This window comes from Gossypium raimondii, chromosome 13, assembly GCF_025698545.1.
Source record: "Gossypium raimondii isolate GPD5lz chromosome 13, ASM2569854v1, whole genome shotgun sequence".
Classification (NCBI taxonomy): domain Eukaryota; kingdom Viridiplantae; phylum Streptophyta; class Magnoliopsida; order Malvales; family Malvaceae; genus Gossypium; species Gossypium raimondii.
The window spans coordinates 49,448,123-49,564,010 of NC_068577.1; the positions used below are offsets into that span (position 1 = coordinate 49,448,123).

The window sequence follows — 115,888 nt, forward strand, 5'->3', positions numbered from 1 at the left end:
ACACCAATGTCTCTTCATCAACAAAGCATAAAATATCTCATTGACATAGGATTAACATCATAATCAAATAACTAAATGAGGTTTACGTCTAATCTCCCCTAGACAAAGTTAAAATTTGCTAAGCATACAATAATCAACCTCGTAACAAGTTAAAAGTATGCTTAAAAACCATTTAACATAAATTTCTAAAAGGTCACATAGGTATCGATACTCATTCAACGGTATCGATATTTTTAATAAGGGGTATTGATACCATTTAGAAAATCGACACCATTTTAGCATTTTGTTTCTCTGCAAAAGAATTAAAACCCAACAAATTTTCGATACAAATAAAAAAGTATCAGTATTTTTACCTCGAGTATCGATACTCGAGAAATGGTATTGATACTAAAATGAGTTATTGACTTCCTACACATTCGAAATATAATGGAGGCATCGATACTAAATACCCAATTATCGATACCTTTGCACAAAACAACAAAAATAACACCAAAACAACACATTAACACAACTATACCTATACCAATTCAACATACATATTAGCTTCAAAGTTTGGCATAAAAAAATAAATGAAATTACAACTCAAAGCATCATTAATAGTTTAAGCTAAGCAATACCAATAAACTAATGTCAAACATCTATAAATTCTTTGAGTAAAAAAATTAAGTAATCATCCAAAACATCATAGCAGTATTCAACCAACAAATCTACCACATTGCCTTATTCCTACAATTCAAAATAATAGCTATAAATCACCTATTGAAATGCTAAATCTAACTTGGATCACTCCTTTGGAATTTTTGCACCGCTCACACCGCACCGGTAACTGTCTGCAATGTTTGAAAAGAGTGGGTGAGCTTAAACAAGCTCAGTGAATGTCAGAATAACCACAAAGTATACATAACATCAAAGGTTAAATAAGAGCATACTACAACACCTTTACAATCATTTTCTAACCAAGTCAAAATAACATATTCACTCTTCATTAAATCATAAAACTAGTATATACTCTCACATGTAATTACACATTACTATGATGACATGCTAACATATTCATACAATATTAATCAACTCATTTAGCTTATTTATTCACATGTTCATGCATACATCACATATCGTAATATCACTTTTTATAAAATCACATTTAACAATAATTCATCAAGACAAAACAACGTGTTCATGCTTTAATAACAAACTAGATTAGCTTATATATATTCACTTGCATTTATGCACAACATTTCCATGTATTAATCAATTAATGATAATTTGGCAACTTGGAAACATGAAACATAAAAGTGGGCTCTATCACCACACGTTGGATACACAGATCTCCATCACACCGTCTAACATATCCCATAAGTATAGCATAAAGCTTAACACTCTCCAACACACCAACATATCCCGGTGAATGGAGCTTGGCTCAACATTCTCTTATCCCTCTAATTTGTCCCGAGGCCTTAATACCCAAATCACAAAACACAAGGGTGAGTACTCACAATCCTATGGCATGTTAACTATATCCAACGGTTTCAAAAGATCACAAGGCCAAAATACCCGCAAATACACACACTTAATTATTGTTTTAGTGCACACAATTTCTGTCCATATTCATCAATTCACATCACAATCTCATACACAATGCACACTTATCGGATTCACATTTAATTGCACTTTAAGTGCCACAATTATGCTCATTGAGCCATCACATATTCGTTCACATATGAATGCATTAAAAATCAGATTACCACATACCACATGCCAATATTTACTTACTTTACCTGTCACATCAACATCACATTTCACAATTTAACACATAGTACTTAGGGTTTGTTTGGTTGGGTGTAATGGCTAATCCATTACACCCGAATCGGATATTAATCGAATACTGACGTTTGGTTCATTGTTTTCTAATATCGTTCTAATCCGTTATGACGGATTTCGCATTTTGGCTGCTTCACCACCGATTTGTAATCCCTTGCAACAGCAAAGATTAGCTAATCAGTGTCTTATTTACCCTCCCCTTGCCGAAATCGCCTCCAGCCGACCCTCTCCCTCCCAATATAAACAGAACGTGCCAGCGAACCAAACCTCTACCCGCTCCCGATTTCAGCTTTGCATCCTTCTCCGACTCGACGGTGTCAGATCTCCGGACGGCTTGAATCAGTAATCTCCGCCAAACTTATAACCTATTTCTTTCCTCTCTGCATGCGATTGTTTCAGTCCTTGGTAAATCGACGTTTCGTTTCTTGCCGGTTATGGTTTTTTTTTCATTATTTGTTTGTTTGTCCTGAATTACAGGTTCTTTGCTCCAACATTTTTCATATTCTGTCTGCTTTATGTTTCTTTATTTTACTTACTGTCTTGGATGATTTTTCTTGTGATCTTGTTAATATCATTTTATTTTCTTCATTGATCGCTCGCTTTATGTTTCTTTCCATAGGTTTAGTTGTTTGATGAAAGTACTGGGGTTAACTGATGCATAATCAAATTTAGACGTTGCTTAAATCACAAATTTTATTTATTTGTTTGGTTTTCTTTCTTGAAATTCAATTCTTTTACTTGGTAACAAATAGTGCAGCTTAAAAAGGAATATGATTTGTTGATGTTCTGTTTCTGTAGTGGTTTTTTGTTTCTCTATTTTCTGTTTCTGTACCATGTTTTGTTCCTCTTGCCATTTTTGCTTTTGTAGCTTAATTTATTATCAATGATCAGCATGTTCTCTTGTGTAGCCATTTTATTTAGCATGTTTTGTTTCTCTATCATTTACACATCGTCATTATCGAAAATTAAATCTAAATTCAACCGAATGACATGGAATTATACAACAACTAACTTCAAATAAAAACATGATTTTAATCCATTGTTAGAAGTTAATAATCCTTTTCCTCACTTATAAACCATGAACGATATAGAGTGGGACATTTGTAGAGAAATTAATGATCTGTTCCAACCGATATTCCTAGAGGTCTCATATTCTGTTTGTGTTCCAACTTGTCAAGGAAAGGCTAGATTTTGTATTTCCATTTAAATAATCTTCTTGACCTTAATTTGTTTGTCATTTGGCATTGTGCATTGTTAAAGGCTTGTTGTCGATTTCATAATTTTCCTTATAATTTTCCCATCCATTAATTTTGGTTTTCTATAATTCTTTAATATTGTCTCAAGTTCCCATCTGCAGTTTAATATATTGATTATGTAATCCACACATCATTATCTATCAAACTAAAGCAGAGAGACAAGATTGTGAAATATTAAAACCAAAGGCAACCAAACTCATGATATTGTTATGATGAAAGTACTTGCTTGTGCATTTTTCTTAGTCATTTAAATGAATAAACTCATTTAACAATCTTGTGCTTTTCCATGATGTAAATAAGAATATTATTTATCTTTTGCAATTAAATTATCTTTGAAAGGTCTGTATGAGAATATGTATGTAAGCAAACTCTAATTGCTTTGGTATTCCATTTTCATTTTGTGAAAACATGTTTATTTTTCTAGTCAAATGCCTAGATGATGGTTCTTGTCTTTAGATTTCAAGGTTGTTAAATCAGAAAACAACATGCATCTGTTATTTATTCGCATCAACATAAATCGGTTATGGTTTTTTTCATTGTTTGTTTGTTTGTCCCGAATTATGTGTTCTTTGTTGTGCAGTTCATCATCGGTCTCCTCTCGATTTCCTCATTACAGGTTAGTTTCCCCATTGCTTGTGGCTATACAATTGTTTGCAGTGGCTATATAATTTATTTGCAGTGGCTCCATCTGCTTGATCAGTCAGAAATGAAAACAAAGGACTATGAATGCTCATGTCCTGTTTGGATTTGTATGCTTTTTGAGATTTTTGTTGAATAGAAACACTCTGATATTCTTTCATGGCTACTGCAATGTTGAAGTGCATATAGTGAGCTCTAGAATGTCATGCATAGTCCTGGTGCTGTTAATTTGGTACAGTTAATTTTGAATGCTTTGAAATGTTTGAAACGGCTTTGTTAATTTGGTACTGTTAATGCTTTGATACAAATGAAATGGTGCAACTGTCGAATATTTATGGTTATATGTCTACCTTAAAAGATGTTTTATAAATTGTTTTCATTCATTAAAAAAACCAGGTTATAATTTAAAAAGGTGGTCATATGTTATATTCCTTTGTCCCCAAAACCATTAATGAGTACTATATAATTTAAAAAGGGCATCAAACTTTAGTACCAATTCTTGTATTAAAAGGAAATTCATGGATGTAATGTTGTTATAAAAGGAGCAATATATAATTTGGTACTTGTGTTTTTCTTTTTTAATCTATTATTTGTATTTGATAAATATTTTGATACTTAAAGATAATGGTGTATCAATTCTTCGTTATAATTTAAAAAGGACATCAAACTTTAGTACCAATTCTTGTATTAATATCAATTATGATAAAATATAACGATTTTGATACTTTCAAAGATCTCGCTCAAATTTAATCATTATTAAAATAAATTGTGCTAACTTTAAGTGAAATAAAAATTTTATTTATGTTATTTAAGGTATATTAAAATATAATTAAAATCATTTTGATTATATAATATTTTTAATTGAAATATAATTAAAATCATTTTGATTATATAATATTAATATAAAACTATACATTTAAATTGAAAATATAAATAAAACATGGCATAACAATTAAAATTTAATATTAATAGAAAAATATTTATTATTGATATTAATAATTCAAATTTTTTCCATAATATTTTTACTTGTGTGTTATAAATTATTTATTACTTATGGAGTGTTTACCTCTTTATTATTATTTGATTACAAAATATTATCATTTTCTATATGTTAAACACAATATATTATTAATTTCATTTTATTTATCTTTAAAATATTAAATTTGTTAATAGCTATCAATCATTTATGCAAATTTTTACTAATAATTTTACTAATTAAAAATAAACACGTGCCATCTTGATTCTTTTAGATTCAAGTTATCCCCATATAATCCTATCAACTCCCCAAAATTAATAACCTAGTTGCTCGCATTTTTAATTTGTTTGTCTTTCAATTATTTTTATAAAATTTAATTTGCATCTTCAATTCTTTGATAGTGTGTTCTAAATTAATATTGTTTAATTTTTTTATAAAGTGTAATAGCAACTTCAACTCTTTGATAGTGTGTTCTAATTTTAATATGTTGCGAGAATGGCTCAAATCGCCTTTAATTGCACAAAGTGTGAGGAGAAAAGAATTGGTATTGCATTGACATTATGGTTGGAACTCAGAGAATTGCGATTTGGTTCTTATTTAGAATGGGTGCCACCTTAGCCTACATACTTATAGACCAAGGATTAGGTCCTATACCTTAGATTTTTATGCAAAACGGGATTATGTGAAAAGGCTTGTATATGCTAGTGACGAGACCGTGTTTCACAAGTTAGGATGAATAGAACCGCCTTTTTAAATTATGTGAGATGTTAGAATCGATAGGGGATTGAAGTCGTCAAGAAACATGCTGGTTGATGAGCAAGTAGCAATGTTTTTACATATCATTTCCCATCACTGAAAAATCGAGTTATCAAGCATCACTTTAGAAGGTCCGGAAGCTGTTAGCGAGCATTTCATAGTGTTTTAAATGTCTGTCACACGCTTACAAGATGTCTTATTTAAAAGCGGAGCCAATTACGTACCGATTCTTCCGACACAAGGTGGAAATGGTTTAAGGTATTAGACCGAGTTTTATATATAGCTTGTACAACATTTAGTTGACTTAGATTTAAGTTAGTATTCTAACTCAAGGTTTTATATCATGTGATATAGAATTGCTTAGGTGCTCTTGATGGAACCCACATCAAGATTAGGGTGCCAACAATTGATAAAGCTAGATATCGAACCCGAAAGGGGACATAGCAACAAACATGCTAGGTGTTTGTACACCGAGATGCAATTTGTTTATGTTCTTCCGGTTGGGAAGGTTCGATTGCCGATGGACGGGTGCTTGAGATGCCATTAGTAGAAGACATGGACTAAAAGTTCCTCATGGTACAAAGTGTATAGTTAGAGGAATTTGAATTATTCATTTAGCCTACATACTTTGTTTTTTGAATTAATCATGTTGGGTAAAATTTATTTTATAGGTTGTTATTATCTAGTTGATCTTGGATACACAAATTCGAGGATTTCTTGCACCATTTAGAGGACAATGATATCATCCGAACGATGGCGTCGGGGTTATCACCAAGTTCCCGCAAGAGTTTTTAATATGAAACATGCCTCAAGACGTAATGTCATTGAAAGATGCTTTGGCTTATTAAAACTTAGATGGGGAATACTTAGAGTCCATCGTTTTATCCTCAGACGGTGCACAATAGAATTATTATAGCATGTTGTTTGCTACATAATTTTATTCGAACTCATATGAGTATTGATCCCATTGAAGCGGAGGTGGGAGAAGGATTACCTACTAATGTGGTGGATGGCGATGAACCGAATATCACAAATATTCATCCATCGGATGCTTGGGCTACTTGGAGGATGGAACTAGCCACCCAGATGTTCGATGAATGGCAAGCATCTAGAAATTAGTTAGGTTTAGGGACAAATTGAGTTTGAATTGATTTGTTGATGTTATTTTATGTATCTAGTTTATGAAACTTTGGTGGTCTTTGATACAAATTTTGTATTGTACTAAACTTGGTTGAATTATAATTTAATTATCTTTTCATTCAAAGATGTGTTATAAATTTAATTTAGTATTGAACTACCGATATAATATTATAAACTGTTAACCTTTTGATTCATGATATTCAAAATAGTAAAATAATGTTAATTTGTTTTTTTTTCTTAAGAACAATATGTCAGGTGTTCCACCAACGGGTGCTTCTTCTCAAGCTTCTCGAGGGAGCAAAAGAAAATGGGTTCCAGAAGAGGATGCAGCCTTGGTTTCTTGCATGGTGGATTTGCACAATGTAGGAACATTTAATGCTGATACCGGGTTCAAAGCCGGTTATTTGAACGAGCTAGAGAAAATGCTAGAAAAGGCTTTACCAACAAAGAATGTTGAAGGCGAAACCAAATATTGAATCTCGGATTAGGTGCCTAAAAAGGAATGGTCATCGTCACGACATGCTTAATGGCCAAAATAATGATGGTTTTGGTTGGGACGAGCATAGGCGACTCGTTGTTGTCAAGATGCGCTTTGGGAATCCTATGTAAAGGTAAAATGTATTTCAAGTATTCATTTGTTTTTTACAAAACTTATAACTAATATGATTTCCTCATTTTTTAGAGTCACAAAGAAGCCTCTCGATTCGGACATCGTACTTTCCTTACTACAACTACCATCGCGATATACGCAAGAGATCTAAGGATCGGGAAAGACGCTCAAACAATTCTTGATGTTCTTGAAGAAATACATGCGAGGATGAAGCATTACTACAGATATGAATGAAGAGAGAAACACATTCTATGATCAAGTGAGGTCTCTTTAGACGACATGGATGTTTCTGGTACAGATCCGCGAGGAGATAGAGACCATGGGGGTTCCTCATCTTCAAACAAGAGAAAGAAGAAATCTGATGCTCGTGATAATGTGTATTCTTCATTTGAGGAGGCTGCCACCTTGTTGGGGGAAAAAATCCAGGCCGTTGGAGATAAAATCAGTATGAGTATTGCCTCCGAGGTGGTAGTTCAGCAGAAGTCAGAAGAAAAGATGGAAGAGAAAGCTTCAAATTTATATTCAGCCTTATGGTTAATTGAAGGTTTAACCGACGATCGGTGTATGATGCTTTGAGTAAAATTCCGATCATCCAACTCAAATGATCGTTTTCTTGATTTACCTTCATTTGCGATTGGATTGGAATGGGTCAAGATTTCTTTCTCACCATTAAATATCAATGTTCAAACTTTTGATGTTGTAAAACTATATAACATATGGATTATGATGTACAATTTCATTTTCATCTAACTTTTCTTAGTATAAGTTAATTATGTTTATGCGAATATAATTCTCAAATTATCTTGATCTTAGTAAATTCATAAGAACATTTTATGAAATTATATTTAATAATAATTATTTTAAATTGTATTTAATCATATATTTTAATTAAAATATATTTAATATTAATTATAGTATCATATATTATGATTTGAATAAATTATATAAGAATATGAATTATTAAGAATTTTATTAAATTATATATTTTAATTAAAATATATTTAATAATATTTATGTTAATTTATATTTTACAAGATCATATATTATGATTTGAGTAAATTAATATAAGAATATTAATTATTAAGAATTTTATTAAATTATATATTTTAATTAAAATATATTTAATAAAAATTATGTTTAAATATGATTAAATTATTTATTACCGATAATAATAATCTTATTAAAATTTAAATAACAATAACAATAATCATTTACCAAAACAAATTTATGCTAATTATAAGAATTTTATTAAATTATATATTTTAATTAAAATATATTTAATAATAATTATGTTTAAATATGATTAAAATATTTATTATGATAATAATAATCTTATTAAAATTTAAATAACAATAACAATAATCATTTACCAAAACAATTTTATGCTAAGGGTATTTTAGTCATTTTAGTTTTTTCCATTATGCTATTACACCTCTATTCCATTCAACCAAACACAAGATTACTATTACGCCTCTATTCCATTACATTCAACCAAACAGTGGATTAGCTATTACACCTCTAATCCAATACACCTCTAATCCAATACAGCGAACCAAACGCACCCTTACTGTTTTCTGCACACTTTCACTGCACATTTATATCGCTAACACAACATCATCACTATCATTCAGCATGTTTAATATGCTCCCAACTAACATATTCACAATAGCTATCACAATATATATCGCATGTCACATTATCACAACTTAATACTTAATCCATATCACACAATCTCATACTTTGCAAATTAAACAAAGGGTATAAGAAAGCTAGCACTTGGAACTTAGGATAGGGTTTTAGGCTATTCTTAAGCTCCCAATTAACGCTATGAATCGTGTCTATAAGCAACGATTGCAAACACTCACCGTTCGCACTTTCGTGTTGTCGCATAAAGTTTAAACTAGCTTTTCATTGCCTTTCACTTTACTCGTAGAATGTCCTAACGAATCCAAAGCTTCACACATAATAACTACGCAATATACATAATCAATTAGCAGCCATAACACACCTCAAACAAACAAAAAACGCAGGTATAAAGTTACTTCATCTTGGAACTGAAATTTTCGACTAACAAAATTGAAACTCAAATATATTAATCTTTACTCATTCTCATTGCCTATAATCGATTCCAATCATCTAATTATGCATCTAAAAATAATTCTCAAACTTCAAACCACACAAAACTACACAGATTCATGGTTCCGAAATTTTGATGTAAAATAACAAATTTTCATGAAAACTCATTAAAACATTAAAATCTCTTAACGAAAATTTAGGAAAAGTTTAGAAACCTTCTAATCATATCAAAACAAGTTAAAAAAAACACTCTGAAACGTCGTTTTCCTTCAAAATCCTGATTTCACTATTAATGGCCCAATTTTCAGCATTTATTCAAAACTTTTGATTCAATAGATAAAAACTCAATTTAAAAGGCTAGATGCCTTTAAAAAATAATAAGAAAATGAAACATTACCTTAGTTGAAGGAGAAACAAACGTTTAATTGAAAATCTGAAAAACTCACAAGTTGAGCAATGGTGAAATCAATGGTGTTTTTGAAGCTTTTTATGGAATTCTTGAGAAGCTTAATGCTTGAAAGATAATAGAAATCAAAGAAATTTATGTTTGAAAAATAAAATAAGTGGAGGGTGACAAATAAAAATCAAAGGAGTTTTGAAAGATAAAATAAGTGAAGAATGCTTGGGAAAATCAATGGACGACAACAAAAAAGATAGGGAAGAAACTATTATGAGTTTAATGTAGATGGAGGGGAAAATAGGGTATCTTTAAAACTTTGGTATAATTACTTTAAAAATCACTCCTAGTTTAAATCATTTTACAAAACAGCCCTCTTTTCAAAATTGATGATCTTTCCTACCTTAGTTTCAAAAATCGATTTAATTTTGAAAAAGTTATAGTCGAAAATAATTTTGGGTTTCCATAACTCAAAATTTTCAAATCCATTCCAAGTCAAAATTCTTAATTTACTCTCAAAACTTCTAGACGCAATTTTGAGATGTGACAATGATTAAACTATTTAACATTAATAACCTAATTTCAAGAAGTCAATTGAAATCAATGTGACCATAAATATCATAATCACTGCCATCATCAACCCACATAATGTAACCAAGATTATATCAATCGTTGAATTATAGAATAGTAATATTAAAAGAATATGAATAGATAAAGGATTAATAGCATTAAATATCCCTAAATTATGATCATCATTTTAAATTGGCCTCAAATTTTAAGATGTTCTCATTAAATCACCAAATTATTAATGTTATATCACTTTGGTCTTTCAATTATTAAAACAGTTAATTTAACCGTTAAATAACATATAAAATACTATGTGGCATAATTTAAAATGAAAATTTTAAAGAAAAGTAACATTACCGTATAACTTTAAAAGTAAAAACTAAAAATAAAGTAAAACGAAAAAAAGAATGAGTGACTGATAAAGATTTTGTAAAAGCTTCAAAACCAAGATTTTTACAACATCTAATTTTAAAATATTATTTTTAAAATTTTCATTTTAAAATATACTACATAATATTTAGCATCTTATTTAACGGTTAAATCATTTATTTTAGTAATGAAGGACCTTATTAATTTAACTTCAATAGTTTTGGGATATAATTAGAATGTTTTATAGTTTAGGGACCAAATTAGAATAATGGCTATAATTTAAGGATGTATGGCATAAATAACTCATAAATAAAATAACAGTACTAAAAAAGAATGGAATCTCATTATAGCTTCCATCGTATCTGCGTCTAGAACTATCCATAACCCCTCCCCAGCCCTTAAATAGGAGGATAATATGCTTCAGTGTACTCGAACCTACGTCCTCCTACATTGATAATAATATCAATACTAATCAAGCTGAAACTCAATTGACAAAAGAAAAATGAAAACTTAAAACAGAGAGATTATATAAAAAAAATGACTATTTATTTATAATAATGTTGATGATCATAACCTTAAAAACATTTGATACATAAAATTTCAGTTACCATACAATTGATTTTTCAATAAAAAAATTACTGAAATTATTTTTTTCAGTGTGTTTCCATAGGATTATCATTAAAAAAATGACAGCCGTATTGTGACAAAGATAAAAGGAGATAAAATATCCAAGGTACAATATAAATACAAACAAAGTAATAATATATAGGTAAAAGTATTATGGAGGTTTTTATATTAAAAGTTAAATTGCATTCATCCTCTCTATTAGAAAGATGGATAAATTAGTTTATATATGTTAAATCAAATAGCAAACTTGTCCTTTTGTTAAAAATTTTATCCATTTTACTGTTAAAAACTAGTTCCTATACATTAGTATGAGGTATATATGGTAACAATTTAATTATTTCACTAGCTACACAAATTTTAACAATAAAAATATTTCAATCCGACTCTGAGATTAATTTTACATGATACTTTTGTACTTGTTAGGAAACACTCTCAAAATATTAAAATATTTGCTTTTATGGTAATAATTGCAGACACGAGATTTCTTGCCAATTAAAGCAAATTAAAAAAAAATTGAAGAAAATTTCCAACTAGTTCCACTATAAATTGAGGAGAATTGCATCTTCCCTTCCATTAAACAAAAAAGAAAGAGAAAGAGAAGAAGAAAAAGAAAGTCATGAAAAATTCCCAAGTTTCTGCTCTAGTTTTCATGTTGGTTCTTCTTTTCTCTGCAGGTAAAATTCGTTATTCTTCAATATTGTAAACTTAATTAAACCCCAAAAAATAACTCTTAACATTTGGTTTATTAATTAAAGGTGTTTATCGTACTTTCAAAATGGTTGAATTAATCTAAAGGAATGCGTGTGAGTTCAAGATTGTGTTGTAAAAAAAAAGGAATTTTACAAATTGATTCTTGCTTTTATGTTTTATAATGTATTCTCAATTTTTATTTAGATATGATTTTGAAATTTCTTTCTAATAGTTGATGGTGAAAATAATTGGATAAAAGAAAGAATATGTAGTGTTTTAAATATTGAATCAAATAAGGTGGAAATAATGGGAAACAGGAAAAGAGGTGGTAGCGACGGAAACTGGACACACCTGCACTGAAGAAATAAAATTGCCAAGTTGGAAAATACCAGATTGCTCGAGTTTATGTAAGACACGCCATGGAGATGAAGCCACCGGAGTTTATTTTAGGGGCGGTTGCTTATGCTCCTACCCTTGCCTTTCTTCTTTTATTTATTAATGTTTGATGTGCCAAAATCCCACCAATAAAACTCACATCTCTTCTATTGCTCTTAATATCTTGTTGTCCATATCATAATTATCAAAGGGAAGTTGAGATTAAATTATATATTTTTACGAGAATTAAAATATATAAATACATTAATTTAAGATTCTTATAGATTAATTTGAAAAGAATAATGCAATAATTTTCCCTTTGAAAAGGGGGCAGAGCAAAGCCTCTACTTCCGTTCGTAGTTTGGACCTTGATCAAGAGTTAACCACTTTTTTATTGCATTGTTGGGTCTCCCATCACTCTTGAGGATATCGAAACATGCAGTAACTGACCCATTAACCTTTTTATTCTCCGTAATTTCCTCCGTTGGGTTTCAAGCTCTCCGTTTCAGGATTGCCCACCCTTAAATTAACATCTTCTCAATATTCTACTATAATATTACTTATTAGTTTTAATATTTTTAATTAAAATTATTATGTTTAAAATTATTTTTCATAGAATTTATACAAATTTATTTTAACCTAACCATACGACATCGTACCGGTAAGCAACTAGTTTAAGAATATTAAAATGAAAATGACTGAAACTGCTTATTTTTAAAAAATTATCGAATGAATTTTAAATTATGAATTTGAAACACACCTGATTTGGAATGAATCGATATACATCCTAAGTAAAAGATGTTACATTTAGACACTAAGACTATTTAACACGAACATAAATTTCAAAACTTTATTTTAACATAAATAGACACATTTGAAGCTAATTAAGTCATTTCTAGGCTCCTTTTAAAGTTTGGTTACAAATAGGGATCATTTGGGACTTATTCTAGTCAAAAAATGGTCAACATTGCGACACTAGAAAATGGGTATCGCGACACTAAGGACAGAAGGCTTCAATGTCACAACATTGAGGCAGAATGAATCTAATGTTGCGATATTGATTTTTGATATCACGACACTGACTCGTGGTGTCACGACATTGAGGGCAGAATGACTCCAATGTCATCTGATGCCATGATATTGATTTCTAATATCGTGACACTGAGGGAAGATTATCCAAAACATGTTTGAAACTTTTAAAACCAAGTCTAAACTATCATCAATCATTCCATAACTTTTCTAAACATTTTTAGGACTCAAATTAGGTTAGATTATCATTTGAAAACTTCATATCATGCATGTATATATTCATCTAAAAAATCATCCCAAGATGCAATATGATATTAAACATGCATAATATAATTTTAAAACCTCTTAACAATTTTACAAAATTCATATAGTTGAAATGCCACTTTATTATCTAAATATAAGTTCCTACCCTTGCCTTTCTTTTAAATCCAATCCCCTTTCTTTTCCATTATTTTCATTTTGATGTGCTACATCAAATCTTTAATAATGTCAAAATCCCACCAATAAACTCACATCTATTACTCTTAATTAGTTAATCAAATATCTTGTTGCCCATATAATAATTATGAATGCTTTTTTTTTTTATGTTACAAAAGGGAAGAAATGATTGTATGAATTAAGGGCAAAATGAAAAAAGTTAAGATTAAATTATATATTTTTATGAGAGTTAAAGTGTAATTTTATTTTTGTATTGATTTATATTTTATGGTTTTCAAACGACTAAATCAAAATTCTAACATTTTAGGAAAGCCAAACTATAATTGTCACATCCCAAAAATCGGGTTAGTAGAATCAAGATAGTAAATCGAGGGTTAGTGAATCGAAAATATAATTGAGTTAAATCATTAAAATAATTAGGAATTAATTAAATAAAATATTAAAATAATTAGAATTAATAATTTTAGGTTAAGAAATTAAAATTGAGCGTTTGAGAATTAATTTAGTTAAAACGGAATTTAAAAATGAGATTGGATTTGAAAATAATTTTGAAATTGACTTTAATTGAAAAATCAAGACCAATGGACGATGACCCAATTTTAAAAAATTTGGTGCCTATTGTCTTCATCTTCCCTTCCATTATTCATCTTCTTAAAATTTGCCAAACACCAAATCAAAGTTTTTCTTCTGAAATAAGTTAACCCTTTTTTATTCCTAAGCTCACAAAATCTCTTTTCAATTTTGAAGAACACGCTCATGTTTTCATCCTTAAAATCCTCAAGAGATATTCACACATTTTGGCTCGAATTAGCTCCATAGCTTATCGATTTTGTAAAATTGAGTTGAGATTCTAACTTTTTATGATTAAACTAAGTGATCTATTATTTCAATTCGAGATTTAAATGATTTAATCAAGATATCAATATATCACTTGATTTTAAGTTGATTTTTTACTTCAAAATGGTAGATCTCACATTTCTTGGCTAAGCTTTGGTTTTAAAGTGATTTATAACTCATTTTGATCTAATTAAAAGGTATTTGATCTTGATTTAACAAATCCGTAAGAAATTTAAGCAAATTGAATGTTTTCCCCTTTTTAAAGCTCACATAAGCTTGATTTTTCCAGAAAAATTAGATCATTGTACTTGGATAAAATTTATGGTTTAAATATGTAATTGGATGATATTTAGGATGTTTGGAATTAAAATTAAGGTTTAGAAACTAGATTTGAGTGGTGAAATCATATTTTCGGCAAAACTAGCTAGTTTTTGGTAAGTATGATAGATGAGTTGTGGCCTGCATTTTTTTATATGATTTAAAAGTGATTTAGTTTGTTTATAATGTGTTTGTAATTTATTTAATGTGAATACACAGTGTCGGTTGGGAGGTTTTACAAGTGAGGACAAAGACAAACAAAGGCTTACTTGAGCTTTTGCCATTAAAGTCTTAAAGTCAAGGTTGCAAGGTGAGTGGTTTGGTGTGCTACAATTATGTACAAATCAAAGTGTTAAAGGGGATCTTAGGTAGCCTAATCACCTATACTAGGGGATCTTAGGTAGCCTAATCACCTATACTAAGTTCCATGAGTAAGTGTTTCTACTTAATCTAATGATAATTTGCAAATGATGCTTAAATGTGATATATTATGTGATGTATATTGAGATGACAATGAAAATGTTATGTGTTTATGATTGAATATGATATGAGACTTGAATATGTGATATGAACATGAGTTGTATGACATGTAAAAGTGTGTATAAAATAGTAAGTATACATGTTTAAGTGGATATGTTGGAGGCTATTATTAGTTGTGTTTGGTGGGTGATAGCTTTATACTACACATTATGTTGGTCATATTTGGAAATCCGATTATCCAATGTAATATATTTTGTATATATGTTTCATGATCACATTATGCCAACATATCAATGTGAATGATATGAGTTATGCTTGATTGCTTACCACGATTACTTGTAATAGTATGCTTTATTTTAACTTTAGATGTTGTGATTACTTGTGGAAATCTTTGACCACTCACTGAGCTTGAAAAAGCTCACACTCTTTTATGTTTAACAATGCAAGGATATAGCTAAAACGAGGAGGAAAATTGAGCTACCAAGTGATCCAAAACAAGGCAATTTACCTTAAGTATGTTTGATGTGTTTCCAACTTAATAAGGAAGGCAACGTGGGACTAATCTAGAGGGTTTTAGACTTTGAATTGTTAATCATTTGTAATTGGACATTGTGGATTCTTTAATTGGTTTGATTTAGACCTTTTATTATTACTTCAAATAGATGATTGCATGGTAGATTATGAATGCTTAATAAATGTTATGAGTAATTGTTCGACTAACATTTAAGTGCAGGTTGAAGAGCCAAAGGTTATTAAGGTAAGTCTTATGTGTTTTATGTGTGACTTGGACATTAATCATGAGTTTAGTATGCATGAAAAATAAAATTGGACAAATTATGGAAATAGTAGGTGGCCTGTGAACTAATTAAATGATGATGGTTTTATGAAGAGATGCATGATGTTTTAATGAATCCTCCTAAACAATATTTATACATATTACTCTACTATACTATTTTCAACCTTATGAAATAGTGTTTTCCAACATTTTAATACATTACAATTTAGATCTAATCATTTGTTTTTAAATAAAATGATTTCTAAAATCCTTTCAAATTAGCCTTTTAAATACCCTATATAACACACTAACCCATATCCGTCGCCAAAATAGGGTTTTAAGGCATTACCGGAGTTTACAAAACATTTTCAAATAAATCAAGTTAATAACTATTCATTTTTCGAGATTAGTCATAACATCCCTTAAATGGACCCGCAAGGCCCAAAACATGCATTAAAATCGATTCGGGACTAAATCAAAATCTGAGGAAAATTTTTCACAAAATTTTAAAATTTTCCTCACCTATATGAGTCACACGCCTGTATGGTAAAGGACACGCCCATGTGGTCAGGTCGTGTGGGTTCACACACCCGTGTCCCTAACCCGTGTAACTCTCTGACTTGCAACCTATGAAGAAATTAGGATCACACGTCCGTGTTGCTAAGCCTTGTTTAATTTTAAAAAATAGGTGTAGGTTTCACACGGCCGTGTTTCTAGGCCATGTGCCTCACCGCCCGTGACTCTGCCCACGTGCTCAATTCTGAGCATTCTGTTTCTCAATTGTAAGGTGCAGAGGACACACGACCAAACCACATGCCCATGTGCCAAGCCATGTGTCGCACACGGCAAGACCACACACCCGTGTGGACGAAAATAGGCCATTTAAGGCCACTTTTCCCACTCATACACTATCAACCTGCACATAAACACATTTATATACCAATATAGTTCAACCAATCAACCAAATCAAGCCAAAATATGCATTATACATTATATAACATTATTATATATAATACATACATACTGTTAGAGTATGCCCAAAGATCAATCATGAAATGGTTGTAATAACATATTTGATTTATCATGTTTATTAATATAAGGCGTTACCATTATTATTTCAGTTTCTTTTACGTGTGTATAAATAAACTGTTTTATAATAATGTCACGAGAATAATATGATTATTCTTAAAAGATCCTTAGTCAAGTATTATTGTTGGATAGGAAAATGATAATGCATTAAGACTAACATGAAGTTGATTGATGATAAAGAGTTGTCATTGATATGGAATGTCAGAATCGATGCATGAATATGTGTGTTAGAGAACAACATATTGGACTGACCCATTATGAGTATGTTTCTTGGATTATTATGTAATTGTCACGACATTACTCATAGTGATTAATATGTATATGATCATCAGAATTGAGATAATCATAATCTCAACATCGTGAGTAGTATATTTTGATACAGTCAAACGTACACCGTAACTGGTTGTTCTATAAAGGCTGATGTTGGATATACCACAATCGATGTAGAGGGATATGGTTGGTCGATATAGAATAAGTGAGACTAGAAATGCATGGCCATGCTCAAATAAGTTGATATGAGATGTCATACTTATTTGTATATCGTAGTCTGCTTAAGATATCAAGGAACATGGAATGAACTATGCAAGTGTGACTATTCCATGACTTGTGTCCAATCCAGAGATAAAGAACTTAAGGATTATTGCATAAAAGGTTAATCATAAAAAGGTTATGTTGAATCATGATCTCTTGTGACTTAGGTAGCAATGATGCATTGCTAAATGCCACTCATTGTTTTTAACATTGGAATCGTTCTAGTATTACTACTAATGTTACAGGAACCTACAGAGTCACACCCTATAGTTGAAATGAACGGAATAAACCATAGTTGGTATTGTTTTTGGGTGTCGCTTGAATTAAATTAATTATAGAATTAATTTAATTCGGTAATCAAATTTCCAACACATAATGTACAAGGTTGTTGTACGCATAATGAGGACATGAATTTGGTTAGCATATGAATTCAAATAAATATATGGTTTACCAAAATTATATTATAATTAATGTAATTATAATTTTCGATTTAAAAATATTATTATATTTATTTAATTCTTAAAACCCTAAAAAAAGATATATAAGAATCCAGTTTTTCTTTGTTTGGGTCTAGCAGCCGTCAAAGAAAAATCACTTTCAAACTGTTTTGGGGATTTCTTCCATTCGTAGTCAACTGGGTGGATTAGGTAGAGGTCGGGATCACGATAGATTGCGGCTTGATTCAATAGGAGATCAGACTACTTGTTGTTGAGGCGTTGCTGTCTACTCTGAATAAACATTAGGTAATTTCGCAACCTTTTCACCCCGATTCGTTCCTCACACATGGATCCGTGGTTGGGATCGCCGAATTATTATTTTTCCGCTGCGCCATAGGGGTGCCGACGATCCAACACATACACACTAAGTTTCATAAGCTCAATTCAAACTATTGCTTTATCAAACCATCCTATACATACCATATAAACCGAAAGATGTTTAGCAAAAACTACTGAAGAAAATCTGGATAGTGTGACCTAACATGGTGATCCGATCCTCTGAATTTACATCAATCTACAAAGAACATAAAGAATACAAAAGTAAGCTTATAGAGGCTTAGTAAGTTCATAGGCTCTTAACATAAATCTTACCAAATTTGCATAACAAATTCATAAACAAATAATTCAATAACACTTCCTGCCATTCACAATATCAAAATGGTGAAATCCCTTGTTTGAGCTCAATTTCAATGATCATTAAAATCTATCATATAAATTCAAATGATTATTACAAAAACTTTGTCAAATTAGAGAACTTCTTATGGAATTGAGTACTTCGTTTTCTCGATGCCATAGTCCTATTATGGTCTTGCACATAATCACAAATCGATGCCATAGCCCAACTATGGTCTTACATGGAATCACATAATCACAGACCGATGTCGTAGCCTAGCTATGGTCTTACATTGAATCACGTAACCATATACCGATGCCATAGCCCAACTATGGTCTTACGCAGAATCACATAATCACATACCGATGCCATAACCCAGCTATGATATTACATGGAATTACACCATATAACGATTTCATAGCCCATCTATAGTCTTACATGGAATCACATAATCACATACCGATGTCATAGCCTAGCTATGGTCTTACACGAATCGCACTATCACATATCGGTGCCATATCCCAGCTATGGTCTTACACGGAATCACATTGTCACATATCCACATATTTCCATGGTCCAACCATGGCCTTTTCTATCAATTCTTTTTTTTTTATCACTGAACGAAAGTACTCAACCCTGCGTTCTACTCCATTTGAACATTTATTCCAATTTTCATACTTTCACAACATTCATAATTTAATAACGAATATATGAAATAATATATCATATCATTCATAAAAATAACAAATAATCATTAAAATTTAGCCATATGAACTTACCTGGGCTAATTTGTAAAGATCGCAATAGTTCAAGGACTAATCGATTATTTTCTCTTTTCCCCGTTTGTCTTCAGATTCTTGATCTATAATTATAAAATCATTCATTCATTAGCATTTATTTCAGTTCTACTCTACTTCACAATTTATACCATTTAATGTTTGAAATAACACTTTTACCCCAAACTTTACAATTTTTACAATTTAGTCCTTGACCAATTATCCCATCAATTGAGATATTTTTTCTCAATTAAAACTTTATCTAAACATTATAAACTATTTCACAGCCTTTTATATTTAGTATTTCATACCAAACCCTAACATGTAAACTCTTTTACAATCTAAAAATCAATTTCTATTCAAATCATTCAATAAAATCATCACATAACAAAATTAAGGCTTCAATTTCATGCTAATTCATCATAAGCTTCCAGAGATCATCCATGGAAACTTTCAAAATTTCTCATAAAATCAAAAACTAATGGATTCAATAGTTGGACCTAGTTGTAAAAGTATTAGAATCACAAAAATTACAAGAAATAATCAATAATTGAACTTGCTTGATGCAAAAATTATGAAAAACCAGCTTATAGAACCCTCCTATGGAGTTTTTGGCTGAAAATTTGGAAGAGATCTCTAGAATTTTCAATTTGGTCTTTATTTTATTTGTTTAATTTGCAAAATTTCTAATTTTGCCCCTATTTCACCAAGTTTTCTGATTTTTCTCAGCCTATGCCGCCTCATGCTTTCCTCTTTGGCTATTTTTCTCTTTTAGCCCTTCTTTATCCAATACTTAAGCTATTTAATCACATTTTACAAGTTTGTACCTTATTCAATTTAGTCCTTTTCATTTAATTAATTATCAAAATGTTAAAATTTTCTAACGAAATTTTAATAATAACTTATCAGCACTCCGTAAGTATTTATAAAAATATTTATGGCTCGGTTTATGATTTTGAGGTCTCAATACCTCGTTTTAGCTCAATTTACCTAATAATTTCTTTTAAATAACAAAATGTACTAATTCAAAAACATTTCTAAAATCACACTTAACTTATAATTATTAATTTGTTAAATTTCTAGTCTCACCCGTTGGGTTTAGTGATCTTGAATCACTATTCCGACACCACTGAAACTTAGGCTGTTACACCTTATCACCTATATGAATGTTCAATTGAAGCTTTTAGAATCTTTGCTTGTTAAAAATTGAATTTAAGAATTATGCTAATGACTTGATGATTAGAGTAGCACAACGGAAATATGACTTTAGGTTATCAAATATTCCATGAATAATTGTGTGAGTTGGTAATTGGTGTGTTTTGCGGTGGTTCTAATGGAGAATTATTTCGGTGGCTAATACGACGTTCAAAATTCGGGTCGGACTGTCCCGACTGGGTTTGGGGCGCCAGTTTTATAAATTTTAGGAGAATAAAGCAACAACTTCCTGTTTTAGAAGGTGCTAAGAGCCAAGCTTCTACTTTCCTCCCTAATTTGGATCCTCAAAAGTGAGATTAATTTTTTATGAGAATAGGATCGACCCCAATTGCTATGATTTGATAGTTTAGATCGCCTACCCTTAAATTAACATATTCCTCAATCTGATTATCAACATTCTTACTATAATATTACCTATTAATTTTAATATTTTTAATTAAAAATATGTTTAAAATTATTTTCATATTATTCATAGAATTTATAAAATTTATAAAATAATTTAACCTTTTTTAATTTAGATATACAACATCGCATTGGTAAGCAACTAGTTTAAGAATATTAAAAGAAAATGATTGAAACCCTATTTTAAAAAAAACATCACATGAATTTTAAATTATGAATTTGTAACACCCTTCATCTGGAACGAATTGATATATATCCTAAGCAAGAGATGTTACATTTGGACACTAAGACTACTTAACACGAACATCTATTTCAAAACTTTATTTTAACATAAGACTACTTAACACGAACATCTATTTCAAAACTTTATTTTAACATGAATAGACACATTTGAAGCTAATTAAGTCATTTCTAGGCTCCTTTTAAAGTTTGGTTACAAATAGGGATCATTTAGGGCTTATTCTGGTCAAAATAGGGTAAACATGGTCAACGTCGTGACATTGGAAAATGGGTGCCGCAACACTAAAGAAAAAACCCTTCAATGTCACAACATTGACTCGTGGTGTCATGACACTGAGGGCAAAATGACTCCAATGTCGCGACATTGATTTCTGATTTCGCGACACTAAGGGCAGATTATCCAAAACATGTTTGAAAATTTAAAACCAAGTCTAAACTATCATCAATCATTCCATAACTCTTCTAAACATTTTTAGGACTCAAATTATGTTAGATATCATTCAAAAACTTCATATAATGCATGTATATATTCATATAAGAAAAATCATCCCAAGGTGCAAAATGATATTAAACATGCATAATATAGTTTTAGAACCACTTAACTATTTTACAAAAATTCATGTGGTTTTGATCTTATGTACATGCCACTCTATTAGTAAAATATAAGTTCCATACTCTTTAAATTCTTCCTTGGTGATGAGATGTGGATGAGAATGGCTACTTCAATAGGTGATTTCTACACTACTTTACCTACAAGCTTGTGAAAACTTAGAAAGTACTTAGAGTATGGAACTTATATTTTATTATTTAAGTATTTAGAAAGTACTTTACCTTTAAGCTTTGTCTACTTGCTTTCCCATGTCTAAACTCCTCGTAGATTCTTCCTTGTCATTCTCTTCATTTCATATCAATATCATAAAATATAAGATATCAATATTTTTAATCCACAACCTTTTATGCTCAAATGATCAAAGTAAACATGAAACTATTACCAAATCATGATATCTTAATTTCTCACATAATCTATATTTTCTCTCTTCAAACATGAACCCACCACTTCTATTAAAAATATAAGCTTGTTAGGTTGTAAAACACTTAATATAACTAAGTTTTTTAGAGAAATTTGATGGTTTTGAGTTTGAAAAGGCTTGGAGGACCAAATTGTAAAAGAAAAAAAAACCCTTCTTTTTACCCAAGAGTGTAACGTGAATAAGGAAGCCATCCTTCTTCTAAAATTTAATAAAATAAAATAAATAAAACAATTCAATTTAATATAATATAATAATAGTCGATGAAAACTAAATATTATTATAACTAAAAAAAAATCTATCCATCATAGTTATTCACTTGATCTTGATAAAATTACTTTTCATGTCCTCACGCATTTTACCACTTATTCAATTTAATTCTTTTATACTTTTAATTTCTCTCCTTGACCCCAGCACTTTGGTAAATCTACAGTTTAGTCTATACCTCAGATTAATATTTTTCAATACATCAGTATTTTAAATTTTCTCTAGTCTCCTACTATCTTCTCCACTAACACTTATAAATAACATTTTATTTATTCTGACAAATTCGACTCATAATTGCTCAAAATAATATTGTTACAATCACAAGCTTTTCGAGGATGTTACAAAGTTTAACTTTTTTATACAATGTTTAAGGTTGGAGATGGGATCACATGAACTCGTGCCAAATAGGTGTTTGAGAAAAATTTTAACCACCGCTTTATATAAGTCAAAACAAACTTCAAGCTACTTTTAGTGGGTGTTTGGTAGGCCAAATCTAACATTATGGCATGTAATGTTAGAGTTCAAAATGAGATTATTGTGTTAAGATTCTCAACATTTTGACCATCTCATAATCTTACATTCTTAAATAATGATAAGATGCCATAAGAGAGGGTGTAATCTCACATTCTTAGATTATCTAAGATTTTGGATGGAATCTAAAATTGAAGTTAAAATAACCCTTTTATTCTTATTAAATTAATCAATATAACTCTTCTTTACACACAAAAATAATTATAATTAAAAACAAAAATCTCTTATTTTTCTTATCCTTTTCACTCGGTAACTTTGACAACCAAAATATAATTCAAATTTTAATACAACAATTTGATAATTCAAATGTATTTCAATTTAAAAATAGTAAATATATCCTAAATAAAAATAAATTAAAACTAATGCTTATTTTTAATATAAGACTTAAAGGTTTAAATTTTCTATCAAATATATTGCAATCAACATTTAATAACTTCCTATTCTGTACTGCAAATTTTCAAATTCAATAATTATAAATTGAGTGTTGAAAAAATTATAAATGATTTATTATATTTTAGTTCAAATGTTATAATTTTTTTAGTTTAAATCTCCAATCATGTTTAATTAGACTTGTTCATGGGTCAAGTTATTCGTCCAGACCCAAAAAAAGATGGACTTGGGTAAAAAAAAGTTGGCACATTTAAAATTTTTAACAAAATGTTAAAGAAAATAAATTTAAACAAGATAAAATTTTATAATAAGAACAATAAAATTGTTTTAGATAATACTATATTTCATTAACCAAATATTTAAGTTTTACATTCCAGCCACATGAACCACCCATAATTTTATTACGAAACGTAATTCAATTGGTATTTTAGCTTCTTCTTTTTTAATTATCTCATTATAAGTTTTTTTATCATATTTATTCTTTTTATACAATATTTAGAATTATTCATAGTCCTCCTCAATCTATAAATAAGTGGATAATACATTTCAATATGCTCAAACTCACGTTCTCTTATATTTGTATTGATAATAATTTTTATATTAATCAAGCTAACACTCAATCCACAATTACTATATTAGCGTTAATTTTACACTCTTTGTTCTAGGAACGGTATGGCACGGGCTGTGAAAGTAACACTATTCGGCGTTACATTTTTCGTTCCAATAGCTAAAGTCCTGGGTGTAATTAACGCTAATCGTGTAGCCAAACATTTGGGATTTCTTCCATTTCTAAAACCCTTCCGCCTAAACCTTTTTCTTATAAACTTGAGCTCAGCCCTGTAGCTCTTTCGTTTCATTTCTCAAATTAAAGGTTGAAATCGATGTAAATTACTCTTTGTTTTCCTTTCTCAAATCCCAGTCTCTATGCAGCATTCTTCTCACAAGCTCTCATGGTTAGTCTCTCTTTTCTCTCTGAGGATTTTTTCTTTTTCTTATTCTTCTTTGGTAAGTGTTTAAAGTGTTTGATTTTTTGTCTCAATGAACTTAGATGCTGTTGTTACGATTTTTTTCATTCCTCAGCATAAATACCCTTCTTTTTTTTTTGTGATTTGATTGTTTTCCCATGTTTTCCTTTGTGGTTTTAGGTGTCTCTTCTAAGTCAAATAATAACTTTTATTTTCTAAGAATTACTATGAAACTTAATCATTTGAGTCTTTTGATGGATTCTTTCTGACTTTCTTTATGTTTGAAGTATCAGAGTCTTTTTGAAGTTTGCCATGGCGAATGAACTTTTTTCTTAAATTGATTAGTAGCATTGATGATATGGAGCAGTTGAGTCCAGTTTTTATGCTTACAGAGCTTTTGATTTTCATAGGTTCTGTTTGTTTAGTTGTTAAAGAAAAGGATGGTACAAAAACAAAACCACATTTTTATTAAATGAATAATGACTTGAATGAAACCCAAATTTAAACTTAATTGATAATTGTTTTTCCTGCAACTGCAAACTTTACACATTTCTTTGCAAATAGAGGCACATCTTCAACAAAATTTTTGCTTGCGCCCTCATATTTTGATCATGATTGCTTACCCTAACTCTATCCTCTCTTTTTTTTTTTTTTCTATTTTTTCTTTTGGGCAGTGAAATGCTTGCATATTGCTTTCCTTTAATCATTCAGCTATCAAATTACAAAAGCAGGATTATCCATAACATTGGTTTGCTTGTGGGTAATTTGAAGTATAGGAGAACATATTCCAGCCAGAATCTACTTGAGCCAGTTAGTGGAAGGATCATCACTAGTAGTCAATTTGTTAATCATCCTTCTCAAAGAAGTTTTAGTCAATCTAGTTGTTATCAGAAATTCGCGCCTGTTGAAACTCATCCTATCCTTCGGTGCAGTAGTCTTCAGCATCGGTTCAAAAATTGGCAAGAACTGAGAAAGCATAAATTGACAGCTAGCACATTTGCTGGGGCTATCGGCTTTTGGCCTTTGCGAAGGACCCAGCTCTGGCTAGAGAAACTTGGGGCGATTGAGCCTTTTTCTGGTAACTTAGCTACATGTTGGAGCAATATCAAAGAAGAGGAAGCACTTGAAAGATATAAACTGATTACTGGGAATACAATTGAGTTTCCTGAATTTCAGGTTTATGGTAAGATGAATCCTGAAGACAGTTGGTTAGCAGCTTCACCTGATGGCTTGGTGAACAGTGTTTATGGGTTGCCTCCTGGGGGAGTATTGGAGATAAAATGTCCATATATTGATGGGAAAATGGAAGAGACTTTCCCTTGGAAGCGCATCCCCCTCTATTGCATTCCACAAGCTCAGGGTTTAATGGAAATCATGGACCGGGAATGGATGGATTTCTATGTTTGGACTCCTAACGGAAGCAGTCTGTTTAGGATTTACCGAGATGTAAAATACTGGAATGTTCTGAAATCGGCACTCTCTGACTTTTGGTGGAAGCATGTTCAACCAGCTAAAGAAATATGCAGTAAAAATGTGATAACAGATCCCCTCAGAGAATTAAAATCAATAAGGCCAGACTCCAGGCATGAATCATGTGGCGATATAGTTCGTCAAAGCAAACTTGTAGCTGATAACTCCAATTTATTGATTCGTGAAATAAATGGACAACTGATAACCTGATTTGATGACTGAGATATTGAATTTTAAACCAAGTCTAATTCATTAATACCAATGCTTACTTGAGGTTTTAACAATTATTGAAAATTTTGGTTACCATGAGTTTCCTCAGAGGAAGAAGATCAAGTTTGGAAGTGCTTGTTCATAATGGTTGTTTTTCTAGATGAATGAAATTACTATTAGGGGCACTTCTCCCTTTAGTTGGACAAAGCTGAATGCCTATGGTTGTTGCAAGAGTTCACAGGAACCTCAGCTGGTAAGTGAATATTGAGAAATGACGAAGACTATATTGCTAAATAGGGTCTTCTGAAGTTTGCTATCCATCATGCTTTTAATTGTATGATAATGTGTTTTTTTTTTCTTGCGATGCTTAAAATGCTCTGGAATGGAAAAGCTAACTCTTGGTTGAATCTGGTTCACGTTGGCACGAAGTTGGACAGCAAAATCTTGTAGGCATGTTTCTAATAAAGCATTGTTACATGGTTGTAGCAACTTGTTGACTAGAGGTTGGCATGGATAATATTGCACTAACCTTAGAGAGGCTACGAGTATCCTAATCAATGAGCTTATACAAGGAATTGCCCGGCTATATATTTGATGATCCTCCAGCCTGGCTGATTCCTGTTGTAAGAAGTCATCCTTTCTGGTTGTTTGGCTCTAAGTTTGTCTCAGTTGTAATTTTAACTTCAAAGGGAGATAGGAAACCTTGTTGGGGACCTAATACATTTTATTTAGGTCCTTTTTCTTATTTCCTGGAGTGGACAATTGTGGGACATTTGAAGGAAGAGGCTACAAATTGACCTTTAGGCAATGGTAGAAAGCTGATCAAGGCAAAATTCTGCAGCCAACTGATCTTTAAGGGGACTATAGGCCTTCTTCTATGTAGATTCAATGATGACTTATCTTAAGGTTAGCATTTCTAGTTACATATCTTATATTGGGGATGGGAAGAAGAAGTGCTTAGAAGCATGCTTGCTACAGATTCAAATGAGACTGATTTATCATGATAGGTGTTTCCAAAGTGTAATCACTCAACTTTTAATAAAGTGAACTACCTATGTGTTTTCTTGTGCTATATGTTCTGTATCCCTTGCATATTTAAACGTGTAAATTAGAGATGCCTGCCATTAGATAACTGTTACTTTGGGGATACCATCGTTTACGAATGCAAATTTTTGTCTGCTGCCACATTAGCAGTGGCATCACTATTACTTGTTCCTTCGATGTTTTGTCAGTGTCCCATGAGCTTTTGAATTCCATACACCATACTCCTGCTGAAATGAATGGATTTTCACACAAAATGAAGAAAGCTTAATACATAGGGTCAGTTGAATGCAAGACTAGTGACGCTTGATTGTATATGAAAAAGTATAGAAATAAGTTTGTTGAAGCCCATCTTCATGGACTCTTTTATGAAACGAAGTGTGATGTTTACTTTGGTTGCAGCGTAGTGCATCACCTGGGAGATGCATTGCCATGGGGTTTAGTTCTTGGGTATCTGCCTGATTGGATTCATCTGGCTTCAAGCTGTTATGACAATCTTTATAAAATCATTTGGCTGAGGAGCTTTATGTGGATTCATGATATGAGGTATGATTAAGACAGTAGAATTCAATATATTATTCTACACGATTGGTGTCAATCTAACCATTTTAATCATTTTTATTCTAAAAATATTATGATGTACAAAGGGATGTATGTATGATATGTAGATGATCCACTGCTTGAAAATATCATAAAAACACTTGGTAGTAAAGGCCTTCCCAATTTCAGACAGAATCCCATCCCACAAACACCCATTGTTCAATTAGTAGGATTTATGATATGTTTGATGATGGTCGGTTTTTGAAATAGATGTTGTCTATGACGATTCATTTTTTTAATGTATATCAAGTTATGTTCCTTGGATTCATGTGTGTGTTAGATGTATAGGTTGCAAGTTGTTATTGTTGCTGATATGTGTGCATGATTGTTCTTTGCCGACCTGATGAACTCATATTAGATGATAACCAAACATATTTGCAGAACTTGAGCAGATGATTGAATAAATCAGATGTGCATTTGGTTTCAACTTCTTTATTATGTTGATTAGCTGAATTAATATTATTTTACATCAAGAAGTTAAAATTACATTTTAAATCTTAATTTTGCTTTTTATAATTCAAATTATGTATAATCTAACAAATAGTGTATTAAAAATATGGTATTTTTCATATATTATTTTATTTATATATGTAAATATATGTTGTTTTGTGCGAAAAGCTCATCCTTTTTGAGTAGCATAGTTGTTCTTGATCATAACAACCGGTTCAAATTAACTTCTATTTCGAGTTTGAGTCGTCTAAAATTTTCAAATTTCGAATTTAATTTTTTGGCATTTTTTATTTCAGATTATTTGTTTCTATCATTCAAGTGTTTTAAGCTCAATTTAATAATTTTCAAGAATAAAATAATTAATCAAAATTTAACAAATTATTTAATATTACTAAAAATAAATATAGAAACGTAAAAAGAAAAAAAGAGTTAAAATCGAGTCTGCTTAATCTGATCCGATGATGTTAGTTACACGCAGAACGACAGCCCAAGAAGAAGAAAATTCTTGAATTTCAAGAGAAGGAATGGCGACACCATCGAAGAACATGAAGGCTTTCTACAAGCAAAAGAAGAAGAACACGACGGGAGGCATCACCAAATCAAAATCCTCAAAGTCAACCAAACCTGCCGCTACTGATATCGCCCAACTGCCCCATGGCGTTTCTCTGGATTTCGAAGGTCACTCTCTTTTTCTTTTTTTCTTGTTTTGCCCCTCAAAAAATGGGTATTTTATAAAACCGAAACAATGTTTGTGAAAAGCAGATGCTGATATTGAAGAGGAAGAGAGAGCGTTAAGGGAATTCGACATGAACATGGCGTACGGACCATGCATAGGGATAACGCGGCTGGGTCGATGGGAAAGAGCACAAAGATTGGGGCTAAATCCTCCTAAAGAAATCGAGAAGCTTGTGAAAAGTGGTAAGGTGAAACTACAATCATTATTTGATGGGCGTATGTAGTAGCATGATATGGGCAATCCTTTTGAATCAACGTTAGATCATATTTTTCATCTATTACTCTTCCCTTTCTCAAGAGGTTAGTGCATCTAAAATAGCACTCACGCATGCTGGAATTTAAGTTGGAATAAATTTACCCAATGTACGCATGTTTTTACGCAAAGCGAGGCTTTGTCATTAGGGACCTCAGCTTTTGTCAACGATATTATATTTATTTTATTAAAATATGCTTGAATTTTCTTAATTTTAGATCATTTAAAGTTCTTTTTAAGGTTTTGACATTGTTGAGAAGGGTTCAACCTCATAGGAAGTCTTAAATAAATAATTGTCATGTCTCCTTTATTGTTATTAGGATATTTACTCTCAAAATTTCTTTAACTTAAAAGAAACAAAATTTCAACTCAAAAGTGAAAGAAGGTGTGAGTTGTTTAAAATTTTAAATTTTAAATTCACATTATACAAACATCTTATATATTAAAAAATTATGGATAATTCTTAAAACTACACGTGAACTTTGATTTTGTGTAATTATACACATGAAATTTTGTTTGTGATTGAAAATATGCATTGACAATTTAATTTTGATTCAATTGTACATATTAAAAGGAATAAATACATTGATTTATTTTTATGTTAGATATATATCATGAATTAATTGCACCATGCATCCCTAAACAATAACCATCATTTTAAATTGATCCCCAAACTTTAAAACTTTCTAATCATACCCCAAACTATCAAAGTTATATCAATAAGGTCCTTGATTACTAAAATCATTAAATTAATTGTTAAATGAGATTTCAAATCTTATGCGGTATAGTTTAAAATGAATAGTTTTATAAAAGCTTTACCGTTCACTCTATTTACTCGGTTTTACTTTATATTTAATTTTACTTTTAAAAGTTACGGAATAATGTTTTACTTTTCTTTAAAACTTTCATTTTAAATTATGTCACATTAGATTTGATTTATCAATAAACTATTAAATTAATAGTTTTAATAATCGAAAGACCGATTGATATAATATCGATGTTTTGAATTATGGAAGCCAAAATAGAATGAGGATAATAGTTTGGGGATGTCTAGTGCAATTAACTCGTATATAATTATTTGTATTCAATATGTATACTTAAAATGCTGTTATATCAATAATTATGTTAGTAATTTGTGAAAATTGAATTAAATTGTACAAAATCAAAATTTATTAATGACATTGCACATTTAACCAAAGTTCATATTTATTTTGAAGTTTATCCCAAGAATTATAGTAAAATATTTCATTTTTAATTTCAATTAACATTTCAACAAGCTTAACTATTAAAAATTAGGCTAAATCTTCAACTGAAAAATTTAACTCAATTGATCTCTTATCGGCATAAAAATAAAATAAAAATAACATCACTGATGAAAAACTAACAAATAATGTAATCTCAGAATAAACTTGAATAAATCAATGTCAAATCGATTAATATCAACTTCTCAACTTTGTATTGCTTAGTGTCGATTAATTATCAAATCGATTAATACCAATTTTTATTTGCTAATAAAGACTCGATTGGGTGGAAACTTTTTATGTTTTTCCTTGTAAATCATTTCTCAAAATAAGAGAAATGCGGGCAATTTACAGAGAAAAACCATTTTTTTAAAAAAATTACCGAAATTGGCCCATTATTTAATTATTTACCGGAATTGTCCATTTTTCGAGAAATCGCGTCCACGTAAGCGCGATGTCAGGGTACGCATCAGTAAATCGCGGCTACGTCAGTGTCAGTTACTGACATGGCAACAAATCGCGCCCTCTAGGACGCACAAGTATTATTGCAAATAGATATACGAGGATTATAGTCTCTCTTGAAGATATACGGCTTCTATTGGACCAACAGTCGAAAGCACAAGTAAATATTATTGCAAAGAGATATTTCCATACATTCGCTAGTCGATTGATATTTAGTATTTAGTATTTAGTATTATGTATATAACTAATATTTCTACCATGTTCATATAGTTTCAATGGACACCATACGAGGATCTGGCAATTCGGGCAGTAATCCCGGAAGAGTTTTTACAAAATCCGAATGCTTGGCATGTGAAAGTCGTGTTGATCAACTATGCAACCGTGGAGCCGCACCAGACAGACAGAGTGCTAAGACAGTTTGGATGTAGACAACCGATTCCCGTGGACCCTGAGGTGTTTGACGATCACCACAAAATTGACCTTCGGCTATTGAATACGGATTGGACTAGATACTGGTCCGAGTACATGGAAATGTGGGAAAATCGGCATGAATATATACCTACCCGGGAACCAATCATCGTTCCAGAGTTAGCGTGCGTTCCAGAATACATGCCATGGTTTAGGATCCATGGCAAGTCATATTTACTAACGCTAGAGGAGAGGCAGCAGCAAAAACGTGTCGAAAGGGAAATGAGCGGGCCTCTAAATCCAAGACGACAAGACGACGAAGGCAGCCCCTCAACGAGGCCTAGACATTCACCCGGCTCATCATCAGCGGCCATGCAATCACCAGGCCCAACGAGAGCACCGACACAGTCACCCGATTCAGCAGTTCAACCGATGATACCCACTCAACCGCCTTTTCAGATGATGTCAGGTGCGTTTCCTAGCCCTTATATGTATCCTAACCCTTATATGTATCCTAACCCTTATATGTATCCTTTTCAGAGTCCTATGGCAGGTTGGAGCCAAATGCCCGGTTCAGCTCCATTTCTTGTTATGCCAAGTTGACCGCCGATGTATAGGCGGTGGCGCGAGGATCGCAAGAGGGCCGTCGGGAGCTCTCCGTTTACCAATCCTCAAAGAACGTATGGGTTTCAAACACCGTCGCCCTTCGTGATGCAAACACCTCTACATATACTATTCTTTGAAGGTGGATCATCGTCCCAAGTCCGACAACCAGATGCCGTACCGGAAGAACCAAAATCCTCACGGAGAACAACAACCGCCACGGAAGCTAGAGAAAGGAGGAATCAAATACAGAATCGTTACGGTACCGCCATGTGGCAATCGAATCCCCGAGCATAAACATTGATTGTCGTATTTAAAATTATTTGTACAAATATTTTGAGTATTTTAAAGTTTATTTCACGTAATAAAATAGAAGTTTATTTGATGTAATAAAAATAGAAAATTTTTGAGTTATTTTGATATTATTTGATGTAATAAAATAGAAGTTTATTTGATGTAATAAAATAGAAATTTTTGAATATTTTGAATATTTTGAATATTTTGAGAATTCTACTAACCTAATTAAATGGAAAAGAAAACCTAACCTAATTAAATTAAAAACCCTAACCTAATTAAAAAGAAAACCCTAACCTAATTAAACCTTAAACCCTAACCTAATTAAATTGAAAACCCTAACCTAATTAAATTGAAAACTCTAACTTAGTTAAATTGAAAACCCTAACCTAATTAAATTGAAAAAAACCTAACCTAATTAAATTGAAAACCCTAACCTAATTAAATTGAAAACCCTAACCTAGTTAAATTGAAAACCCTAACCTAATTAAATTGAAAACTCTAACCTAATTAAATTTAAAACCCTAACCTAATTAAATTAAAACCTAACCTACTTAAATTGAAAACCCTAACCTAGTTAAATTGAAAACCCTAACCTAATTAAATTGAAAAGAAAACCCTAACCTAATTAAATTAAAAACCCTAACCTAATTAAATTGAAAAAACCTAACCTAATTAAATTGAAAAGAAAACATTAACGTAATTAAATTGAAAACCCTAACCTAGTTAAATTGAAAACTCTAACCTAATTAAATTGAAAAGAAAACCTAACCTAATTAAATTGAAAACCCTAACCTAATTAAATTGAAAACCCTAACCTAATTAAATTAAAAACACTAACCTAATTAAAAAGAAAACCCTAACCTAATTAAACCCTAAACCCTAACCTAATTAAATTAAAAACCCTAACTTAATTAAATTGAAAACTCTAACCCTTAACATTCACATAATGTTAGATTTGGAAAAATGTTTTTTCCGGTACTAACAATTAATAATTTTATATAATTTGATAATTTTACTAACAATTAATACAATTTATCGGATAATAATTTTACATTCACATAATGTTAGATTTGGAAAAATATTTTCACTGGTACTAACAAATAATAATTTTATACAAATTGAAATTTTTACTAACCATTAATACAATTTATCAATTAATAATTTCGCAAACTTAATTTTTTTACAATTACATTCAACTATTGCGATTAGGGCATGATCGACTTGTATGGCCTGGATTCCTACACCATCTGCACAACTTCGTTTGATTAGCTATTTCTCGGATATCCATATTGTTACGTATTCTAGTCGAGCAAGGTCGACCCTTTGATTTGCGACGTAATTCTCTATCCGGTAACAGCTTAAAAGGAGTAAGAGATACGGGCGGCCACTTACGTTCATCTGGGACCGGTGGGAAAACATGTCTCCAAACGTTGTAAATGTTTTCTAATTTGTACACTTCGTCCACATAACTCATTGGATCCAGATGGAGATCCTGACAAGCTGCAATAACATGAGCGCATGGATAACGAAGTGCATCAAACATCCCACAGTCACAAGTCTTATTTGCAAGTGTACACGATATTGCCCGCCAACAACACCTTGGTGCGGTCTGTCAAACTCTGTCACGCGAAACCATAAATTGTCTCGATCGTGACACACTGTGTACATGGTGTTTGCCTTCGCCTTGGCCTTGTTAATTTCTTGAACTACCTTACTGCACCATACATGGCCTCCCTGCATCTGGCCTGCATAACTTGCTGCTCGCTTTGGAAATAGCACCGGAAAATGAAAATATGTCTCTCGCACAACCTATGTTATCGGTAGATGGCGCATTCCTTTAAGAACAGAATTTATGCATTCAGCCAGGTTCGATGTCATATGGCCATATCGTAGGCCGCCGTCGTATGCTTGTGCCCACTGTTCGAAACGTATGTTACAAAGGTAGTCCGCCCTTTCTGCGTTAATTGAACGTAAAATTGCCAACATCTTTTGAAAACGATCTTTATTTATTTCATACGCTGCCAATATAAGATCATAGCGAATAATTTATACCACTTCTACCAATAAAACTAATTCAAATTGACAAACGAAATAACACAGATATAGACTAAATACCCATGTTGGTCACTTGTCGTTGTTCGCTCTTAGATGGATATTGCCTGTAGTAATTCGAAGCAACGTGTCTTAGGCAATATCTATGGTGTGCGTGCTGTCATAAGCTTCCCTGTCGATCAAATGCAGCTAGTATACCGGTGCCCCGATCTGAAATAACACAGATATCAGGTTGGGGGCACACATGCCTCCTTAACCTAGAGAGAAAGAAATCTCGGTCATCGACGACTCCCGTTGTTCTGCAAATGCAATTGGAAGAATTCTCCCACCGCCATCTGTGTACATCGCAAGCAATAGCCGATGAGTATACCTCCCGAACATAAAGGTACCGTCAATTTGTACCAACGGCTTGCAGTATGGAAATGCGTTTCGGCATTGCTTAAAGGTCCAAAACAGGCGTTTGAACACTTGACATCCACGTAGCAATCGGCTGTTGTAGTACGCATGTTCCGTTTCAAGGTCTGTGATGGCACCTGGGACGCATCTTTCTAGCACCTGACACTACTGCCATATTTCATTATATGAGGCGTCCCACCCACTATGCATCTTCTCCAACGCCTTTTGCTTAGCTATCCAAGCCTTGCGGTAAGAGGGCGTGTACCCCATTTGGCTACGGATATTGGCAATTAACACCGGCACTGAAGTCTTGGGATCTGCTTTTACCGTAGGCAGTATCAAGCTAGTTAACATAGTTGAATCCATCTTGGGATGATCTTGTGAAACACCTATAAACCGAGTACATTAAATAATGCAACATTGCATAATAAAAGTATTGTTCAGAAACCGTCAATACTATACCTGTAGCACATATATGTGGACCTTTGTACTTTTTAATCTTCTACAACCCTGTTCTTTTCCTTAACGAGGCGTAGATTTTCCATGAACATGTGCCGTCTTGGACCGCACACTTCACCTCAAACTTATCAGATTTGGATTTAACAACGTGGTAGTTAACGCCGTTTTTGATGCTATGTTGTTTCAAAGCACCAATAAAACTATCCTTGTTGGTAAACTGATTACCAGCTTCAAATTCACCGGAATCTACCCCTGAACTTGTACAATCACGCAACCGGTGTGGTAGATCTAGAAACTCTAACGCATCATCTACAGACAGATCGACATTATGCATGTGGGCTGGAGGTGAGTATGCTTTGAATCGTGGATGTTCTTATTCATCTGAACTCCTTCCAGCATCTTTAGGTTCTGTTGGAATAGGCTCCGGTTCAAAAAATAAGCCAACTTATGCACCATCTGGCCCGGGCTCTCGAGGTGGATCCACATCGGAGTCATCTTCTAACCCACAATCATCTGCAGCGTACGAGGTCCCCTCACCGGTTGACGTCGTAAGGAGTACGTCATCCCTTCTTCTGGGCATTTGATAACGTCCCCAATTAGATGTAGATTGCCACCCACTAGAACTTGATGTCATTCCCCAGTATGTATTTCCAGCATCAAACGTCGAGCCACCAACGTACATGTCCCATCCACCGACAGAGTGTCTTGCGGGGGATGTGCATTCGACACCGCTACCGAACATGGGCTGTTCCGTATTTTGTAATCCGCTAACCGAGTGTCGGCCAGGGGTCATGTATACATCTCGAACACCGATTGCAAGTACATCAATTGGCGATGTAAATTGTACATATAACTCAATATAAGGTGCTCCACTAGCAAGATGAGTCTGCATCATTGCCTCCAAGCTACGAGCACCTTTTATGTCGAACGAGTCATATGTCACCGGATCAATAGAAGAACAAAATCGATACGTGATAGATGAACTTTCATTGGCGTCGTTCGAAAATTTTACGCCTAATTCTTTTACGAAGTTCATCAAATCTATGTTCGGTTAAAACCGATCGCGCAAGATTTTCCGACAAAAAACAACACCATTCTCGGTGTGGCAAACCTCACCATCGTAGTAAATAACAAAGACTAATCGTTCACTCATATTTGAAACTCTAACCTTCTTAGCCTCTCTAAATTGTTTCTGCTGTGACTTATGCATTCGAGAACATTTTACGCCTAATTTATAGCCTCACCCAAACATGCTATCAGAGTAAAAGCGCGTCCACGAGGGCGCGATTTTCACAAATTCTTCTCAAATAGCATCCTGCAAAAAGCGATTTTATACTATTTGCTCAGAAACGTCAAAAAAAATTATTTCATCCATGACCTATTGTAGCAAAAGCGTGTCCACGAGGGCGCGATTTTACAAATTATTCTCAAATAGCATCCTGTTAGAAGCGATTTTATACTATTTGCTCAGAAACGTTAAAAAAATTTATTTCATCCATGACCTACTGTAGCAAAAGCGCGTCCACGAGGGCGCGATTTCACAAATTTTTCTCAAATAGCATCTTGCTAGAAGCGATTTTATACTATTTGATCAGAAACGTCAACTCAAAATTATTTCTTGCTGGACCTAAAAACCCTAAAAAGCCTGAACCCTAAGCCCTAAAAGCCAAAAAAACCTAACGTGGGAAAAACGGCAAAATCGCTTCCCCCAAAACGCGCTACGTGGCGTCAGGATATAGGACGCAATTTGTTGCCATGTCAACAACTCGCGCTAACGTGGCCGCGATTTCCTGACGCGTACTCTGACATCACGCTGATGTGAACGTGATTTCCCCAAAAATGGACCATTCCAGTAAATAATTAAATAATGAGCCCATTTCGATAATTTTTGAAAAAAAAGGAATTTTTTGGTAAAATGCCCGAGAAATGCAATATATAAAACCCAATCACAAAATCCAATGTTTTCAACATTAGATCAGTAATTGATGAATCCATAAATTGACACGATTAAAATGATGGCTCAACCGATTATACTAGATTTTTTAATTTTTATTTTTAATCATTTAATAATTTATTTGCTTTGAATCGAACAAGTGATCAAATTAGTCAAACCAAAAATTTGTAGTTTGACCAATTCAACTCCAAATTTGGTTTCAAAAAATTGCAAAATCCAAACGAACAAATAATAGCTTTAATTTGTAAAATGTAATTAACATTAGACTAGCATACCTACCTACCACACGCGTATTTGTGTAGAAATTATATTTTAAAACCCACATATTCATATAAAAAGTAACACATATAAAAGACACCTGTAAATTAAATGAATTAACATCTTATCCATGGTGACACTAAACCAAACTATAATGAAAAATCAAAGTTAGATTCTAATATAAAATTGTAAATTTAGTCCTATATATTTAATATGATCAATTTTAATCTATATTTTTAAAGACGTAAATTTTAATCTCTATACTTTTTAAACAATAATAGTTCAATTCACTTATCTTGTATCATGCTTATAGTTATAAATTTAATCTATATTTAACAACTAAATAATTCCAAATTCCTATACTATTCAATTTCAAATTTTCAACTTGACCCGTTAACTAAATTTTTAATGAATAATACATAAAAATAACAAGTTAATATATCTTTAAACATATAACTATGTTTAGTGCATCCAATTTTAGATATAATAAGACTTAATGTATTAACAATAAGGAAATTTGAAAATTTGAAAAAAATACAAAGAAAAAATCATCAAAATAAATATAAAAACTAAATCCACAAAATACCAAAATTCAGGATGGTGTTCCACTCCAACCCAATTATGTATTCATATTCGCATATTTTACGACATTTGATACATTCAGATCGTGTAATTAAGGCTAAAAGACCTTTTCCAAAGCACTAATTGGACTTAAAAGAAAAGAAAAAAAGAGAGGAGAAAACCAAGTTCAGAAAAAGAACAAAAAAATTATCTAAAATATTTAGGCACAAAACCAGATCCCCGAATTATTTCAAAAGAAAAAAAATGGTTGGGTTTTTCTTTTCAATTTATCTGATCCAAAATACAGGGTGTGAATTGGGGGAGAGGGGGGGGGGTTATTGCAGCAAGTGTTTCTCAACAACCGTTCTCCCAAACTTCTCCTGAATGTCTTTTGGTGTTTCAACCTGCAAGCACGCATTTTTATTCTTATGTTATTCAGGCTGCCCAACATAAATTCAATTTAAGGTGTAATCGAGCTTGAATTTGAGGTTTGGCTCAGCTTGAGCTCAATCCCAATTAGGCTCTCATTTAACCAGTAAACATGGGATCCCGTGCAAGACATCTCAATTATTTACGCGCACCAGTCAAATTCAGACTCGACTCAACAATTACCGAGTAAAATTCGAGTTCTTTTAAGTCAAATCCAAATGAGTGGTTTAAACCCTATTCCAATATCTAGGGTAAGTGAGTTACTTACTGCATTGAGGGCTTTAAAAACAGCCTTGACGGTGTTGTGAGGGTTCCTTGAGCCAATAACCTGAGAAGATATATAGTTCAGATTAGCCATTGTAAGGAACCCACCCTATTCACTTCTACATGCAAGTATGAGAAATGAATCTCTAACAATCTTCCAAATGCATGAAAATTCTTGGCAAACATATATGCCCGACTCCGAGTAAAACAAACTCTATTACCTTAGATTTGACATTCTTGAACCCAGCTAACTCCAAAATGTTTTCAACAGTTCTTCCAGCTTTCATACCCGTTGTAGTTTTTGCAGGCCAGAGATAGACCTACCAATGCATATCAAGTTTTAAAAAGAGTGAACAATTAGGACAAACATAGATTGAGATTAAAAATGGCGATGAAAGAAGATAGTTATGCATTGCACACCTTAGTCTTCTTATATGTTGTTTGAATTGCATGGGCTATCGTATGCTCCTCATGTCGTTCAATATAGTGAAGATTCTCAAAGCATTTCTCATGCGCCTGTTGGTAAGTTACACAAGTCATGTAAATTTATCGAGCTTCTAACGTTAAAAATTGATTAATGATTTATTCAACATGTTCATGATGGACAATATTGATGATATTATACACCTTTCGAATTAAATTGATTTCACTACTCCCACCCAGACATCATAGCATCATGGTACGAGAGTAACCATATAAAAACCAATCATAAGAAAAAACAGATAACCTTAATATTAGCAAGACTAGGCCCCAAAAGTAGAAACTAGGTCAAGAGCTAGAACAAGGTTTATTTGAAACATACAGCTTTGAACACACAAAACGAAACATCTACATTATAAGAGTTTCTAGTGTAGCGCTGTACGAGTTTGTTGTATATAATATCTAAAACATGGATATCGTACTAAACATACACAGAAAAGCTATCAATAAAATGAGAAAATACACGAGGATTTTAAAAATTTTGAATATTCTCAAAATATTAGCAACTGTAATTGTAATTAATAGTCACCTTAGAAAATTTTAGTTTACTGAAAATTCATTAGTTAAAAGTATTAATAAAAGAAAAATAATGACGTTAAAAGTAAATAATATAAACACATTTGCAAATTTTTTAATAGCAAAAATTTAAAAATATATGTTAGAAGCAAATAAAATTTATATTTTGAAGTTTAAGCTTTTTTATTTTATAGTGGGACTACGAGTATTAAATGAAATAAGATTATAAGAAATTTTGAAAAAATCACATTTTAGGTGGAATTTGAAGGAAGTAACTCAAATCCCTTCTTGAAATTATTTACAAATTTTGAAATTCTCCATTATTTTTACCCAAACAAGTAAAACCATTTTGAAAATTTGAAAACCTAGATGGGAATGAAACCCCCCCAAAATTTTCATACAAAGACATCCACATCCATCATATTTTTTGACATGAATATATGGTTGTGATCCTCCCAATAAATAAGAAAACCTTTAGAAAAAATGAAGACACCCGTCACACCTCCATATCCAACACTCACACCTCAGTCTAACTATCCTAGTAACATAGGTTAAATTTGTAATTTGTACATCAGGACGAACCAGTGTCAAATTTTCATATGCTTTACCCTTATTCCCACTTACATCTCTAATTCGTAGGTCACATCTAACACTCACACTTGAGTTGAATATATTGTAATTTGTACATCAGCACCGACCAGTGTCAAATTTTCGTATCGTTTACCCTTATTCCCACTTAAATTGCTAATTTGTAAAAGGTCATATCCTCAAGCTCATGGCATGTTATATATTATATTTGAGGAAGTCAAATGTAACTGCATACTACGCCTTTTTCAATATTAAAAAGGAACTATACTGGTATAGGGTTAAAAATGTAAAACATGTGTGTCTGATTCACCTATCGATGAAGAGTGCAAAACTAATGAACAGTAAAAATAAAAGCAGTGAACAGTTACCTTTTGAAGTGCAATAGGGACTGCTGGGGCTTTGGCTTTTGCATATCCAACAACACCATGAAAGTTTCCACATGCCATCAAAGCGGTGTACTTGACCACTTGCCCTCCCTGGACAATATCAACTTCAAATGAGTTACATAGAAATCAATCTAATAACAAAACACAGATAACATGAGGTTACCTTTGTTACTTTACAAGTTCGGTTTACATCAATCAACCTCACATCAAAACCCTGCCATCATTCAAAAACAACCCAGTTTGTTACATGCAACACAGAAATGTAATATCAGGAAAGTTTTATCTTTTGGCATTTCCAAAAATGAAATGGGCTTTTCTAAGCAAAACTCCTCATGCACTATCCCATACTCAAGTTCAATTATAGCTATTGAAAAGGCAGCTTTAGACATTGCTCAAATTTCAAAGGAACAGATAACTGCACTGCATAGTCATTACGGCATACCCAAACAAGTAAGCTGGTGTCTATACAGCACATCACAAGGTCTTTTATACATACATCACATATTTCTCCCATGATGCCAATGGCACTTTTTTAACTTAAATCCTAAATAAACAATGAATATATGCATTCATATAATTTAGAGAATATGAAGAATAAAATCCAGATAAGGTAGTTCAATAGAATTTTCTCAATGCTATAACCCATTTCTTTCTAGCAAGGTAATGACAAATGGGAGTGAAGGAGAAGAAGAACTTCAGCTAGCAGAGCCTGCCCATGAAAGGCATGAAATAAATAAAATACATTAGGTTAGATTCTGTCCCTCAACCATTCAAAAATAACTAAACTGTTTGAACTTGGAAGCAATATAAATAGAGGATATTGTATGCACTTACCTTTCTGTAAAGAGGTGTTCTTTTCTTCTCTGTCAAAGCATTTCTTTCCTCTGCAAGATCTCTGATCTCCTCCTCAAGAAGCTTTCCCTTCCTGCCGAATGTATAATCCAACTCTGCCAGCTTTTCTTCCAGTTTCTTGTCAATAGCATTCAGCTTCTCCAAGAGAATATTATCCCTCTCTTTCATATCATCAAATTCTTCTTCATCCTCCTCATCATCATTGCCTACTATTTTCTTCTCATTCTCATTCTCAAGTTCAGCACCTTCCTCATGATCACCAGAAGGATCAACTTGTTGTTGCTGAATAACTCCATAATTGGCAGGATTATTGGGATCGTAAGCTTCCTTCCATTGAAGAAGCCTCATTGCCCTATTCAATTTTTGCTGAAGGATAAATTTCTCCTTTCCTTCAGCCACCTTAAGTAGATTCATCAAGTCACCAATGACCCTATATTCAAGACGAAGTTTAAAATGCTTTTCCTCAAACTTGTTAACTTTCTCCATCCATTTAAAAGCATCATCGAGTGTCCCTGTCAAGTACAAAAGCGTAAATTTTGTCACCAATATATCAACTAATGAAATTTCATAAATATCACTTATAAATCAACACAACTAAAACAAGACTTGTTCATTTACCTGCCTCACAGAAGTTCTTTAACAGCTGCTCATGCATCTTCTTTTTCTTCTCAAATTGCAATTCCCACTTGTTGTCATCCCTATCATTCTCATCCTCACTATCTTCTTCAGTATCCGAATCCGTGGGGACCTCAAGCATTAGATCAATATCTTGTTCCGTTAACTCCTTCTTTTCAAGCTTGGCTATCAATGGCGTTACGCCCATATAATCTTCATTATCCTCTTCATCATCCAAACCTTTTCTCTTCCTATCCTCTCGTTCTTTCTGCTTCTCCAGTTCTACTTCAGCAACAAGTTCTTCAAGCAGATCATCGATTGCCTCGTCCGATGTAAAGCTTGTAGAGAAATGACATCTCGTAAAAGAAAGTGGAGACTTTGGTGTTCGGTGATTGGGAAAATAGGAAAAAGTTGAGATTTTTCGGCAAAATGGGGAATGGGGTTTTAAGAGGGTTTTAGGGATACGATTGCGAAGGCAAGGAGCACTTGAGTAATGGGTGTTTGGCGATGAGATTTTCCGAGAAAATGAAGGCGGAGTTCTAGGAGGGTTCTGAAAGGTCTGGTTAAGGAGCCTAAACCATGAAGATGGCTGTGACTTGGTCGACATTTTCTTCAATATCAAGTTAACAAATGAGAAACATAGAACAAACCTGGCAAAATAGGAGATAGATAATAGTGAGAAAAATATAAGCTAAAATTTCCTGAACAGATAGATAGATGTCTTGGATTTTACACTAAACCTTTGCTTAAAACATTAAAAGAAATATAACAGAGTGAGGGGAGAAACAGAGCAGATAAACATTGTTGAAGTTAAAAGTTTAGGGTTCCAAAAAGTTTACCTGGGGGTTAAAGAGGGTGGTGCTTGGTTAGGTCTGTGGTTGAAGGGCAGAGAAGCTGGGACACAGTGGTGGTGCGAGGCTTCTTTGGCGGCCAGGGATCTATGAACACTGATGAGAGTGGGTCGGGAAATTTTAGAATTCTTTTATATATTTTATTTCTTATAAATATTTTTTAGGTGCAATTGCCTTTTAAGTCCCTATATTATAGAAACTGGATAAATGAATCCCTCTATTTTTTTAATCTCTCTTAAATTTATTAATTTAATCCGTATACTATTAAAATAGTCAAGGAAAACCAACATGGTTAACATTCATTAATTAAAATTGACCTAACAATTATTATTTTATTTGTATTTCAATTTCAAATAAAATATTTTATTTTCAAACCATAAAAGCTTTCAAAATATTAGCTCATTAAATAGTAAATGTTAACCTTATCAAAATTTAACAATATTTGGTTTCTTTTAATAATATAATGATCAAATTAATTCATGTAATCGAAAAGTAACTAATTTGATATGGTCACGTATTCACCAATTTTATATACAATTTAATATGTATATATAATATTTATAAATATGGATTAAATAAATTTCAAATATAAAATATTCATAAATTGTATAAAAGGTTAAAGTATGCATTAAGTCCTTGTACTTTTTTATGTTTGGAATTTAATATACTTACTTTTATTTTAAGAAATTTAATCCTTCTATGTTTTGAATTTAAATTTTTCTACTAATTTTAGGTTCAGTATAAAAGTAATATTTTAATTGCATGGCTATCAAGTGAGTATTTATTTTATTTCAAATTGTACACCAACTAATTTGACAAAATAAATTTAATAGTATTAACAATTGAACATGATTTTCCAAATACGAAAAGTAGGAGGAATAAATTCGTGAAAATAAAAGTAAATAGACTAAATTCTAAGTGTCAAAGAATACAAAGACTTAAAGCTTATTTTAACATTATATAAAATGCTCCTTAATAGTGTTTAAAAATTGAAACCAATCATTCAACAAATCCAAAATAACCAAAAAAAAATCATGTAATATATTATCTGACGGGCAAATGAAATTGGTAGATCCTATTATCGAAACTAAATTGAATTAGTCCCTTTACTATTAAATAGATCAATTTAATCTTTATATCATTAAAAAAACAAATAAGACTAAATTTAAACAAAATTAACATTTACTCTTAACAAAAATATCATTTATTGTTTAATAAATTTAATATTTCGAAAGCTTTTATGATTCTACAGAAGGAATACATTGTCTGGGAACTATTTGTTACTCAGTAGAAAAATAGAAGAGAGAGAGGCATCCCTTTTCTGATCCTTTCTGCAAAGCTTTGGCTCATGCTACATCGAGTGATGCTCCAATTACAATTGATCTTCGATTGGTCCATGAAAATCCAGCTTTACTAGCTTGCTTGGATGATGCTGCCTGTTCAGCTTTTATTGTCTGAGGAACTTTTACCATTTGCTGGTTTTTCAAGCACCTGTGTGTGTGTGTGTTTAATGTTGTAATCTTATTTCCTCAATTAATCTGACGTCACTTGAAAAAAAAAAAAGAAAAAGAAAAAGCAATGGCTCACCTCAATTACTCATTTACTTCCCAACTCATATTCCTCAATTTAACTGTGTCATCTAGCAATTGAAAATGATAAAATATGTGTTCACCATATTCTTCAACGCTATGAAAATGATAAATTAATCAAATTCATGCTTAAATATTTTAAAATTATAAATATTAAATGTGGTTCTTTCCTAACAGATCATTCACTTTATTAGCCTTTACACTTCATTTTGGTTTCCTAAGGTAAAACTCTATTCACTTTCTTACCTTGCTCTTCCTTCACATTTCATATTCTCTTCACATAAAGTTATAAATCATATACATAAATAAATATCTAAGTATTTATTCAATATAAGAAAATAATATTCACAATTCTTATGATAAAAGTATTAGATTTATTTGAAACTTCAGTTACATAATATATATTTATGTATATAATCATATTCCAGAACGAAAGATCAAATCCAACAGCCTGATTCATGATCATCCCTAAAAGCAAAGAAACTGAGGAATTTTTATTACGGATTTATACTATGAAATGCCTGCAACTGCTTGTTCTTCTTCTAGTAATGAAAAACTTCAGACATGAATGATACCCTATTAGTTTCTGTGAAGAGATTACCTCAACCAACGTTTACAGCGCATTCTGCCATGTGAAGGTGATGGCAGGCATGCTTACAGTCATAAAGTTGCACAAAATCTCGATAGAGGCAGCATTCTCAGCGTTGCCTACCAGAGGAACAAAAACCAAAGCCAGAGCATCACGGTACTTAAAAGTCTTAAACTCCCATCACTCACCACTTCAAGTATTCTGTTCTCGCATCATTTTCCGAAAGCATGTATCTGGAGATGACATAGTCCTGTACAGTGCTAGTCGACAAAAATCTTAGCAAGACTTAACACAATATACTTGCCGACTAGGCCCAAATGTGTTATCTGATGTCTTAATCCAGTCCCAGAATTTCCTAACAATGACTCTACAGAACTTATTATCTATCTCAAGTAACAGCATTATGTTGTTCTGACTCTTCATTTTTCTTGAATAATTTAAGCCTCACACAAATCTGGACATGGATAGAGGAATATGATACTCCAAAGACTCCAGGTACAAAGACTCACACCCCTAGTCTGAATAACATAGTAAGAGCATACACATCAAAAGGAAAGAATTTCAGCTTCAACATCTCTGAGACATGCAATAATAGTTTACCACTAGTTAGATGCTCCAAAGTATAGTCATTGGTTCGTACATGAACTTCTTGTTGAGTACTTGTAGGCAGCTGCATTGAATAACTAAGTAACACAGTTAGATTCCTTGAACGGGTTCGGTTGCAATTTTAGAATTGAAAGTAAATCAGAAATCTACCAGGAACAGTAAAGAATCATGACCGAAAGAATGGGAATCGCGTGCAAATTCATTGAAAGACAAGCAAAACCACCACTATAAATTATATTTATGCAAAGCACGATAAATGAGCATGGTCTAGATGAGCATTTGCTTATAATGAGCTCACTAATTAAGTGAGAACTGTTTGAGTACATATTTCTTGTCAAACACCCAATACATAATCCCACGCCGAGTTGATTCAGACATTAGGCAATCCTTCCATAGTCCTTTCTTCCACGAGAACCTGATGCAATATTTGAGACGGGATAGTTGGCCCTACGCCCTACATTAACAATGCCAGGATTGAGTAAAACAGAATCAGTTCATTCTATTCCCTAAATTATCCAACAATAGTTACATCATTTTGATAGACATTGTTCTATGAAATTACTTTGCAAAGTACGAGGTAACTAAGAGTAGTTTGATGGTGTTAAAGTTAGGACATACCCCACGGCATGCCATTACTGAATGTACTATTTCCAGGAGAACGTGGGCCCCCAGAATTAAAGCTAGGAGGGAGCTGCACTTTCATGTGATTCCATTCGCCTCCCCGAGCACCAGTGGATCTACCAGGATTGAACCGCTGAGCAGTTTGCTGCCCCAAACGGCTAGGATAATTTTGTGTTGTATGTGGCATGAAGTGAGAGTGCTTAGACAGAAAACGAGGATATCCAGCATGCATATCATTAGCTGAAGGAGGGCTGCCCACTTCTACATGTGAAAATCCTACAGGTCCATTTTGTCTGTACTCAAACATAGAAATAAATCAAGAATAGTGTTGAACACTTCAAAGAAAGACAAAAGCAGATGTTTGACATTATATACTGCATATCCATCTCTATAATGCACAACTCATCTTGGGCTGCATCAATCATGTGGAACATAAATACCAACTATAACTTTCAATAGAGAAAATATAAAGCATGCATATAAGCAAAAAGCAAAAGCCAACTATAGCTTTCAGTAGGGAAAATAAAAAAGCATGCGTATAAGCAAAAACCCTAAACCAAAATTATATTGAAAGGAAAATAAAAAATACTATAAGAATTATTTGAACATGTATATCTTGCAATCAAATTGACCAGGGGGAAGGGACCTGTAAAGCCATTCACTAAGAAGGTTATGCAATTACCTTTGAATTGATAAATTTGAGCTTGTGGTTGAGGGACGGTTGAATCTTCCAACTCCAACAGATGAATCAGCCGAACCAATATGCATTCCTCTGTTAAAGTCAGCTGATAGACAGCCCTCTTCTGATCCATCCTCTTGTAGAAGAAGTTCATCACTAAGGTGACAACAATGGCAGACAACATAAGAAGTTAAAAGATTGTATAACAAATATCACACCAAAAAGTCTACGAAACAAATAACTTACCATCCCTATTAGAAGCAAACAAAATATTCCTTAATTTTCGATAATTAGTTTGACATTGGGGAAAAAAAGGTTTCTTAAATATATTACAAGAATTTAGAGTACTTAAAAGCTCTAGAAAAGAGAGAAAATTCCATCTACTTGCAAATGGCATGCCCACCTACAGAGAAGAGAGGCATTTGTAAGTGAAAGATCATTTATTTATTTTTGGAGGTGGGGGTGATAAATGATCTAAATGAAGAATGAGATAAGATAGTACAGTTGAGCATATAAACACCTTAGTTTTCTTGAAGTTATAAGAACTTAAGTATATGCACTTTCTAATGAGGCAACTCTGTTACAGAAGCAGCAAGACGCAAAATATTGCAACTGTGACTGGTTTTAGGAGTACCGTGAGTTCCTGATGCAGCATGGAATATTTTTTTGGACAACAACCAACCTAGCATATTAATCAGATAAAACACCTACGGATATGTTCTAGGCTAACCAACCAGTATTGAGCCAATAACCCATTATTTTGTGAAATTCAAGTCCTTGATCAGTTTAGTTTGAGCATGAACAAAGAAGCTTCCAAAATTATGACTTGTTATTATAAGTTGGTGAGACTATTTGCAAGAACTGTTTACATAGGCATGATGGAATCTCACTGAAAGCAGACTGTTTAGAGAGTAATTTATTACCATCTAAAGCTCATACTTGAGCAAATTATAAACATAGAGGATAATATTTTGTGTATCAAGATGCTGCCATTTTCTCTATCCCAGATATTATTATTTCTAACAGCAAGCAATCTATGCAAAATATATGCATAAAATCAGTAATAAAGAAATATTGGTGTGCAATAGTGAACAAAAAAAGGTAAAAACAAGGCTACTAAAATACATGACAAACATCAGTATGCTAAAGAATGTTTAGGCACCGTGCAGGAGAGCTATGTTACTCGAACTTGGATATGAGTGTTGGACGTGTGTGTGACCAACCCAAATATGTTCAATCTTATTTTCAAGATTTCCATGCATGTTCAATCTTAATTTCAAGACTTTATGTATCTGGAGGGTCCCTGGAGCAATACCCCCAAACACATTTAGAAATGCATTGAACAGAGGTGTCAGACATAGGTACTCCAAGAAAAATGAAGATTAGAGCAACATAGAAGCAGGGGCCTGAAAAGGCCACTGCAGGCTGCAGGGCAGCACGTTGGCACCCAACTAACCCTTGAGAGGGTAAAGAAGGGTAAAGACCATTATTTTTATGGTTGTTTGCATGTCCAACAGACAATTTTTATAGATTAACAGAACAGAAATGAATAGAACATATAACATGGCTAGGACAAAGTATATCTCAATATTTGACTAAGATGAGACTGCAGTTCCAAGTTCTCTACTCACCTATAATTTGGATCCCAATCTCCAGGATCAAGCAATGGCATGCTGGTCTCTGACTTATCTTGAGTTGCTCTTGGGCTATGCTGCGGTTGCACATTAGAACCAACTCCTAGCTGTTGGTTCCAGTTGGCTGCGTTACAATTTGACAGCAAGTGAGAGGGGAGACCACCATCCGCCTGAGAGTTTCCCTCAGCTTGGCTAGAAATGGCGCCATCAGTTACTTGTCCTTGCCAGTTTGGAGATGATGAACTCTCTTGAGATTGGGAACTTCCAGAATATCCCCAACTTTTTCTTCTATTAAACTGGCCAGCTGCAGCCATCTTACTTAAAGGTGATCCCTGACAACTGTTTCTTGCAGGAGAAGTAGGACCATAGTGTCCAGGAGAGCCACCTGAATAGGAGCTTGGAGGAGTAAACTGCGAGGGACTAGTGCCAAGGGGAAGTGGTGCAAAGTTTCCAGCTGATGGGCTCACACCAAGTCCTTGCCCCTGAGAATAATGCATAAATCTCCATCTAGCATCAGGACTACTTCCAAGCATTGATGCACCGCTCTGTGGATGCATGTTCATTGCAGATGGACCAACAGGTGAATAATATGCAAACATATTACTACTCTCTCCGTAACTCCCGTAACTACTTCCGAGCCCAGTATTATCATTATAGCTGCCATGACTTCCTATACTGCCATAGCTATTTGCAAGAACATATGGCACCATTGGGAAATGTGGGCTGTTATGAAAGGCAACCATGTTCCTGTTTGGAATCTACACAATGGAAAATACATCAGTATAAGACTGCTACTAAAATAATGTAGTAAGTCTGCTACTCTGGAAATAAAAATGCAGGACCATTATGAAGCTTACATTGGGGGAAAGACCAGCAGCAAACCAATGCCCTCCACCAGGGTGATGATCCACCTTAATGTTTTGAGCAACAGGCTACCAAGAAAAAGGCAGCAATTAGGCCAGTATAGTTTCCTCTATTTTTTTCCCCCCGAAAATAACAGATTAGCATATCTTTTTGTGAAGCTTGTGATTCAACAAGAACAGATTGCTACTATAAAAGCAGCTCAACCATGAGAAGACCAATAATGCCAAATCTTTCACACCAGCCAAAAGAAGCTTTATGCTCAGCATACACACAAAGGAAATTGAAATTTCTTCAAACATGTACAGAACTCTATGTTGAATTATTTCAACAACCTTAAACTTTTATAAATAAGAGAGGAGTTCCTAGAATATAAAATAAGATTATACCAGTGCTAAGAAAAAAAACAAAATGACCACTCCACTATGAATAAACACAAATCAATATGGGAATCGGGAGAGGACTAGGCAATTCCTCTGTATGCATTGAAAAAAAAGTCACATAGATAATATTAATTTATGAAATATGGTTCAAGCTTCTTCAATTGCAGAGCTACACACATAGGTCCCTTACCAAGCGAGGGGTCTCAGGGGGAGGTCTGTATGGACATGTGAAAGGTTCTCCAGTAACAAAAGGGTGTTTTGAAGCCTGCAAGATGAAGTTGAAGCTCCTATTGCTTCATATTTAGTTGGAATAGCATAATAAAGAAGTACTCAAGTGAAATTTCAACTACCTGAAAAGGCGACCACCGTTTGGCTGGATCAAACTCAACTAGTCCCCTCAAGAAATCAATCAAAGCTAATCGTATTTGACCCTCTGTCACAGATTCATTATGCCACAGCCTTTGGTAAGTCATTAAAGGATCGTAATCACAAACTGAAAATGTTTTTCCCACCATGGCTTGCTGGACATTCAATGCAGAAGTTAGATGCTAACCTTTAATGATATCCTCTTCAGGCAAGTTTTTCCGGTAAGGATAATTTGTGACAATTGCTTCAAGGTTCTTATGACTGAAATACTCTTTCCCCATCAAAGGTTTTTTTAACTCCCTCTGAATAGAAACAAGCATCAATGACTATTCGATGAAGAACATAAAATATAAACAAGACCCAGTCATACAGAAATTTCTATTCTTTTAATACTATAAATGGTTGTCTTCAAAGCTGATAATAAGAACACTTACAGCTTCATATTCTTCTTCTGTTAATGCTTGGTAAGCACTTCTGCTACCAATGGGGACTTCACCATTCTCTATATCGTGGGTACTCCCAATGCACTTAAAGAACTTACTTGCGTTTTTTGCCTCCTTTAGAACATAATCAGGGGGTTGCGATCTACAACATTAAAACCACATATATAAAAGGCTTCACAACAATTGCAAAAATAGAACTGACTGAACGGATGATAAGTGCTAAAATAACTTCTTTTAGGGTGCTTGGTCAAGTGGAAAAGTGGAAGGATGGAAGGAGGGAGTAGAAAAGTAGAAGGAAAATAAATTTTGAGTGTGCTAGGTAGGGAAGAAAAGTGAGTAAAAAAAAAAATAGGACCATTTTCCATCCTAATGCAACCAATCCTTCCAAAATTGGAATGATAAGAGGAGAGAAAATGAGAAAGGGGGTATCTGTTAGTTCAAAATTATGAATTTTTAAAAGCTTCATTTTCTTTCCTCTCATTTTTCAACTCTACCAAGCAATGAATGAAAAGAAAATTACTTTTTTTTTTTCAATTTTTCCATCTTTCCTACCAAGCACACCTATGGAAGAAAAATTATCTTTTCTATCTTTCCATTTTTCTACCCTTTCAATTTTCATTCTTTCCAATTTTCTTTCCACTCTACCAAGCAAAGCCTTAGTTTATAGATTATCTAATGGAAACCCCGTTTATTTTGGTCGAAGGGAAATAAATCTGAAATGAAAATTTGTATGAAAACACTAAGAAAATCATACGCAGCATATACTTATTTTAAAGCAAGAAAATAGCAGACTGACTAAGAAACAGCAACTGATTAAACATGGTACAAGAAAAATAAAGTAGGATGGATTCTAGAATTCTAAAGATGGGACACACATCATCATGTTCTAAACTTCCATGAACTATTTCAGCTAGATGACTTAGTTCTAGATCAAACTCCTAATGTAACTTTAGCACACAGCATATTCTAGGGATACTTCTACTTACTTGTTGTGGTGAACTAAACTATTTTTTATGGAATATTATCCTAGTCCAGTCAAAACTAAACTATGCAACAACACATGCATGTGTGTCTTAACAGATTTCAATTTTCACACATACATACATAAATAAGGCATTATAATTCATTAAAGAAGCTGAAATTCCAATATGAACCAGAAGATTTAATGTCATGGTCGAAGGGAAATAAATCTGAAATGAAAATTTGTATGAAAACACTAAGAAAATCATACGCAGCATATACTTATTTTAAAGCAAGAAAATAGCAGACTGACTAAGAAACAGCAACTGATTAAACATGGTACAAGAAAAATAAAGTAGGATGGATTCTAGAATTCTAAAGATGGGACACACATCATCATGTTCTAAACTTCCATGAACTATTTCAGCTAGATGACTTAGTTCTAGATCAAACTCCTAATGTAACTTTAGCACACAGCATATTCTAGGGATACTTCTACTTACTTGTTGTGGTGAACTAAACTATTTTTTATGGAATATTGTCCTAGTCCAGTCAAAACTAAACTATGCAACAACACATGCATGTGTGTCTTAACAGATTTCAATTTTCACACATACATAAATAAGGCATTATAATTCATTAAAGAAGCTGAAATTCCAATATGAACCAGAAGATTTAATGTCATGTTCAGAGGAGGTCAATCTTGGGCCATGAAAAGGGACTCAGCAAAAAAGGCAACACAAGATCTCAACAGATAAAGAATTCTAGAACGTCCTTCACAGGTACTCATAACAAAGAAGCCAAACTAAACCATTCACATCAATCAGAAAGTTAAATATCATATACTACAACATTAAATCATCTCATATAAGGCATATATATCTCTCTCATAACTATTCGTGCCTATCATGCTAATTTAGGAGAGGAATGATCTTAGAGGATCGGACTTGTCATTATGATGCTAATTTAGGAGATTAACCATCAATTTGCTGCGTTCAAAAAACATATGCTACTTTGAGAAACCAACTAAATTTTTTGTTTCTCTTTTCTTGCACATTCTCGTTTATCATAAGGGCAATTTAACTTTGAAAATCTATAAACTCGTGAAAGTGTTGCATAGAATGCTGGAACTTCTTAGATAATGATGCGATAGATGTATGACCACCAAAACAAGAGGCATACCCAAGTATTCTAATCATTCGCCTCAGAAGATCAAATTCTGAAGCACCTGGGAATAAAGGCAGCCCTAAAAACAGTTCGGCAACTATGCATCCAAAGGACCACATGTCAATGGCTGTTGTATATCTGAACAAGGATCAAGGTTCAAACTAAAAAGACCAATCATGGCCATAGCCACAAAAATCAGAATTATCTAATCATTAAAGATAATAACGAATCACAATCAATGAACATAATTTCAAATAAATGTTTTTATATTATTACTATAGATGACAAGAAGACATGTAAAATATACAAGGCTATACTGATTGCAGCATAATACAGAGAACAGCAGTATGACAGAAAACTGAATCTTCCATGTCAATATCTCAAAGAGATCCTCTTCATATAGAAACACAAAGATCATATCTGTATTGCAGATAAACAAAAAAGTTATTACACCAATTTAGATAGAGTTTCAAATGTTATATTGTTATCATGCAGGTAGTAGAGTTAAATACCTATGCTCTAAGATACAACAATGAATGCAGACCTATCTTTATCTCTTTGTTTTCCCCTGTACATCTAAGGCTACACAGTAATAAATGATATAACTGAATGAGTAAAGCGAGGATGAAAGCAGTCAAGCCAAAAGCAATGCTTTGAACAATCTAGTCAACGTGAAACAGACTCTGGGTTTTGGGTATGCAATGCTTAAGCATCAAAACGGTCAAATTTGAGGGAATAGGAAGAGCTCAATAGGGTTGCTTAAACCAATCAAATTTGATTGTATGCACTTCCAGTCTAACGTGGTACTTATATAACATATCAAACAGCAGATGCATACCTTGAATCTCATGTTAGAAGACAAATAAAAAGGGATCAAAAGGTCAGCAGTAATATAATTTATTCAACATGGAGAACAGAACACAATATATTGAAGAGATAAGTTATGAGATCAACCTCAAACTATTATCTATTGCAACAAACTCAAGCCATATAAAGGTGAGGTTCAATTTGCAGTGATAATTGGATAATGATGGTTCACAGGTTGAGCTCAGTTTTTATACAAGATAACTCTTTCAGTTCATTTTAAACCTGAGGATTGGTTAGGCCTGCTGAAGTTTATTTCATCAAAATCCATCCAGAATGACACCGAACATGAGAAGAGATGCTACAAGGAAGGAAAAAAACAATGACCCAACGAAAAGACAGAGCAGTAAGCAAAATCAATAGATGGAAAAGAGTAAGGCCATAATTCATGCCAGAAGGATACTGATATCCAAGAAGAACTTCAGGAGATCTATAATACCGGCTCTGCAGAAAAAAGAGAAGGGATGAAAATATAGCTATAAGTCCCTCCTGAACGTGATAACAATGAGTAGAATGAAAGTGGTAGCTAATTGCTATGGATGGAAACCTGAATGTAGGAGTAAACAGACCGATCTTCCATGCAAGCTGATCCAAAGTCAATTATTTTAATTTCTGCTGGCTTGACACTGTTATTTCCAGGGCAGAAATATCAAACTTCATGGAAAAAATAAAATATATTATATGTCCCCAATCTAGAATGACCCTGAAAAAGCAACTCACCTCGTGCATAAAAGAATATTTTCAGGCTTAAGATCACAATGAATTATTCCAGCATCTTTTAATAAAGCCAATCCACGTAGAATCTATATAAATAAAAAGGTTATGATGAAATCAAAAGACAAATGAAGCAGATGTCTACAGCTAGTCCAATCATTATTCAGCTCAAACAAAATTCAGCTATAAGCAAACTTCAACTACCTGTTTTGAAAACAGCTGAACAATGCTCAATGACAAACCCCTGAAATGATTTATCTTGATAAGTTCGTACCTAGATCAGGGAAAGAATATCAATAACATGCTGCAAAAGAACCTATAATAAATGCATCTATGTAACAGGTAAAAGAAATTCACAAATGATGAATCTTGTGTCATTGTAATAATACAATAGAAGTACTCACAGATTTGTGTCAAGAAGTTCAAAACAAATGCACAAATGACGTTGATATACAAAGTAATCATAAATGCGGACAATGTGGTGCTTGTCTTCTGGATCATACTTTTTGTTTATCTGTCAAAAGCAAACAAGGTGATGTTTCACAACTGGTATTTCTAAAAGAAGGATATATAGAGCTGTAAGAAAATTACCGTGGTCAAAATAGAAACTTCAACCAGTGCCTGCTGATAGTAAGCAGGTTGGTTTTTAATTATCTTCACAGCAACAAAACTGCTTGTTTCAGGGACCCAGCATTTAGCAACCTGACCGAAAGTCCCGTGACCAAGAACATCTTTGACAATATATCTACAGAAAACCATTGGAACATGAGTAAAAGCTTCCTTCAACAAGCTTAATTTAAATGATAATAGACAACTGCAAAATAGTTTTTTAAGTGACATTGACATATCCATGAATGAAGCAGTGAAGCTACATCCTTCATGAATAATACCTGCTCATTCTTTTTTAGGTTTTTCCCTTCTTTTTTTTTTTTTTTTTTGAATGGTTGGGATATCCTTTTACTCTCACAATTGATGATTTTTTTGGATTGCATTAACTAACAAGTTCGGTGCATCATTAAGGAGAAAAACAAAATCAATACACAGGTAACATAAGTAATATCGTACTGAACTATGCAGGTTAAGAGCAACTATGCTCGCTCTGGATATGTATATAACATGAAATATTTTCATACTCAGGAAAGCCAAAATATAGAATTCAGTACACAGAAAAACAACTTGAAAACAGGTTCTGTTCTAAAACCATGCTAGTCACAACTAAAGCAGACCAGTTGACAGCACAAACTACCGAAATGAGCTTAAAAAAAACAAGTTCACATGTATACGTCTAGCCCAAAATAGGTCATCCAGTTTTGTTAAAATTTTCCCCTGGCATCTTGAAAAACTATAACAATACCCAGGACATCAAACAACCAAGAGACACTAACCTGAAGTTGAAATTTGTTTCTTACATGTTTAATATGGTAACTAAATAATATTATGATTTTTCCCACAAGGGAATAACTAGCCTGGCTAACCGATGCTTGAGCTGAGAAAAATCAGGCTTCAGCTAATACCTGTTAATTGTAGAGCCAATGTAGTCTCATTCTTAACCAGCCCCAGCCCCTATCCCAGTCCCTTTCTAAAAATTTCTACTTCAGTACCTAAAACGTGAATATAAGCACAAGTATTTTGCAGAGGTTGCAAGGAAACAGAAACAAAAAGTATTCTCTGGTGCTAGACTTAAGTAGAAAGATACAAGCTCAACAGATAGATTGAAATTTTAAAACAGAACATCTCAAGGAGGAGATAAGTTAAGGGAGGAATGGCAGTTTGAATTTGTAAAATAATCAAAAATAATTACTACCCGAGCTTCACAAACCCAAAATTCCATATGCACACTCGTGTACAACTAATTCTAGCATGCCGAATTCAAGGTTCACAAGCCAGAAACTAACAGAAACTAACTACGCAGGCGTTTTCCAATGGCTTAGAAGAGCTAACCACATGAATAGAAACAAAAATACATATAAAACTGATCTATATATCCGACATATCACATTTAAAAATAGTCTAGGATCAAGTAGCTACCTTCAGCAATACAATGGAAGTTTTAGCAAAAGAAAAAGAATAACCATCCTTTTCCCACCGTTAAGAAAATCCAAAATGCACTTGTGAGGTCAATCCGCAAAGAAATTACAAGAAATACTTCAAAAATTATAGTTCAACATCATGGAAAAATCATAAAAGTAGTAACAAACCTTCGCTGTGTTTCTAAACTGATCAAGACAAAATTCACTGTTAGAATAAGATCTGAGTTCACATTGTCATAGCCATCGTTGAGGACACCAACAGATGGGCTAGTCAAAAACCGCTTTGGATTCAATTCTTCTGAATATTTAAATTGTGAGTTGCATATTTGGTACGTTTCAATTATGTCCTTTGTCAGTCTTGCCACCAACTGCACAGTTAAAGCTGCATGTCAGCACAAAGATTTGTCTTATATGAGTCCATGCATCCTGCAAGGGTTCTCCTTTTCCTTTTCTTTTGTACTTCTTGGGTGTAAAAGATATACAAAATCATATGGAAAACCCAAGCAAGATCCATTTCGTATTTCATATTCAGCAATATGCCAATAAATTTTTACAGTACAAAATTCAGTGCCAACTCTTTAGTGCGTAATCTCATACTTCCTCAAAGAGCGATCACATTCAGACATTGAAACATGAATGTCGAAAATAAGACAAGAATAGACACCATTATGCACAAGGCAAAAAAGAGGTATTTGATAATAGATCATTAAGTGGCTAGGAGGAGAATATCCATATTGGTAAGGACAGTGTCAGGACAGGATTTAACAACCCAACAGGTGAATGACAAACAAATAACCATCCATGCCCTCATCAAGACTCGTATTGTTCAAGGAGTCTCTGCTCCCTAGTTTATCTTTTTAATGGACATCATAAATCAGTCCGAATTGTATTAGCTCGAGGCTTGTCAGAGTAGATAGAGCTTGGGGTCTAAAACCAATTCAGTAATCTTACTATGCTAATATAATATCAATACATTGCATTCTTCTACTGGGATGCAATTTGACCACCTATTCAGCTTAAGCACTCAGACATGGCACATTATAGTTACCAAAATAAGTATAACATTTCCCATTCATGTTCACAGCTTTCTATGATGTATTTGCAAGAAGTGAAGCATTTACCCTGCACATGGAGAGTGGAGACAATAAGGAACAGTCTCTTCTGACCTCTACATTGCTTATATGTTTACAGTTTACATATGCTTTCCTTATGCTAAACAGAATCACTAATCAAACCACAACTAAAACCAGCTGAACATCAGTAAATCAATAACAATTTAAACTCAAACCCAAATGAAAAGCTCCTGAGCTTTCAACACGTTTCAACATGCCAAAGAAATACCTTACAAACTTTTGAACTAAAAATGAGCAGACAATTAGAAAAAAGAGAACTTACAGGCCTCCTGACAACAACACGCAGCTTTCTATCAGCTTCGTTTCTAGTTGAGTAAGGCCAAAAAACCAGCTGCCTCGGCCTCCACCGCATAGCAGAGCCTTCATCGGAGCCCGATTCTGAGGTCCTCGGAGGCTCTCCTTGATTACTAGGACCAACTTCATCCATAGCTATCCTCCACAAAGAATCAACGTTTTCTAACCCCAAAATTTACCATCATCCCCAATAGCTCCATTAAAGAAGAAACCACTCAAAATACCATAAAAGCAAGAAAAACCCCAAATTTCATCAGCAATCGGATTGTAGTCAAGATTGAAACTAGTTATTTTTCAAAGACCAATCAGCTAACTCAAATCCCATTCCTTTTTTTTTTTTACATTAATTCTATTATTCAAAACCTAAACACAGAAGAATCAGAAAACTGGAGACCCAGGGTGATCCAGATATGATAAAAGAACAACCCAAAATTTGATTAAAAGAAACAAAGGATTGAAATTTTTCATATATTATAAATAAATAAAAATGCAACAAAACCCCCCACAAAAAGTAGATTTTAACAAAATAACCCGAAACTTAGATTATAAAGAAGAAATGCGAGAAAGAAAGATGGAAAGATGAAGAATAGATAGAAACAGAGAGTTTCTTTTTTTGGTTCTAAGGACAAAGGAACCGTGCTTCTTCCTTTCTACCTCCCAATAGGAGTTTTTTTTTTTTTTTTTTGCCTTTTTAGATTTTTCTTTGATGACTGGCGTTGAAACACTGTACAGTGGCATTTCCCTTATTTATTTATTCCATTCTACATCGATGTTTCCTTTTAGATTTTATCATTTTATGTCCTTTTTTTATTGGCAGTAAATGTGTTTGGAATTTATTTATTTATTGGATTTCTTTTTCTTTCTAAAATTGAAAATTACTATTCATCAAATAAAAAGGTTTTTATTTATATTTAATATAAATCTAAAATTTTATACAAACACCGAAACTAACAACACATTTTCAATTAATCCAAAATAATTTTTAATATTTTATAAATCTCGGTTTGATTTTATTCACACTAGTTTAATTTTGCACATTTAATCCCTATAATCTAAAGTTAAAATTTTAACCTTTTTTTATTTTTCAATTTAAAATCTTACTTAAATCATCATTTCTATTAGTAATTTTGTCAAAATTTTTAATTAACATGTATATATTATGTTAATTATGTCACGTCATAATTAAAATTAAAAATTTTAATAAAAATTAAATTGATATTTTAAATATAATAATTAAATCTCAAATTTTATCTAAACATTTCAACTTTTTATTTATTACTTTGGTTTTTTATTTAAATGAAATCATTAAGTAATAAATGTTAAATTAGAGTAAAATAGTGAGAGGAAATTTAAGAACAGAAGGTGGTTCATTGTCTGAATCCAATCCAAAAATGTTTCAAAACATTAATTAAGACATGTTGATGATGTCCTTTTAAGGTTTTTATTTTAGTGGCTCAAAAAGAAAATACAATTTCTCTCTATACATATGGTAAGTGTTTAGGTTGGATCAAGAAATAGGTAGATTTATACCTTTAGTCATTAAACTAATTTTACTTCAATTAGAAATTTAAGGACTTTAATAGGTAAAAGTAATAGTTTAAGGGCTTATTTACGGTTAAGTTATTTTATTAGTCCTCGTACTTTAAATTGGTTGATTTTGAAACTTTAGTGTCGACTCAAACGATAGCAGTAATTTTTATTTGGTTAAATTCAATTACTAGTCGGGTCCATGTTCTCCAATTGGATCTTCTAAATCCATATACTTTTTCAAATTTTGAAATTTCAGTATTGACGCAAATGACAATTATTAATCTACTAATTGGATTTTTAGTGAGTAATTTGTGGAAACAACAAGTGGACATGACATTACATATATGATGACATCTTTGTCACATCCAATTTTGGAAATAACAAAACTTAATGAATTTAACAACTATTGCTTGGTGAGGAGTAAAGTTTTAAAATTTTAAAAAGTACAAGAACTAAAAAATACCAAATTAAAGTTCAATGACTGAATCCACAATATTAGTAGAGTACAAGGACTAAAAATAATCAAATTAAATTACATTGACTAAATTCGCAACTTTCGTAAAGTGCAGGGACTAATAGCAGAGTTTAATCCTTATTTAACTACAAAAATAGTAGCTTAAGGACTTTTTTTGACATATTAGCCCCCAAAACGCATGATTTGTTTTAAATTTAACATAATATAACATTTATCCTTCAATATTTACATTTTTGTCAACGTAGCCCTTATTATTTTTTAGCTAAAATTGACCATCAACCTTTTTAAAAAAAATCAAATCACTTTTTTAACTAAAAATTAAAATTTTTAATGATGTTGGAGTGACAATCCACATGTCTTCATACTGACATGACACTATGTATCTCATATGCCACGCCAATAAATAATTTTAAAATTATAAAAATTCAAAAAGTAATAATTTAGAAATTTAATATATATTTCATAAAAATAAAAAAATACAATGAGTACATGTTTAAAAATTTAATGTTTTAGTCAATATTTCAGTTAAAAAACAAGGTTAATAGTCAAATATGACCCCGAGGGTTAAATTAAGCTTTAAAAAAAAATAAGGGCCAAATTGATAAATGATGTAAATATTGAGGACTAAATTTGGCATTATACCTTCTAAATTTTATGTTTTGGGTTTTGTTAATGATGGCCTGCCAAAGCCCAATCCAAAGAACCCATTAAACAGATTATTTTGGGCTTATATATGAGTGGGACCTGGGTTTAGCAATCTTTATGCCACGAGAGAGGTTGAGATTAATGGTTCATTTCTTAAGTGGGGCTAATATCGTTACTGTTCCATTACGAGGAACTCCAAGGATTAAAGGAGGTACACTCCTGTTGTTGGATGGTGAGGGAAAATCTATGTATCCAAGTCCAACCATGCTTTAATGTTTTTCCTGGTTCACTCCTGGGGTGGAGCAAGATTTTATAGTTATTTTATATCCTTATTTAATAGTGTCCCTTTATTCCAATTATCAGAGAAACAAGAATCCAAAATTCTAGCTTCGTTGGCACGAGGAAGTTGAGATTGTGAAGAATATATGATTTAATCCCTTACTCATTTTATAAAGACGGGTGAAAAAACAGGAGAGAATCGGGTGTTATTGTTTTTATTTTAACGAGATAAATTAAATGCAAAATCTAAAGTTTAGAATGGTTAAAATTATTTTAGTTTTAAATTTATAATCAGGTAAGTTATATAAATAAATTTTATAATGATGTAATATATATTTTCATGACTTGTTGTTTACTTAGTGTGGGTGCAATGTGGTGCGTTTAACTTACTTTTTGTCCTACGCTACAGTATCGCCGCCACCGCTGTTTTTACACTAACTGCAGGTAAACGCACCGTCCATCTAAACTTACCCTTAATGTGTAAAAGCTTTTAATCCCAAAGTTTACACTAGAAACCCACTTCGTGTAGACATTTATTTTGGTTGAAAATATGGAAATGATGTTTTGTAGGTCCTACACTACACCAAAACAGGCTTTTAGCGGCGTTTTCCAAAAAGCGCCGCAAAAAACTAAGCCCAACGGCGCCGTTCTCAGAGCTTTCAAGGATTTAGCGGCGTTTTTAAGAAAGCGCGGCTAATGCTCAGGGCTTTAGCGGCGTTTTTGGGAAAGCGCCGCAAAAAAAACTAAGCCCAACTGCGCCGTTTTGTAAGCTTTCGGGGATTTAGCGGCGTTTTTAAGAAAGCGCCGCTAATGCTCAGGGCTTTAGTGGCGTTTTTGGAAAAGCGCCGCAAAAAAACTATGCCCAACGGCGCCGTTTCTGAGCTTTCGGGGATTTAGAGGCGCTTTTAAGAAAGCGCCGCTAATGCTCAGGGCTTTAGCGGCGTTCTTGGGAAAGCGCCGCAAAAAAACTAAGCCCAACGACGCCATTTTCTGAGCTTTTGGGGATTTAGCGGCGTTTTTAAGAAAGTGCCGCTAATGCTCAGGGCTTTAGCGGCATTTTTGGGGAAGCTCCGCAAAAAAAACTAAGCCCAACGATGCCATTTTCTGAACTTTCAGGGATTTAGCGGCGTTTTTATGAAAGCGCCGCTAATGCTCAGGGCTTTAGCGGCGTTTTTGGGGAAGCGCCGCAAAAAAAACTAAGCCCAACGGCACCGTTTTCATAGCTTTCGAGGATTTAGCGGCGTTTTTAAGAAAGCGCCGCTAATGCTCAGGGCTTTAGCGGCGTTTTTGGGAATGCGCCGCAAAAAAAACTAAGCCCAACGGCGCCGTTTTCTGAGCTCTCGGGGATTTAGCGGCGTTTGTAAGAAAGCGCCGCTAATGCTCAGAGATTTAAAATAATTTAAATTATTTGTTAAAAATGGAAAAATTAAAATACTATTATTTAAAATAATTTTAAAGTTTTTTGGATACATTACTGATTTTTTTAGCTTATATATTAAATAATTTATTATATAATCGTAAAAGAGATAGTATTAATTTTAAAATATTGAATTAATTATCACTATAGTATATGGTTTAGAGTTTAAAGAGCAGGCTGGGGTATGGATTTAGGGTTTGTGATTTAAGGTTTAAAGGTTAAGTGCTATGCTTTAGGTGTTAGGGGATTTAGGGTTAGGGGTTAGGGATTTGGGGTTTAGGGTTTCAACAGTTAGGTTAGAGTTTAATTTTAGATTAATTAGTTTTATTAATTTTTATATTAAATATGTTCTTATATATTTCTAAAATAGATAATAATAAATTTAATATATTGAAATTATGAGTATATAGTTTATATTATTTAAGAGTTATATAATAGATAGATGATCACTTTATGCATGTAGATTGATCGGTTAATTTAGGGTTTAAGCTTAAACCTTAAGGTTTATAAATTGAAACTTGTTAAATGATACAATTAATTAATACTTGTATATTTAAAAACATTTAAACCTAACCATTTGATATTTTTGATATGGATCGATATATATATACACACAGGTAATTAATTATTTAAATTGGATAGGACCAAAATATAAGAAAAGATAAAATAAAAAAATATAAATGAAATAAAAAACTAAAATTTATACATGTATCAAATACTTTTAAATATTACTTAAAATTTTAATAATTATTTACGTAAAATTTAAAGGTCTTGTTCTTTAGCGGCGTTTGTGGTAGAAGTGCCGCTAAAGGTCTTGTTCTTTAGCGGTGTTTGTGGTGGAAGCGCCGCTAAAGGTCACGATCTTTAACGACGTTTGTGGTAGAAGCGCCGCTAAATGTCTTGTTCTTTAGCGGCGTTTATTTTTAAAAACACCGCAAATGTTAGTGACGTTGTCAACAGTGGCATTTTTTGCAGCGCTTCCAAAAGCGCCGCTAAAGGCCTAAAAAAACGCCGCTAAAAGCCTGTTTTGGTGTAGTGCCATAAGCCAATTTGGATAAGCACTTCCAGTATTATTTTGCAATTGATAGACATTATTTAGGTAAGTAAATGATGCTTCCTTAATCCAATTTGGATAAGCCCTTCGACTATGATGTTGCCATTCATTAGGGTTTGGCTAGCTTAAGTTAATGTGTAGCTTACTCTTTCTATATTAAAATCGAATCATTTTATATTTGTATGTTTGATATTATTGTGAATAAATAAAACTAATAAGGGCCGCTGATTGAGTCATAACTTGACTGGTATGGATATTATCCTCAATGCAAGAGGATGTGGGTTCGAGTACGGTGAAACACGTTATCCTCTTATTTATGAGTTGAGAATGGGCTATAAGTAGTTTTAAGCATTGTCTCAAAAAGAGTAAAGATGATCAGAATTTATAATGAGATTATTAAAAAAAAAAGTATATATGGATCCCGAATTAAGTTTTAAATATAAATTTCTTGACATTAATAATAATGATGTATTATTAAATTAATTACAAATTCAAACTACTAAACATTCTAATAGCTCTTCAATATAGTATTTTGTATTCATCCCTAATTCTCTATTTTGAGTTGTAATTTATTACTAACACAAATTATAATAGATAGAAAGTATATTTACTACCTATATCTTTGAGAACAGATACATATTCTTTTGTTTTAAGTAAATTAATTTCATATACAACAATAAATACATTAATAAAAATAAAATATATATATATATATATACTTTTTAAAATCAATGTAAAAGGTAATACAAAATCCTTAATATTGATTATATATGAAAATTACGAGAAATATCAATATTTAAAGTTCACATTTCTACCTTTTATTTTATGCATGTATAAAAACCTATAAATAAATTCCTATAGCAGTAAAGAACTATAAATCAAGTCACTAGTAGTTTAAGGTTTTTAACCTTATTTTCCTATTTTAAATTCTTTCTTTCTTTTTTACTTTATATATTTTAATTCTATTTTGCATAATTTGTTTTAACACATTTATTCTCTAATTTTTTATATTAAGATCATCGAATAGACCTGTCTTCTAAGAATCTAAAAACGAATTCGATGAAAAAGTGATCGAACAGATGTATAGAACACTATGCAACAAGCAACTTAAAATTAATGAAAAACATATTGAAGAGCTTGATTCAACCAATTAATGAGTTGAACAAGATACAATATTTTATATAATATTTAAATTACATTATTTATGAAAATGTATAATTTAAAAAAAACTAATTTAACCTTATATGTTTTGATATCATGGATGTAAGTTGTAACTCTCAAAACGCCTAATGCGTAAAGAGGTAAATATATCGTAAACTGTAATTTTATTTTAAATAGATCCCAAACTTTAAAAGTTTTTAATTATATCTCTAAATTATAGAGGTTCTTCTATTATTGAATAGTTAATTTAATTGTTGAGTGAGATGTAAGTCTTATGCGATATAGTTTAAAATTAAAACTTAAAGAAAATTGAATATTGTAAAAATATTGGTTTTGATGTTTTGAATGTTTCTACAAAATTAGTTTTATCATTCATTCAGTACTCTCTTTTTTTTTCGGTTTTAGTTTATATTTAGTTTTAACTTATAAAGTTATATAATAGCATTCTACTTTTCTTTAAAATTTTCATTCTAAATTATGCACATCTAATGGTTTTAATAATAGAAGGACCTGATTGATATGACATTGATAGTTTACGAATAAAATTAATATGTTTTGAAATTTAGAAACTAATTTAAAATAAAAGTCATAATTTAATGATATCTAGTACAATTAACTACTGCGTAAATGCTGAAACTGCTGATTGCTACAAATTAAGGTAAAGGGGAAAATGTTGCCAGTAATCCTTAAATTAATCTCAAAGTCATTCGCATGATGCAGACAATGAATGAAATTGCAATAATATTGTCGATGAAAGTAATTTCAAATATGAATTTTATGGCTTAATATATAATTTAGTACTTAAATTTGGGTATTTGTATTTGATAAAAGTTATATATTTTGATACCTAAACGTATTAGTGTTAATTTTAAAATTTAATTTGGGTTTTAGAGTTGACTTAATAAAATTCATACATAGCTAATAATATTATTAGCAATTAACTTTTATTAAATCAACCCTAAAACTCAATTAAATCCATCGGATTGTATTTGACAAATTAAACATAAAATTCACAATAAACACCAAAGTTATTTCATTAACAAAATCGTGAAAAATGAAACCTAATAATATCAAAACAACCTTAAAACCCAAATTAATAAATATTAGAAGGTATGAATATTTGAGAAAAGAAGAACACATATATTACAAGATATGAGCTTCCCTCCCGCTATGTGCATGTATATGTTTGAGCAACTATGGATTGCTTCAAGGGAAAAAAAAGTTACCAAAGATGTAATAGAATCCTTAAAATAATCCAAAACTCATTTGCAGGATGTGGACTATGAATGAATTTACAATAATGTTGTGGATCAGAGTAAATTCCCAATAATTAATAATAATCTTTTCACTTGGTTTTTGATTGGTTAATGACTTTTGCCGCACTCCAAGTGTGGTTGTTCACTATTTTCTTTCCTTTTCTGATTTTGGGAGTTGATCGTTGAACTTGCTATAGTTGGGTGGTTGCTGTCTTCAAAGTGGGGCGTGCGGGATTTCCCTTCAAACCATTTCTCTATATTCAACTTTACATGATTAATTTCTCAATTTCTTTTATGAATAAGCACGTGAGTGCTATTGATCTCTGGTTTCTTGATGACATTTTTATTGATGGGGAAGATGAGTGATTGGTTCATAATTTCATATTTGGATTTGAAATCATTCCTCCAATTATCCTTTCAAATTCTTATTGTTGGATATCACGTATATAATAAGGGTAATGACATTTTATTATTTATTATCATGATAGGTTAGCCCAAATTAAAAGTGATCTAATTTTGTTAAAGTTTTATTCGGTTTTAATTATTAAATAAAGTATAAGTCAAATATATGTGTAGATACTCTAGTAATTAAGTTCTAATCAATTTCTAATTAAATGATGGACTAATTAGGAGTTAGGGCTAATGTGTCAAAGCTATATATATTAGGGTTATAGTCCTCAAATTACATACAAGATATCTTTTCTAATATCCCATCCTTACGAAAGAGAGAGCAAACATTCTCTGAATTAATTGTGTGCTAATTTGGATGATCAAATTCCAAGATCCAGAAAAACTTTAAGGAATTCATGGATTCAGGTATGCTTCTGCATCTAGTTTTATTCTTGATGATTTGATATGATAGATCTTAGTTTACAGTTTTAATTTTATATTAGATATTATTTACGGTTCTAACATATATATCCTCAAATTATGATTTTATTTTAAATTAACCCGTAAATTTCAAAGCATTCTATTTACATTTTAAAACGCTATCAATGTTATATATACCAATCAATCAATAAAATCATTAAATGGCATGCCAAATCTTATGTGAAATAATTTAAAATAAAACTTTAAAGAAAAGTAAAACATTATTGTATAACTTTCATAAGCAAAAATAAAATAGAAAAAAGAGAGTGATCAAAGCTTTTGTAAAAGCTTCTAAAACATCAAAACCAAGATTTTACAATATTTATTTTTATTTAAATTTTTCATTTTAAACTATACCGCATAATATTTGACATATCATTAACGGTCAAATTCATTATTTTAATAATAGAAGGATTTTAATATTATAACCTCAATAATTTAAGAGTATATATAGAATCTAGCATCCACCAAACTATATTACTTTGTTAAACTAATGAATTCATTTAAACTCCGCCAACTTTCTACAGGACATATCCAAGCTTCACCAGGTATATACATACACACTAAGGCTACTTTCAAATTGCTTTTAAAATGGTTTATAAAAGTTTAATTTAAAATTTAATTATTTATTATTGCTAATAAAAATACATCTTAGGTATAATGTTGTAAAATGAAAATATACATTTAAATAATTTTCAATTTCAATAATATTTTGATATTTTGTAAGTATATAAAAATAATTTATTGTAAGTCATTATTAATATTTAAATAATTTTAAAAAATAATATTAATTATTTGTAAAATTTAATTTGAATATATAAATTATATTTTAAATATTAAAATATAATCATTATAAATTTAGATATATAATGTTATATATTTGAAATAAATTTTGTATACTCAATATAAATATTGCATAAAATAAATTGGATTAAAAGTAAAGGTTTAAAATATTCTTTTTTGACTTAAAAAGTGCTTTTTCGAAACATAAAAACTAAAAAAAAGGGTTTTTATTTTTGGGTTTAAAAATACTTTTAACTTAAAAGCTGTGTGTTTAGCATTGTTTGTTACTGTTGAAGGAAACGTTACTAGTATGGACAGGTGTCAAATGACCAGTGGAGGCTCCTAACCTTTGTCGTCATTCACAGCAGCCAAGGATTTTCTGTTTTTCTGTTTTCATTCTTCTCAACAGATTGCTCCACGTTGCTCCTCTTATTTTCCATTACTAAAATCTGTTTTTGCTCTCAATCTCTACTATAAATGTACCAAAAAATGATCCATTAAACAGAATGAAGGAATTCATTTTCTCATTTTCTGATTCTCCTTTATTTTTCTGCTTATGCTCTGTATTTAGCCTATGTTTTTTTACTGTTCTTAACTTGGTATCTGAGCCTTTCTTCCTCACGGATTAAGCTTTCGTTATGACCAACACCAACAGTAACGCCACCAGTCAAACGACTGAATCTGTCACTGCCTCCGGTGCGATTGGGAGCTCCGTCGATGGCTTTGATGGAAGACTTTTTCAACCAAAAAGCTTAATATTATCCTAGATGATGACAACTACTTATTGTGGCAGCAACAAGTTTTACTAGCAGCCAAAACCTTCAAACTTCAAGGCTACTTAGACGGCACCCTGGTTCCACCTCCCTCGATAATACCCGATGAAAATGGTGGGTCAACACCAAACCCAGATTTTGCAAGATATGAGCAACAAGATAGTGCTCTTGCTTCTTGGTTGCTTTCATCGGTGAGTCAAACAGTTCTTCCTCACCTTATTGGAATGAACACTTCTTCTCAAATATGGCAAACTTTGGCTCGTGTTTATGGCAGCAAAACGACCTCCAAGCTAATGTTTTATCGTCGAGCACTTCACTCTCAACGCAAAGGTGATTTGAGCATGAAGGATTATTTACTTAAAATTAAAAGTTTCTGTGATAACTTAGCAAACTGTGGAGAAATGGTTAGTGAATATGAGCATGTTACGGCTATTTTAAATGGTTTATCTGCTGATTTTGAATCTGTTATTACTGTCATCTTGGCTAGTCCTATTCCATACAGCGTTCAAACGGTATTCACACTTCTTCTTGATGCTGAAGCGCGACAACAAACTCTTCTCGCCTCTATTCCAGCTGCTGCCAATATGATTACCACTCAAAGTTTTCAAAACAATGGAGAAACTCCCTCTTACAGACCACCCAATCCTTCTTCTTTTCGAGGTCGAGGAAGGGGTCGATCTAATAATTCTAGGCTCCAATGCCAACTTTGCGCTTGGGCATCCGGTAGATCGATGCTACTTTCGTTTCGATCAAAACTATAAGGCTTCTACTTACAGACCTCCCTCTTCACAACCGGGAACACAAGCTCCTCAAGCCTATGTTGCTACCTTCAACACCCCTCAATGGACACCAACTGGTGGGTCATCCTCTGTGCATAATAGTGGGACAGCACCATGGGCCCCACCTCCTTCACTTGAACCACATGGGTATTGGATTTATCAAACCTCACCTCTCCAGAATGCTAATGCCTCCATGCCACCAACCACTACTCTGCCTAATAATGCCAATGCTTATATTGCAACTCCTGAAACAGTAAGTGATCCAAGTTGGTACACAAACTCTGGTGCTACCCACCATATAACTCACTCTTCTGAATCCATTGGTGAAAAAGCTTCATATTCTGGACCAGGTACAATTTTTGTTGGTAATGGTTATGGTCTTCCTGTTATGCATACTGGTCAATTGTCTTTAATTACTCAAACACGACCTTTAGTCATGCGCTCTTTACTTTATGTTCCTGGCATCACTAAAAATCTTCTCTCTGTTTCCAAGTTCACTAGTGATAATCAAGTGATGTTTGAGTTTTTTCCAAAGGAGTGCAAGGTTCGGGACCTAAAGACAAATGAAGTTCTGTTGCATGGAGATGTTCATGGTGGTTTATATCGTTTAAAGTTGCCATTTTCTTCTTCAAATCCGTCTGTTCAATGCTATGTTACTTCGCATACTACTCCGTTGTCTTTATGGCATGCTCGTCTTGGGCATCCATGCCGCTCTACTCTTGTTCAAGCTCTTCAAAATTGTAATGTTTCATTTCATGATAATAAAATTGGTGACTGTTGTCCAGCATGTCAAATGGGAAAAGCTCATAAACTGCCTTTTACAAATTCCTTGACAGAGTATACAACACCGTTACAATTAATTATATCTGATGTTTGGGGACCAGCACCGGTTACATCAAATGGTTTCTCCTATTATGTGGCATTTACAGATGCTTTTTCTAGATATACATGGATATACTTTCTCACTCGAAAATCAGATGTTTTAAGTGTGTTTATTCAATTTCATAAGATGGTGGAACGTCTTCTTGGTCACAAGATAAAAGTACTTCAAACTGACAATGGTGGAGAATTTCAAGCTTTAAAAGGGTATCTATCGCACCATGGTATCATTCATCGTTTATCATGCCCTCATACTTCTGAGCAAAATGGCATAGTTGAACGGAAACATCGCCAAATTGTTGAATCTGGGTTGTCGATGCTTGCTCATGCTAGTATGCCTCTACACTACTGGAATGATGCCTTTACAAGTGCTATTTTTCTTATTAATCGACTTCCAACCAAGGCGTTAGATGGTCTTTCTCCGTTTGAAAAACTTTTTGGCACAAAACCAGATTATCAATTCTGCCATGTATTTGGGTGTCTCTGCTTTCCAAATTTGCGCCCCTTCAACAGGAACAAATTGAATTTTCGGTCAAAGCCTTGTGTTTTTCTTGGTTATTCTCCTTTACATAAAGGATATCGGTGCCGGACATCAGAGGGTAAAATCATTGTTTCACGTCATGTCATTTTTAATGAACAACAATTTCCCTTTAAACAAACCCAATCTCAGCTTTTACCTCACCAAAATAAAAATTCAACCACTACCTTGTATATTGTGCCATCACCTATCAACTCATCCCCTCCTTCACGTCACATAAGTCCATCACCTCCACATATTTCTTCTACTACTCCTACACACACTATGGGACCCACCATGTGTTCACTTGATAACCCCCCATCTTCGTCCTATATACCATCCCACCCTCCTACTTTATCTGACAATTCCCACACTACAGTTAACCCACCATCATATTCTACTCCTATACTCACACCACAAATTGATCAAACTGAAAATTTTGAACCACAACAAGCTTCCACCACAAACACCCATCCCATGATAACTAGAAGCAAAGCTGGAATTTTTCGCCCCAAAATTCTACTTTCTCAAGCACCTTCCTCTGACCCTGAGTTACCCTCTGATATTCATAGTGCTATGCATTATCCTCACTGGCAAAATGCTGTTCATAGTGAGATTCAAGCTTTGATAAAAAACAACACTTGGACATTAGCTCATTTACCATCTTCTCATCGTGCTATCGGATGTAAATGGCTGTTCAAAGTTAAGAAGAAACCAGATGGTACAGTGGACCGTTACAAAGCGCGTCTTGTTGCTAAAGGGTTCTCTCAAAATGCCGGTTCTGATTTTGTTGATACTTTCAGCCCAATAGTTCGTGCCAACACTATACGGACTGTTCTTGCTATTGCTGTTATGAAAGAATGGAGTCTTCGTCAAATTGATGTAAATAATGCGTTCCTTAACGACATTCTTACTGAAGAAATTTATATGCAACAACCACCGGGATTCGAAGCTCAGGGGTTGAACGGTGAGTCATTGGTATGTAAGCTCAACAAAGCATTGTATGGCCTTAAACAAGCTCCTCGAGCTTGGTTCAACACTCTAAAGGATTTCCTTGTCTCCAACTTGGGTTTTCAGCCTTCCAAAATTGATTCTTCACTCTTTATTCGACACACTGCCCGCTCACAAGTATTTCTTATGGCTTATGTTGATGATATTGTTTTAACCGACAATTCTCAATCTGATATTGATGATATTGTCACCCAACTTCACTCTCGATTTGCTATTAAAGATCTTGGAACTCTTCAATATTTTCTTGGTATTGAGATTTGCTCTATGACTGGTGGCTTATTACTTTCACAAAAGAAATATCTTCTGGAACTGCTTCATCGAACTGGTATGCATGGTGCCACACCTACTCCTACGCCAATGGTAGGTCTCCCTCATCTGACTCGCAATAATGGTACTCCATTTGAAGATACTCATTTATATAGAAGCGTAATCGACACTCTTCAATATGCTTGTATTACCAGACCAGATCTCACCTATTGTGTTAATAAACTAAGTCAATATATGAATCATCCTCTAGACACTCATTGGAAAGCTCTAAAAAGAGTATTGAGGTACATCAATGGAACTCTTGATTATGGATTGCGGTTCAAAAAGGGGTGTTTTAATCTTGTTGGATATTCAGATGCTGACTGGGCCTCCACTCCTGAAGATCGACGCTCCACCACCGGCTACTGTATTTTCTTAGGACCAAATCCTATCACGTGGTCATCTAAAAAGCAGTCAGTTGTCTCCCGTTCATCTACTGAAGCTGAATATAGGAGCTTAGCTAATTGTGCTTCTGAAATGCTTGGATTACAACAACTTCTTGAAGAACTTGGTATAAGTCTCTCAAACACACCAATTATATGGTGTGATAATACCTCTGCCGTTTCAATCTCCGCCAATCCAGTTCACCACTCAAAAGTTAAACATGTTGAGATTGATCTATACTTTGTAAGGGAAAAGGTTCTCTCTGGAGCTTTGCAAGTCAACTATATCCCCTCAAATAAACAAATTGCTGATGCTCTCACTAAACCCATCTTACCTAAAGACTTTTCTCACTTTCGCAAAGCTTTATGTGTTTCTTCACCACAAGCTATAGAAGACGGGGAGGATGTTGAAGGAAACGTTACTAGTATGGACAGGTGTCAAATGACCAGTGGAGGCTCCTAACCTTTGTCATCATTCACAGCAGCCAAGGATTTTCTGTTTTTCTGTTTTCATTCTTCTCAACAGATTGCTCCATGTTGCTCCTCTTATTTTCCATTACTAAAATCTGTTTTTGCTCTCAATCTCTACTATAAATGTACCAAAAAATGATCGATTAAACAGAATGAAGGAATTCATTTTCTCATTTTCTGATTCTCCTTTATTTTTCTGCTTATGCTCTGTATTTAGCCTATGTTTTTTTACTGTTCTTAACTTTTTATTTTTGGGTTTAAAAATACTTTTAACTTAAAAGCTGTGTGTTTAGCATTGTTTGTTACTTCAAAAAAAAAAAAAATTCCTTTTAACAAAAATAAAATAAAAATAAAACTTAAGTTTCATTGAACTCTAAAACGCTTTAATGGGATATGCATATACATAGTATACACTAATTAGCTTCGCGAGATATGTCACCTCGCCATTTGGGGGGCGATTATTGCCCTCGATGTCGTTTCTATTTTAGTGTTGTGATAGAATTTATGAGAAGTATTGTTCTTAAAAATTTGAGGAAAAATCTTGATGCTCCATCGATAAATGCCATTAATGAACTGAACATGTATGGAAATAAGGATAATACGTATCATAGTCAAGATAGTCAATATGTGTTTGATTTACAATACGTTTTTTTTGTTTAATTGTGGGAATATTGAATTGGTGTGAGCTACATTTTTTTATGTTTACCGTACTAATTGTTGATATAAAAATATGATAAAAGAGGTCAAAAGTGATTTATTTGGTGGATCAAAAGCTGTAAGTGATTTAGTTGAAGAGGAGGGACTATAAAGAGTTAATTTGGAAGAAACTTTGAAAAAGAGAAATTGATTCTCTAAATTCTGAGCAAGTATTTAAGGAAAACATTTATATGCTACATGTTTTTATATGATTAGTGAGATGGTTGATAGTGAGTGTTTTGTTAAATTGACTAAGAGACTTAGGGTGGGTTTGGATGGATGATTGGGTGCGGTGCGTTTAGCTTACTTTTTGTCTCACGTTACAGTATCTAATCTCACCGTTATTTTTACACTAACCGTAGGTAAACGCACCGCTCATCCAAACACATCCTTAATGTAATAGATTGCAGGGTAGTGATGTGATGGCACTCTTATTGCAGTGGTTGGGCTTGGAATGGCATGATACTTGGCTATGTTGGAGCATGGTGAAGCCTCTAAATATATGTAATGGTTTCTTAGTATTTTTTATTAAACAATATACTTTTACAATCTAAAATATATATTTATATTTTTAGTTAAATCAAAATTGATCTAACTTATAATAAAAATCAATTAATCTTAAAAATAATTAAATAATTAGAAGAATAAAATAATTATTTTTTAGAACAAAAAGAAGTTTAAAGTGTTTAACGGAGAATAATAATATTAAGTAATTAGATAAAATAAATAAAATAATATTAATTCATAAAATAAAAACTATTGAATATAAAATAATAATCATTAAACATCTCAAATAATAACGAAAATTATATTTTTTAGTGATGAAAATAAAACCTATTAAATAATGCTAAAACATAATTTTTTAATAATTTTGTATATGTTATTTTGAATAAAATGACTTGATAATACATATATCTATAGTGCTAAATATTAGTATTAATTGGTATATAATTATATTGCTAATTATTAAGTGATAATAATTATTAAATTGATAATGAAAACATTATAATTATTTTATATTAATATTTTTTATGAATATAATTTTGTGTTTAAGATTTAATAGAAACACCATTAATAAAATATTTATAATATTTGAATGATTTTATTGATTTATAATTTTATTAATTAATAATATATTATGTTTTTAAGTAGATATTTTAAAATCTATGACCAAATTAATTAATTTTAAATTAATATACTATTATATTAATTAATTTTTTATTATCACGTAATAATATTAATAAATTATTATTCTAATATCAATTTAATAATATAATTAACAATAAAAGGTATTTTATCGATTCAAAATTTCTATACTTTTATATATATATTATATAAATTATAGATTATAGATATATTGTAGATTAAAGTTTATGAAAAGTGTAGACTGCAATTATTGTTCACAGATCATGTGGCTTGCTTGGTCTGATAAGCTCGGCATATCTTTAGTGGAGTTTTATTAAGGAAATTTTATCTTGAACTAGCGCCCAACCTAGTCACAATTAAAATAAATAAATTTAAAAATATTTTAATTTTAATTTAATTATAAAATATAAAATAAAATTATTTTTTTAAAATAGAACCCAAATTAAAACCTCTAAATAGGTGAAAAGTAAAATAAAAAAAAAAAGAAAGAAAGAAGAAACTTGTCAAAATGTTATTGCCCTCCATATTGCTTTGATCTTAGTAGTTCACCTATAAATAGCTTAACCAAGCCAAAAATAAATGTACTTGTTAATCATATAATTAAGAAAAAGAAGAAGTTTCCATGGCACTACTACAACCCACTTCTCTAGTGTTCACTGTAGAAAGGCAGGAACCGGAGCTCATCGTCCCTGCTAAGCCAACCCCTCACGAGTGTAAGTTGCTGTCGGACACCGACGACCAAGCTGGTCATCGTTTCCAAATTCGAGGGCTCCATATTTATCGGAACAATGCTTGCATGCAAGGAAAGGACCCAGTTAGGGTTATAAGAGAAGCACTTGCGGAAACCCTGGTGTTTTTTTTATCCATTTGCTGGTAGATTGAAGGAAGGGCCGAACCGGAAGCTTATGGTGGATTGTAGCGGTGAAGGTATATTGTTCATTGAGGGTGATGCTGATGTTACACTTGAGGATTTCGGCGATTCACTTCACCCACCATTTCCATGTTTCAAGGAGCTTCTTTATGAACTCCCTGCCTCCATTGATTTGCTAAATTCTCCGCTGCTACAAATTCAGGTATTCATTTATTAATGTTTCAAAAACATTAATAAGACAAAAATATCATTTTTATTAGTTTAAAAAATATTGTTTTAGATCATTTCTTAATTAACTTAGTATCTAGGTTAACTCATAAAACTAGTTAAACGAGAATATCATAATACATAGCCATTTAAAATATGCCATAATCCTTGTTTTTTTTTAAATTTTAAAATTTAATCCTTATATTTTATTTAAGGAATTTAGTCTTTTTACTTTTTATTTTTATTTTCAAAATTAAAGTCAATATGTTAACATTGTTATTTTTTTGTTAAATTTGTTGTTACGACATTTTGAAACAAATGAAAATATTCACTTGGTAGTCATGTAATTAAAAAATGACGTTATAATAAACTTAAATTTAACAAAAAATTAACAATATTAATAGTGATTTTGAAATATGAAAATAGATGGACTAAATTCTTGGAAATGAAAGTATAAGAACTAAATTTCAAATCTTTTAAGAGTATATGGATTTATGACATATTTTGACTTAGATAGTTCGATGATGATGATGATTATCTATAATTATATGATATGTTCGCTAAATCGGTATTACAAGTCAACTCGACATCAATTCAATTAGGAAAATTACTTAAAATTAAATTTTTAAATAAAAAATAAAAATAAGATATCTAAAAATGAAACTAAGCATAAAAAAATTCATTTATAAATATTTTACAACTACCTATAATTCATTTAGTGAATAATATTTTATAAATATAATTTAAGGAATAACTTAAATTAATATCATCTTAAAATATATAATTTGTAGGCATCAATAAAATAGTGAAAGATTATTAATTTTAAAAAGAAAGTAAATTGAAAGTTAGAAACTATCGGGGGTAAAACATATAACAAAAAGTAAATTTGAAAATTCCGGAATCAAAAATTAAAAAATAAAAATTCATAAGCAAACAACTGAAAATTGTAAAACTGAAACCAACATTTAAAAATTTTAAAAATGGGTAGCATAAAATTGAAAATAAATAAATTACACATGTTATCCAACTTCGTATTTGTTAAAAAGAAAAGAAAAAAACAACTACCTAAAACTAACAAATTAAAAAGAAGATGATTAAATTTTAAAAACTAAAATGATATAAAATAAGAAAATATGTTTGCTTATTTTTTAAAATTTGATTTAAAAAATAATTAAATTTAAATTAAATTAAATTTGAGAAGATATCTTTTAAAAATTGATGACTTATCAATTTAGTCCTTATCAATTAATATTAATTTTTTCTTTTAGACAAAACCTAGTTATTATTTACGACAATTTAATAGGTGACACGCTTCAATTGCGGAGGTTTCATCTTTGCCCACCGATTTAACCACACCAGCGATGCTGTTGGTCTAATTCAATTCATGTCCACCATGGGTGAAATGGCACGAGGCGCGGTGGCTCCCTCAATCCCACCACTTTGGGAAAGGCACCTCTTGAATGCTCGAGACCCCCCGCTCATAACATGCGCTCACCTCGAGTACGATCATGACAAGGCCGCCACCGGCACAATCATGCCAACAGACAACTTGGTTCATCGCTCTTTCTTCTTCGGACCAACTCAAATTTCAGCTCTTAGAAGATCTATCCCCGACAACCTCCGTTGTTCAGCGTTTGATATCTTAACAGCATGCATATGGCGTTGTCGTACAAAAGCCTTGGAACTTGGCCCCGATGAAGATGTTCGGTTCATCTGCACAGTCAATGCAAGGTCCAAATTCGACCCGCCTTTGCCATTAGGGTATTACGGGAATGCACTTGGGTACCCCGCCGTTGAAACAACCGCGGCAAAACTATGCCAAAATCCATTAGAATATGCAATAAAGCTAGTGAAAGAGGCCAAGGGAAAGGTGACTGAAGAGTACATGAAATCAACGGCGGATTTGATGGTGATTAGAGGACGACCGAACGTTAACACGGGTCGATCCTTGATAGTGTCGGATTTGAGTCGAGCTAGGTTCAGGGAGGTTGATTTTGGGTGGGGTAAAGCAGAGGTGAAGAGGTTATAAGCTTTTATATACCTTCCAAGAACAAAGAAGGAAAGGAAGGGATTACAGTCCCAGTATGCTTGCCTGCTCCACTCATGGACAGCTTTGTTAAGGAGATAAACCGATTAATGCTGAAAGAGGATGAAGCAACTGGAGGTTAGACTGGTGATTCTGGCATCGGATTTGTAAAATTATATGTGATAAAAAAAGAAAAAGAGTTTCAGTATTGTTAAAAAAGATTTGATTTGATTTGTAGTATGTCTGGGTTGAGAAGTGAGTGTGGTTTGTGATTTCTAAATATATGGTATTGCTGTAAGATGAAAGAAGTGTTGAAATATTTGTATATTTAAAACAATACCCATCTGTTGGATGCAATCTGTAAAATCTGCCCAAACTACAAAATGATGTTACCAGATCCGTTGGTAAAAGACAAAAATTAGACAAATTGAAGGGGGTAATATTCCATCAAGGCTTGATGTAAGCAAAACAATAGAGAAATAGTGGCCCAACGAATTAGGATCGAATGCATCCAACCAAGTCTTTGTCGTGCTTCAATAATTACGAAAAAAAAGGTAAAGTATAAGAATAGTCAACCCTTCAATTCATTCTATTTTAATCGCTTAATTATTATTTTTTTTATTTTAATCAGAAATTAAATATTCTAACCTGCGGTTTGTTTTATTGGCCTAATAATAAAATTTAGCTCTCTAATGTCTATACATCCTACCAATTTAATCTAAAATCTAAAAAAATTAACAAATTTAGCCCCAATATTTATATGATTTGACATTTTAGTCCTAGTTATAAAATTGTAAAGAAATTTATAAATTCTTAAAAATTTAAAATTTAAATAGTAAATATAAATTATAAAAATTTAAAATTTTCAAAAGTAAAAACACAAGTATTTTTAAGATTCTGTACCCAAATGACTTTCAATAGAATCTTCCATTTTATTCTTTCTTTCATTCAAATGATGAAGTTAAGAATATCAAATATCGGACTTTTTTTATAAAACTAACTCAAAAAATTAATTAATTACGTAATGACCTATTTTTTTGATAAAATATGTAAATAACCTAAAGTCTGCAGTAAAAATTGGTGGAGCCAAACTGTTTGGCGCCACCTGTATGAATACTAGGGAAATACTACTATTTTTAAAAAAATGGGGGGCTTTAAACAAAATTTTGTTTTTCTGGTGGAGCTAAATAATTTGGCGCCACTAGACTCCAACGCTTGTGCTACCTTTTGTCCTTTTTTTTGTTTTTTTTATTTTTTTAATTTGTGTTTTTGAATTGTTTATTATTTATTTTATAATATTTTAATTGTTTTATAATATTTGTTTATTCAAACATGTTTTTTTCAATTTGTTTATTATTATTTTTATAATATTTTAAATTTTTATAATATTTTTATTCAAACATTTTTAAAATATATATTTAAAATTAAAAAATATTTTATTTGGTGGAGTCATTTAGAATGGCTCCACCACTTTATTGCAAGTTAATTTTTTTTAAAATGTGTTTTGTAATATAAAAATTTAAAATGTTGGTTGTGTGTTTTTAAATTTTAAATATAATTTAAAAAATTTTGAATAAAAATATTATAAAACATTTAAAATATACATTTAAAATATTATAAAACAAATAATAAACAATTAAAAACCAATTTAAAAAAACGTTTGAATAAATAAATATTATAAAACATTTAAAATATACATTTAAAATATTATAATACAAATAATAAACAAATAAAAAAATGTGTTGGATGGAAAATTTGTTTAAAGCTCCCCCTATTTTTTTTAAAAATCGTAGTATTTCCTTAGTATTTATATAGGTGGCATCATTCTATATGGCTCCACAAAAAAAAAGTGATTTTTTATCCTGATTGCTGACGTGGCATGTTGGTGGTGCCAAACACTTTGGCTCCACTAACTTTTACAGTAGATTTTAGGTTATTTACGTATTTTATCAAAAAAATAAGTCATTTACATAATTAATTAATTTTTTAGGTTAATTTTATAAAAAAAAACCCAAATATCATGGCCTTGATCTGCAATCTCCCTCCAATGCTCAAGCTAGAAGTGATAAGACATGAGAACATTAGAGCTTGAAACTGTTACTATTTTAGTAGCAAAAAGTAAAGCCTTTGGAGTTGATGTCATCAGCACAACCATTTTTTGGGTTTATAGATTTGTTAATTTTGATATTCTTTTGAGTTTTAATTAGGTATTTGAGGCAAACAATATACTAAAAAAACTAAATTAAAAGAAATTGGAAAAAATTTAAATTTTAGGTTTTTACACGTTTGGTTGTTGGAAAAATGAGAGAAAATGTAATTATAAATTATAAAATTTAAAAAGAAAATATAAAATATTTTAAAGATATTATGAATATATTTTATAATTTTTAAAATTGAAAATGAACTTGTTGATTTTTAAATTTAGGATTAAAAAATACATGCGTTGTTACCCTTAAAACGCTTTGATTAAGAGTGTCACTACACACATACATACATATATTTTACGCTACATATTTACCCTTAATGAGTTAATTACCTTGATCATTTTTATTTGCTTATTACTATGATCTTATTTACTATATTAAATTATTACTTATGCTATTCGTGTATCACTTATATATTTTAGTACAAATGCCATGGTTACTAATTGTATCATAAACTTAAGTGTTCCTTCTACATTTTTTATTTTGATTCTGCTATTTGAAGTTGCAATAATATACTGTGAAGAAAAACATGATTTGGTGAGATGGTATTTTCCTTAGCAACATCTTATTTGATGTTGATGGTACTAAAGTATTACTCTATTTCTCTCAACAAATTGTCCATCTTTCTTGAGACTTTGCCCCCTTGAATTTCTCCGGTTTGGAGACATCAGTCTTATGGTTGGGTGTCCCAGACAACACCTCACTACACCAAAACAGGCTTTACAAAAAATGACGCTAATGACAGCGTCGCTAACTTTAGCGGCGTTTTTAGAAATAAACGCCGCTAAAGACCATGACTTTTAGCGGCGCTTTTCCCAAAAATGCCGCTAAAGGCCATGACCTTTAGCGGCGCTTCTCCAACAAACGCCGCTAAAGACCATGGCCTTTAGCGACGCTTTTACGAGAAACGCCGCTATAGATCAGGATATTTAGCGGCGCTTTTCCCACAAACGCTGCTATAGCTAAAGACCTTTAGCAGCGCTTTTACCACAAACGCCGCTATAGAACAAACCTTTAGCGACGCTTCTTGCAAAAACGCCACTAAAAACATAACATTTAAAAAAATTATTTTAATCAAATAAATTTTTTATAATAAATATTATATTATGTTTTATTTGTTAAATTTAAACTTTAAATATACTTTTAAGGATAAATAAAAAATATTATTTAAATTAATATACTTTTAATCAAATCAATTCGATAGTGAATCGATATTTTTCACCACGTTTATCCTTTTCTGAAGCATTAAATTTCAAGATAGCATCACTCAATCTCGGGCATATTAAATGTTAAATTGGTTTGCTACCATCAAATCTTATCTATAAGATAAAAGCAGCATAATGCTTCTAGAAAATAAACCAAGTGAGAAACTATGGAAGTAATACTGCAGAAATCAATAACAAGGGTTTTAACAAACATGTCCATATATCCAGCTCGCAATTGAATAACATATATCATACATCCAATATTTTAAAGCAGTAAGCAAATCAATGACGAAACAAGGATAGCAGTAAAATATGTAATGCCCACCGGTGACCAAAAGGAGCCCAGAAGTAAGTTGCTTCAAGAAAACAACTCTCTTCCCCATAAACCTTCCAGCCAACAAAATCAACACAGTCCCTGGTGTAATGCTTGCTGTAAACAAATAAAAAACAAGTAAAAACCCAAAAATAAGGAACATTTCTTCAGAAATATATAAAAAATTTTAAGTGCCTCAATAAGGTATGTTTGATGGGAAAATTTATAAACAAATTCCTGCTCTAACTTTGCTACGGTAATCTCGAGAACAACTATGCTATCTAAAAGCTCCTGGGCCTGAAATCCAAGTTTCAGAAATTGAGAAAAGAACATAAAAAAAGAACAGAAATCCCACGGAAGGAGACTGACCTTATCCGGAAGCTTGCCTGGAGAACTAGAAGAAGGTGAACCACAATGTTCAACAGCACTTGCTAGAGCTAAGTGCAAATCGGTCTCTTCCTACAACTGCTGCTGCAACTTTTTAACCTGTATCACCCAAGTGGTAGCATGTTGCATGAGAATGAGATATAAATCCTGCACAAAGCTGGCTGTTACCGGTAAGAAAAAAAAAGAAAATCAAAACATGTATATCATGATAACGGCATGTCATTCATTAGCAAAACCGTTAATTCTGAACGAGTAAACAATTGTTTCATGTTTTCATATGTCTCCCCTTAAAAGTCTATTGTTATGCCGATGCTTCTTTGCTTCCTAGTAGAATACATCAAATCAACCCTCGATAAGCTTAAGATTTATAAAGACGAGGAGTGAGAGTGTGTAGATTCGTAGACTAAAAACGAGTTCAAAAACCCTTACTTCTTGCAATCTCCATCGTTTTGGGGGGACAAAAACATAAGAAAGGGAAAATTTTCTAGAGAAACTGATTTTCGAACAAATACGCCAAAACAAATAATGAAATAGAATTAGAATCCTCTTACTTCTTGCTCAAGCTGGTATTTATAATTTCACATCTGTTGATTTGTCTCTTGTCCACTCCTTTCATGGGACTTACCATCCTGGTATAACAACATGATTTTAGAATCTAAAACTCTTTTCAACAAACCTAAACAAATATATCATAAATTCATAATAAAAACCCTTGCTCTCTTAGTAAAATGACTTGCTCCAAACCTTACCGCTCTTCAATTGTAAATACCCATTAATAGAACTTCTTCCCCTACAAAACCATCAACCATACTGCATTCACCATTACAAAACTAGAAAAAAAAAAGCAGAAAATGAAAAAGGACAAAAAAAAGACCCACCAACTGATTGGTAGAATAAAACCCCCATTATAACCATCTCAAAAATGAAAAGCTATTAAACTAAAATATGAGCATGAATTTGATAGTAAAAACAATTGCACATAAAAGAATCATGTAAAACAAACCTTATTGGTGAGAATTCCTTTGATAATCCTGCAAAACACTTCCATTGCATATTTGTTCAACACAAACTCAAATGTTGAATATCCTACCATGGTACGATACATATTTGCACAAACAGAAGCATAACACATTCATATCAAAACACCAATTTCAATAGGCTATGCCTAATTTCCAATTTTTCATATTTGGAATGCAAAGGCATATATAATTTCAACTTAGATATAGGTATAATAGGGAGTAAATCTATCTAATTCACTAACAGTATAAGCTATTAAAAAATAAAGCAAGTAATACATAATTCCACAAATTTTCAAGTAAACTCAACAGAATAAATTGAAACAAATGTATATATATTATAATCTCGCATTTCCACATAAGGATTCCCTTGAAGGGGTCTTAGTGTATATCATTGAACCACACATTGTAAATGAACTACTTGGTTTCCTCACCTAATCAAACACAAGGTTAGTAAATAAATTAAAATTAACGATTTATAGTTCATATATTTACGGAAATAGGGCTAAATCTTTAATTTCTATAACGATTTATATGCAACAAATTAACAAAATCAATGGTTCAAGTTCATGTATTTACTAATGAAATTTTCAATTTTTATAAAATAAGAGGATGGAAGTCTAACAAATTAAAGTTTCCAATGAAATTCAGACTTACACCATTAAGTAAATAAGAGTTTTAAACTATCGGAGATCAAAACAAATTAGCAAAAACCAACTGTTCAAGTGCATGTATGCACCAAAAACAGGATCAAATTTCCAATTTTTGCAAATTAAGAGGATCAAATTCTAACAAATTAAAGTTTCCAATGAAATTCAAAATTACACCATTAAGTAAATAAGAGTTTTAAATTACCTGAGATCAAAAACCCATTTTGGGTATAAACTTTTGTAACTATTTATTAAATCTGCAACGTCGTTTTGATGCTTTGGTTCAATATTAGCTGAAGCTTCTCTAAGTTCCTGCAATTTTAAAACAACAAAATTTAAAAGAATAAAAAAAAACAAAAGCTTTTTTCCAGATGGGGATTCAATGAGGCAAATACCTGTTCGTCAACGACGTTGATCTCACTGAGTTTACGAGCAAATTTCTTCTCAGAACTGCCCATTTCTTTTGCTTCATGAAAACTTTATCTGGAATGAATCTGGCAGCCTTGAAATATACTAATGAATGGCTTCTACATAAGAGAAGAATGATCTACTTGCACAACAGAATGCGTGAAAATTAAGTTAGATTTAATAGATCTAAGAACAAAAATAGAATAAAACACAAAGGAGTGCATACATGTATGCAAGCATCAAAAGGAATTAATCCACAATGAATAAAACAAAGTTTCTGGACTTGTAAAATAACACCTTACCTTCAATTGACCGATGATACATAGAAGTTTGTGTGACTAGGCCAAGCATTTTTGGGGAAATCCATTTCCAAAATACAACCTAGACAAGAACCCAGGATGGTTTGATAAACTCATGCAATCAAGTTTACCATCAAGGAAAACAATAAAGGTCGAGAGCCCAAAAGCTAATGGCCGAATGTAATAGAACCATTACAAAGAAAATTTGAGAAAACAAATGAATTTGACATGTTCAGGCATCTGATGTGACTTCATTTTTGCTTTCATCTCTATGTTAAATATTTGCAAGTGATCTTGAGTTGTTCCCGGCAGTTGAGCTATAAAAAGCAATGTCAAAGATTATAAGTATGCTGCATAGATAAATACAAAATCAAAGGAAACATAATACTAGAGATATTGAATTCCTTCTCCATTAAATTGAAGCAAGTTACAGGAATATATGTACTTCACGACCTCTACTTCAAGCATATATTTCATTTTTTCGCGGACCCAAATTGAAGCAAAATTTTCTATACATATAGACCCAGAAATTTTTGTATCTGTGTCGTAATCTTGTTTAAGGTATTTTTATATTACTATGAATTTTGTAATTGAGTCATATTCATGTTATTGTTCAATGTCGTGTCATATTTTATGTTGTGATTAAGTTATTTTTTCATCTAATATTGCCAACTCTCTATATGAAGAAACTAAAAACCACTCAACACTGCTGACAATTGTACCAGGCAAAGTAAACAAGCAGAAACTAACTTGATTGAGCTTTCCATGATCGGGTTCATCTTCTGAACTGTTATCATATTGACCATAGTTTATCCAAGGTCGACGCCTCATAGACATTGACCTTGTAATCTTTGAACTTTCATCATTGGCCAACCCAGTTCCCTTTTCAACTAGAATGGCTCTAGTAGAGGCTGAACAGCAGATCAAATTATCACGCTCATGTCTTTTAGTATCCTGTGCCTCACTCTTTAAGGTAAATAATGCACGAGGCTCGAAACCTGGTGGAACTGATGAAATATCATCATTCTTTTCTTCAAGACAAACTCTCACAAGTTCCATCCCTATCCGTATTACTACACAAGACAATGGATGACAATTCAAAAAACTAAATTTTGTACGAGGAATAGATAACAAATTAATACAAAAGAGACCCACCTTAAAAGCCAGAGCCTAATCTAACAACATAAGAAAACCAGTTTATCAAAATTGTCAAAATTGAACAAATATCAAACAGCTTTTTCAATCTTTCTTTCCTCTAAGAACTACAATCTCCAAGTAAGGAAATAGAGAACTAGCTACTCATGGCTCCCGTGCTTGAAACTTGAAACTTGATGTTGTTGTATTGTAGAGCCTCTACATTAAACCCAATCGCTGCAAAAAGAATAGTTCAAAAAAAATGGTGCATCGAAGCTGTCAGTCATTTAGAAAAAAAAATGAAAACCCAAAACAAGAATGATAAAGAAGAATTGAGAGAGTAGCCAGCAAAGGCAAATAATGATAAACAGAACCACATTAGCCAAAAAGAAACAAAACCGTAAACTTCTGAAATTTCGCTCCCTGTTACAGCCTTCGGTTATGGACGTTGGCTTTAGTCGGAGAAAACAAACTGGGATTCTGATGTTTCGAAAACAACGTCCCTACACGGCAGTGACTTTGTTGTTCTCCGGTTATTGCCAACACCAATATGAACACTAATTAATTACTAAAAACAAAAACAATTTTATTTTCAAGCTGCTATAACCTACCTTGCCTACCTTTTACATTGCTATTTATCATCTTCATTTTTCTCATTGACCGTCTTTGAATAATTTTTCTTTATTTCTCAATTTGATTCAATAGGGGAAGATGCTCCGGATCCTGTTGTATTTTTGCATGGCGACCTTGATTTGAAAATTATCGAAGCTCGATGTTTGCCAAACATGGATTTAATGGCGGAGCGTCTCCGTTGATGTTTCACGGTGTTCGTCATGTGCAAAGCCCCGTGTACTAAAGGAAAGAAGAAGAATGATAAAGTTAGGGGTTTTAGGGGGGAAATTTGGGAAAAAATCAGCGCGAATTCTTTCAAGTAAAATGAATTTTGTGGCGTTTTTATAAAAAAACGCCGTTACTGCTTTTTTTTTAAAACAACGATGTCGTTTTGCTTTGTTAAAATTTTTTTATTTTATTTGTTAAAAATTATTAATTAAGTGATTTTATTTATTTATTAATTTTTTAAAAATCTAATATTTAAATATATCAAATGGTTTAGATTAAAATTTTTAAATATAAAAGCATTAATTGATTGTATAAAATTTTTCATTTAACAAATCTCAAATAAACCTTAAATCCTAAACCATTTAATATATATAAAGTTTATCGATTATCTCTTAAATAATTTAAACTATAATCATAATTTTAATATATTAAAATTAATATTATATCTTTCACAATTATATAAGAAATTATTTAATATATAAATTAAAAATACTAATTAATCTAAACCCTAAACCCTTATCCCTAAACCATAAATCATAAAATATAACTCAAATCCTAAACCCTAACCCTAAACTTTAAATCCCAACCCTTAAACAATAAACCATAAACCGTAATTCCTAAACCCATAATCCATAAACCTTAAAATAGTAACTCTTAAACTTTAAACCCTAAACCATATACCTAAACTATAATCATAATTAATTCAATATTTTAAAATTAATACTATCTATTTACGATTATATAAATTAAAAACAATCAGTCATGTACCAAGAACACTATAATCATTATTTTAATATATTAAATTATTTAATATATAAATTATTTATAAATAATTTAAACTATAATCATAATTTTAATATATCAATTTAATATTATCTCTTTTACAATTATATAAGAAATTATTTAATATATAAATTAAAAACTAATTAATCTAAACCTTAAATCTTAAACCTCTAACTCTTAACCCTCAACCCCTAACCCTTAACCCCTAAACTTTAAACCCCAACCCTTAATCTATACCCTTAAACCATAAATCGTAACCCTTAAACCCTAAATCTTAAAGCATAAACTGTAAACCATAACCCCTAAACTCATAATCCATAAACCTTAAAATAGTAACTCCTAAACCTTAAACTCTAAATCATATACCCTAAACAAAAACCTTAAACTATAGAGACAATTAATTCAATATTTTAAAATTAATACTATCTCTTTTACGATTATATAAGAAATTATTTAATATGTAAATTAAAAACACTCGATAATGTACCCAAAAACTTTAAAATTATTTTAAATAATAGTATTTTAATTTTTCATTTTAACAAATATTTTCTATTTTTTATTTCAAATTATTTCTCGTGTCATTATTTCAAATTTATCCATTTTTAACAAATATTCAATTAAAAATAAATTGAATTTTAATTAATATAAATAAATAAATTAAATAGTAATTAGACAGATAAAATGTTTTTGTGGCGCTTTCTCAAAAACGCCGCTAAAAACCAGAGCATTAGCGGCGCTTCTCCAAAAACGCCGCTAAAGACCAGAGCATTAGCGGCGCTTCTCCAAAAACGCCGCTAAAGACCAGAGCATTAGCGGCGCTTTCCCAAAAACGCCGCTAAAGACCAGAGCATTAGCGTCGCTTCCCCAAAAATGCCGCTAAAGACCAAAGCATTAGCGGTGCTTTTCTAAAAACGCCGCTAAAACCCTGAGCATTAGCGGCGCTTTTCTAAAAAACGCCGCTAAAGCCCCGAATGGTCGATCTTTAGCGGCGTTTTATGTAAAGCGCCGCTAATGCTCGATTTTTAGCGGCTTTTTTTACCTAAACGCCACTAAAAATGCCGCTAAAAGCCTATTTTGGTGTAGTGCCTTTTACCCAAGATAGCCCTACGAACAACGAGCTCTCCCATGAGCTCTTCAATCTGTTCTTTTAAAGCTGTCAACGTGGCTTCAGTTTTTTCCTCTATAACAATCATCATAGCTTCAAGAGTATCATTCTTCTTCGTCAGCTTACCAACTATAGTCTTGAGAGCCCCTTGCATGGCATCCATATTGGAGCTGGGAGCCTTTACTACCTATCCCTTAAGCTGATCTTTCACTGAGTTCAACTCTGTGGTGCGTCCCTTAACTACCTTGAGTGTTTCCTTCATACCAACCACAAATTCCTCTAGATTAGACACTCGACCTTCCAAAGCTGATAGCTTATCCCTCAATTTGCTTGCTTTCCTAGCTCTCCCCCACATCTCCCTTGACTCAATCTAATTATCTACTTCTTTCACCATCTTAACAGCGTCTTATCGAACACTGACTCTTGATACTAACTATCATGGAGTGGTCTTAGGCAAGAACTTAGCTTCAAATTTGCCTAAATCTAAATCAACCTAAATATCGAAAAAATGAGAATTCACAAAGGAAATTCTCTAAGGCATCGAAACTTAACGGAAGCAAACACAAAAGCGAAGAAGCAATGAATGAACAAAAAAGAAAACCACAAGAAAGCAAATAAACACCAATTGTTTGAGTAATTGCTCCAAAAAAATTCTATTATTGAATGAATGAGTGATTGCAAATAAGGGGGAATGACTTTATTTATAGTTGAGCTCCCTACGATCCAACAGTACAATTTAAAATACATCACCCACCAAGATTAAAATCTATCTACAAGTTGAGAGTCCTATGAGATCTAAACACTTTATAAGATCCTTTAGCATTACAAATATTTACCCTAGTAAAATACAAATCACTAGAGTGTTTATATATTCACCAAACTTGAAGTAGATGAGCCTTGAGTTTCTACAAGCAATGGGCTAATCTCTATGGGCCGATTGACCCCGAGTAAACAGGATGAACTGTCAAAGTGTGCCTTGGTCATGGGTTCCTTTACGCGGCTTGTGGCACTAGCATGTACTAGAATGTTGTCATGTAGAATATTCCTATCACCTAGGAGTGAAGAAGAAGCATGCTTGTCTAGGTGACGAATGATTGACTCAACCCATCCAGCAATGTGTGGTCTAGTACTATACTTATGTTCAACATGCTTCCGCACTTTCAACCTTTTTTTCTTTTTTTGGTATATCATTTATGGTGAGAGCCTTAGGTTTAACTGGAACACCGTTTTATTTTTGACTTGACTGATCCACTATAGCAATTCCCATGTTATTGTTACTTTAATAACAATGACTACTTTATGGTTAGGTTTAGGTAATGTCGCCTCTTGCTCAACGACCACCTTTTGCGGGTGTGTCTCATCTGCAGTGGCCACTCTGTTAATACCTTATTATAATCCAGAGGATTTGCAAACTTGACTAAGACATAATCATTATCAAGGTCAACAGGTTTCCAAAGAAGTTTGATCCTACCAACAAGTGCTTAGTAGCCTATAGAGCAACCAAGGAGCCTGAAAATAGTCGTTTGCTTCATACTCAAATCATGAACAAGATCTGAAAAGTAAATATTAGGGTAGGGGATGTCCATAGATATATGAATATCATCATTATTTAAGCAAATTTCATCCTGGTCCAGATATATATCATTGCCTTTCTCGGTTTCAATATTAGACATCAACATGTCCCTGAAGGAAGCCTTACTTGTTGTTTCTTTCTTCTCCTGGTCACCGCTCTCCACCCTAGTAACTTCTCTGTTTTTAACCTTCTTAGCTGCCCTTTCTAATTCCGACGCCACAGCGGAGCTCGACCATTCACGGCTACCCAACGGGTCAACGCAAAGTTCCGTTCCAAAGAGTTAAAACACTCTTTAAACTTAGGATTTATTTTTGAAAGGAACTTTAATAATAATATTTTTAGATACAGGGATGGGAGTAAGCATGAGTTTTGGCCCATTTTACTCCAAATTTTATGAGTTATTGTTTTACTAATAATGTCTCACTCAAAACGGGTAAAAGACAATTTTAGGCCAAAAATGAAAATTACAAAATTCTGGGTTTAATCATTTAGAGATAAGTTTGAGCAATAGCAACTTACAATTCCAAGTCAAGTGAAGCGAAGTTGACTTCATTTAATGTAATGGGTCGGTCAATCTTTTGATTTGGAAAAAGTTGAGAAATATCGTTGTAAAAAAATAATTTAAAACCGGCTGCCTTGAACCTCACACCACAATTTCTCATCCCTTTCCTTCCCTCAACAACCCACATTTTGTCCACCATATATAATTAAGATAATATTAGAAGATAACTTGGTAACAAAGTGGGAAATAACTATCCATTTCTTCCTATAAATACCACTCTCACAAGCACTTCAAAGCAAACCAACACTCCATCCTTTTGCTCCTTTTGGTATCATGGCAACTTCCTCCACTTCCCTAGTGTTCAAGGTTCACCGACATGAACCTGAACTAATAGCTCCGGCTAAGCCTACCCCTCATGAATACAAACTATTATCCGACATCGATGATCAAGAAGGTCTTCGGTTCCAAATTCCGGTTATCCAATTTTACAAATACAACCCTTCCATGCAAGGAAAAGACCCTGTTAGGGTGATCAGGGAGGCACTTGCACAAGCGTTAGTGTTTTATTACCCGTTTGCCGGTAGGCTAAGGGAAGGAGCTCAGCGCAAGCTGATGGTGGATTGCAGCGGTGAAGGTGTAATGTTTATCGAAGCGGATGCGGATGTTACGCTGGAGCAATTCGGTGATGCACTTCAACCACCATTCCCATGCTTGGAGGAGCTCCTTTATGATGTTCCGGGTTCTACTGGGGTGTTGAATTGCCCCGTAATACTTATTCAGGTACTTATTTTACCTATCCATTGATTTAAAACATTATGTATTAATTTTATACTAATTCCGTTATTTTAAACATCACATAAATATGCAATCTTAAAAAAAATCCGGTAACTTATATTCAAAATCACTGATATCGATTTTGATAATTATAAGATATTAAGAGGCAGTATGTTCGCATCAAACACACTAGGGTTTCTCCTTCCTCATTTATTTTTTAAATAATCCCATCAATATGAATGATTAAAAACGACAAGCACAGCCCACCAATAATATGTTTTCTAGTTTTAGTTCTATTATTCTTTATATGGTATAATACCAACTTTAATATTATTTTCCGAATACTAAACAACCTTGCAAAATTGAAATAATAGAACAAAATTAGGTGAAAGAATTGTATTTTATTTTCCCCACTAAAATAATAGACAAAATAGTCTTGGTACTTTAGATTAAAGACTAAACTGGCCTTTTGTTAAAAATTGGTCGTTGCACGTAAGCACAATTTGATTGTTTCATCAGCCACGTCAATTTTAACAATATAAATGGATCAATTTTTTAACACAAAAAAAATTATTTCACCTATTCTTTTAATAAATAAAATAAAATAAAAACTAACTTTTAGTCTTCAATAATACTTTTGCTCATAAAAGGATGGTCCTCCACTTAAATAATTTATTTATGTTTTTAGACTAACCTCCACTTAAATTATATGAATGGAAGAAAAAAAAGGAATCTTAATATTTGAATCATAGGACCCACATTGACCAAAAGTTTATAATTTGGATGGTGGGCCCTATCATTGCCATTTTTAAATTATAATTTTTTTTGTCACTAGCAACCGTCCGAATGAAACATACGTCAAATTCCAAGACTTTTGATAAATGATAAAAATGCATTTTTCAAATAAAGTGTAAAATATTAAAAATACGTCTCGGGTTAATTAGGTAAAATAATTTATATAATTTTTTTATATGAATTATAAAAGACATACGGTAAAATTCTAACAACAACGAGATTAAGGTTCAAAATCATTTATATATAAATTTGAACTAATATTTATATCTTATTTCAAAATGTTGAATATCATAGCACGAACGTTAGTCTGAAAAATAAAAAAGTGTAGGCCAAGCTAGCAATCAATGAGAACTGCTTTATATAAAGGCAACACTAATTTGGTTTGTACACCATTAATTTTTAGTGCTCGTGAAATGAGCAGTGGGGTGGCCCATCGAAAAAAAAAATCAATTCTCACAATTACTATACTGATTAATGTTATGTAAACTTTTTTTTGCAAATTCTTTTTGTTAAACGAATAATTAAACTTCAAATCAAATAAATAATATAATTTTTTTAAAAGATTTATATATGATTTTGAAGATAGATCACCCAAATTTAATATTCTTGGTTAACAGGTAACGCGACTTAGATGCGGTGGTTTTATCTTCGCCCTTCGCCTGAACCACACCATGAGCGATGCTGCTGGCCTAGCTCAATTCATGTTTGCTGTAGGAGAAATGGCTCGTGGTAGGCTTACCCCATCCATTCCACCCGTATGGGAAAGGCATCTGTTGCGGGCTAGAGATCCACCGAGAGTCACATGTAAGCATCGTGAGTACGAAGAAGTAGAGGGAACCATTGTCCCCTACGATGACATGGTCCATCGGTCCTTTTTCTTTGGCCCCATGGAAGTCTCAGCACTTCGCAAACTTGTGCCAAAACACCTTCGTAAGTGTTCAACATTTGAGCTATTGACTGCTTGTTTATGGCGTTGTCGAACCATCGCAATTCAAGCTAATCCCGAGGAAGAGGTACGTATTATATGCATCGTAAACGCACGTTCCAGGTTTAATCCTCCATTATCTTCGGGGTACTATGGGAATGCATTCGCGTTCCCAGTGGCAGTAGCACAAGCAGGGAAACTTTGTCAAAACCCATTAGGGTATTCATTGGAGCTGGTGAAACAAGCAAAGAATGATGTAACAGAAGAATACATGAAATCATTAGCAGATTTAATGGTGATTAAGGGTCGACCACATTTCACGGTTATTCGATCTTACCTGGTGTCGGATGTGACACGTGCCGGGTTTGATGATGCGGATTTCGGGTGGGGCAAGGCAGTTTATGGTGGTCCAGCTAAAGGTGGAGTAGGGGCAATACCTGGAGTAGCAAGTTTTTTAATACCATTCAAGAACAAGAAAGGAGAGGCTGGAATTGTGCTACCAATTACGTTGCCAGCCCGAGCTATGGAAATATTTGTGAAAGAATTAGATGGCATGTTAAAGGGAAAGCCAATAGAACGTAAACCCGGTTTCATTTTATCTTCCTTGTAAAATTAACAAGTGAAAATCTAAAGTTCAACATTGGTAAGGTAGTTTATAAGTCATCTTTAGGCGTGGGACTCCTTTTATATGTTCACTATCTTGTATAACTATATATATTTGGTATGCATGGCGTGTAAAATATTTCATACTTGTATTTTTACATTTTAAAGGAAGAATTATTTTCGATGCTTGACAAGTTTAAAAATCTAGTTTTTTAAAGAAACTGAAGAAATTTTGACGAACACCATAAGTTTTGAAAAAAGTCACCTATCGATCCAATTCAACCAAGGAGAATAAGCCAAAAATTGTAACACCCTAAATCTGACCTAGATGTCCAGACCAAGTCTAGAGAGTTACATTGTCGTTATTAGGAAAACCACATTTGTAAACGCAGTCAAAATGAAATCATTCAACATTTTATAACTATTACAGTAATTAACTAAATATTTAATCTTCCCAAACATCATAATATCAGATAAAACTGAAATTACTAATAGTAAGATTTAAAGAAAAGATAATCGGATTGACCAAGCTCCCGCAGCACCGACCTGTTCAAGTTTGAGAGCCACCTGAAATCCAATCAACGACGAAATGAGTTGTGAACCCAGTGAATAAAAGACATCTATTCAATTAAAACACATTTATAAGATAATTCTCAAATTCCAAGATTCAGTTAAATAACATAAGCAATTCCAGTTTCAGATACATATGCAGTTATTCCTACCCCCATTCGCTACACACCATCTCCGGCCATCCCAACACACCGTTAAGGGTGTTTAATGCCCAACCAACCCTACACACTATAAAGTGTCTGTCCAACACGTTTATAGAGATGTAGGCTAGCTGCTAGATCAAAATGCAACAAACGCCAGATTCACATATACACATCGTGGCTTAGCCACTGATTCAGAGCAGATTACTTCCACCTTCACAATATCCCAACCCATGCAATTGCAGATTACAAATATCAACAATATGTGTTCAGTCATTCCGATTCAATTCTTAAATAGATAGTACATATCAGTATCATTAATAGCCATCATAGTACACATACACTTATATAGTCCATATCTCAATCTTAGAGCATCCGATAGACCTCGTACAATAAAATTCAGATCATAAATACATTGTGGAGGTCAGTGCTCATGTTAGACAACATTCACAACCTCACAAAATAAAGTTCGAACCCTATTTATATGCCACACGCCTGTATGCATGCCCGTGTGGCTCACACGGCCTAACACACGCCCGTGTCGTCTGCTTGTGTGGTTAAAAATCGTAAACAATGAGTCACACGACCTAGACACATGCTCGTGTCCTTGCCCGTGTGGCTCACACGGCCTGACACTCGCCTGTGTCATCTAGCCGTGTGGGTCTAAATTGTAAACACTGAGTCACACGGCTTGGACACATGTTCGTGTCCTTGCCCATGTGACTCACACAGCCTGGGCACACGCCCGTGTCCCTGGCCTGTGTGGTCCTTATTTTCAACTCAGTGAGTTACACAGCCTAGACACACGCTTGTGTCATTTACCCGAGTGAACCCTACACTAACATGGCCACACATGGTCTGGACATACGTCCGTGTCCCTTGCCCATGTGGCTTGAATTCGGTGAACAATGAGTTACACGGCCAACCACACGGCCGTGTAGTGTCGATAGCTATGTTTTTGGCGTTTGAAATTCGCAAAAACTGGGGTTTTCGGTACTCATCTAAAGAGATTTTGAAGTAATAACAATGTAGAGGATCTCCGAAGCTGAAAATTTAATGGTGACCACTAGAATTGACATGTTTTTGTTCACTACTTCTGATATTTCCGCCTAAATAGGAAAACAACCAATCGTCTATAAACAATTCTCACAATACACTCAACACCCAATTCAGAGCAAGTTATGAAGAATAAAGGGGAAAACTATGAAAACGAACGAATTGACAGTGACTTACTTAATAGCCTTTTGATCGATGTGATTTATAGAGTATAATTTTGACTAGACCCGTATTTACTTACGATGACAATTAGAATGAAGAAAATAAAAGAACTGAAAAAGGAGAAGAAAGGAAATGAAAGAAACGATAGAAAGGAAAAATAAAATAAAATAAAATAAAAAGAAGATGATGACAAATTAAAGTTTTAATAACTTCCTATCAAATTTCTAACACTTAGAAAAAATGTTCCCTATCGCATACTTCGGGATTCAATCACAGGACCAAATAGAATACTGACACTTAGGGTCTGTTTGATTGACGGAATTGATTTTCCGAAAAATCATTTCCAACTTTTCCAGCGTTTGATTGGCGGAAAACATTTTCCATTTGGAAAATGAACTCCAAAACAAGGGAAAATGGGTTACATTTTAGGGAAAATGTTTTACCCTTTCAATTTCCGTAAAACATTTTCCGTGCTCTCCTCTCTATCGCCTCCTTCATTCCTTCCTTCATTTTTAGAGAAAACCGCTACATTTATCGATTTTCCAAGAACTTGTTTTTTAATTATTCAATACTTGTTTTTTAACACAATTACAAATAATTTATTTGATATTAGTTTTTTCAATTTATAACGATTAATATTGTAGCTTAATAATTGAGTATTATTATAAATAAATCATTGCAATATATGTAAAAATAATTTAAAATATAAAATTTATTAAAATATATTAATATATGTAAAAACAACTTTTCCGAAAAATATTTTCAAAAATTTGCCAAGCAAAGAAAATATTTTACATGATTCAATCAAACACCGAAAATATTTTCCAGTAAATCATTTTACAGAAAAGTAAAACATTTTCCAGAAATCATTTTACGGAAAATATTTTACTGGCAATCAAACAATGCCTTAATTATTGAGGTTTACAGTAAATTAACTTAATTATGCAACTCTAGGATTGAGGTTGCTTAAAATGGACTAAAAAAATTCTAAGGATTTGACTCAAACTCTTGACCTCATTCATACAAGCAAAGCACATAACCACAGATATAGAAACTTAATTACAACAAAATCCAACTTTCAAATCATCAAATTTTGGGGCGTTACAAAAACCGTTTATGAAGAAAGCTGCCTTTCAATCTAATTCCACTAAAGAAAGTAGTGTAAACTCGTTTTCAAGATCAAGTATCGACGACCTTGAAGCAGACATTATTGATTCAAGATCTAATATCAACAACTTTTAAATTCAAATAAAATCAAATTCTCAAAAAAAAAAAAATCTCAATCAAATTTTACTTCAAAATTAAGTCTTGACCCTTGAAGCAAAGAGCATCTTTCTAAAATTAAATCTAGATGACAGTTATTTTGAAGCTCAAGATGAAAAATCAAAAATTTTTTCTTTATAATTAAAAAAATAAAAAAATTTGGTATCTGAACTTCTCCTAAATTAATATTTAAAGTTTTTTTATTCCAGATTGATATTTGAACTTTTTTTCCGTCAATTATTAGCACTCGAATCTAACTGACTGAGACAGGTGGCAGTATCAGACAATAACACCTGTCATTAGTGACATCATGGTGATGTAATTATTTTCCTTTTCTTTCCTTTTTTCTATTTTTTACCCTTCCATTTTTTCTTTCTGTCTTCTCTTTCCCCCATTTTCTCTTTTTCTTGTCTCATCTCCACTGCCGTCATCGTTGTTGATATGAACTGCACTCTTCGGTATGAGCAATCACCGTCACTGTCACCGTCACCGTCGCCGTCTTCTTTTCTTTTTTCATTTTCCCTCTGTTTCTTCCCTTTTTCTTTTCTTCTTATTCTTTTTCCTACCCAGATTTTGTTGATTCTAGAGAACCCAAATTTTGTTCGATAGAGAGTTGTAGCCTGTAGGGAGATTATCGCCGCTATCTACGGTGGTTTCACAGTGGCAGAATTTTGTACAGGCGATTAAGGAGAGAGTTAAAGTGAACATGGCACAGAAAATGAATCTGTAAAATGGCGAGGCTTGGCCAAAAATTAGAGACGGTGTCATCGGAACTTGCATCGTTGTGGCTGTTGGAGATAGAGTCTGCATCACCAATGAAAAAATGAAAAAAAAAAAAAGGAATAATGAACTGATTAAGTTTAACCGATTCATTGCAAGAAATTTTGTATCTCAAAAATTATTGTATTAATTTGAAGGGGAGTCACTTGAGGCAAAGGGAATACCGTGGCTTTCTTTATAATCTTACGTTTTGTGCTTTTTATCTTCATGTCTGCATCTTTATTTTCAATCGGAGTTAAAATCAAAATGAGCATGAAAGTCCAAATTTGTAGCAGATTAATTGGTTGTTCCAAGCTGTTTTATGTTACCCCCCCAAATTTTGTTGAACAAAAATGGTTGGTTGTAATATGCTATTTTTACTGAATAATTAGTGCCTCATTGCTTGGATTTCTTTCGGCTGACAAATGGGGTGGGTTTGAAACAGAAGAAAATTACAGTGCACTTCAATTTTTGGACCTTAATTCCCAATCTCCCCTCTCGCTTCTTAGCAAGAATGGCCTCCAAATTACCAGACGAATCACCATGCAATACGCACGGAACAAACAAAGGAAGCATCGTGTTCGGGAAGAAAATGAAAAGGGAACTAACCCAAATTTGTAAAATAAAAAATATATTTGTTAAAAACCCATCCATTCCAACCGATGCTCAACCCCATGGGTTCCTCCATTGACAGTCCAAAAAGGGAAGAATGGAAAAACTCCCCAAAACAATACCAGAATCCTTATATGATATTATCCTCTTGACATGGATGAAAGTTTGAGAGCGGCTGCTCATACCGAAGAGTGGCGGTTCATATCAATAGCTACGACAACAGTGGCGATGAGGCAAGAAAAAGAGAAAATGGAGGAAAGAGAAGTTAGGAAGAAAAGGGGGGAGGGAACGTGAAAGGAAAATTGGAAGGGTACAAAATAGAAATGGAAAATAATGACATCATCATGATGTCACTAATGACATGTGTCATTGTCTAATACCGTCACTCGAATACCAATATAGTCGGCAGAAAAAAGTTCAAGTACTAATTTAAGACAAAAAAAATTTAAGCACTAATTTGAGAAAAATAGACAAATTCAAGTACCAATTCTAGATTTAATCCTTTACTTAATGATTACTATAACTTTTCAAGACAAAGTTACATTACTTTATTCGAAGAAAACAAACATTATATGTACATCATATTAATTTGGGAAGACGAATTCGAAAGGTTAAATTAACTAAATAAACATGTAAAATAGATTAATTTGGGAAATAAATTCCAATGTTTAAATTGACTCCTAAATATTTTAATTTAAAAGCTTACATTGTGGCTGATTGAGTCTTAATTCCATTAATATGAATATTGTTGTCAATATAGAAGCACATTATCCTCCTATTTATCGGTTGAGGAGAAGCTATAGATAATTCTAAATCTTGTGTCAAAAAAATAAAATCAAAACTTATAATAAGATTATTTAAAAAAATACATTGTGATTCTCTCTACTTATTTTACATTGACTGATGGACTCAATTTGTTAGTATCTCAAAAAAGAGGAAGTCTATATTTAGTAAGCTTGTGAGTGGATTGTACTTCAAACTAACAAAAAAAAAAAAAGTATTACTACTAAATGTTATATCCTATGCCAGTTGAATCAGCCCTCAGCCTTGTTTGTTTTCAAATAAGTCCACTTAATTAAGGAATCCACAAATGAACAAGATAAAAGTATTGATTATTCTATAGGTTTTAAAAAACTAATTAAGCCAATTACTAGAAATAAATATAAAGAATATAAAGAATATATTTTTAATATTATGTATGTCCATTTTATGATTCATATTTTATCAAATAAAATAATAAAAACACAACATATTATAAATATAAAAAAGGTTATAACTTATAATTCCTTAATGGTTTATGATAAAAAATTATTAGCTTAGGCTTAAGATAAAATGGTAAAACAATTATTTAAAATAATTATTCAAGGTTAAAATAGTTAAAAGAGAAAAATGGTTTAGGTTTTTTTTTTTTAAATTTTCGAATGTGTTACAAATGTTACGGGTCGCGGATCAAAACACGATGAATGCGCATAGAACGTTTTATGGAGGTCAATTGATTAAATGAGACTCATTCAACTAACTTGAAATGAGCTGATTCGTGGAACATATGGGGAAGCACATTTACTTGAAGCTTTGGTGACGCAATGAGACACTTCAGTAAAACTAGAGTTATTAGGGTAATTATTGTAAATCCTAAAGGATGAGAATGTATAGAGTTTAAATCCCTTAGGACTATTGTCTTGTTGATAGGCACTAATCTCAGCCGTTGATGTAATTTGATTTGTACCATTGAATTTGAGAGAGCTCAACTATAAATAGAAGCATTTCCCTCATTTGTAATTATTCAGTTATGATCCTTCAAAGTAATAAAATACTTTTGAGAGTATTTACTCAAACACTTGGTGTGCTATTATTCTCTTTTGGCTTTTCTATTCAATACAAGTTTCTTAATCTTTTCGAGTTTGCTTCTGCTTTGTTTTTGAGTTAAGGGAAATTAATAAGCCTGCTAACCAGCCATTTTTGGTATTGTGAGGTAGGGGCTACATGGCCTCGGAAGGTTGCTAGTTCGTTGTTTTGCCGACATAGAAATAATAAATTAGTAGCCTTATTAGTTTCACCTATTGTTTAACAATAATTTCTTTTTACTGAATCGTCATTTGATTTGAGGATTTAGTATTAGAATTCTTAGAACACTATTCCAAATGTTTTGATACATGCGTGGATGGGCTAAAATTTCTTAATTTAAATTCATCAAAGTTTATTTAGAATAACAATCAATTTGCTACGAGCTTTTGGATGAGATCTAGGAGGTGTACATAAATGGAATATGTTAATAACTTTGCAATAGCCTAAGTTGTGAAGATGGTGGCCCACACACACATAAATTGAAAACCAAACCTATTTAAAGTTCATTCGAATCACTTAAAGACTTAATTGTTTTATTTTTTGTCTAATATGTTAATAACCCAATTAAAAAGTTTATTTTAAGCCCAAATTAATTTGTTTTTTTTTAATAAATTTGTTCGATGCACAACTCCTATAAAACTATCAAATTCACATAATCATTTCTTTCCTCCTTTTAAGTTTCTTAAGAACAAGAATTATACTCACATTTTTAACTACATTTAAGGGATTTCTTCTTGTATCAATATTTTCTTTACAAACATATTTTATTTTCATTCATTCTAATTGTTTATTTGTTTAATTTTCATATTTGAATTCTAAACATTTTCAGCAACTTAAAATTCATCCATCCACTACCTTCTACTATTGTATTATTTTGATAAATAATTTAGATGTATTATTGTATCATTGCATTATTCTAAACATTTGTCTAATTTTCATATTTATATTATACTCATGGAATGTTTGTATCTAACACCATGCATAATGAATTAACTTTATCAGACACCTATCGTAATTACATAACCAATTACAAATTTTTGCTAACTTGCATATCCGACCCAACTAAACCATTAGAAATGGGCCCACATGCCTTTCCTATCCAACCCATGTGACCCACACGACTAGATACACACCTGCCATTTTATATTTCGCACAATTTCACTGATTTTCAGGTTTAAAGTCACACACCTGATCGTTTTTGAGATGTTGGCACTACAACAACAACCAAAATTCTGCACACAACATCCACAACTTGAACAATTATCAAGAACACCATAACTGAGCTAGATATTTGACCCTTACACAGTTAAATAATTTGAACTTAACACAATAGAGCAATCGACTCTTGCCAAAATTTACACAACCAACCCCTAACTAAGGTATTCGACCACTTACCCAAAGAAGAATTAGTTTTTGAGACCCTCAATTTGTCAAAGGAATATTTGTTACATGATCTTCGCCTAACAGAATCATAAAAACGGTCAGACCATGCACCAAACAACTAACCAAAAGACCACTAACCTTCCATAAGAAACAAATAAAACTACATCACTAAAAGAAGTACTACTACTCTTACTAGAGATGTAACGCCCTAATTGAAACACTTTAACCCCACACGACCAACACCAAAATTAGGGAAGAACATCAGCACAAAACTTGAGACTTGAACGACAGCAAGCCAATAACAAGGGACGACAAAAGGGAAAGTTAACAAGAAGACAAAGTGAAATTGTGGGGAAATGTCATAAGAAGAAAAGAAAAGAGAGAGAGAGAACGATAAGAGAGAAAAAAAAAAATCAATAAACAAAAGTGTCAAACGAAAAAAAAAAAAGAAAATGGGAGAAGTAGGGCAGTGGAGCGGAATGAATCAAGGGAGAGATTTGTAGAGAATAATTCTAAAAAAATTTAAAATTTATAACAATATCCTAACCTATCAAATTTATCAGTTAACACAATCTGACAACATAGGTGGCACAGCAAAGGAAAAGCAAAAATAATTTTTACTTTTGCATACAATAAGTTTCAAACTTGAGACTTAAAAGTAAGCTAAGGCTTTACCACTAGTCTTGTTAAGCAATATACAAAAAATAAAGATAAACTAGGTGCAACTAGTTAGATATAGGGAAAAAATAATCAAAATTCAAGGCAATAGAATTGAACACAAGTCCTCAAACATACATCTAGATCACTAAACTACTAAACCAAATCAATTTACTTGACACATTTAAGCAATTCAAAACTTAAGAAACTTGGAACTTTACAGTACCTTAAGTGCTAATTTAAATTTCTTAATCATTTACCCCATTAGATTATTTATATGTAAAATAGTTTTAATTTTCTAATAGTGCAAGTTATCCAATAAAAAATAAGGTTATATGTACTTTACCCCTTGAACTTATCCAAGAGTACCTACTTGATACTTGAACTTTTTTTTGTACGTAGTTGGTACTTGAATTTGTATTCCGTCACACACATTGTCCCAAGTTATTAACAACATTAATTTTTTAAGGGTTAACATGTAGTTTGGCTCTAAACTTGTACAAAATTACTAGTTGATACTTGAACTTGTCCAAAAAATTATACTTTTTAAAATTAATTTATATCCACCACGTGCCATATTAAGAGGTTGTCATGTGTCACTATAAGATTGGTCATCAGTGTCATGTCAGCATAAACTAAAGGTGTTAATGCAATGTATCAACTTAGATGACGAAATACTAGTTCAAGTACGAATTGAATACAAAAAAAAAGTTCAAATACTTTTGAAAAAAATTTAGGGGCAAATTACATATTAACCCTAAACATATATAACAATCCAACCTTAGAGTTCAATGGGCCACAAAATGGAGCCCATAATTCTACAGACTAAGCGGGACTTACCTACCAACCCACAAATCAATAATTAAAGTGGCCTTTAAAAATCACAACTACAAGTTGGCCTAAACGACTTGCAAATGATTTACGTTTCTTTTTGTCTCATTTATGGGCTTTAAAATTAAGTATTGGGCCTTAAGATTTTGTTAATACTTTTTTTTTCTTTTTTATCCTGCTCTGACAAATTTTCAATTTGGACTTGTTTTAATTTGGATGGTCATATGAAACATGGATAAAATAAATAGTTTTATTTATGTTAATCTAATAATGAAACATGGATGGTTATATGACAATTTTTTAATTTGGACATGTTTTAATTGCCCGAGCAGGATAAAGAAAAATTAATGTTGTTAATAACTTGAGACAATAGATGTGACGGTATATAAATTCAAATATAAACTCTAAACTTTAAACACTAAATCCTAAACCCCTTTATGTCTTCCCTAATTATATTACTCCATAGTCATTGTTACTACTATCAATTTTGCTTTTTATTTTATAATTTTAATTAAAAGAATATATTAATCTAATAATGAAGCATGGATGGTTTCCAATGTACGTATAAATGCTTAATGTGCTACAATCTATATATAGGCTATCCATGCTTCATTTAATTTATTCTTTTAATGAAAATAATAAAATAAAATGCAATATTGATAATAGTAACAATGACTATAGATTTGTCTCATTGGGTTTTCTTAGTAAAGTTTTTAACGAGGGAAGTATATTATGTGTATTATAGATATGTGTATTCTTTTTCTTTCACTAGGATTTTTTTCCCTACAAGGCTTTTATCTTAGTAAGGTTTTAATGAGGCACATTATCTACCAATGGAGATCCAAGGAGGAATGTTATGAATATCTTATCAAATGAGTGTCCATCAAAATCAAGATAAGTTTTGATGTACTTTAAATTCTTATAATAATTAAAAGTAGATCTCTACCTCATTTATACTTTTTATCTCTACCTCATTTATACTTTTTATACCTATAAATAGAGACTTTAAAGAAGATTTGTAAATAGTCGATTGATTAATAAAATACGCTCGCTCATTCTATTTATTCTTTACTTTCTATTCTTTTATTTTATAACAAAATTTAATTTATTTAGGATATAAATTTCAAACAATTTTTAATTTTTGAGATGTGAGATTTACTTTCAAAAGTTCAAAAATATATATACATAATTTAATAATGAAATTTCCCGATACTGGAATGGGACAACCATCAGAATTGGCCATTTTATGGTAGAAAACACAATTCTACCCTAAAAAAATTATAACCTAAATATCTTAAACTCAATCTTATTAAAAATTCTAGATTTCATCATTTGAAAATGTAATTTAGAGCAATATCAAGTGTAATCATTTTGGAAGGTAAAAATACCATAAACTTTTTATATTATAAATTAGATTGCATTTTAAATTTTTATTTAAAAATGTGCATATTAACTCCCGTACATTAAATAAGTGAGTGAAAGAATCCTACATCAAAATTTGGTGTTTATATATAAGGTATAATAAAAAGTTTAGCCCTCAACCTTTACACATTTATATAATTTGACTCTTTCATTTTTATTAGAAGTAAATTAGAAATTTTTGAAACAAATAAGGTTAAGACCTTATGTGACGCCCCAAAATTTCTAATTTCGTTATTGTGAAAATATAACACAAATATCTATTAGCTTTAATAGTTATGTGTTCTGGGAGTGTTTGGGAGGTCCCAAGTTCAAGCCCTCATTTGGGTAAATTTGGGTATTTTGAATGAATTAAGCCTTACTCTTGTTCAGTAGGCTTTTATTTGATTGTTGGGTAAATTATATTAGAATAGTCTTGCTGGTCTGGTGGTTAAATGATGTGTTATTATGGTGAAGGTCTTGCGTTTGAATCCCCATGCAGGCAAGGGTATTATTTTTTTTGCTCAGATTTCGGGATAGAGTTGTGTAATAGGGGGATTCTGAGTGGTGGATGTGTAGTGGGAATTAAGGGAGAAGAGATTTTGGGGGTTATCGGGATTTTATTTTATTTTTTTCCCATAACCGAATTTTGACTCTCTTTTACAAAAAAATTCTTCTCCCTCTCCTCTTGCCAAAATTATCTAAGTTTTTCCATCTTTCTCTTCTTTTTCTTCTTCTTGATTTTTCCCTAATCCATTTATTTTTCTTCGTTTTCGTACGCGGTTAGTGCTCACTTAGTTTCGGTAAGTGTTTCTCTTCGTTTTTGTCATGAATCTCCTAGCGACTGAAGTGGTAATGTTTTTTCTCTGCGATTTGAGCGAAGGGGGAGTGTAACACCCCGAACCCATATCCGTCGCCAGATTTGGGTTACGAGGTATTACCGGATAAAACACAATTCAGAACAATTTCTAATTTTTAAAGTTTGCACAAATTACATTAACTCAAAAGAAAAATAAAATAAGATAAATTTTAAACTCAAGCAGTAAATAGCAACCCAATCATATAAATCACATTCGCCCGTGTAGTTCACTTAACCAAATAAAAATAATAATCATGCTTTATTACTTACCACACATATTTAGACTCCCAAATTTGATCAAATTAGCATTAATATAAGAGTGAGAACAAAGGAAAATATACCTGCTACAACATCAATAGCGTCACCCTCTTCTTGAGTCCATACGATGTACATTCGAGCTGGTGCTCTAGCCACAGACTAATGAGTAACCACAACACTACCAATTCATGCACCACTTCTAGAAATAGAACCACCCAGACTAATACCACAACCCCTGGTCGCAAGTGTAGAATTTTGAGTGTCAGCTGATGCAATACTATCTTTTTTTGGACATTCAGGAGCAAAATGTTCTTGTGAGCTGCATCTGAAACAGGCGTTAGATAGTTTCCAACATTTTCCCTAATGTGTTTTTTCGCAGTGTTCACAATTTCGTGATTCAAAAGTTTTGGTTTACCCTTTTACACTACCTACAGACACTGTTGGTTGTCGATCTCAATTTCTGTCAAATCTATCAAACTTTGGAATCGATCTCTAACTCCCATGCGAGTCCCGAGGTCGTTTCGATTGCGGATGCAAACTAATGGTTAACGTTCGTTTCCTAGAAGCTCGTGCAGTTTCAGTATTTTTATCAAGGTCCAAAGCTTGTTCAACTATTTTTGCTCGCTCAACTAAATCAAAACATTCCAAAACTCGACGCAATACTAGTTGTACTTTGAGTTCATCGCGTAAGCCACGCAAAAACCGTTTGCAACTTTCAGCTTCAGAAGGCACAAATTCTGTAGCATATTTACTGAGTCGTTGAATTCCCTTTCATAGTTAGCCACAAACATTTCACTATGTTTTTAGATTAAAAAATCTTGTTTCCTGTCTTTGAGTTACAATTCCCCGACATGTTTCTTTTGAAATTCCCTCTGAAAGAACTCCAGTCGGCTCAGTCAACAGGTATGTGGTATGTTACCGTTTGCCACCACGTATATGCTTCTCCTTGCAGAAGAAAAATGACACAATTACACATTCTTGGGCGGGATGGACTCGAGTTGAAACAGGGTACGTTCAGTCGATTCTTACCATACTTCAGTAGTTGATGGATCAACTTCCTTTAACCCCAAGAATTTAGTCTCACCCATACCTTCGTAATTCCTTAATCGAAGCCCGTCAGACCATAGGAGTTGATACCACAGTAGGAGTAACTCCCAACACTCTTTGAAGAGCCTCTGTTATTGTGCAAAGAAAATACAAATCCCTTTGACCATTGTTGTTGCCTCTGTCAACTTCAGTTTGTTGAGCACCAGCTGAATGAGCGCTCGGTGCCACCGATTCAGCTCCATTTATATTTTCAATGGGATTTTCACTCATATAGACCTCTTCATCAACTTCATTATCCAATTTGTTGGACATCTTTTAACTATAAAATAGAAACAATTATAATCAACATCCAAATCTTGACTCAGGCTCAACCAAACTTGGCATGTACCTCTAGACTCGATTTTGAGCTTTATTTAGTCCTAGAATCCAATAAACCTATAGCTCTGATATTACTGACTGTAACACCCCTGACCCAGTCCGATTGTCGGGCCCAATTAATAGGGTGTTACAAATAATTTTCGTACAATTTCCAACAATTTAAACATTTAACTTCATAACATAAACAATTATACAAATTAGATATTAACATTCAATAATAGAATCTAATCATGGTAACGATACACTTACTAACCTTAAATTGAGCCTACGAGGCCCTAAAAACAATTTGAGAACAATCGGGGGTCCTTTTGAAACGAACAATCCGGGGTCCTTTTGAAACAAAATGGAAATTTCTGGAAAAAAACTTGAAATTTTATAAAATCAGGGTCACACAGTCGTGTGACATAGTCTAAACCGTGTGGACATTTGAAGTCTAGACTCACGATCGTGTCCAAGCCTGTGTAGGTATTCAAAATAAAAGCACACGACCATGTCGCAGACCGTGTGCCAAACCATGTGTGCATTCAATATTGGGTCACACGGCCATGTCGTAGGCCATGTGCCAAATAGTGTTACATGCTAACTTAGGACACACGGCCGTGTCGCAGGCCGTGTGAACCTGCACCTAAAACAATAATGACACACAGCCGTGTGGAGAGGCCATAAAACAATAATGGTTAATTTCCACTTAAGTTCTTTCTTATTTATTTCAAATTATAATCCTTTTATGAATTACACTTTTTTCTCTTATGCAATTTAATCCCTATACTTAATTTAAGCACCACGTAAATGAAATTTCCCATTCAAAATTCAATTAGCTTAAAAATTATCTCTGTAAATATTTTTTATTAATTATTTACGGGTATGGTTCACAGAATCAAAGTTTTGAAACCACTGACCCCACCGCCTTCGGGGTCGTTATATTTTTTAATTCCCTATAGTATCCAACTACCTTCTCTACTGTTACTCATACTTCCTATTTTAATTAGTTCAAAAATTCTAACACGTGCAAGTTCCAAAATAACACTATTATCATCTTAGGGGATGCTAGGGATGTTACACAAAGACTAAATATTGCTTATCCTACATATTAATATAGGCAATGCTTTAGATTGAGATGTTAGAGAAATAGGATTGATTTAAATATTTATATGCATAACAAGTATAATTATATTGACAAATTCAACTATTAGATTTGTTAAAGTTATAGTCACACAAAAATTATTGAAGTATGTGAAGCTATTGTACTTTGACATTAATTTAAGTGGATCCCTCATACACACACACACACATATATATGTGACATAATGAACATATATATGGGAAGAGATTCACTTACGCTAGTGTAAAACTCAAATATTTTATCAATATGGATGTACTTGTTATACATATAAATTTTTAATCGATCCGATATCTCTAACATAACGATCTAAAATATTGTTTCTATTAATATATATTTAACGGCTGAATTTTTTTTTGAAATCAAATAAGTAGATATTTTTAATTTATTCAAAACTTAACATATATTATATACGAATGAAGTATAAAATATAACGGTCAATTTATTAAAATATTAATATAAAAAATTTATGAAAGTGTGTAAAACTAAAATAGTTTTATATTCAATGACTTTAACGTGTATTTATATATTTTACGTATAAAACTTTGCTTTAGAAAATGCATGAAAAAGGATTTCAAAGGTATAGCAAAACGTTTTATATTTATAAGACGTGAAAAACAGGCAGAGACGAAAGCAAAATGTTACAGGCCCAATGGTCATAAATGACTACTTTTGTTGATAGGTGGGTAATCTATCTTTTTGCTACGTGTCAATACTTTTTTTTCACATTGAAAAAAATAGTTAAATTATACTTTAGGATTTAATTTTGTTTTCATATTTTCTAATGTATTAATTAGTTCATAAAAATAGCATGGTTAATTTTTATTAAAATATTATATGATCATTATGACTTGAATGTCTTAAAATCTTAGAAATTGATATGTGATTTTTACATTTTAAAAAAATCTAATGATAAGATAATTAAATAAATTGGGATATATAAAAAAATAAAAAAAATTTATTGAGTCATTTTGAATAATTTGAAAAAAAAATAACAATTAAAAACGTTAGCGAGTAGCGATTTATGCAGTATATAAATAAAAATATGATATTAATAACACTTTAATTTCTCACCATAAATCAGATTCACACATTAAGAGTAACACCCCTTACCCAAGACCGTTGCCGGAATCGAGCACGAGGCGTTACCTAACTTAACTTACTAATTCAGAGCATAAAAATTTCACCTTTAAAATTAATTCTCTCACGTTCATTCAATATATCCCTAAAAAGGATCCTCGAGACCCTAAAACAAGCAATAGAAATGGTTCGGGTCCAAACCGGGAACATTAAAAATTTTTCGATTACTTAAACAAATAAAAATAATTTATTTCACTATTCACAAAAAAACTGTCCATCTGCGCAGCAGTCACTAAATTAATTATAACTTGAGTTAGAAAATTCAAAATTTAGATCCGTAAATTTTCTCCAAAACTAGACTCATATAATATTTTTACATAAAATTTTCAGAATTTTTTGGTTGGCCAATTAGTAGACTTTATTAGTTAAAATCTCCCCTATTTCACTATTCGACAGTCCTGACCTCTCATAACTAAAAATTAATTATCTCATTTTATAGACTTCATATGATGCTACCACTTGTTTCTACTGAAAATATACTCAATAAGGAATCAAAAAATATAAATTATAACTTCTAATTCTTTCTATGAAATTTTTAATGATTTTCTAAATTTAGAATAGGGGACTTCAGAAACCATTCTGACCCTGTCTCACTAAAATTCAAATATCTTATAATATAAAATTCTTTTGCGCACTGTTTCTTTCATATGAAAATAGACTCAATAAGCTTTAATTATATATCTCATTTAGTCTCTAATTTCTATCCTACTAATTTTGGTGATTTTTCAAAATCACATCACTGCTGCTGTCCAAAAACTGTATCATTGCAAAATTTTACTCTTTTATAATTTCTTGGTATTAGCCAACATTTAAACATCCATAATACCAAACTTGTTTTTAATTAGCCATTTCAATAGCAAATCATTAGCCATATCATATGAACGCACTCAAAATGACTAAGTCCCTATACATGCCATAACTTTACATGTTTCAAAATCACATAATGCCGAGATATCTGTAGATAGTGTGAGACGAACTCCTACGTCCTTGTGATCCCCGAACTGACTTGGCGATACTATAAAAGAAAGAAGGAAAATAAAGAAAGTAAGCATAAATCTTAGTAAGTTTACAAGTAAATAAATAACAACATTTGTCACAAATAATTGTATTCACAAATTATCATCAAGTCTCATGATCTTTACTTACTCTCTTACTTGCTTACTTACTTGCTTGTTTAAACAACTCATGATTATAACTTACTCCTTCCTTGCTGAAATTTTTTTCTCAACTGATAATTGAGATACTCTTAATCTTTATAACTCATCTGAGTCTATTTATCATGCTTTTACCTGAACTCTCATGTAACATAGTCTATTTACTAGCCCGTTGAACCACTTGGAATACTAAGGATACTCGGGTCTCCTGTCTCATAATAACATGCCAAAGCCATGTCCCATACATGGTCTTACATGGGACATTTCCTGTACTGCCAATGCCATATCCTAGATCGGTGCCCATGCCATGTCCCAGACATAGTCTTATGGGAGACCTCTCATCTCGGTGCCAACGCCATGTCCCAGACATGGTATTACATGGGACCTCTCATAATCTCAATAATGCCAATGCCATGTCCCAGACATGGTTTTACATGGGATCTCATTCCCCTAATGTCATGACATTTGTATCTAATACATTCCTAATATTTCAACGGGACTTTTTAACACTGATTCTCTATCACCTCATTCTTGAATCAACATTAAATAATCTCATGAAATAAATACATAATTGCTAGAAAATAACAACATTAATACTAAATATTGAAATATTGCATTTATTTACCGTAAACTTACCTCGGTACAAAATACGATCAAATCTAACAATTTAGTCTTCAATCTTTTTCTTTCCTCGGTCTAGCTCCGAATTTTGTTCTTCTTGATCTATAATAGCAAATTTAGCTTATTTAATACTCAAATTTATCAAAACATTCCTTGACTCAAGCTTTGGCAAAATTACAATTTTACCCCTAAACTTTTGCATATTTACACCTTTTCCCCAAAGCTCGGAAATTAAACTTCATCCCTTATTCTTATGTTTTATGACATGCTGAACATTTTTTTCCTTCTATGGCAACATCAAATTCCCACTCTAACACTTACTTACAAACATTAGGTATTTTACCGATTATGTCGTTTTACTCGTTTTCACTTAAAATTGCTTAGCAAAAGTTGTTTAACATAATTTCAAGATTCATATTATACCATAAAACATTAAAATAAACACATTTCACATATGATTATTTTTCCAAATATAAACCTTAGGTTAAATTATTGCTAGAATAAGCTAAATTAAGTTACCGAGACTCATAAAAATGTAAAGAACATTAAAAACGGGGCTTGGAATCACTTACTCTGGAGCTTAGAAGCTTGAAAACCCTAACTATGGCTTCCCCCTTGTGAAATTCGATCATAGCTTGAAGATGGACAAAAATTGGCTTTTAATTTTGTTTTTAATTCATTTTAATAACTAAATGACCAAAACGCCCTTAATGAAAAACTTTGGAAACATGCCTAACCATATCCATTTTTGTCCACCAACTTAACCAATGATCTAATTACCATATAAGGACCTCCAATTAAAAATTTCATAACAATTGGACACCTCTAACAAGTAGAACTCAATTTTTACACTTTTTACTATTTAGTTCTTTTTACTAAATTGAGTGCCCAAACGTTGAAATTTTCGAACGAAATTTTCACAAAATCATTCCATGAAACCATAGACCATGAAAATATAATAAAAATAAATTTTCTCATGTCGAATTTATGGTCCCGAAACCAATGTTTTGAGTAGGCCCAAAATCGGGATGTTATATTAAGTATTGATATTAATGAAGAAACTAATTTATACATGCATGTATAAGTTTTTTTTTCAAGTTAATCTCGCACTATAAATATAGTTTTCCTTTATTTGACAACTTCATTTTCTCTATAACTTTCAATAACCACAGTAGTTTGCAAGCACCTTGAGCGCTCTGTATTCTGACTCTACACTTGATCGAGTAACCATACTTTGCTTATTGATTCTCTAAGAGACTAAGTTTCCTCCAACAAGTGTGCAATATCCAAATGTAAACCTCCTGTCATCCAGAGATCTAGCCCAATTTGTATCTGTAAAAGCTTCTATTTGTAGATGACCATGTTTAGAAAAAATGAGACCTTTTCTAAGAACAGACTTCAGGTAGCATAGAATGTGAATAACAACCTACATATGGGACTCTTGAGGATCATGAATAAACTAACTATACCAAATTGATTGCATATGTTATGTCATGTCTAGTGTGTAAGAGATAAATTAGTCTACCAACCAGTCTTTGATATCTCTCTTTATCCACTAACACCCCTACTCCAACTTGCAACTTATGATTGCTTTCTATAGGAGATTTTGCAGGCTTGCAACCCATCATACCCATCTCAGTCAAGATATCTAGGATGTATTTTCTCTTAGGGATGAAGATTCCTTTCTTTGATCTAGAAACTTCAATTCCCAGGAAATATTGTAACTTTCCTAGATCTTTGATTTCAAATTCTTGAGCCAAACACTACTTCAGTAGAGCCATTTCTTCCTCATCGGCTTTTGTCATCACTATGTCATCAACTATGCCAGTTCTGTGAGCACTGCGTTTTTGGGAAGCAAAAGAGAGTTCGATTCACCAAAGGAATCCATAACACGAAGGGAACATTGGAGTATATTCATTCTGACCTGTGGGGGTCAGCCAGAGTGCCTTCAAGAGGTGGAACTAATTATATGCTAACTTTTATTGATGACTTTTCCAGAAAAGTGTGGGCATAATTTTTCCAGAAAAGTGTGGGCATTCTTCCTGAAGCAGAAAAATGATATGTTTTCCACATTTAAGTTTAGAAAAACTATGATTGAAAAATAGACGGGAAAACAAATAAAATACCTCCACACAGACAATGACTTAGAGTTTTGTTCTGATGAGTTTAATAAACTGTACAAGTCAGAAGGGATCATGAGACACTTGACAGTTCTTCATACTCCACAGTAAAACGGTGTTGTAGAATGAATGAACAGAACGATCATGGAGAAGGTTCGATGTATGTTGTCAAATGCCAACTTACCAAAGTCATTTTGGGCAGAAACAGCCTCTAATGCATATTTTTTGATCAACCGATCTCCATCCGTTTCCATTGAGAAAAAGACTCCACAAGAGGTATGGTTTGGTAATCCTGCTGGCTATTTTGATTTAAAGATCTTTGGGTGTCCTGCGTATGCTCATTTTGATAACGGAAAATTGGAATCGAGATCTATTAAATGTGTTTTTCTTGGTTATAAAGCTGGTGTAAAAGGGTATAACTTATGGTGTCCTGAAAATAGAAAAATTATGATTAGTAGAGATGTTGTTTTTGATTAAACTGCTATGCTACCTAACTTTTCTCTTAAATACTCTTCCAATAAAGAAAATCAAAAGCAGGTGGAGCTTTAGATTAATCTAGAATATACAATAGAGTCGACTCCTCAAGCCAGTAAAAAAAATTCAGAATAGAGTTGTTTCTTCACCACAATACTTTATCGCCAAAAATAAAACTAGAAGAGAAATTAAACCTCCAAAGAAGTATGTCGAGGCTAATCTAGTTGCTTATGTTTTAAATATAGCTGAAGATATAGATGCAAACCAAGAATCATCTAATTATTCTGATGCAGTTAGCTGTGAAGACTCAGAAAAGTGAATGTTTGCTATGTAAGAGGAGATGAAATCACTCCACAAAAATAAAACATGGGATCTTGTGAAACTTATTAAAGGTAAAAAGGTGGTTCGTTGTAAATGGGTGTTTTAAAATAAAGAAGAGACTCCAAGAGTTGAAGAACCCAGATATAAAGCAAGGCTTGTTGCAAAGGGTTACAGTCAAATTCCATGACTAGACTTTACAGATGTGTTCTCCTCAGTTGTGAAGCATAGTTTGATTCGAGCTTTGCTTGGTTTTGTGGCCATGCATGATTTGGAGCTTAAGCAGTTAGATGTAAAAATTTTATTTTTGTATGGAGAACTTAAGGAGGATATTTACTTACAACAACCAGAGGGTTTTACAGTCTCAAAAAAAGAAGACTATGTTTGCTTGCTAAAAAATTCTCTTTACGGTTTGAAACAGTTACCATGATAGTGGTACAAGAGGTTTGATTCTTTTCCGACTTTTCATGATTTCAAAAGAAGTAGCTTTGAAAATTGTGTTTAGTTTAAGAAAAAAAGTGATGATTCTTTTGTGTATCTACTCCTTTCTGTTGATGACATGTTAATAGCAGTGAAAGATAAATGAGAGATAAGAAATGTCAAATCCCAACTAAGTGAAGAATTTGAGATGAAAGATTTGGGACCAGCAAAGGAGATACTTGGTATGAAGATTCTCAGAGATAGAAAAACAAGTAAATTGTACCTAAATCAAAAGGGGTACATGGAGAAAGTTCTTTACAGATTCAATATACAGAATGCTAAGCCTGTTAGTACTCCTTTAGCAGCCCATTTCAGACTTTCATCGGCTTTGTCTCCACAATCAAATGATGAGATTGAGTACATGTCATATATTTCATACTCTAGTGCAGTGGGATCTCTCTTGTATGCTATGGTTTGTTCACGTCCAGATTGATCATATGCAGTCAGTGTAGATTTATAAAACTGTGCCTTTTCACTTTGCAACCAATGAGGATCCATTAATGAGTAATCCAACGAGTTCTTTTATCAATTCTGGATTGATACTACCAATCAATATAAAAAGTTTGTAGAAAAAGTGAAATCAATGAAAGAATCTAGACCTAAAGTAGAGGCAGTTTGGTAAGACTTTAGCCGAAGATGGTTCACTCTGATGCATTCTTCCAGGCCCTTCATCTTCAGGGACTATCAAGAGCTTGTAGATCATGTAAAACTTGGAAGTTCAACATAAATACTAGTCCTTTTTTAAGTCTTATTTTTCTTCTTCCTGAACCAGGGCTTGAATGTTGTAAGCTGTAGCATCATTCGAATGCATTCTAGATATTGTTGTGGCATCCCATATGATTTGGGGTTAGCATTCGGTCGAATCGAATCGAATAAAATTTTTTTTGAGTTAATCGAGTTTTCAAATCTCATTTTATCATCCTAACTTTATTTGAAGTTTTTTCGAATCGAGTCGAGTGAGATGGAATTCGAATCGAATCGAATCAAATATATTTGTTCGAGTTAAATTTTAAAAAATAATTTTGGGTCCTTGTAACCACTGTCACCCATCGTAAAAAATTTGTCCACCTTAATCAAATTTTTTATTAACTTTCCTCACCTCATAATTTATTTATTAATTTTTATATATTAGTTAGCTTCTTTGCTTGCTTAGTTGTTTCAATTATCTTCAGATTCTTGTCTCTATGTATTTTGGAATTAAAAATATATTAAAAGTAAAAATATGATTTTTAATAAAAGTTATTTTAAAAATAAAATGTGAAATTGATACCAATATAAAATGTTAACACGAATATTTTATGGCATAATTAATAATTCAATTTTGATATAAATATTCAATATGATTAAACAATTCAATAATATAAATAATATAAAATGTGAAATTTAATTTAATAATATAAATAGTAGATATAAATAAAATTATTACTATTTATGTTTAGCGATTTTTTTGGATAATTTTGATTTTTTATTTGAGAGTGAAGGGTGAGAAGTAAAAGTATAGGGGAAAATAAAAGTTTTGGGAATAAAAGTTTGAGGAAAGTAAATAGGGGAGTAAAATTTTGGAGGAAAATATTAAAAAAATTGGAGGCGGAGGGTTTGGGGTAGATGGGAGGTGGGATGGGAAGGAATAAAAGTTTTAGGGAAAAGTGGGAGGAGTAAAATTTTGGGGAAAATAAAAGGTTTTGAGGGTTTTGGGAGTAAAATTTTAAGAAAAAGTAAATGGGAGAGTAAAATTTTGGTGGGAAATGGATTTTGGGTAGATTGGGGGGTTGGGAGGGAGGAGGAGTAAAAGTTTTGGGGGGAAAGTGGGAAGGAGTAAAAGTTTTGAGGGAAAAGTAAAAAGGTTTGGGAGTTTGGGGTAAAAATGTAAAATATTATAGTTTGATATTCAAATTATTCGAATTATTCGAGTTATTCAAATTCGAAAACTCAACTCGATTCGAACTCGAAATTTGAAAAAAAAATTCGAGTTGATTCGAATAACTCGATTAACTCGAATAACTCGATTTGTTTAACTCGAAAATCGAATTTTTTTATTTTTTCGAGTCGAATCGAGTTTTGCTCACCCCTACATATGATTGGACATTTGAGTGATGATACTCTTGATG

At 32.3% G+C, this 115,888-nt stretch overlaps 6 protein-coding genes, 2 long non-coding RNA genes and 1 pseudogene across 27 annotated transcripts; 5 read left to right on the top strand and 4 right to left on the bottom strand.

Moving 5' to 3' along the window:
• Positions 1-11,815: 11,815 nt before the first annotated feature.
• Positions 11,816-12,479, top strand: LOC105783359 (uncharacterized). Its single transcript, XR_001130055.2, has 2 exons — positions 11,816-11,908; positions 12,242-12,479. It is a non-coding gene; the product is annotated as an uncharacterized LOC105783359 (long non-coding RNA).
• Positions 12,480-24,436: 11,957 nt separating this feature from the next.
• Positions 24,437-27,472, top strand: LOC105783355 (uncharacterized). Of its 2 annotated transcripts, XR_008192502.1 has the most exons (3): positions 24,437-24,708; positions 25,395-27,023; positions 27,133-27,472. XR_008192502.1 is itself a non-coding variant. In XM_052626009.1 (2 exons), the coding sequence occupies exons 1-2, from the start codon at positions 24,680-24,682 to the stop codon at positions 26,398-26,400; spliced, it is 1,035 nt and encodes a 344-aa protein (XP_052481969.1). In that variant the 5' UTR covers positions 24,437-24,679; the 3' UTR covers positions 26,401-27,472. The 2 variants fall into 2 exon arrangements, 1 of the variants encoding a protein (XP_052481969.1); XM_052626009.1 differs by having other exon boundaries at positions 25,395-27,472.
• Positions 27,473-27,619: 147 nt separating this feature from the next.
• On the top strand, positions 27,620-29,691 carry LOC105783356 (uncharacterized). 2 transcript variants are annotated; one of them, XM_012608762.2, is made up of 3 exons: positions 27,620-27,987; positions 28,960-29,169; positions 29,254-29,691. In XM_012608762.2, exons 2-3 carry the CDS (start codon positions 29,016-29,018, stop codon positions 29,448-29,450), a joined length of 351 nt encoding a protein of 116 aa, XP_012464216.1. In that variant the 5' UTR covers positions 27,620-27,987; positions 28,960-29,015; the 3' UTR covers positions 29,451-29,691. The 2 variants fall into 2 exon arrangements, with proteins under 2 accessions (XP_012464216.1, XP_012464217.1); XM_012608763.2 differs by having other exon boundaries at positions 28,970-29,169.
• Positions 29,692-38,192: 8,501 nt separating this feature from the next.
• LOC105782395 (uncharacterized) lies at positions 38,193-43,255 on the bottom strand. The gene is made up of 9 exons (XM_012607104.2): positions 43,140-43,255; positions 42,304-42,950; positions 41,668-42,197; positions 40,997-41,047; positions 40,816-40,923; positions 39,284-39,379; positions 39,085-39,183; positions 38,868-38,927; positions 38,193-38,574 (listed from the first exon to the last, which is right to left on the bottom strand). Exons 2-9 carry the CDS (start codon positions 42,905-42,907, stop codon positions 38,506-38,508), a joined length of 1,617 nt encoding a protein of 538 aa, XP_012462558.1. The 5' UTR covers positions 42,908-42,950; positions 43,140-43,255; the 3' UTR covers positions 38,193-38,505.
• Positions 43,256-46,137: 2,882 nt separating this feature from the next.
• On the bottom strand, positions 46,138-58,793 carry LOC105782394 (dual specificity protein kinase YAK1 homolog). The gene is made up of 18 exons (XM_012607101.2): positions 58,053-58,793; positions 56,826-57,025; positions 55,219-55,372; positions 55,032-55,141; positions 54,832-54,901; positions 54,634-54,716; positions 54,461-54,539; positions 54,317-54,357; positions 53,065-53,187; positions 50,914-51,064; positions 50,667-50,781; positions 50,464-50,546; positions 50,304-50,378; positions 49,727-49,801; positions 48,867-49,627; positions 47,239-47,391; positions 46,554-46,849; positions 46,138-46,389 (listed from the first exon to the last, which is right to left on the bottom strand). Exons 1-18 carry the CDS (start codon positions 58,215-58,217, stop codon positions 46,313-46,315), a joined length of 2,811 nt encoding a protein of 936 aa, XP_012462555.1. The 5' UTR covers positions 58,218-58,793; the 3' UTR covers positions 46,138-46,312.
• LOC128035917 (uncharacterized) lies at positions 53,426-54,310 on the bottom strand. The gene is made up of 2 exons (XR_008192503.1): positions 53,562-54,310; positions 53,426-53,469 (listed from the first exon to the last, which is right to left on the bottom strand). It is a non-coding gene; the product is annotated as an uncharacterized LOC128035917 (long non-coding RNA).
• Positions 58,794-75,137: 16,344 nt separating the features above from the next.
• LOC105781835 (benzyl alcohol O-benzoyltransferase-like) lies at positions 75,138-77,927 on the top strand (annotated as a pseudogene).
• A 3,250-nt stretch (positions 77,928-81,177) lies between these two features.
• On the bottom strand, positions 81,178-86,146 carry LOC105783708 (origin of replication complex subunit 2-like). 18 transcript variants are annotated; one of them, XR_008192554.1, is made up of 10 exons: positions 85,257-86,146; positions 84,852-85,174; positions 84,105-84,418; positions 83,790-83,941; positions 83,600-83,706; positions 82,732-82,769; positions 82,478-82,518; positions 82,280-82,357; positions 81,711-81,827; positions 81,178-81,458 (listed from the first exon to the last, which is right to left on the bottom strand). XR_008192554.1 is itself a non-coding variant. In XM_052626071.1 (6 exons), the coding sequence occupies exons 1-4, from the start codon at positions 83,850-83,852 to the stop codon at positions 82,307-82,309; spliced, it is 267 nt and encodes an 88-aa protein (XP_052482031.1). In that variant the 5' UTR covers positions 83,853-84,093; the 3' UTR covers positions 81,178-81,458; positions 81,711-81,827; positions 82,280-82,306. The 18 variants fall into 18 exon arrangements, 1 of the variants encoding a protein (XP_052482031.1); XR_008192544.1 differs by having other exon boundaries at positions 82,478-83,706; positions 85,257-85,472; positions 85,856-86,146; XR_008192545.1 differs by having other exon boundaries at positions 82,478-83,706; positions 85,257-85,472; positions 85,847-86,146.
• A 4,141-nt stretch (positions 86,147-90,287) lies between these two features.
• Positions 90,288-93,338, top strand: LOC105783454 (benzyl alcohol O-benzoyltransferase). Its single transcript, XM_012608929.2, has 2 exons — positions 90,288-90,818; positions 92,225-93,338. Exons 1-2 carry the CDS (start codon positions 90,372-90,374, stop codon positions 93,140-93,142), a joined length of 1,365 nt encoding a protein of 454 aa, XP_012464383.1. The 5' UTR covers positions 90,288-90,371; the 3' UTR covers positions 93,143-93,338.
• The last annotated feature ends 22,550 nt before the right edge of the window (positions 93,339-115,888 follow it).

Excerpts from the sequence above, each read along its gene's own strand:
- LOC105783355 (XM_052626009.1), top strand. The coding sequence starts at position 24,680 with ATGCAGCATTCTTCTCACAAGCTCTCATG. Across the intron at positions 24,709-25,394 it reads TCTTCTCACAAGCTCTCATG|TGAAATGCTTGCATATTGCT; the intron begins GTTAGTCTCTCT and ends TCTTTTGGGCAG.
- LOC105783356 (XM_012608762.2), top strand. The coding sequence starts at position 29,016 with ATGGCGACACCATCGAAGAACATGAAGGCTTTCTACAAGCAAAAGAAG. Across the intron at positions 29,170-29,253 it reads CGTTTCTCTGGATTTCGAAG|ATGCTGATATTGAAGAGGAA; the intron begins GTCACTCTCTTT and ends TGTGAAAAGCAG.
- LOC105782395 (XM_012607104.2), bottom strand. The coding sequence starts at position 42,907 with ATGTCGACCAAGTCACAGCCATCTTCATGGTTTAGGCTCCTTAACCAG. Across the intron at positions 40,924-40,996 it reads GAACTTGTAAAGTAACAAAG|GGAGGGCAAGTGGTCAAGTA; the intron begins GTAACCTCATGT and ends GATATTGTCCAG. Across the intron at positions 39,184-39,283 it reads CAACATATAAGAAGACTAAG|GTCTATCTCTGGCCTGCAAA; the intron begins GTGTGCAATGCA and ends ATGCATTGGTAG.
- LOC105782394 (XM_012607101.2), bottom strand. The coding sequence starts at position 58,217 with ATGGATGAAGTTGGTCCTAGTAATCAAGGAGAGCCTCCGAGGACCTCA. Across the intron at positions 55,142-55,218 it reads AAGTTTCTATTTTGACCACG|ATAAACAAAAAGTATGATCC; the intron begins GTAATTTTCTTA and ends TGCTTTTGACAG. Across the intron at positions 54,717-54,831 it reads TTCAGCTGTTTTCAAAACAG|ATTCTACGTGGATTGGCTTT; the intron begins GTAGTTGAAGTT and ends TTATTTATATAG.
- LOC105783708 (XM_052626071.1), bottom strand. The coding sequence starts at position 83,852 with ATGGGCAGTTCTGAGAAGAAATTTGCTCGTAAACTCAGTGAGATCAAC. Across the intron at positions 83,707-83,789 it reads TCAACGTCGTTGACGAACAG|GAACTTAGAGAAGCTTCAGC; the intron begins GTATTTGCCTCA and ends TTAAAATTGCAG. Across the intron at positions 82,519-83,599 it reads AAATGGGTTTTTGATCTCAG|GGGAAGAAGTTCTATTAATG; the intron begins GTAATTTAAAAC and ends ATGGTTTTGTAG.
- LOC105783454 (XM_012608929.2), top strand. The coding sequence starts at position 90,372 with ATGGCAACTTCCTCCACTTCCCTAGTGTTCAAGGTTCACCGACATGAA. Across the intron at positions 90,819-92,224 it reads GCCCCGTAATACTTATTCAG|GTAACGCGACTTAGATGCGG; the intron begins GTACTTATTTTA and ends CTTGGTTAACAG.